General features: G+C 37.3%; 8 protein-coding genes, 4 long non-coding RNA genes and 1 pseudogene across 16 annotated transcripts; 5 read left to right on the top strand and 8 right to left on the bottom strand.

Moving 5' to 3' along the window:
- Nucleotides 1-8866: 8866 nt before the first annotated feature.
- LOC148689471 (uncharacterized) lies at nucleotides 8867-10325 on the bottom strand. The gene is made up of 3 exons (XR_015958652.1): nucleotides 9871-10325; nucleotides 9453-9498; nucleotides 8867-8907 (listed from the first exon to the last, which is right to left on the bottom strand). It is a non-coding gene; the product is annotated as an uncharacterized LOC148689471 (long non-coding RNA).
- Nucleotides 10326-13114: 2789 nt separating this feature from the next.
- LOC148689470 (uncharacterized) lies at nucleotides 13115-14301 on the top strand. Its single transcript, XR_015958271.1, has 2 exons — nucleotides 13115-13467; nucleotides 13842-14301. It is a non-coding gene; the product is annotated as an uncharacterized LOC148689470 (long non-coding RNA).
- Nucleotides 14302-14958: 657 nt separating this feature from the next.
- LOC137709069 (GDSL esterase/lipase 3-like) lies at nucleotides 14959-18873 on the top strand. 2 transcript variants are annotated; one of them, XM_088688740.1, is made up of 5 exons: nucleotides 14961-15909; nucleotides 16445-16699; nucleotides 17793-18023; nucleotides 18121-18373; nucleotides 18598-18873. In XM_088688740.1, exons 2-5 carry the CDS (start codon nucleotides 16487-16489, stop codon nucleotides 18606-18608), a joined length of 708 nt encoding a protein of 235 aa, XP_088544866.1. In that variant the 5' UTR covers nucleotides 14961-15909; nucleotides 16445-16486; the 3' UTR covers nucleotides 18609-18873. The 2 variants fall into 2 exon arrangements, with proteins under 2 accessions (XP_088544865.1, XP_088544866.1); XM_088688739.1 differs by lacking the exon at nucleotides 18598-18873 and having other exon boundaries at nucleotides 14959-15909; nucleotides 18121-18479.
- A 6458-nt stretch (nucleotides 18874-25331) lies between these two features.
- On the bottom strand, nucleotides 25332-26275 carry LOC137709070 (LOB domain-containing protein 37-like; annotated as a pseudogene).
- Nucleotides 26276-39233: 12958 nt separating this feature from the next.
- Nucleotides 39234-46673, top strand: LOC137708421 (phosphoinositide phosphatase SAC2). Of its 2 annotated transcripts, XM_068447499.2 has the most exons (16): nucleotides 39234-39821; nucleotides 40565-40769; nucleotides 40856-41024; nucleotides 41693-41915; nucleotides 42230-42306; nucleotides 42397-42584; nucleotides 42661-42758; nucleotides 42894-43027; nucleotides 43126-43245; nucleotides 43416-43785; nucleotides 44254-44375; nucleotides 44538-44618; nucleotides 45115-45294; nucleotides 45468-45641; nucleotides 45742-45832; nucleotides 46247-46673. In XM_068447499.2, the coding sequence occupies exons 1-16, from the start codon at nucleotides 39723-39725 to the stop codon at nucleotides 46349-46351; spliced, it is 2436 nt and encodes an 811-aa protein (XP_068303600.2). In that variant the 5' UTR covers nucleotides 39234-39722; the 3' UTR covers nucleotides 46352-46673. The 2 variants fall into 2 exon arrangements, with proteins under 2 accessions (XP_068303600.2, XP_088545730.1); XM_088689604.1 differs by having other exon boundaries at nucleotides 39237-39821; nucleotides 42230-42584.
- Nucleotides 46674-47556: 883 nt separating this feature from the next.
- Nucleotides 47557-50024, bottom strand: LOC137707626 (small ribosomal subunit protein uS2). Its single transcript, XM_068446539.2, has 5 exons — nucleotides 49690-50024; nucleotides 48837-49099; nucleotides 48426-48623; nucleotides 48117-48309; nucleotides 47557-47858 (listed from the first exon to the last, which is right to left on the bottom strand). The coding sequence occupies exons 1-5, from the start codon at nucleotides 49829-49831 to the stop codon at nucleotides 47755-47757; spliced, it is 900 nt and encodes a 299-aa protein (XP_068302640.1). The 5' UTR covers nucleotides 49832-50024; the 3' UTR covers nucleotides 47557-47754.
- A 311-nt stretch (nucleotides 50025-50335) lies between these two features.
- LOC137707604 (protein SLOW WALKER 2) lies at nucleotides 50336-57931 on the top strand. 2 transcript variants are annotated; one of them, XM_068446509.2, is made up of 16 exons: nucleotides 50336-51334; nucleotides 51743-51818; nucleotides 52407-52526; nucleotides 52706-52781; nucleotides 53444-53512; nucleotides 53620-53700; nucleotides 53796-53867; nucleotides 54467-54559; nucleotides 54734-54880; nucleotides 55114-55197; nucleotides 55278-55421; nucleotides 55669-55758; nucleotides 56027-56109; nucleotides 56198-56551; nucleotides 56746-56968; nucleotides 57106-57931. In XM_068446509.2, the coding sequence occupies exons 1-16, from the start codon at nucleotides 50674-50676 to the stop codon at nucleotides 57799-57801; spliced, it is 3069 nt and encodes a 1022-aa protein (XP_068302610.2). In that variant the 5' UTR covers nucleotides 50336-50673; the 3' UTR covers nucleotides 57802-57931. The 2 variants fall into 2 exon arrangements, with proteins under 2 accessions (XP_068302610.2, XP_088545729.1); XM_088689603.1 differs by lacking the exon at nucleotides 53796-53867.
- Nucleotides 57932-58226: 295 nt separating this feature from the next.
- LOC137708882 (17.4 kDa class III heat shock protein) lies at nucleotides 58227-59737 on the bottom strand. Its single transcript, XM_068448042.2, has 3 exons — nucleotides 59579-59737; nucleotides 59043-59292; nucleotides 58227-58720 (listed from the first exon to the last, which is right to left on the bottom strand). Exons 2-3 carry the CDS (start codon nucleotides 59253-59255, stop codon nucleotides 58463-58465), a joined length of 471 nt encoding a protein of 156 aa, XP_068304143.2. The 5' UTR covers nucleotides 59256-59292; nucleotides 59579-59737; the 3' UTR covers nucleotides 58227-58462.
- Nucleotides 59738-65018: 5281 nt separating this feature from the next.
- Nucleotides 65019-66681, bottom strand: LOC137709071 (bidirectional sugar transporter SWEET5-like). The gene is made up of 5 exons (XM_088688479.1): nucleotides 66641-66681; nucleotides 65817-65996; nucleotides 65497-65698; nucleotides 65272-65391; nucleotides 65019-65147 (listed from the first exon to the last, which is right to left on the bottom strand). Exons 1-5 carry the CDS (start codon nucleotides 66679-66681, stop codon nucleotides 65019-65021), a joined length of 672 nt encoding a protein of 223 aa, XP_088544605.1.
- An 11916-nt stretch (nucleotides 66682-78597) lies between these two features.
- On the bottom strand, nucleotides 78598-80356 carry LOC148689469 (uncharacterized). Of its 2 annotated transcripts, XR_015958311.1 has the most exons (4): nucleotides 80040-80258; nucleotides 79423-79586; nucleotides 79045-79164; nucleotides 78598-78956 (listed from the first exon to the last, which is right to left on the bottom strand). It is a non-coding gene; the product is annotated as an uncharacterized LOC148689469 (long non-coding RNA). The 2 variants fall into 2 exon arrangements; XR_015958310.1 differs by lacking the exons at nucleotides 78598-78956; nucleotides 79045-79164 and having other exon boundaries at nucleotides 79282-79586; nucleotides 80040-80356.
- An 8276-nt stretch (nucleotides 80357-88632) lies between these two features.
- On the bottom strand, nucleotides 88633-88962 carry LOC148689468 (auxin-responsive protein SAUR72-like). Its single transcript, XM_088688478.1, has one exon. The coding sequence runs from the start codon at nucleotides 88960-88962 to the stop codon at nucleotides 88633-88635; it is 330 nt and encodes a 109-aa protein (XP_088544604.1).
- A 10126-nt stretch (nucleotides 88963-99088) lies between these two features.
- LOC137734211 (uncharacterized) lies at nucleotides 99089-100262 on the bottom strand. Its single transcript, XR_015958751.1, has 3 exons — nucleotides 100147-100262; nucleotides 99394-99814; nucleotides 99089-99316 (listed from the first exon to the last, which is right to left on the bottom strand). It is a non-coding gene; the product is annotated as an uncharacterized LOC137734211 (long non-coding RNA).
- A 7828-nt stretch (nucleotides 100263-108090) lies between these two features.
- On the top strand, nucleotides 108091-108795 carry LOC137709072 (agamous-like MADS-box protein AGL29). The gene has a single exon (XM_068448211.2). It carries the CDS (start codon nucleotides 108091-108093, stop codon nucleotides 108793-108795), a length of 705 nt encoding a protein of 234 aa, XP_068304312.2.
- The last annotated feature ends 13324 nt before the right edge of the window (nucleotides 108796-122119 follow it).

Genomic DNA, 122119 nt, shown 5'->3' with positions numbered 1-122119 from the left:
CTCCTACTTCGGTTAGAGAGGTACGTTCGTTTCTTGGCCATGCAGGGTTCTATAGGCGTTTTATCAAGGACTTCTCCAAGATGTCCAACCCTCTTTGCCGATTGCTTCAAAAAGATGTGCCATTCAAGTTTGATGAAGAGTGTAATTCGGCATTTAACCAACTCAAGGAGAAGCTAGTCTCGGCCCCCATTATTGTACCTCCAGATTGGAGCCTTCCGTTCGAGCTCATGTGCGATGCATCCGACTATGCATTAGGAGCTGTTCTAGGACAAAGAAGAGACAAGCGGCCGCATGTCATATACTATGCCTCTCGGACTCTCAATGATGCCCAATTGAACTACTCCACGACGGAAAAAGAACTTCTAGCTGTGGTTTTTGCTTTAGATAAATTCCGTTCATATTTAATTGGTACTAAAGTAATCGTTTATTCTGATCATGCAGCTTTGAGGTACTTGCTCACGAAAAAGGAAGCAAAGCCGAGGCTTATCCGTTGGATTCTTCTTCTTCAAGAATTTGATATTGAAATCCAGGATAAGAAAGGAAGCGAGAATGTAGTGGCTGACCATTTAAGCCGAATGATCCACGAGGAGCATGAACATGCCGTACCTATCCCTGAAACTTTTCCCGATGAGCAGCTGCTATCCATTGAGGTAAGTGAACCATGGTATGCAGATTTAGTGAATTACTTGGTGGCTAAACAAATTCCAAATGAACTAAACAAGCACCAACGTGATAAGCTTAAAAATGATGCACGTTTCTATGTTTGGGATGACCCTTGTTTGTGGAGGTATTGCTCAGATCAAATTGTACGTAGATGTGTGCATAATTCTGAATTTCACTCAATTCTAAGCTTTTGTCACACATATGCATGTGGTGGTCATTTTGGCACACAACGCACTGCCCTCAAGGTTCTAGAGTGTGGTTTTTATTGGCCGACTATATTTAGGGATGCTAGAACCCTTTGTATGTCTTGTGATCGTTGCCAACGAATGGGTAACATAGGTACCAAGGACCAAATGCCGCAAACCCCTGTCTTTAACGTTGAAATTTTTGATGTTTGGGGCATTGATTTCATGGGCCTTTTCCCTCCATCTTATGGTTTCACTTATATCTTGCTAGCCGTTGATTATGTTTCTAAATGGGTGGAAGCAAAAGCCACCCATACTAACGATTCTAAGGTGGTTGCAGATTTCGTGAAAACTAACATTTTTGCTAGGTTTGGAATGCCGAGAGTAATCATAAGTGATGGAGGGTTTCACTTTTGCAATCGGACCATTGAGGCGTTGCTAAGAAAGTACCATGTCAACCATAAGGTCTCCACACCTTACCATCCTCAAACAAATGGCCAAGCCGAGGTGTCTAACCGAGAAATCAAACAAATTTTGGAGAAGACCGTTGGACCAACAAGGAGGGATTGGAGCTTACGTTTAGATGATGCACTGTGGGCATATCGTACGGCATACAAAACACCCATTGGGATGTCACCTTTTCGGCTCGTCTATGGTAAGCCATGTCATTTGCCCGTAGAGTTAGAGCACAAGGCACATTGGGCCGTGAAGACTTTCAACATGGACATAGATGCAGCGGGAGTTCATAGGAAGCTCCAATTGAATGAACTTGAGGAGATTCGGAATGAAGCCTATGAGAATGCCCGGATGTACAAAGCCAAGACCAAAGCATTCCATGATAAAATGATTCGAACCAAGACCTTCACAGTTGGGCAGAAAGTGTTACTTTTCAACTCTCGCCTACGTTTGTTTCCTGGTAAGTTGCGTTCTAAATGGATTGGCCCGTTTGTTGTTACTAATGTTTTCCCTCATGGTGCAGTGCAAATCAAAAGTTCAAGGACGCAGCAAGAATTCAAAGTGAATGGGCATCGATTGAAGCCCTATTACGAGATGTTTGAGGAGCATGTCGTGGAGGAGGTACCCCTCCATGCCGTGGAACCTAGTCAAGCTTAAACGGAGGTACCGTCCGGCTGCAAGACGTAAAAGAAAGCGCTACTTGGGAGGCAACCCATGCATTCAACAAAGGAAGACTTAGAAAGCACTCCAAATCCAGATTCCAAAAAAAAAAAAAAAAAAAACTCTTCTCTTTGTTGCTATTTCGTTTCTGCCTTGTTAGGTTGTTTAGTTGTTATTGTTTGTTTGTTTATTAATTGTGTGAGTCTATGATTGTAACATTGAGAAAATGTTTGATTTATTGATAGGCACTGCTAAACAAAGAAAGATGGTGCTTCACAAAGGTTGTTTGCTTGAGGCCCCACTACGTGGCTTTACTCTTGAAGCGGAAGGCGTAGGAACAGAAGGCATCGGAGCGGAAGGCGTAGGAACGGAAGGCGTAGGAACAGAAGGCATCGGAGCGGGAGGCATCGAAGATAGAGCATTCCAGGCCTCAATACTTGGCCAAGCGCTGGATGAGCCAGGAAAAAGGTGCCTCTGGAGGAAAGACGAAAACCTTTGACGGTCACTGTGAATCCGACCTTCAGACTCTTGCAGCTCATCAAGCTTCCTCTTCATGCCCGTCGAATAGTTGTTTGCAAGCACGTGCAAACTTCTATTCTCATACTTCAGCTGCTGGATCTCCTGCTTGAGACTTTCCACCTCTGCCATCAATGATTCCACCTGACGGGAGCGGGCAAGCAGGCGTTGGCCCATGTTGGACACAGAACTCGCACACTAAACACTAAGTGCGAGGGACTCTTGAACGGCCAACTCATCGGACCGTCCTGACAGCAGCCTACTATCTTTCGGAGTGAGGAGGTTCCTAGCTACTATTGTAGCTGTTGTGGCGTCCTGCATCACGGAGTCTTCACCTGTGAGAGTACCGTTAGAAGAAAAGAAAGAAGGGCGCCATACGTTACCTTGACGCGGCACGCCCGTATCACTGCTAAGGCTCAATTCCAAGCTAAGGTTCGATGAGTTTGCCATTTTTCAAAAGTGTTCAAAGAGAAGGGATGAAGTTAAATTTCAAAGGGCCGGAGTCGATTTTCAAGAATGGGAAGTCTTCAGAGTGTGTTTGTTGTGGTGATCGATAGCTCAATAAAAAAGCCAAGGCGACGCGTCCACCAATTCAAAAAGCCGGAATTTCCGGCGTAATTTAGGCGACGCTTTCTCGGCTTTTCAGAAGGCGCGTTCAACTTTGTCAAAAGATTTCTTCTTTTCAGACAACACGTGGAGACCATCATCACAACTACACATCTTTAGCCGACAAGCGCAAAGTTCGGCGACGCTTTCTCTGCTTTTCAGAAGACGCGTGCAGCTTTGTCAAAAGGAGCCGCATCTGCACTACCACGTGTCGCTCAGAAATCGAAGGGGCGCCTGCTCAGAAATCGAAGAGGCGTATTCAGAAATCGAAGAGGCGCCACTATTTCAAAAAGCCAGAGTTGCGGGATCAAAACGTTTGTCGACAAAGGTAAAAAGTACCACCACTTGCTATTATCTCTATATATGTCGACCTTCGTCTTTTATGGCAGGGCAAACCTGAAGAAAATGCCCAACTCTCCCTCACCTCTGAGGGTGCACTCCCAGCCAAGCCTTTCGAAATACTCAATTCTTTCTTCTTCCCCAAAGATGATACCAGATGCCTGGAGTACATATGACCCAGGAGGAAACAGCACAACAAATACATGTGCTGATTCATTCACCGCTTCTTCAAAAGCAAAGGTATCTCATATCATCAAGGTCAAAAGCAAAAGTATCTCATATCATGCTCTTTCCCTGTCTTTTTCTTTGTCCTTGTTCTTACTCGCATGGCAAAGTAAAACAAGCAATCAGCCGGCACTTGGAGTCAGTCTTCCGTTCTGGAGCCAACTGCCTGGAATCTATTCCTGATTGCTTACCTAGCGTTGCTCTCGAGTAGTCATCTTCAACGGTTGATACACTTCCGGAGAAGGGACCACTTCTGCAAAGGGGAGCGAGTAAGGCAAGTGAAAATGATACATTGAAGCATGTGGAGACAAACATAGGCTGAGTTATCCTCCAACCCTTTTCAATACGAATTGGAAAGATTGAACAAAGAAACAGACCAAAAGGGTAAGCTCAGACCTTCGGGGAAGACCAAAAGAATCCTCCAGCCCAGTAGCACAAAGGAAATCAATGATGGGCGGAAACCAGTTCGAGAGTAAGCCTGTGGAATCATCAAGATCAAGCCTCATTGCAATCAACAAAGAGAAGATGGAATTTACACTCCATAACCAGATTTGCGTCCCTAAACTCTTCTATTTGTTAATTACATTTTGCCATGTTTAGTATGTTTTAGTGCTTTTTGTGTGTTTACTTATGTTTTGTGTGAATCTATGCTTAAAACATTGAGGACAATGTTTGATTTAAGTGTGGGGGGGTAACTAATGTTGTTAATGCAAATTCGTGGGATTTTATCACCCATAACTTCAAATGTTGTTCCTTGCTGTTTTAAGGTGTTTTTAAATTGTTTTAGAGTGTTTTAGTGTGTGTTGTTTTATAACTCCGAAAATCACATAAAAATTTGAAGAAAATGTTTTGAAAAGCCTAAAAAGAGTGTTTTGAGTCGTTTTTGTGTGTTTGTGTCTTAGGGTACCTTCCAACGTTATGACGAGGATTTGGTTTGTAATTGCATGACTGTTAAAAAGAGTTATAAACATAGAGAAAAGTTTGATTTACTCTTGGTTTATGCTTAGTTATGGTTATAATGTATGACTTCACATGCAATCATAAAAGAAAAATTCGTTTTTGTAACATGCTTGAAGGAAGGAACTCAAACAAACGCTACAACCCTGTGAAACTCGAGCCATTACCTTCTTTGGAGAGTTATTTTCTGTGATTCTTTGTTTTCTAAAGTTGTTGCATGATCTCATTATTCCTTGCTTGGTTGCTACTTAGAATGCAATTGTATCATGATAGAACTAAATGCTAGAACTTATATCCGTTTCATTCAAAGCATGACATTGAATTGCATAACATATATCAAGATGAAGTTGTGTAGTTACCACCATAGCCAAATAGCCTTACTTCCCATATTTCGTATATGTTGTAAGTTTTAACCCCGTTGAGCCTTGTTTAGCCCATGTTCTTTGTTAAACCATATCATCCTCACCTAGCCTAGATTAGGACCATCCGTACCCTTGTTCTTGAAGCATAGTAAGCATGACGGATAATGAATTCCTTTTGATTAATATGTTGCAGAAAATAAGTGTGGGGGAAGGGATTTTTTTTTGTGTGTATGTATGTGCCTAAGTCTTAAAGGAGGCACGAAAAAAAAAAAAAAAAAAAAAAAAAAAAAAAAAAAGCTAAGAAAGAAAAAGAGTGAAAATAAGTGAGAATGGACTCACAAGTGTGATTGTTGAAGAAAAGGCCCAAAAAAGTTGAATATGGCCCTAAGTTTTGTGACTTCCCCTTGGGTGTTCAAAGTTGACTTCTGAGTTCTAAAGGGAATTCTAAGTACCTAATTCAATACTTTGCTCACTATTGCTTTAAGAATGTTTGTTTATCCTTCACCTTTCATTGTTAGCCAATACCCTAGCCCCGTTACAACCCTTTTGACTTCTATCTTGATTGTTATGTGTTTCAATTTGTGGAGTTTGAACTTGGTATGAGCATATGGTGTCACTGGTTCTCGCATCTAAGTAGGAGCATTCCATTCATGAGATCATATCTAAACATGCTTATTAACTCCAGAAATTGCTCTCTTTATGATACATATATGTGAGTGTTCGTTTTCATATTTACATCAATCTTCTCACATGTAACTAGATTAGGGTGTGTAGTCAGAAAATCTGAGTGAAATTTGAGTACATATCTTGTAAGGAATTGAGCAAATTCTCTAAAAGCATGTTACTACATTCAAAATATAGTTTTAAATGCTTAATTGTGAATTAGTATGTGGTGACTATGATTAAGTATGTACTTAAGTGTAAAGATAACCAAAATCTGTGGGAATAATGATTTTTAACATGTCATGTGCATTGGAAATCCCTGAGGCAACGTTGGAAGGTTTAAGATTGTGTTTGGTTTGTTTCGTTTCGTTTTATTTTTTTATTCTGTTTTGCTCGAGGACTAGCAAAAGCTAAGTGTGGGGGTATTTGATAGGAGCATATTCATGCGACTTAAATGGCTTGTTCTCGTGCATGTTTCTCTCGTTATTTTAGTCCTTTATGCTTCTTTTGTGTGTTTTCAGGTTCTAAGGGCCTAGGGAGCAAGAAAGTGCATTTTGAGGCCATTTGGAGCATTTTTGGGCATGGATTGGATAGCTTATCCATGGAGCCAAGAGGATGGACGAATTTGAAGGCCTTGTATGCACTTGAAGACACAAAACAATGGCCCTAACCCAATCACATAACACCTTGCCATGGGCTTAACACAAACACCATTCCTTGCCATGCAAGGGGGAGCAATTTGGGTCCATTTCATGTACTTAAACTCTAGCCCAATCCACAATCACTTCAAAGCCATGCAAAACCTTTCAACACCCTTTAATCATCCCCCTTTAAGTTATGATTTTATTTCCTAACCCTACATGCATTATTTATTAGCATCTTTACAAGACATTATCATTGCATAACATTCCACTTCCACCTCTTTCCAACCTAATTCACATGCATATCAACCCTACATGCATTCATTCTTCATAATTCATCATCAATCTCACTCCTTTGCCGTGGGTTCCTATCTCATTTCAGATTGGCATTCCATTTCATTGCACATGCATCTTCATAAATCAACACATACATTCATTATTCATTTACTTTGCATCCTTTAATTTAATCACATGCACATTCAAACAAACACAACACCAAACCGTGCAAAACATTATCATTTCATTTCACATTCATTCCCTAGCATTCCCATCATAATTCCACCACCAATTCAGCCACAAAACATTATCATTGCACCACATTCAACCACTCCACATCCCTCACCAAGAAATCATTCAACACATGCATCCATAATCATTCTTTCCAACCTTTGCCGTGCATAACCATTGATAATTCCAACATTTCCACATGCATAATTAACCTAGTGTCACTCCCATTCATTTGCTTGGAGCCAAAAAACCACCATCATACATTTATTCTCTTCCCAAACACATACACAACCTGCCATCATTCCACAAACAACACCCTTTGCCGTGGCCTACATTCATATGCATTTCCAGCATTCCTTTCACATGCATTTTGGCAGATTTCACATCCATTCCACATGCATTTCCACCCTTACAAGATTCTAATCATTCATCCACCTCACAACCACCAGAAAACCTCTCAAAACCGTGCATTATCCCTTTCATTTCTGTCAAAGCATATGCATTCACCACCCTTTAATCACATGCATAAAACAGCCACATGCATCTCCCATCACCATTTCAGATTTCCACCAAGTTCCTAGTTGTCATGTTCCCTCCTCTTCACCTATAAATAAGCATCCACACCTCAATTCACAAACACTTACTCATTCATACACATTTCATTCATTCACTCCCCATTCGACTCTTCCATACACATTTTCAGTTACAAACACCAAGCAACAAACCCATTCCATTGCCGTGAGTCCCACTTCATTTTCTGCATATTTTCTCTTCATTCTTCCATCTCCAACCACTCCCTACTCCATTCCACATACACCTAAAGCCCTTAAGCTCACCTTAGACCTTGTGCTACAACAACGAGGAAGAAAAGAGTGCTTAAACGTTCATACAATTCAAGTTTGAGTTGTTGGAATGTTTAGGTGTTTCTTTGATTTCAAAGTTTAAATTTAATTCTCTTTGTTTTGTACGTATGAGAATGGAAGATAAGAGTGCCTAAACGTTCATACAATTCAAGTTTGAGTTGTTGGAATGTTTAGGTGTTTCTTTGATTTCAAAGTTATGAGGAACTAAACCCCCTTTAGCTAGGGGGTGATTCGAAACTATGTTTATATTTGCATTTTGAATTGATTACGTTTGGTTGGAATTTCATAAGTTGTGGATTCAATTCGTTTAACTGTTTGATTGATAACTTATTTATGTATGTTCATTGAGATTGCAAGCTTAATTTTCATGCATAAATATGACGCTAGAATATAAGTGAATTTCACCTAATCGTTATGAACTTATATTCACAAGTAGTAGAGGTTGCTTATAAACAATCGCGTTAAACGAATTCTTGGCATAAGTTTCATGCGTATTCCATAGTAACGAATGCCTCGTCGATGTTTATGATTTCCGTTGAACTTAATGATCTTGGTTAAATGTCTCTATCATGCGTATTCCATAGTTAGGGACTTTGATTAAGAATAATTTGGTTGTAATGCGTATTCCATTCAATCCAACGAATTTAGGGAAATCTGAAAGTTAATCTAAGCGGATCTAATTAACTTGGAGCATTGAGTTTCACAACTTATCGAAAGACCAACTGAGAATCAATTTTGTTTGCAAGTGTAACATGTGTGGAGAAGAACCCCTTGGCTATTCCATCATCCATATTTTCATCACATTCATATTTACATTTTGCCTTTAATTATATTCTGTCTTTTTAATTTAATATCGTCCAAACACAATTCCCCCCTCTATTTTGTTAAGTTTTAATCATTCGTATTTGTTTTATTTTTGTATCTTTAAGCTTTTGGAGTCATAAACATTTGCAAATTCGTCTAAATCAAGTTCTAGCTTCTATTTGAGTCAATTTGATTGTTTTAGACAATTTGAGTTTTTCAAAGCCATTCTGAGTCATAGTAGTCTTGTTAAGAGTATTTTAATTTAGTTTTTATGTTTTTAAGTCAATTTAGAAGGTTTTAGCAAGCCCTCCTAATCCCCGGTCTAGAACGATCCCTCACTTATTCATTCTACTACAATTGTCAAACGAGGGTTTAATTTGAGTGTCAAGTAAATCTCGCATCAAATTTTGGCGCCGTTGCCGGGGATTCCATTGGGATGCTAGTGTTCATCCATCACAATCTGCAAAATTGACGAAATTGACCTGTACATATATGACTACCAAAATGGCAACAGAGGCAACAATTACGTTCCCTAAGCAATCCAATAACCACCAGAATCTCTCAATCATTTAAACTCACAGTTGAATTCATCAGTTTGCTTATTCATTCCAGTTATGAATATCTTTGTAGGACCGTTGGAATAACGTTTAAAAAAAATTAAAGAGACAGTAACAACATGAAATTGATCAAGACACAGAGCTAAAACAACAAAACACAGAATACCAGGTATTGCTGGATGTAGATATATAAAACAAAGGCACCCATCAATTGATCTAATTATGTATCCATTCCCTATCCATGGCATACAAAGTATCTACTCCTTGTTTACATGTTATAAAATATTTAGTAGACCAGCAATCAAAATCAACAACCCTAACTGTTGTATACACCAAGCTCTGCAACTGAAAATGTTAAATTAAAGTTTCCAACTTAAAACCCTAAATTAAATCCTACAAATTGAAATAGCAGAAAGAGGATTAGAGAGGAGAAGGAAGAATCACTGACCTTTGAGTTGTTGGAAGCTCTGATAGGTGTCTCTTTTCATCCACCCCTGAAAATAGAACCCACAATTGTAATATAATATCCAACCATAGGTCAAGAATCAAATTAACCCAGCCCTGTGTACAGAAAAATTGAACAAATTTATACATTTATATGTACGTATATTCCAGTAAAAAAGATTGAAATGCACTGAATCCTAAATTGCAAAACTACGTCAAACTGAATAAGAGAAGCAGAGAGGGAGTGGGACGGAGAGAAAACCCTAAACAGAACCCTCTCGCAACCTAACACAAAATCCAGCCAAAAAATTCCATTTCAATTTTGACAAAACAAATCGAAAAAGAATAATGAAAAACCTAAACGAATTACAGAGGAACTGATGGGTTTATGCATCAGCAAGGGGAAGAAAAAAGCGACATACCTTCCCGACGCCACCTCAACCCCTCGCGTTGCCCCCATCACCTCGATCTGATCGAATCATGGAGGCTTGGCCCGATCGAAACGAAGCACAGCCTCTCTCCCCCTTTGAAATCTGAAATCCCCACCCCAAAAAACCACGCATGGGCCTTCCTGACGCAAAAGGTGGAGTAAGACGACATTAGCGAGAGAAGGGAGACGGCGGCGAGAGGAGGATAGGACAGAGGCAAGACCGTTTGCGTCGTTCTCGCGGGGTCTGCGAGATGGAAGAGGCAAGGAGGGTTTGAGAAGGGAATGGAAAAGGCCGGCTTTACCATTGTTCTTCCTTTCCCACGATCATCAACACCTGTAAATCAAGATTAGCGGCATAGAGAGGCTGTGGCAGTCTTGTAAATAAACTGAAATGTCTTACAAAACACTGTTCATATGAATAGTGCGATTTCCCTTCCTACTTTAGAGTAAAGTAATTATTTGATGGGTTTGTAAAGGTTTCAAACTAAATTGAATTATTTTATTTGAATGGAAATAGTATTTGATGGGATGTGATCATTCAGAAATATGGTTGTGACAGTTCAATTAAGGAGAAAGAGAACAATCTTTCCTTTTGAATTGAAGAGAAAAAATATAATTTAGGTTTTATGCTGGGAATTAATTAATATGCCAGCTGGCATTTAAAAGGATGGTGACTTTGTATAAAAGGAGCGTAGCTCCTAGAAATGAAGGCAAATCAGTTTTACACAATACAAATCAATACAAAAAGATATTGGAGCTTTGCCTCCTCTCTTCCTTCCCTCTTCTTCCGTAGTCATTCTTGTGCTACTTGCAGGTTAAATAGGGTTTCTGAGAATTGGGTCTTATCAACAACTATTATGAAGAAAAATCACTTCCACATCTAGATAAAGGCTCGATCGCATTGAGTCATTAATCAATTAATTAGTTGAGTCATACAAGTTCATATGAGATCAGTGGTGGATCCACAGAGGGACCTCCCAAGACCCCTCGAAGACCCTTGAATCGTTGCTTGAAATTTTTCAGGGACCCTCGTACTCGAATGAAGGTTGTGCAGCTGCAGCAATGGCATCCTCATGGGGAAGACAAAGTGTGGAGGAAGAAATAAAATTTTGCCCTTTTAAGCCTTGGCCCGAGACGCACGTTTTAGCCAACTGATTGAAACCTTTTTTAAAAAATTAAAAAAAAACATTACACAATGGCAAAACGCTGTCGTTTGCTTCCTTTTTGTTTTAAGTCCCGAAGACCCCCGTCACTCTTCCCAAATCCCCATACCTTACTCATCCCTGTCCCCATCCAAAACCTAAAACCCCCAATTTTCGCATATCCAATCCTCAATTTCCCAATTCTCAAAACCCTAAAATCCAAAAATCCCACCCAAACTCATATTTTAATTTTACTCGAATATCAAATCTCAATTTGTTTCAAATATCCACACCACCACCATTTGGTTCAAGAGTCAAATAAGAATTTTTGGTATTCTAATGTGTAGTGTAGAGATAAGAAACATGGAAATGTTTTTCAAGCAAAGAGCATATTTGCAAATGGAACATTTTCAGACTATGAAACATCATCGTAGATGCTTGAATTAGAATTTTATAGTTTATAATGTTGTTTGCGTATGATTCATGAAGAAAATGTATTATAATTTAACTTTTTAATGTTATTTTTATCTATAAATTTTTTTACCTTTATTATTGGGATCCCTTTAGTTTAAAATTCTGGATCCGCCACTATATGAGATCATTCCATACTTAGAGATTAAGTGAGTATGAGCGAGTTCAACATAATTATAGTTCGCTGGAATCTTATGATTTAGAGTGCTATTATTGTAAAGAGGTGGTAATTGTATTTTTGGAAACAAGTACCAATAAATCATGAGCACCATAAGGAAGTATAAAACTGGAAAAAGAACCAAATTCTTGACTTGAGCTTATTTTTCGAGATTTTCTTACCCAATTTCTCATGTGCATTAGCAGTGCATTGATTATGATTTTGAAACTATTTGTCTACAAAATAGTATTATTTATTTTGTAACTCTTATGTGTAATTAGGGGGACAGATCCATGGTACTAATTTTTTTACATAATTTTTTACACATGTTTTTTTGGGGCGCTTCGTAATGTATTTCAACGATCCAAACTGTCTATCTTTTAGATCTTCCCTCAAAGATCATGTCTGTCAAAAATCACTCAATTTTGAAACCATATGACCGTTGGATTAAGAGTTTCAGGTTTTCTTTGTAGAACCGTATTCGTTTACTTTTGTTACTGCGAATGAATGTCTTAATAGTATTGGATTTGTCTAAGTTTTTTCATTGATGACGTATGAATGATATCCTAAAAGAGAGACGGTTTGAATTATTAAAAACATTACGGAGTGGGGTCCACACAAATGTGTGTCAAAAGTTGTGCAAAAAAAAAAATTAGTGCCACATATCCGTCCTATGTAATTAATATAGCAATTAGACCATATTTTCTCACCATACATGTACATTAAGCATGTATTTAACTTACCACCTAATACAAATTTCTTCGAGAGTAGTTTGTTCCTAAAAGAGAAAACCCAGTGTTCGGAACTATCTAACCAAACTAACAAGAAATTTTGGGTACACAGCACCAAACTTATCAAGTAATATTCGGTAAAATTCTTGCCGAATATAAATTAAAGAAAACAACTTTAGTTCTGTGTTCGGTTGGTCCCGATCTGCCGAACATTTCACGATACCAAAAAATCTCAAATTATAGAGCACGATTAAATCTTTTAAAAAATGGTTCCATGCCTCTTCTAGATTGCCACGTCTTCGTTGTTCATTCTTCAAATATATGTATCAATGCATCAAAAAAACTTGGAAGATGATGGAGTTGGGTTTTTTGAGGCTTTTGGCGTGAGTGCTAGGTGGGAAGAGGTTTTAATTTACATGTTTTTAGGGTTTGGTTTTGGCAAGAGTGATTGGGTGGGAAATTTATCCTTTATTGTCTTTTCATTCAAGGACATAATCAGAATTAAATAAAATTTATTAATTTTTAGGGCTGTCAAGAGTAGGGCTAGACAAATGGGCCTAGGACCTGCAGGGTGGGCCGGGTTCAGTTAGTTCGGGGCTGGTACAGATTTTGTAAACTCAAAATGGGGCGAGCCGGGGCGAGTCCATGTAATTGGCGGGGCGGGCCGAATCCAAATTTCTGAAGAAAAAAAAAAAGGACCACCGACCAGGACCGTTGGTACCGTCCATTATATGGAGATTAAATCTCCACCATTGATTTAAAACAAATCTTACTCTCGGTCTCTCTCCCCACTATCGAATCATCGATATTTCCTAAGTCAGTGGACTCTTCTCTCAATCTCGAATCCCCCATTCAAGCATCAATCTGAAGGTCTCTATGTGGACTCCAACTACCACCGTTCATCGTCATGACTTCGGCTTCTTCGTCAGTGCAGACGCGATATTAGCTGCAAGGACACCAGCAAGGCTTTGGCAAAGATGATCAAGAAGGATAAGGATAGCACCGCCTCCCTCGACAGCCTCACAGAGAAGGAGATTGGCGTCCTCGCCGACTAGGAGAAAAAGTTCGAAGCTTACCCAGTTATTGAGGTCTTCCATTGGTGCTATCTCTCTAGTTTGTTTCTTAATTTTAAGTTGTTTGTGGGGATTCTAAGTAAAAAATAATAATTCCAGAGAAGGAATTTGTTATTTTTTTTCTGATGCATGCAATCATTGCTTTGGAGCTAAATTGTGGTATATTGTTAAATTTTGGATTTTGATCAATTGGGTTATATTGTAATGCAATCTTAGGAATTTAGTCATCTGGGTGGGTTGTCTAAAATTCAATTTTTTATTAAAGTTTGTTGCTTTGAAGGTTTTTCCTAAGGATATCAACTGGGTTATATTGAATTTTGAGATTTTCGGTAATTGGTTGTATTGGGAATTTTGAAAAAACCCCAACAAATCTTAAAAATCTTTAGCAGGTCTCGATCTCATTGGCGACACGGAGGATCTGAGCTTGAAGGCGAGAGCGGAGAGGACATCACCGACATCTCCTGGAAAGATCGAGATTTGAGAGAGCAAACGAAGAAGAGAGAAGAAAAAAAAAAAAAAAAAAAAAAAAAAAAAAGAGAAGACCCATGGACCCTGCCCGAACCGGCCCGTTTGAAACGGGCCAGATTAGGTCCTGTTCTTGAATTAGAATTTGTTGTACCTAGCTCGGCTCAGCCCATTCTTTTAAATCTGGGTCCGGTCCAGTCTCTTCAAAATTGGGCCCAGTCCGGCCCATGCCTAGCCCTAGTCAAGAAGGAGTGAAGAGGAAAATGTCACTTAATATTACGAAAAAGATGATATTTCTCTTTACTTGTAAGTGAGAGGTATTAAGTTTGATTCTTGTCAAATGCAGATTTGAACCACATTATTCATAGCCCATTGTGAGGATAATATCGTTTGCTAGCAAATTTGAACCACTCCCCCACCCCCTAAGTCTAGATAATATCGTTTGTTCATAAAATCAAACATAAAAATAAAAAGTAAAGAGAAAAATGTTGGGCGTGACTAGAAGCTATAGAATTATCAAAGAGACGGGTCAAATACCCATTTTCAACAACACAGATATTGTCCTCAACTTGGTAATTACCACCATCAAAATCCGTCAGGTGTGGAGTTTTATCACAAAAGGCCTCAGTATTAGTTGGAGTGGCATTAAGCATATTTAAACTCTTATTTTCACAGAGATACAGTCGATGTGGGATATTTCAACACGCCCCTCACATGGGATCGAATTAGTGGGTCACATGTGAGAGATCCACACATCGACAACCATGTAGAGCCAAGGGAACACTAGAACAAAACAGTTTATCTACCACGTCAATTCTATCACGGGCATATATAGCTCATGGTAAAAACTATTCAATTACCATGGCCAAGTTTAACTCGTGGTAGATAACATTAATCCACCATAGTCAAATTTTGACCCGTTGTTAAAAACGAATAATCTACAACGGACATTTATATCCGTGATGAAATATCATAATTACCACAAGATATGCTCATAGTGGTTACTTCAAACTACCACATCGTCTTTTGTGAATTCACCACGCCTTTGGTCCGTGGTGAATGTTTTTATCTTCATAATTGAAAACATTTGGAGGAGGCGGGAGATTAAAAATTTGGAGGGCTGCCAAAATTTTGGCATGGCGCCCAAAATCTCTAACTCCCTATTTTCAAAGAGAGTGTGTTAGCTCTCCCTCCTCATTTTCATTTCTCTCTTGCAGCTTCTCTGTTCCTCTTCAAAAATTTCCAAACGCTTCCACCTTTGCATAGCCGAGTCCAATTCAACCTTTTCGGAATCAGAAACAAAACCATCTCTAATTGCAAACCCAACGAGTTCCTCGCAAACTCGTCCTCCCTTCCGTCAACTGTGCACCCAAGTTCGCAACTTCTTCTGTAAGGTAAAAATCCCAAAGCTTGTTCCAATATGCTCATGTATGTGTTCTGTATATGAGAATTCTCTGAAATTCGATCACGGCGGTGGCTCTAACGGCTCCTATTTAGATGATAGGTATGGGGGATACAACCGAAGCCGATCCGATTTGGGCTCAGATACATATGGGAAGTGGTATGATGCTGGTTCGATGCGGGTATGGCTACAGTGTTTATGCTTACGGAGGTGATAAGGTGGAGCCGTATGGGTCATGATTTTGAGTGCCCAAAATGGAATGTAAAGATTTTGCATTTGAAGTCTATTTGTTTGTTAGCATAGAGGGTTTAGTGTTTAGGAGGGATAGACAATTTCATTATGATAGGTTCGGTTTAGTTATAATTGTCCAATGGTAGGCAAGTCCTCCCATATTTGTCTGCAAATCATCACTGTGTTGTGACTAGTAAGATGATTTTTAATGAATTACTGTCTTGCTTTCTTCGATTCTACTTATAAGAGAAACAGGTAACGCAGTGCGCCTCTCTGGTATCTGCGCTCACCACCATCAAGGTTTAATCATCAAGTGAAGCATCAGAGCTTGGTTTTCAACTTTCAGACTTGCACACTAGGTGTTTGTTTTTTGTTCTCAAGGAAAACTGATTTGTAACTATGCATTGGTTTTCAACTTTCCTTGCTTTCTTCGATACGCCATTTTCTATTTATCCAGTATCCCCAGTTTTTCCCCCCGATACCATTACAAGATGTGATGTAAGTTCATTTTACTTTAGCATCAAGTTCGTTAAGGAACTTTTAATTTATGTATTGAGGTAAAAGTAATTAGCTAGAGTAGTTATGATTTCATTTTGTACTCAAGTTCGAATTGTTCTTCTGTAATTTAGTGGATTTAGTGTAAAACAAATATGCATTCCTTGTAGTTTAGATGAATTTGTGTAAAAATCGCTTGTATCAAAAGAAAAACAGTTTGTTATGTAAGTTAAATGGTATCATAGAATTGAAATGTTGTGTTAATCATGACCTAGCTAGGGTTTGGTGCTGATATATTAGTATTAATTTGTTGAGTTAATCACATTTATGTACGTATATAACTGCAGAGGAAGGCACCGGAATGGCCTTAATCACATTTATGTACGTATATAACTGCAGAGGAAGGCACCGGAATGGCCAAGAGCAGTAGCAACGAAGAAGATGAATGTGATTAAGGTTGCACTGCAGCAAATGTGGCATGGAAACAGGACGAGATGTCCGAGAGGAACGATTCCCATACGGCTGAGCACAGTGGATGATGTGCTGAGGGCCAAGTCTATGGCTGACTTTGGCAAGAAACAGCACCGTACCCTAAACATTACTGCTGATCTTGCTTCCATAAGCATCGATGCCCCCGATGTCGTCAGCGGGCAGGTTAAAGTAAACTATTGGTGGTCTCTATTGGTTCCTTTTTCTTTTTCTTTTTTTATTGATATTAGAGAGATATTTTCTCTATTTTTCTTGTTCTTTGTGTTCTGACGATGCCACTTTGAGCCCTCTTGCTTCCTATCTTCTTCTTCTTGAAGTTCCAATTTTTCCTTCTTCGAGTTTACAAGAATGAAGCCCCGCGCTTTCTTCTTAATGCCCTTTCCTTCATAGATCGTTCAAAAATCACATTGGTATCTTGAACACTGTTCCTTAATGAATCATTTCAATTTTTGTACCAGTTGCTTGTCTTTCTTTCGCATTTTTGCACACTATCCCTTGGGGAGCAACGCGACCATCCCCCACCTTGATTAGCCGCCACTGCCAACAACCCCAGACCACCATCGCCACCACCACTCCCACCACCAACGCCGCCACCATTTTCACCACCTCTGCCAGTGCCTCAACTTAGTTGCCACAGCCAACATACCCGCCACCATTGCTACCTATACACCTCCACCAGCCCACCACTGCCGCCACCACTCCCACCACCAATGCGCCAACAAAACCCTCACCGCCACCACCACATTCACCACGTCTGCCAGTGCTTGAACTTAGTCGCGCCACAGCCAACATTCCCACCACCATTGCTACCTATACAGCTCCACCAGCCTACCACTGCCGCCAGCACCACCGTCACCCGCACCAATACCCCTACCATCCCCCCACTGACCCGCCACCACTATTTCCATTACCGCAACTCCTAACCACCATCGTCGTCACCACCCACCACCATAAATGCAACTCTTCTTTTTTGCTAAAATGTCCAGTACATGAAATTTTGAACAACCCATCCATTTTAGTCATTGTATACAGCTGCAACAACTTTACATTAAAATTTACTAGACGATGCAACATTCCTTCTCCCGCTGATAACCCTCTTAAAAATATTTACTTTATAGCTTATTATTCTTAAAGCACCACAATTCATAAAAATAAAATCCCATAGGTCATATGAGAATTATTACATTTATTTTACATATATCATACATCAAATATTTCTCTTCACGATGGAATTCATTGTTCTGTAACCTCCTTTCAGGTGATAGACCTTCCTTCTCAACTGTCAAATTTAGAAAGCGTTAGAAAGTCATTGAGACAGGAACTAGGGCATGATGAAGCCGCAACTCTGCTATCAAGAGCTGTTTACTTGTTTGCCTTCGGAAGCAACGATTACATTGTCCCTTTTGAGAAAAATTCCAGTGTGCTTCGTTCCTACTCCCCTGAGAAATATGTAGGACTGGTGATAGGCAACATAACTTCAGCGATCAAAGTAAATTTTAGTACCGAAAAAAGAAATAAATACAGTTAATTTGACAAGATATATTTTTCCTATAAAGTATTAATAATTTAGAATTTTGATGTGTTAGGAAATATACAGGAATGGAGGAAGAAATTTTGGGTTTCTTGGCATGTGGCCTGCTGCTTGTATTCCATACGGAAGAGCACTTGAAAATAAAAATGGTGCTTGCTTTGAGGAAATTACACCATATGTGGTACTCCACGATAAAGCACTTCTCAAAACCCTGCAAAAGCTAGAGAATGAACTCAAGGGATTTCGATACTCACTCATTGAAGCTTATGAGTTTCTGAAACGAAGAATAGATCACCCTTCCAAATATGGTATATATAACAATGTTCATAATCTTTTGCCAAAGTTGTTATTGCAACTCTAAAAGGCGATCGTGCACTGCTACCTTATTATACACAAGGAGAAATTGCTCTTAAGAAGTGCATGACGACTTTTTCAAAGTGCTATTTTGTGTATATATGCACGGTTTACTCTGATGTTTCATTCATAATTTCATATTATTAATTAATTAATTGTGGTATTGTACTTGGCAAAGGTTTTGCGTAAGGAAAGGCAGCATGCTGCGGCCGTGGTCCATATCGAGGACATTTGAGCTGTGGAGCGAAGGGAGGTTACTCTTCATGTCAAAATGTTAGTGAATATGTCTTCTTTGATCCTTTTCATCCAACTGAAAGGACATACGAGCAGCTTGCCAAGCAACTCTGGATTGGGACTCCGAATTCCACTGCGGGTTACAATCTGAAAACTCTACTTGAAACTAATTAAGTATTAAGCACAGTATTAGCTTTATATATAAATCTAAATAAACACGTGTTGTAACAGTGTTTGTCTGAATTTGAATGATCAGACTAGATCTTCATTAATCCGGACAAATGCTTTGTATTAGTTTGAAGATAATAATGGGAACTTTAACGAAAAGTTCTCGGTATTGTTCACTTTAACGAAAAATCATATTTTTATACTAAAAAGTCAATCTTGGTACTATTCATTTTACCTTTTATTTTGTCTTTATCGTTAAAACTCAAAGTTTTCAAATCATTTTCATTAGTTTTCCTAATAATAATTTCAATCTTACGTACATAATTCGAGCAGAGAATAAGATTATTGATTTGATTATAAGGAGTTCGGATATGCTATTCCCAATTTTCTGTGCCAAACCATGTCACAAGCCTAATTGGTTTCCATCCGTTCCTTGAGTTAACTCCTCCAAACAACCGTTACATTTCTTAGAGAAAAAGTAAAATGACAAATAATTGGGTATTACTTGGCTCGTTCTATTGTGGAAGTCATTCCTATTTTCCTCCGGATGACAGTTTCACATATGTGCAAGAAATTTTCTATTTGTATTTTTTTTTAGTTATGTTTACTTAGGGTTGGTTTGGTATTTTTGTGCTTTGAAAAAAGCTGCTTCTACTGTGCTGTGAGAATAAGCAGCTGTGAAATAAAGCAACAGAGTGTTTGGTAAACTTTTATATAAAACAGATGTGAAAAAAAAGTCGGTTTTTCAAAGCTGGGTTTTGCAGCTTCTTGTTTTTTATTTTTTTTCACCCAAAACTATAAAAAAAAACTGAAGCTGAATGTTTACAAAACACAAAAACAGCTCCCAGCTTTTTTCAAAATCACCTCAGTACCAAACCAGGCCTTAGCGACCCGTGGATAGAAAGGCTTCAGTTTGCTTAGCTGCCTTTAAGAGCACTTTTACTTATATTAAATTGACATGGCTAGATCTTAAATTCAACCCAAACACACACCTCCACACGTATTTGGGTCGACAAGGCTCATTAGCTATGGATGGCACTATGTTGATTCTGAGTCCAAGCCCAAAATTCTTGGGGCTGACGTATCCTCATTCCTTTAACAAAACAAAAAAAATTTGCGACAGCCCATGCGCCACACGCACCCAACTAGGAGAGCGGCGCCACAAATTCTGTTTCAACATTTGCATATAATTTTTCTATAAATACTAAATCATTTTGTTTCTTTTTCCACACCAAACTTCACATAATCTTCTATTTTCTACATTCTTATTACATTGTTTGCATTCCTATTTTTTGTGGGCATACAAAAATGGTATCTCCAGTCGAAGCCAGAATCGCATGGTCGACCGCCGAAGATGTTTTCTTTTGTGATCATTGGGTTGTCGTTACGCATTGTGCAATTATAAAAAAATGAGATGATGTGTGGTAATATGTGGAAAAAAATTCATTAAGATTATATTGGTTAATTTGGCGCGGTATGTATTAATATTAAATAATTAAATTATGCATTAAAAATAAAATGAATTATTATGAGTAGCAAGTGTAATGTCAGTTACTATTCACAACTATTTTCATAAGTCAAACCCTAGATCTAAATTCACCAAAATGAGTGAAAAATGCTTTAACACCACCATACCTGCAACCTGGTGCACATAAAAAATGTTCCTTGTGATTGAAATATTTTCTTTTTTATTTTGTTTCACCCTCCCTTTTTTTTGTTCAACTATATAGCATGTCAAAATAGACATCTTGCTTATATTTTAGCGTGCCATATCAGAAGATTGACAAAATAAAATACAATGTATTATGAAGGGTTCTATTATGTGTTCCCTAATCCTTTTATGATAAACTCTACACTTGATGGGCTTTGAAGTTAATTAATTAAGTTGAGGACTATATCGATATTGATTAATAGTGAGTCACTAGACCGTCTCTTAGAGATTTGACATCTAGTTAGTCCAATTAGGAAATCAACTATAAATTATGTGCAATATGGTTTTTTTTTTTTAATACCTAGCTGAAGGTGCTTTGATTTTCCTAATAAGTCTTCCAACTCAATTTAGCCAAGTTTGGTATTGTTGTGCTTTGAAAAAACACTATTTCTGCTATGCTGTGAGAATAAACTCATTTTTGCTGCTTCACGTTTTCAGTTTTTTTTCATCCAAAACTGTGAAAATAAGCTATTTTTAAGTGTTTACCAAACGTATTTTTGAGCTCAGTTTTTTTTTTATACCAACTTTTTATAAAAGCACCTCAGTACCAAACCAGTACTAAGGCTGTAGAGAAGTCACTCATTCATAAGCTGGGTGAGGAAAAAATCCAAGAAGTTGCTGTTAAAAGCTGTTTACCTGTTCACATTGTAAGTAATGAATACTTTACCTTCTCTTCCTAAAACCCCAAATGCTTCTTAAGGGACTTTCTTGGATACTCTAGAGTACCGAGTATTTGAGGTATTTTAACCGTTAGATTTTTGTTTAAATTTAACAATCAAGATCTAGCTGTTAAAATACCCATTATACCGGGTACTCAAGAACACCCAATAATTTGGGTGCTTCTCCGACCCACAAAAGGCAATGTAGCAACTGTGATCAGAAACTTGGCTAATATAAATTGGATTTTGATTGTTCATATTTAATATTTTGGTTTGAACTAAATGAACTGAACTTTATTGTATATGAAATATATAATTATGAGGAAGGAAATTGCATTTCGGAATGTGGGACCATTGGGCTGCAAGCCTAAAATTAAAACAGGAAATCCTGAACCGGCCCAACCGGGTAGTGACTGTGCTGAAGAACAATCAACACTTGCCAGACTACACAATAGAACTCTGTCTATTACTCTAAAGAATTTAGAGACCAAATTACCATATTTGACTATAACCCTTCCAAATATGGTACGCTCTTACCATTATATTAAACAGAAATGTAAACCCCCCCCCCCCCCTCCCCCAAGGCTGAATATAGATGACGGACTAGTTTTAACTCCTTTTTGAAATGTGTAGTTCAAAGATTCATAATTTGATAACATAAATCTGGCAAGAAACATCACTATTACTTACAATATTTGCTTATTCCTTTTACAATTTTATGATTTCTTTCATGGTTTTAAATTTACTTTTGGCTATTGGACTGTGAGGTTTCAAGGATGGCAGATCTGCTTGTTGTGGCAGTGGAGGATATAGAGGATCTGGTTGTGGTTGAGGAGAAACTGAAGCAGAAACATATGAATTATGCAGCAATCATGGTGGTCATACCACTGAATGGACCAACTACCAATTAGCTGAGTTAATATGGAGTGGACCACAAAATGTCACAAGGGCTTACCGTCAAATATTGAACCTTTGTAATGTGATATCATATCAATCTAGCATCTACATTGATTTTTTTTTAGGATTTAGTTGAAGATTTCATTTTAAGGAACTTGCCCTCTTTTTCTTCAGAAATAATCAGTTTTTAGGAGTAAGCATGATATATACATTGGTGGATCATTTTCAAGGGAACTAAAAATTATGGTTAATATAAAAGATTATTTGCTTACACTAATGATTCAAATTTATTTTTACGCAATAGTTTAATGTTTTATTTTTAATGAGTACTAGGGAGCAAAGATTTAACAATGTGAAAATCATTTTATGTATCAAATGGAACCTCCGAACTCCTGAAATGACCCCAAGACAGGACCACATATGGATATGGTTACAGGGAATAGGATTTTATTCGATTCTTTTTTGTAAGGATCTCGGCGATCCCTTTATTGTGTACGTTCATCGTATATCGCGTGATAATAAATTATTTTGAATATTTTTATTTAGATTTAAACACAAATAGTACCTAATGAAAAATGATCGTACAATATACGATAAATGAACACGATAAAATAATCACCGAGATCCTCACAAAAACGATTGGAAGAGGATCCTCATCCACGGTTACAGAACTACCGAGTGAAAAAGACAACATGTGCTCCCACATAAACGTGCTTCAAAATCAAACACTGAACCAATGAACCCTCCTATGATGTTCCACAACTTTTTCTTCTTAATTAGAGAAACATGTGAGGGCAGTGTATCCCCTATGTCAGGTCAACATTTATCTTAAAATATGTGGTTTTTATTTGATTAAGCTCATTCAGAGTCACTATAATGTTATGCACCACTCAATATGCATAATTTAATCAATGCATGTCACATCTTGGTCCGGATCCTCATCACATCTCCAGCTCTACTCTACTATAGCACGATATTGTTCGTTTTGGACCTTGACCACGCCCTCATGGTTTTGTTTCTAGGAACTCACACGAGAACTTCCCAATAGGTCACCCATCCTGAGAATACTCTCGTGCGAACTCGCTTAACTTCGGAGTTCTGATGAATTCCGAAGCCAGTGAGCTCCCAAAAGGCCGCGTACTAATTGGAGGTGGGAATGTGCATAAAAGGCTTACAAGATCCACTCCCTTGGAGGATATGAGATGTAACATTGCAAAGATTTATTAGATACAAATATACAAAATTTAACCGTTAATTTTTTAATATACTTAGCAGTACGTATTATAAAAAGAAAAAAATTACGTATATCATTTATAATTTATTAAAACCTTATTTAATATTAATCAGTACTTTGTTAAGCATCTGTGGTGTGGTACTGTCACAGTTTTTCAAGGGTTAAAGTTATCTGGCCAAGCTTAGAAATTGCGAGTAGGATTCTCTTCCCTCCTATTACCATCTCTTCCTCTCACACTCTTCTTTTTGTTTTATTCTTTATATAAAAAAAAATTCAAAACAAGATGTAGACGTGGCGTAATCGCAATCGTTTGAATAGGAGGGGATGGAAGGGTAAAGAGATTAGGAGGGGAGAGATACTACTCCCAGAAATTTTCATCCTGAAACTTGCAGCCAGAATTGATCTGCCCCCATATAAAGGCCTTTTTACTGTCATGAAAGTGTCAAACCCTACAAGGGAAGTTGATCATACGAGTGCACCTATCAATTTCTTACACGATCCGTTAATTCGACGCGAAAATAATGAGTTTTGGATCAAAACGTTAACTAATCAAGTTATCTGTTAATAACAGGTTCTTAACAGATACCCACCAGTAACCTGTTTTAACTCGTTAAAAAAAATTGGTTCGATAATTTTTAAGGAAGTGATATTCACACAGCCAAAATTACTACCCACACACCCTTTTAATTTTTTAATACTTTTCTGATATTGTACACACCCCTATTACTTGATCTTCAGTAAATGCCAATATGCCATGCCTTTTCACTCTGGGTTGTGATATTATTTTATTTTTAGTTTTTACACTTCCCAAATAATCACACTCCAAACTCCCTCTTCGATTTTCTTCGATGTTCTTCTTTGTTTACTGGCCAGAAATTAAAAATGGCTGGATCGGATGGCGTTACCCGTTTCTTTGATCTTGTTGTTTTGGATACTTCGGGCATCTAGGTTCTTCGCGCCAAGAGTGACACAATCTGCTGAATGTGCTAAGCGGTTGGATTGAAGGGCGTTACTTGTAAAAATCTGAAGATGATATTAACGATCTGAACCATTCATCTTTTGGTAACTATTAAAAAAAAAGAAGGAAATTTGGTGAGAAGAATAAAGCGTAAACATAAACGACAATTGACGGTTAAATATAAATCTATAATTTATGGATTATGGTGTGGAGTTAACTCTTTCATGAAAGTTGTAGAGCTTGTCATTACGAAAGTTTGTATTATTATTATTTTTTTATTTTTTACATTTTACATTTTTCACACTTGTATATTAATTAGTATGAATTTTTATTACTTTCGCACTTGTACATTAATTATCATGTATTTTTATTTATTTTAAACTTTTCTAAAAACATTGTTCATGAGAGTTTGGAGGTTTAAAAACTCGAATGACAACATACCCATTGTCAAAGCATAGAACATGCGATCACAAGCGTTTGCACATTTTTTCACACTTTTCGCACTTGCAAAATTAGTTATTATGAATTTTTGATGTGCTTTGGTATTTTGTGGGAAAATCAAATTACATTAAAAAAATGGGTAAATTACATTTTACCCACTCAGGCTTGGGTTCGATTTCAATTCTTTACAATATCTTGAAAACATTTTAATTTCATACATTTACTATCATTTTATTTCAATTTCATACATCCGTTAGAAAATATGTTAAGTAAACCGTTAAGTGATGACGTGGCAAATAAGGAGTCCCCTTTTGTGCTAACATGACTGCCACATTTGTGCCACGTGGCTAAGCACTTAATAAAAATTTTAAATAATTAAATAATTAATTAAAAAAATAGCCAAAACCCAATTCGTCTTCACCACCCCTTCTCTCCCCCCTAAGCACACCCCCAACCTAGAATCCCATTCCATCACTCTCCTCCACTGTCTTCACCTCCTCTCCCATCTAAAAAATCCAATTCGTCTTCCCCACCCGAGCACACCCCATATTTCAATTTCATAGAGCTGCGTCAGATTTATCAACAAAAAATTGGCAAAGGGGAAAATTCCTCAGGGGAACAAGTTGAGTAGCTTTCTCTTCAGTCCACCGACGTAAGAGTATGGGTGTTGATCTTCGAACCCACTCTCGAAGCACGTGGTGACACCGGACTCATCTGAGTTCATGGATGGGGTTCCCGATTATCAGGTCTTCAGTTTGGGCTTGGGTTTGAAAGACAAGGTCGGGGTCAACCAAAGATCTAGATCCGCGTGTTGCTGGAGTTGAAGTAACTTGATGGAGGACTCGTTGGTCGCGGCGGATCGCTTGCGTTTCGGCAAGGAAGCCCTGGTGAACCGGAATGAGGAATCAGAGTTATGACTTGAATCTCGAAGCCTCCACATGCCCGTAGAGATAGTGACGCCGTCGACATTGGCCTCGGAGGCCTCGTCGCGAGTGGACGCTCCGCCGAAGAGCTTGGGAATCGGCCGGAGCGTACCATCGCGGAGGACAGTCTCAACGGCAGCTTGGCAGAGATGAACTAGGACGTTAGGAATCGGGGACGACTGAGATAAAGGACATGAGGCCGGCACAACCGAAAAACTTGGATGAGGGTGTACTTGAGTGGGGAGAAGGGGTGGGGGAATGGGATTCTAGGTTAGGGGTGTGCTCGGGTGGGGAAGACGAACTGGGTTTTGGATTTTTTTTTTTTTTTTTTTTTTTTTGCTTTTGCTTTTTTTTAATTAATTATTTTTAATTTTTTATTAAGTGTTTAGTCACGTGGCAACCACATCAGTACAAATGGAGACCCCTTATTTGCCACGTTATCACTTAACATATTTTCTAACGGATATATGAAATTGAAATAAAATGATAGTAAATATATGAAATTGAAATGTTTAAAAGATATTGTAAAGAATTAAAATTGACCCCAAACATGAGGGGATAAAATGTAATTTACCCTAAAAAATTCGTCGTGATCACATCCTCTACACTTTGATGATGGGTACACTGTCATTTGGGTTCTTAAAACCCTCTCAACCCTCATGAACAATGTTTTTAGGTGGAGTTGAAAATTTGTAACAATTCATAATAATTAATTTACAAGTGTGAAAAATGTAAAAAAAAAATATGTCAACAGTCGTGATTGCATCCTCCTTGCTTTGACTTTGGTTACATCGTCGTTTGAATTTTTAGGGTTTTGGGAGTGTAGGTATTAATTTAGTGACAACGTGGTATGTAGATACTAATGTAGTATGATGTTTTTCATTTGATAATTTATTGAAGTGAAAAATATTTTCTTTAATGGATCAAGTTCGGGTCAGGTCATATTACACGTTCATTTTAATAGGTTTGACACGACACTCCATTAAGATATCGTGTATGTCATGAAAATGACACGAACAAAGTAAACACAAAACTATCACCAGGTCTACATACATGTAAGAAAACCAAGAAACTAATTCATTCGAGAAGTTTTCAATGTAACTATCACACGACTAGAACACTATGAGTTGTTACAATTCACTTGTGTTATGACAGATCATCATCTATTCTAACATAAATTCGTTGACACTTTTTTTTATCTTGCAAACACTCGTCTCAATTTTCGACCGTCAGATTGAATGAATTGAAGATAAATGACAGAAATTAACAGACAGTATATGAAAGGTAAAAATAAGTGTGTGGATAGTACCACTCTTTTAAAAAGGATATTGAGCTTGTTTATAAATTAAACTTTTCCCATCGATACCTGATAAATTAATTAGTCACGAAACTTGCTACTCTAATTTGGGTCATAAGTTAGTGCATGGATTTAAACATCTCCGCATTTCCACATAAATTTGTTAATATCGTTTTCAAGTTATTAAAAGCCAAAAGTGATTATATATAAACCGTCTTATACTTGGGGCTCATCTGTGTTGTTAGTTTTTTTTACGAGTCAAATTGCATAAGAAATCCAAATTAGTGGTAGGTAGAGTAAATGGTGTAAAATCAATTAATTTTTGCTATAGTTTTTTTTGCGAGTCAAATTGCATAAGAAATCCAAATTAGTGGTAGGTAGAGTAAATGGTGTAAAATCAATTAATTTTTGCTATCACAAAACACCAGTCTCATGTCAATTAAGAAAATAATGGCAGGTCCATCTTTTATATTTTTGTTAAATCCAAAGGCTTTGGAAATTTGGATGCGTCTGAAAGTCTAAGCTCAATAAATAGCCCTAAATTGACGGTTAATCATTTCTCAGTTCTTTTGCTACAATCATTTTCCTTATTTACTGTTATTTATTTTTCTTTTGGATTTGTCTTTTAATTTAATTACGGAGAAAAGCAAAAACAGAGAGGAGAAATATTGAGAGGGAGGAGGAGAAGCCAATTTTGCTGCTAAGTGCTAGGCATCTACTCGTCGCTCAATTACCGTCTAGTTGACATTTAGAACATTGGCGACAACCTTATGAGCTGGATAATTACCATAAAGGCACAACGAGGAAAAAACTGCATTATGTTTTAAGGATTTGCAATTGTTGACAGACACTATTATAAATTACCTTTAGCAAACGTCGAGTAACCTTCTCATAAGTCTTTGTCAAGCGCACAAATCACATTAACCAACAAAACCACAATCTCATATGTGAATAACAACAACCACAGTGGGACCTGAGGTTGAGCAGTGGGCCATATAGCGATTGCAAAGTCTCTTCTTGACAGAATGAGAGAGGGATCACAACGACGAAGGCTTTCTTCACAGAGGAAAACAGCGGTCACAACTTTGGATATATAGATGATTAGAAGATAGGAGAAACATGGAAAGGAAGAGATCGAAGACACCAAGCCCAAGGCCACATGGATTGGTGATGGTGTTTTTATCAACATCAGTTGCGTAGATGGTATTATGTTTGGGAATAGAACATGCCAACATCAACAAGAAGTGTTCTCCTTTTTGTTGTATTTGAAGGGGTTGCGTAAGAGATTTTAGCTTCAAATTTTATTCCTTTCATAAAAACGGGTGTTGATGTTGTTGGCATTTCAAAAAGGCTTTTTTAGTCAAAATGTTTCTTGAGATTTGCATAACATATAATTTTGGTTCCTAAGATTAAAAATCCATAGAAATGATCTCTGATATTGTCTATCATCCATTATTTTGGTCATTTTGTTAAAAACTCCGTTAAGTGGTCCTGGAGCTTATACTGAAAATTGAGATTTTTGACCGGAAGTTTGGGCAATTTTCAAAGTTTCGTAACTCAATTATTTCTTAACCAAATTCGACCCATAATCTATCAAAATGAAGATAGGAAAGTATTGAACAAGATTATACCTATTTGGAAGCCCAATGGTTGCCGGAGATGGTCGGAAAATAGTCTAAAAGGTGACTGATCAGTGGAAAAACTGGAAAACTCGCCGGGAACTTGGTAAACTTTAAACGTTCATAACTTCTTCAATACTCAACGAAATCGAGTGATTCAAAACGAAAATCATACTTCTCGATGAGATGAAGAGAAGGTACATTTTTCAATGGCTAACTCACCGTGGTTTGGCAGAAAAATAGCCTAAAATGTGACCGGTCCGCCATAAAACTGGAAAACTCGTCGGAAATTGGGTAAACTTTAATCATTCATAACTTCTTCAATACTCAACGAAATCGAGTGATTCAAAAACAAAAATCATACTTCTCAATGAGACAAAGAGAATGGTACCTTTCTCGATGGCTAACCCACCGTGGTTTGGCCAAAAAATAGCCTGAAAGGTGATTGGTCCATAGGAAAATTGGAAAACTCACCTGAAACTGGGTAACCTTTAAATGTTCATAACTTCTTCAATACTCAATGAAATCGAGTAATTCAAACCAAAAATCATACTTCTCGACGAGAAGAAGAGAAGGTATCTTTCTTGACGGCTAACTCGCCGTGGTTTGGCAGGAAACGGGCTTGAAATTGGCTATCTTGGTCTCATCGAGTTAGCCAATTTCGAGCCATTTTTCGGCTAAACCACGACGAGTTAGCCATCAAGAAAGGTATCATTCTTTTTGTCTCATCAAGAAGTATGATTTTTGGTTTGAATCACTCGATTTCGTTAGGTATTGAAGAAGTTATGAACATTTAAAATTTACCCAGTTTACGGTGAGTTTCCCAGTGTTTCCCCGGATTAGTCACCTTTCAGGCTATTTTTCGACTATCTCTATTAACCATTGGGCTTCCAAATAGGTATAATCTTATTTTACACTTTCCTATCTTCATTTTGATATATTATGGGTCGAATTTGGTTAAGAAACGATTAAGTTACGAGGTTTTGAAAATTGCTCAAATTTCTGGCCAAAAATCTCAATTTCTGGTATGAGCTCCGGGACCACTTAATGTATTTTTTTAACGGAATGACCAAAATAATGGATGGTGGACATTCTCAAGGATCATTTCTATTGATTTTCAATCTCAGGGACCAAAGTTATGTGTTACGCAAATCTCAAGAGTCATTTTAGCTAAATCATGCACTCATCTGAATTCAATTTTTTTTTTTTGGCATTTTTATAATAGAGTGCATGATGATTTTTTTAGATTGTCAGTAACAACAACCATAAAAATATGGGAGTTTTAACGAAAAACCCGCAATATTGTTCACTTTAACGAAAAACCACATTTTTACACTAAAAAGTCAAACCTGGTAATATTCACTTTACCCTTTATTTTGTCTTTATCGTTAAAACTCAAAGTTTTCAAGTCTTTTTTCATTAATTTTCCTTAAAATAAAGATGGAAGATTGCTTCCAAGAAAAAAATTTAAGTGGTCACATGACTTGTTTATCATAAAAACAAGAATTAATTTATACATCTGGTTACACATAAAACATTTTTAGTGGGAAAGAAATTAAAAACATGTATTATTTAAATTCATAACAAAAAAAATGTCTAAAATGATTTTTAGTTGTTATTTTAAAAAGTACTAGCATTTGCCTACACACTTTGTGTGTATGAACACATTTTTTTAGAAAATGAGAAGGGGAGATAGAGAGAGAGAGAGAGAGAGAGAGAGAGAGAGAACATGGGGGGAGTGAGAGGTTTTTGTTTTTGGTTTTTTATTTTTTTATTTTTTTTATAAATATTAGAGATATTTTAACATTACCTGTAGGTGAGACTTCAATAAAAAACAGTAAAATTTGGACAAGTGAAATTACATTATTTCCCATCATTTTTTTTTTTGTGATAGAAGACTAAGTTGTCTTTCACCCTCTTTTGGTTGACAAAGAGGGTTTTATTAATTAGTATAGATTATAGGACTATTTCCTTAAAAATACTTTGACAATGTAAATACCAACATTATTACAATAATACTAATGCTCATTTTTTTGTTATTAACTAAACCTTAATTATCATTATTATGTGACTTTGAACCGTAAACTTTGACGATAATTACATTTCTTGTAATTCAAACAATGAATATTAACATCATGTTGTAACACTATTAAACATGAAGATATAGAGCCCAAAAGTAAATACAATGATGGGTAATTCCAGTACCATTTTGCTTTAACTGATACGGTAGAATTCCCCTAATTCCAAAATAAATTATAGTTACATAGATAGTATTATGACCTAGCGGTATTCCTCTCTACTTGTAAATAAGAGATCTCAAATTCAACTCCAGTGAATGGCCAATTAGTTATCAAATTATTATAAGTAGGTTAACCCATCTATCCATTAGTTAAAATAGGCATTCTAATCAAGAAGGGGGAAAAGTTTGGCATTAGGGTATAGTGGTGATTAATTGCTTCACAACCATTAAAGGCTTAAACCATACACATCCTACATGAAAGAGTTATTTTGTCTGTATGCATATGAAGAGGACTGAAGAAGCTGTAGATAGGAAAATGAACTGGCAAAAGTGGAATTCCACAAATTGGATAAGATAAAAGGATTGATCACAAGTAGAGGTAGAGAATTTTAGACAGTAAAGGGCACCTACTTCACTTTTTGGAAAAAAAAACAGTCAGAAAACCGTCTCCATGTTTTCATCATGTGTTTGTGCATAAAAAGTCAGTTTCTAAAATGTATTGGTGGAAATTAATCCAGACAATTCAAATCCACATCACAGTTTTCGGATTGATTAGAATCATAGAAAGAAAGGCTTCTCGACAATTTAAGCAAACCACCCTTCGATTTGTCACTTCCTCTCTCAATTATTGCTCTCTCTCTCTCTCTCTCTCTCTCTGATGTCTTTTTTCCATGATACAGTCACAAAACACCCCACGTAGATAAATGCTAATCTCACTTAATAAAACAACTTGCTGCATAAACCAGCAACTATGCAGCGAGTTTACCACAAGAAGGAGTTTGTAAATTATAATTCAAGCGATTAAGAATATTATACTACAAGAAAATTTTCATTTACACTCGAGATTTAAGTGTTCAATCTCTCTCTCTCTTTAATATGTATTCACGAGTGACCAAATGTAAGGACCTACTCAAATGTGGAGTTTCCTTCTTGGTTGTAGAGGGTGTGTCCAAGTTATTCATTTCAGTCACTTTATTTAATTGTAACTAGTTTGCTATAATATCCTTTGTTTAAATGTTGTTTTTCGTAAAAATGGCTTCTTCGCTTTGGGCTGTCCTTTACATCATCTTATGTTGCTTGAATCAAGCATTTTTTTCTAGTACAACGATATGTTTTACACTAGGAGAGGGAGAGTTCGACTAAAGCACACAATAGACAACCTAATTTGGTATCGAATTCGTCATCCATGATGTTAGAGACCTCGATCAAACTATTTAAACAAAAATTTTATTCTAACAATTAGGTTGACGAGGGATCAGAACCAAAATGTCACATCATGGCCCGGGCTCCTACCACATCCCGGGCTCGACTCTATCGTAGCACGATATTGTCCGCTTTGGATCCCGACCACGTCCTCACGGTTTTGTTTTAGGGAACTCACACGAAAACTTCTCAGTGGATCACCCATCCTGGGATTGCTCTCGCGCGCTACTCGCTTAACTTCGGAGTTCTAATGGAACCCGATGCCAGTGAGCTCCCAAAATGCCTCGTGCTAGGTAGAGATAAGAATATACCTATAAGGCTTACAAGATTCACTCATCTGGATGATATGGAATGTTACAAAAAATGACCTACAAAAAAAATAAAAAAAAAAGTAAAAAGGCTTCAGATTTGCAATAAATAACATTATCTCTCTATGTAAGTAATGTTACTCGTGCAAAATCGGAAAACAAATGTATCTCCTTTGGATCACTTCTAAATCTTACGCTATCAAATCTTTTTTCGTTAATTTAAAACAGTAATATAGCTATGATAAATAAAATGTAAAATCTCCTGTAAGGGGGAAAAGTTACAGAAATATTCAACCAAATTTCGTTTCTACCTACCCCAAAACAATCTAAGAATTTGTATGCTAATTCATATGGTAATTTTTATTTGTTCAATATTTGCTCTCCATGCATCTTAGACTGGGTCTGTAATGAATCACCATGTACGTAAACATGTTTAAATTTCCTAACAACAAAAAATCATGTTTAAAATGTTAAATCTAAACTACATTAATAAAATCTTCTTTGTCAATTAAAATAGGGGTAAAAAGATAATTTTATCTTCTACTACAAAACAAAATCATGGGTAGTAAAGTAAATTCACACAAGTTAAATTTTACAATTTTTTTTTCAAAACCTCACCTAAGAATGATCCTAACATCTTTTAATTTTCAAAAAATAATAATATATATATATATATATACACAAAGAAAAAAAAAAAAAAAAAAAAAGAAGCTTCTCTCTCTACTCCACATACTTTTTTTTTCCTTTTCTCCTTTCTATTTTAAAATAAAAATAAAAATTATTTTCACACACGAAAGTGTGAGGACATATGCCAGTATTAACATTAAGGCGTCGAAGGCGGCAAAAGCAAGTAGGAAAAAGGGATGGAGTGGCTGCGGGTATTTTGACAAATACCCCTCGGATCCGTCAATTTGCGAATGATGAGTTTGACTTGTTAGACACGTGGTGTCGTTGTCGAAACAAATAAAAACCACGTGGAGGACATGAAAGCTCCACGTTATGCCACATCATCCAGTCCGCCTTATCCGACTACGTGTAAAGATTGAAAGGTATTTCCCATCAGATCCTACCCTCTTTCCTGGAAAATGAACCTCTCTGAATCCATTCCTCCTAACACATCAAGTTCAGGAATCTAGATTATTAAAATTTGATCAAATAGTAACAAAGACCCAATTTAAAAGTTATAATAACTTTAGCTATTGAATCAAATTTTAATGGTCCGGATCCCCGAACTTGATGGATTAGGAGGAAGAAATCCGGAGAAGATCCATTTCCCTCTTTCCTCACACCTAATGTTAATTAGAAAGTAATAATCCTTTAGTTTTGGAGGCAAGAGATAATGAAAGATGGGATGGTGAATTGGTGATGAAATATAAATTGAAGCGGGAATGGAGGATACAGCTAACCATGTTGAATAGGTTGCCCACTTCAACTCAATTGAGTCATTTCTTATGTTTGGTAGGTTGAATTATACATCTAATCAATCTTTCTATGTACATTCTATGTGTATATAAATCAAAACCATCATTGTTCTATGTTATTGACCAAATTAAAAAAAAAGCCAAAATCCTAATTAATCCAAAAGTCTAAACTTTGATTGTCATTAAAGATTAAAGACGCATTATTATTGAATGTATCATATGAAGCCGTAAGAACCTATTGAATAATTGACAGATATATGCACTCGAACTCTAATAATCCAACTGCTCATAAAAGCAAACAATAATCTTTATTTGACAAAGAATGACAAATACATTATCATAACAAAGTCATTCGAATTGGGGGTAGATCGACGTTTAGAGAAAATAGAAAATTATTGAGATGGGATTTTGGGAGTAGAATTTGAATAAGGGATGAGAAGAAAAATAATAATAGGGTATCAAATCAATACTGAACTATCATGTTCTACGAAGAGCGAAACTTAACGAAGAAGAAAACAGAAAATAAAACTGAACTATTATTTTGGGAGGGGAGAAGCCTAGAATAATTTCTATTTTACTTTCTTATTCTTTAGTCATTCTTTAATCATCTCATTGATTTATTCAGTGATATTGTTCATTAAGTTTAAACTCTTGAATTCCTACGACAAAGTGGATGAAATGGTCATTGCATTGGCTTTTAATCATTTCATTCACACTGGTTTTATTTTAAACAAAAGTTTGTTGACAATGTCATTGATACAGAATGGAGACTTGAACAATTATTAAAGTTTACAATATTTGATTTTGTACATGCAACACGTTGAGCTCAAGAATGTTAATTAATAAAAAAGCAAATGAAATTGAGTCATAAAGTATACGATTCTTCCACTCCTCCTATAGGGTAGCTTAGTTGTAATGTCTAACTTAATATTGGAAGGAATGGTTGCTTGAGAAGGGGTGCAATATTGTATTATTCTTCATGATTTTAGTAAGTTTATAACTCTATCAAAAAAAAAAAAAAAAAAAAAGAATGTTTGTTTTTTAAGCAATTATTTACGTTAAGGAAATTGAGAAATGAACTAAATCTCAAGCAATAAAGTAAAAATTAGCGTTTGTTTTAAATTATTCCATTTCCATGTTTAGTTCATTAAATTTTCCGCCAAACAAATTGTAGAAGATTTTATTCTATTCTCATAACTTAAAAATCTCAAGTTTGGATTCTTTCATCGTGATTGAAAAATTAAGAATTAAAATATCAAAACTAGGTGATTTTATCTCTTATATAAGTATTCGAATCTTGTGTATTTTTAGAGTGACGACGACCAATTTTTCTACATATAATACTCGTGTCCCTCCTACGGGTAATTCATTTGTCCCTTCATTCTATATTAACGTATTGTTATCATACAAACATATAATCCGAACTGTTAATTCTTTTTAGCATTTTTTAATTATTTTAATTTTTTCACTTACTTTTTCTCGATGAATTACCTCATCTATCGGTTGTAGCCTATTATTTATTTACATACTTGAAATAAAAAAAATTTAGTATACTAACTGATGATATGTTTTCTTACTTGAAATGAAGTATAAATTATGAATCGACTAAAGTCCACGTGACGAATTTTAAACTCGTTACATACTTTCTTAATACCTCACGCCTCTATCTTAGTGTAAATATATCCTCGTATAAAAAAGAAGAAGAAAAAATAAATTAAAGATGAATGCATCAATTATCTTGAAACTTTTTCTTTTGGGTGAAAAATTATCTAGAAACTTTAATGATTTAACATGATGTTAACGTGACAAATGCATGCAACAATGGGTCGGACTAATTACCAGAGTCTTAATTTCTTTTGTTGCATTGCCTTTCATTGATGAGAACATGGAGCAAGTGTTCTCACCTCTCCGACCACTTAGCCTAATCATATATGTAAGAATTATATTTTTCTTTTGGGGCCCCGGGGTGGGGGGTGTTAGCTTACTCATGGGTGCTTCAATCACTTATCACACTAGTAGAAAAACATGTTTGCGCGACCGAAACTTGCGCAAACATTTGTTAGGGCAATTACTTAACCAAGTTAGAGATTTCTAGAGATCAAGTGGCAATAACTTTGGGAGAGGGGAAATCAAATTTGGTCAATTGAAACTAGTTGTTTTGTAAAACTTCTCTAGATTACAAGTAGAGAAATGTTCAGAAGACCCTCAAAAGTGGTCTTTCTATGAATTCTTTGCCACTTCATATTTTTTGCACAATGTTTTATGATGTTGCCACATAATTTGACGTTAAACTATGATGTGACAGAAAATCCCTTAATATTTCTTTTACAATTATTATCATTTTTTTGTTCAAGTCAACACATTTATTTCTTTCAAACAAGTGGATTCAAGCTAAAAGCCAAACTGTTAGCTACTCATAACAATTTGGTGTTAAGTTGTCATTAATAAGAATTGAACATATAACCTAAATTTATCGGTGGAAATGAATATCGTTACACTATCAGGCTAGTGAGAAGCTCTTCATTAATTAGTTTGTGGAGTTTTTAGCCAAAATGGTTTCTGAAATTAGCATAATTCCTGATTTTGTAAAGTTAAATTGTAACCACTAGTTCAAGGAGATGGTTGATTTGACAAAAATACCCTCAATTTAACAGAGATTTTCACGGAATGACCAAACTGATTGACGGTGGATAGTCTCAAAGACCACTTCTATCGATTTTAAACTATATCACCAAATTGATGAGTTATGCCAATATCATGAACCATTTTAATTGAAAAACTTTAGTTTGTATTAAAATAACATTTGCATGGTTATATTAACTTTGTCATGACAGTTCACTCTTACAGGAGTCGGAAAGACACACAAAAATATTTCAACTCTCTGTGAGCAAGATTCACTAGTGCCAAGAATCGAGTCTAAAACTTACCGTATGAAATACGAACTAAAAATTCGTAATCAGCCACTCAACCACTCCGAAATGGCTGTAGCCATTATATTATCAGTGACCACTAACCGCCTAGCATTAAGGTGAAATGACCGCGGGGCATGATTCGGATTAGATTGATTTGCCCCCAAATCACGACCAAACCAATTATAATATAACGTGTGGTCCGGTTTGGATTTTACAAAAATGTCTAAACAAAATCACGGTTTGGATTTTACAAAAATGTCTGAACAAAATCACCCAAACAAAATCAATGTTCATGGGTTTGGGTGTACACCTAATCATTTTTTTCGACTTTGTCAGCCCAAAATACAACAAACAAACAAAATTTTCATAGTTTGCTACGTATTCTGTTTTGGTAATCAATCATCGATTTCCATAAACCTCAAACTCAACCTTCTTCTGTAGTTATTAGATAAATACACAATGAGAGGATTGCGCATGTAAAATAAAATAGTATTAATAAATATGTACGTAATCGGTCTGCGGTTTACAAAAGTTCAAAACCATAATTAAACTAATTGATTAATGTTTGATTTTGCACCGTTTGAATTTTTCTTTGGGCATAGCTACAACTAAATTACTTAAGGGTTAGTTTGTAAAATGCTTTTAAATGATTGGAAAAGTTTTTAATAAAAATGGTTTTTAAACCAGTCCTTAAAAAAAAAGAAAATTTTAACGAAAAGTTCCTGGTATTGTTCATTTTAACTAAAAACCACATTTTTACACTAAAAAGTCAATCATGATACTATTCACTTTACCTTTTATTTTGTCCTTATCATTAAAAATCAAAACTTTCAAACTATTTTCATTAGTTTTCCTTAAAGAAAAATGCAAGTTAATTTTGGTTAGAACCTAAAATATTTTTTTTAAAAACACTTTCAGTCATTTGAAGGCATTTCTCAAAAGAGTTCAAATTATGGTTAAAATTTTTCACTGTTTGAATTTTTCTTTGATCAAATATAATCTCACAATATTTTTCTTTCGTTCAGAAGAAGTAATATGGCAACATGACGTGTAGTGTAGAAGAAGTATATTTTGTTTGGTTTTGGAAGGGTTATAATTCCAAATTTATAAAAAGAAAGAGATTAGTTGAGCAAACAAAGCATATAACTCATCCGGTAAATATAGACGTCTTAGTATGAATTCTTTTACAAAACACAAAATGCGCATATCTGGTAAACTAATATTCACAAAAAAATCTAATAAATATTTTGATAAAAAAAAAAAAACTTATACTAGTGTCTTCTCGCTCTCCTAAATTGAGACATTTTAAATGTGAGTTGTTAGACTATTTTCAAAGGAGTGTCAAATTTTAAATGTAAATTTTAATTTTGAAGGTTTATGTGACACTTTATTTTTATTTTTTTAATTTTGTTCTCCATTCAATATGTCAAATTTAAACTATTATTTACTGCATTACTACTATTCATAATAGTAACTAGTATTTGCCTACACACTTTGTGTTTGTGAACACATTTTTTTAGAAAATGAGAAGGAGAGAGGGGGAGAGAGAGATAGAGAGAACGTGAGGGGAGTGAGAGGTTTTTGTTTTTATTTTATTTTTTAAATATTAAAGGTATTTTAACATCACTGGTAGGTGAGACTTTAATAAAAAACAGTAAAATTATATTATTGCCCATCATTTTTTTTTTGTGATAGAAGACTAGGTTGTCTTTTCACTCTCTTTTGGTTGATAAAGAGAGTTTCATTAATTAATAGAGATAAGTATTTTTAAAACAAAAAAAAATAATAAATAATGATGAAAAACATTTGTTTATCACTAAAAATAGATTTGAAGTAATTGTCAAATTTAACAGCAACCACTTTTGTTTTCAACCACATGCGACATAGGAACTGATATTGTGGTTGAAAAACACTAATGCTGTCTTCTTTTTGTTGTTATTACTGATGTGAATATTTTGATTTCTCCTTTAGATATGCTCTTACAAAAACAAAATATACATATTTGAGATAGAAAAGTAAAAAATTTTGATAAACAAGTATTTTAGTACAAGTAGATATGTAATTCTCCAATGTACATGTATTTGAGATTTACAAGAATCAAGAAATAAGAATTCGAATACAAATACATATGTATTTGTGAAATAATTTGATAAGAAGAAGGAGGCAGCATATTATTATTAGCATATTCTCACTCCCCATGATATAATCTCACTATTTTTCTTTTCTTCCTGATTTAATATTTATTTTCCTTTTAAAAAGTGAATAATTATTGGGAATACGTCCCTTCCACCCCCACTCGAGTCAAGTGAAAATAAAATATGCAGTCACAGGCCAAAAAGACAAAATTCCTCGAACACTGGAAATAAAATAATTTTCTTTTGTTTTTCCATTATTTTATTTCACAATAATTACCATATAAAAATCCAAAATAAAAATAAAAAATGGTAAATCTTGAGTTGACTCGGCGGCTCACGAATTTTCTGAGAAAATAAAGAAACCAGGAAAAAAAAAAAAACAGATTTTCTTTAAATAAATAAAAAAATGTGTATATTACTATATTATATAAAGAGATGAGGCATTATTATCAACTATTGTTAATATTTTTTTTTTTGTGGATACAGAGGCGGAAGCTGTCCTTACCTCTCTCTGTTTTCCTAAGGATCTGAGAGAGAAGCTTTTCTCTGTGTCTGCTTTGCTTCATAAGCAAAACACAAAGTCAGACACTTTCACAGAGAGAGAGAGAGAGAGAGAGAGAGGAGAGAAAGAGAGTTTCTTTCTTCTTCCAGCCTCTTAGCTTTTTTGTTTGTAATTTTGTTTGCCCTTTTGCACTTTCAAAACTTTGTTGTACTCTGAATTTCAGAAACATATATATACATATATATAATAATTGACTCTCTGACTCTCATTGTGTAACATCTGGCTCTATATATGTATATGTTTGTATATGTGCTGTGTGTAAATTTTGAGGTTTTGGGCGGTGAGGGAGTTGCGTTTTGAAATTTTAAAGTTCTACACAGAGGTTTTGAAAGCAAGAGGCTTTTTGGCCCGGGCTTGTTGAGGCTCGGATTGATCCGAAATCATGAACTCCGAGACAGGGCAGCTGCCACCTAACCGGGTCGACCCGGAACAACCCAGTTCTTGCTTTTTGCAGAAGTTCAAGCTCTACGAAACTCGCTCGGTACTGTGTTTTTGTTACATATAATGTTTATGTTTATTGGTTTTTAAGATTTGATCTGTTTTTAATTTGAAGGAATGCATGATATGAATTTTGCTATAGCTTGATTTGACTTGAAGGAGGATGCTTTTGGACTCATTCAATTAAATTTTGGCACAAATATTTGAGATTTGAACAGTTTTCAAGTTTTTCTTTTGATTGCAACAACAACAATAAAGCATTTTTCTCACTAAGTGGGGTTGGCTGTATGTATAAATCATAGAACACCATTGCGCTGATTGCAAAGATCCTAATTTTAGTCAACTTCATGATTTGGGTTTGTAATATTAGTTGGTTTGTGTTCTTATACATTGGCCTTTAGCGTTGCGAATTTCTTGATATGTTTTGGTATTGAATCTGCTAGTTTCTTGTACCGCATCAGGACTCAGGAGTCTTAGCAAATCTTGATCTGCTGTCAATCTAAATTTGTTTCATTATTGGATATTCGGGGCAATTAAGCTTGAATATTTTCCTTATGATATCCTTCCATTCCTGTTTGATTCGGAAATCTCGTGTATTTTCAACTCTTTTGGAGAGAAAGTGGATGTTAATGGATTTGGTTGTTGAAAGCTGTCTGTTTGTTGCTCTCATTTTAGGAACATAGAAAAAGTAGTGTGTCAATTCGTTGCTCGGTTTGTTTGTTTCACTTCTTTGTTGTGCCAATAGTTGAGCCTACCGATTATTAACGACGCTTTTGTATGCAACAGAATTTTTATTTGATAGGAAGGGACAAATGCAGAACCTTTTGGAGGATTTTAAAGATTGACAGATTGGATCAATCGGAGTTAAACATTCTTGAAGATCCTGCAACATACTCGGATAATGAGTGCTACGACCTCCTGAAACGGATACATGAAGGAAACAAGTCGATGGGTGGACTTAAATTTATCACTGTTTGTTATGGTATCGTTGGTAAGACTTCTTTGCATGGTTTTATACCTTTGCACATCTTTTGTGTTCTTAATTTAAAATCTAAAGATATTTTCTTCTGATTTTAGGGTTCGTGAAATTTTTGGGACCTTATTACATGATACTTATTACTAAAAGAAGGAAAATTGGTGCAATTTGTGGCCATACGATCTATGCAATTTCCAAGAGCGAGATGATTCCAGTTCCAAACCCTGCCGTGCGGTCAAAATTGGCCAATTCTAAGAATGATGAGAACAGGTCTTTTGTCCATTTTGCATGTAAATGTAATATGTACTTGGTACTTCTAAAGCGATTTAAGAGAGTAGTATTCATAATTTAAATTGCCAATTTGTGTATCTATAAGAATCGTGCCATGGTGTTACGTTATTTAGGTTTCGATTAACTTGGCTAGTATGGCTAGTATAGTAATAGAAAGTTCTTCACTGTGGAGGTAATCTCTGTACTCCATTGTCAATAGTTAATACACCCTTCAATGCGAAATTAATGATGTGGACCTTCTCGATTCAGACTTGGTTCTTGTTCTTCGGCTACCTTAGCTTGTCTTTGCTAAGATAAGGCAAATAATGAATCTTATAGACTATTGATTTGGCAAGTATGCAATCTTGTTTGCTAGATCCTTTTCTTTTAATACTGCTTTTTAGGGGCTTTTCCCACCTGCCTTTCCAGTTCATTTCCTGCAAATGCAGGGGCAAACTTCATTGCCATTATGATGTAAATATAGTGAGGCAAGGTATCATCAGGTTTTTCGTGGGGAAATCACTTTCCTATTCTTCTTTTTTCCCCTTTTTGGTTAATATCTTTACTTCAAATAGTTGTTTCATCAGTATTTTTTTTCGATTTGTTTAAATTATTAGGTTAATAATTTATGTACATTACTCCTCGTTTTCCTTTTCTTGTTGACATAGATACAAGAAGCTCCTATGCTCGGTGGACCTCACAAAGGACTTCTTTTTCAGCTATTCATACAATGTTATGTCTAGTCTACAAAAGAACTTATGTGATAATCAGACAGGACCTCCCCTTTATGAAACAATGTTTGTTTGGAATGAGTATTTGACGCGTGGAATCCGATATTGTCTGAAGAATACTCTATGGACAGTTGCCTTAGTGTATGGATTCTTTAAACAGGTCAGAACGCTACATCCTTTATTGGCACTACTTATGACTAGAAATTTAATGATCGCTTGCCAGAATTTTTTTTGCAATTTAGCTCTCCAAGCTTATTATTTCTTCCCTTTAAGTTGGGAGTATATATGTTTTCTATTTCTTAAGATACGCAAACAGTATTGTTTGTGGTTAGTTGCATGGGTATCCCATGACTATGACCGTGTAGTGATTAACCCAGGATCTCATCCTTCATAGGTTTTCTTAAGGAAATTTTATGCACATTTTTTGGTACTTCTTTGGTAATATTTTCAATGGCTTCATGCTTCGGTGTCCAGGTCAATCTTTCAGTATCTGGCAGGGATTTCAAGTTGACCCTCATTGCCAGACGTTCACGTCACTTTGCTGGCACCAGGTTTGGACACTGCTATTGCCTGTTTTCTGTAATAATTAATGGTTATACTATATTCTTTAGAAATATACATTTGCATGCCCGTCTCTGCAGATATCTAAAGCGAGGTGTAAATGAGAAAGGTAGAGTAGCTAATGATGTTGAGACAGAACAGCTTGTTATTGAAGATGCTCCTGAAGGACGCCCAGTGCGAATAAGTTCTGTTGTGCAGCACCGAGGCTCAATTCCCCTTTTCTGGTCCCAGGAAACCTCTCGACTAAATATCAAACCTGATATAATATGTATGACTCTGCGGAACCCACTTGTTTTATTCTCTGTGGTTATTATATGTCCCACTGACATTCTATCTTTTGCCAGTATCAAGGAAGGATCATAATTACGAGGCCACAAGACTTCATTTTGAAAATCTTGTCCAGAGATATGGAGACCCAATAATTATTGTGAATCTGATTAAGGTAGCACTTGTTTATTTTACGGGCGTCAATGCTTCTTGTTTTTCTATCCTTGTATATAAATGCTAATCTAAACCTGATTGTCCTTCCAACTCTCTTCCAATCTTTGTTCCTTCTATAATTGATCGTTCTTTCCAGACAAATGAGAAGAAGCCTCGAGAAACTATTCTCTGTGCAGAGTTTTCACATGCTATCAGATTTATTAATAGGAGTTTACCAAAAGAGAGCCGTCTGAGGTTTCTCCATTGGGATCTGCACCATCATGCCAGAAGGTACTTAACTTTCCCTTTTCCTATTATAGGTAGAACGAACGTCTGTACTTCAAAGTACGGTTGGGATTAATTGAACCTGTATAATTTTTCATGTACAGTAAAGCTACCAATGTATTGGGACATCTCGGAAAAGTGGCTGCATATGCAGTGGGATTGACTGGAATCTTCTACTGTCAAGTAACCCCCAATTTAAGGCCTGTGGGATTATCTGGCTTTGAGTAAGTTCTTCTTGTCAAGATATTGCTTTTCGGCTTGGTATTCCTTGTTATATGCTTCATTGTTCAGTAGTTTTATCTATCATTGTATACACTAGTAGGTGTTTTAAAGTATGCATGTATAGAATTACTTGCACACTATTTAAAGTGCTGACAACTTTGAGGTGATACAGGAAAAATGATGATGTCGATGACTGCTTGTCGCATAGCTGTTCAAGTAAAGATGAGGATGCTGATAGTCGAGAAACAGAGATTAGCAATGGCAGTGATGGGGATGATGCAAACATGAATTGCAATGTCACATCCATGATGTTTCAGAAAGGAGTCCTGAGGACCAATTGCATAGACTGTTTAGATCGCACAAACGTTGCCCAATATTGTTTTGGGTTAGTTGCTCTTGGACATCAGCTTCATGCTTTAGGATTTATAGAATCCCCGGATATTGATCTGGATAACCCTCTGGCTGAGGACTTGATGAGAGTTTATGAGACAATGGGAGACGTACTTGCACTACAATATGGCGGTTCTGCAGCTCATAACAAGGTAACCCTTCTAAACATTACCCGTAACAGAGAACTTAACGTGCATGATTTTAGATCTCAACTTCCACTGCGGGTATCTAATAAATAAAAGTACGAAGAGCGTAATGGATTGAAATTGGGGAGATGGAAGTGGTAACTGTAACTAAATTACCTTGAAGTCATTTATTGTATCTTATATTTGTTTGCTGGTGGGTCCTCCCCTGTGAGGTTCTGGATTTCAGTCTCTGTTAAATAGTTGGAACTCTGTGATGGTCACCTATTTTAGTAGGTGCCAGGCTCAAGGCAAGACCGGGGGACTTGATCCAGGTTTTAAAGAGGCAGTGTGACTACCCCGATTTTCCCTTATACCTTGGCCATATAAATGGCCTTATTGAGTTGGTTGATTATTATGTTTCTTGTTGGATTTTATTGTAATTCTTTTAACTTCGGCACCTGTTCACTGATTTTTTTCCTTCTTGACCTGAAACAGATATTCTCTGAGACTAGAGGCCAGTGGAAGGCAGCAACTCAGTCCCAGGAGTTCTTTAGAACTCTACAGCGGTTTTACAGTAATGCCTACGTGGACAGTGTGAAACAAGATGCTATTAATGTGTAAGTTCAATTGAGCCACTTTTATTAACAGGTTAATAGCTGTATTTGTTTTCTGCTCAAAAGAAATCTTGAGGACCCTGCATATTGTACTTGATACTTGGTCCGGTTCCGTTTGAGTAGTGTAAGCTAACAGGTGCACTATTTCACCATATAATTGTGCAGATTCCTAGGGTACTTTCAACCACAACCTGGTAAACCACAACTGTGGGAATTGAATTCAGATCAACACAACAATGTTGGGAGGTATGGTCCTAATTTTGCTGATGATAGTGTTATTGTATGAAATGTTATGTGTTCGTTCTTTGCAGTCGAAATAGGGAGACCACCATTGTAAGAAGAAAATATATACGCGCACACATATCAATGGAATACACCTTTTATATGTGGGAGGTTCACTACTTATATCACCTAGCCCTTTTGTGATAAAACCCCACACCTAGTAATAGGTGGTTAGTGGGGATAATATCGGTGATGGTGGTGGGCTATGTTGGGCCTAAAAGGCTTTTCACTTTTAAGTTTGGGTATCTGAGATCTCAGTACATGATGTTTAGGGTCAAAATAATCCTCAGCTTATGGCTATGAGAATTATGTGTAAACTAACATTAAGGTTTCTTATTAACAGAAAAAAAAAAAAAAAAATCGATAATGCAGCTTCTGTTTGTTTGATATTATCAAGAGGAATAAATAGCCTATGGCTTGCTCTACTAATGAGATTCAAGACGAATTTCTACGTATGTAGGTCGTTTATCAAAAGGTCACTATCCGAGGGCCATATTCTTGGTGAGAGTGATTCACCTATGACAAGTACAGAAGTTGCGCAAAATCAACCTTTGTCTGAAATTGCACAAGGAAGTAACAGAGTGATTTCAGAGTCTGCACCAGCAATCTCAACTTGTGAAAGTGATATATCCGATTGCAGGTATGCTTGCGTTGCAATTCGTGTACTTGTTTACCAAGAGTAGCTGTTGTAAACCATATCAGGTTTCTAATGGCCAAACAAAAACAGTTCTAGTTTTTCTAAGCCAATAAATTGAATGCTTGATCATCTTTATACAATAAATCCTTTTTCTGGTCTAATAATTGGTTTTGTAGGTTTACTCCCTCAATGCCTCGCAAGCAGATTTTTTGTGGGTTGCAAGAAGACGAATGCCTCCAGAGTGATCATATCATTTATGATGAACATGACGATGATTGCAACTTGTCAAATATTCTGGATGTGGACTGGTTGTCCTCATCGGGAAATTCTTGTGAAGAAATATGTGGAAGGTACTTGTTCCTAGCCTCTCAAAATTAGCATGCAGATTAGACTTGCCAATATGTCATGTGAACTTTCAAGATTTGAGAGCTGACAATTGATTGACAATAGGTCTATGACCAGCCTTTCATCGGAGAATCTTGTGAACGGACCAAAGGTTGAAACGAGAACATCTGCAAGTGAATCTGGATCCATGAGAAAGGTAAACTATTATTATCTTTTTGCTGGAGTTGGCATGAAATAGAGTACCATTTGCATTTATTTAGAAAAGATTATCAGATTTCCTGATGAAAAGATGGAAGAGTAGTTGGTTATACCATTCTGCTGCACTTGTGCAAGTAGACCTCCGTCATAGCATCCTCAGTTTCAGTGACCAATTGGCAATGGCTAGTTTGCTTAATAAAGTTAAGAGGAAAGGAGTTGGACCCAAGACTTTATCCATTGACGTTACGTATTCTTCAAATTTTAGTATTAGTTGGTTTCTGTTTCCACCGAGCCGGTATCTCCATTAGATGTTTTATAGACTTCCATATCCTTTTAAACGGTTTTAAATCTTGTCATCTTTGTACCCGTGTTACTCAATTGTTAATGTCTTTTATTTTTCCTGATTTATTAGGGAAACGAGCAATGTGAATCGGAGGTCACTCGTGATAATATGACAACTCCGTATTCAGCGAGCTTCATGAGCTGGGTAGCTAATGGGGAGTTGCTGTTTCTTTGAAGATAACTATAAGGTTTTGCGTCATAACTTTAACTCAACCCGTCCGAAGGATTTGGGTTCATGTACAGAAAATAAATGGTAAGAATATCATCAACCAAAAGAGCATAGTACTGGGACTTGCTGAGAAATATATTCTTCAAGGTGAAAACTAATTCTTGGGTAGACTTTACAGTTTACCTTGTCAAATGGTCCATTGTCAAGATAAGTAGCAATAAGGCGCTCGTATAGTTCTCAAAATTTAGATACCTGTGAATATTATTAGATAAACAACAGATTTCCTCCTCTCGATTCAATGTGCAGGTTCGGATTTTGTTTCGTTTCATTTTCTTTTGCATGTTTATTTGTCGAGCAAACTTTGTATTGCCTGCTTGTGCACGTCCGCGCTGATGTTCACATCATTTAGTGCCAGGGAAGTGATTTCCGCAACACCCATTTTCTCGCTATGCAATTTCTTTAATTCCGTTCGATTTGTTCATTCTAAAGGCGAGGTAAAAGGAAGGTGCTCAGAAGGAGAAATGGGCGTTTGAAAACCATTTTCCAAAATTTTGTCTCCTTGAAAAGCATTATGCTATTGGACTGCATCTACACTAGTATGCGAATGTCAAAGAAAGTCACAGGGCATCAGTTGCAAATGTTAAGAAAAGCCAATAGAATTCGAAGCAAGCGAAGTGAAGAGGAAACGTTGATCGAATTGGATAGCCCTTCGGTCGATCTACTCCCCCGCATCAAATTCCGACCAACAACTTGGACGTATAGGGTTGGAATTCATGTCTCTAATACGAACAACCGTTTATGTACGTTCAACACAGGATACGGAGGGTTGAGCTATCAGAAGGGAGAGACTGTTGAGGCTAACGTTTTCTCTCATTTCTTCGGGAACTAAAAAACAACGCTTCAAATAAACAAATTAAACAAGTACGCAAATGTATCATTTAGTATTATGATCTAGTAGTATTCCTCTTCACTTCTAAAGAGAGGTCTTAAGTTTGATTCTCGTCAAAAACAAATTTGAACAACATTATTACCAAGACATTATGAAATTAAACTCATCCCTCTCTCTATTAATGTAGATAATATCGTTTGTTTATATTAAAATAAAAAGACAAAAAAGTACGCAAATCTCTACTTCCACATTTTATACTCCGGGTAACATAGAAAATCCCATATAGACTGGGTAAACAAGTTGGTGCGGATAACATCGTTGATTAAGTAATAGAAAGCACATATATAAATAAGGATAACAAAGTCAAGATACCACGAAAACTCAATTCTACAACTTTTAACAGTTTAAAAACCAATCCGTTTTTCAAAATGGAATCACAATCCCTTTTCCGAAACCCAAAAATATAAGAAAATCTAGCCGATTACAAAAGATTCAACACATTGTGATGACCAAAATTTCCTTAATCCCAGGAGGCGGCGGGAGCACCACCTTCAATAATGGGAGGAGTAGCCAGAGCCTGTGGTGGTGGAGCAACCGCATCCCATCCATCTGCTGCTATTGGTGCTGCAAAACATAAACGGGATGAGTCAGAATAGGTAGACAGGCGAACAACGAAGTTCTAAGGAATTCCAGGTTTCAAGCATAAATATTTCTAACATCCAGCAGAATCCACGAGGAAATGAGCTAACCACAGAAAATGGACCATTTGCATATAGCACGGTAACAATAGCAGTTGGAAGAAAAATAAGCAGCAGAAACAGAGGTAAATAATATAAACAACACAAGCGCGACAATTCAAGAGCAAAGGTTGAGAGATGAAACCTGCTTCTGCAGTCCATTCAGGAGCTGCTGCAATGGGTGGTGCAGGTGCATCCGTTACCCACTGAGCATCAGATATTGGGGCAGACCAATCACCAACAACAGGTGCAGAAAAATCATTTCCGTACTCAATTGCTGCACCTTCTTCTTCCTTGTCCTTGGCCTCCTCAGGCTCTCTATAGAAGAACAGATCAACCTGCAGCGAGAAATTTGTACGAAGATGAGAAGTTTAGATACAATTCTAAAATTGGGCCATCTAGTCAATTACAAATAATGTACAAAAATTGTTCAGCAGTGGTATCCTATGCGTACCATAACATCCCACTTGTGACCTGGTAGAAGCGAACCACGCATTTGCAAGACCATCCTTGCTAGGAGCCAGAAAAGACATCCAATGCTGTGCTTGCCCTTGTTATTGGCTGGGATGCCAATATCAACGTAACGCATTGGAGAATCAGTGTCGCAGAAAGCAATGGTGGGTATGTTTCCAAGAGCAGCTTCCTTAATAGGCTGTGTATACATAAATAATATTAGAACACACTGAGATAGACAAGCAGAACAGGACTGGGGAAATAAAGAACCACGTAGTATCGCATACAGGATCACAGATAAATTACAATTCAAATTTCATAGCTAATGTTATCATTTTTACTGTTGCAACTGTCTACAAATGAACATATACAAAAAAAGCAAAAACCACTAGAAAAGAAAGAAGATCATAACCTGGCTGTCAGTTCGTGGGTCAGTCAGAATAAGAAGACGGGGCTCATTGAATGATGTCTGAAGCTGATTGGTAAAAGTACCAGGAGTGTGCCTGCCAGCAATTGCATTCGCACCAGTGTGCTGAGCAAATTTCAGCACAGCTCTCTGACCATATGGCCTTGCGGATTGTACAATGATATCCTTTGGGTTTTCAATCGCAACAATCACTCTGGCTGCCAGCTGCAGCTTGTCCCATGTTTTCCCAAGATTTATGATATAGATTCCTGAAAATGGCCAAATCAGTGATTGAGAACTAAATCAGTAGTAGAGGGCCCTGTTCCTCTAACAAACCAACAGCTAAAAATTGACAGACAATAGCGCATATGCACTTCGCAACTAACTCATCGCCACACAATACAAATTATACAGTTGCAGGCTCATGCAGATCTACAATAAACCGGTGCAATACAAAATAAAAAGATACCCTTTACAGCAACGAATCGATATAACACAGACATTTCATTTTGTAAAATCAACTAACACATGAAGCTGCTTAAATAGGGAAACGTGATTTTAATTCAAAGGAAAATAACAACAACAAAATATACCAACAAGAAAAAATAACACTAAAGCTATAGTAGTGTACACCAGATCTAGCAAACACATATAAACATACACACACACATAAACCCAGTATACCAAACAATGCTGTCGATCATTTCAGCTAAAATTAGAAGGAACCCACCATTTAAAACACCATAAAACCAAGAAGAACATAATAAAAAAATCTGAAATTTCATACTATATTACCAAAAAATTAAGCATAAAAAATTAGTAAATCTGAGGAAGATTAAGGAGGAAATATGATGCATACCATCGTTGCGTCTCTTGAAAACGTATCTTTCCATCTGAAAGTCGCAGTTTTTGGTGCCCAGATGGACCTCGGCGGCCAACATCATCTGAATGTCAGCCTCCTTCTGAGAGAGCTGACGCGGTGCTGCGGCGGTGGTAGCCATCGTCTAGACTTCAACAGAGAGAGAGGGAGATGAGCTTCGGAAAACCCTAAATTGCCTCCGGCGGGTTTTGTGTGCGAGAGTGAGACAAGGCTGCAAGAGTGGGAAGCGGCGAGTTTGTTCGCTATATCTACGGGACGATGCGAGTGAAAAACCCTAGGAGGACGATTAAGATTTCTTCTGTAATATTTCAGCCGTTGGATTATACCAAAGGCTAGGATTTGTAAAAGTCAATGATCCACCGGTTTAGAGTTTTTCACTTCGTTTTCCCCCTTTTTTTTTTTAATTAATTTGTAATACTTATTTTTAGCCATGACTCTAAAATTCGATTTCAATCAAACTTTGTTTCATGTAACTTAAAAGTCGCTATTTTACGCCTTACTCAAAAATCACTACTTTGCTTTCTGATGCTATTTTTTAGTTACATCCCCGAGAGCCCAACAAGCACCTAATACGAACGCGAAACACAATTTTTTTTTTAAATACATCGATATTTTTACACTAAGAGGAGGGGAAGTTCGGATAAGCCACACAATAAACAACCTAATTTGATATCAAATTTTTCATCGAACCTGAAACCTCTTACTTCCAAATGAAAAAAAAATACCAGATCCTGAGAAAAGAGAAAAAAAAAAAAAAAAAAAAAAAAAACATGAATACACACAAGCAGTACACCTCTGGTTACCATCAAATTCAGTCATAGGCCCACAATGGCCTAGCCCATCAGATTGTGGTCCACTTTTAAATTTACCCGGATCCAAATCCAAAACCCATTTTCTTAAACCCTACAACTATCCCCAACCCTTCGTCTGTTTTTCTGGTATAGCTTCATTCCATAGCCAACAATGGCGGATTCAAAATCAAAGAAATCCGCAAGCAACCCAGAAGACATAGAGCACCTCCGGTCCGACGTAGCCTCCTTCGCTTCCTCTCTCGGCCTCGCCTCCTCTCTCCCTTCCTCCGGCTTCAATGATGTCGATTTTCGCAATCCCGGTCCCAAAAAACCCCACAAGAAGTCCAAACCAGCTCCAATCCAGAACCCCACCAAAACCCAGAAGCCAAACAAGCCGAATTTCAAGCCCAATGAAAACCAGAAGCCGAAACTCACACTTTCTTCACTGGAAGAAAACAGCAACAAGGACAAAGCGAGGAACTTTGAGAAGTTCAAGAACCTCCCGAAGCTGCCATTGATGTCGGCAAACAACTTGGGAGTGTGGTATGAGGAAGCTGAGGAGTTGGAGGGTAAAGTGCTTGCGAGTGGGAAGAAAGTGGAGGTGAAGAATGCGGAGGAATGGAATAGTGTGGTGGCAAAGAAGAGAGAGCTTGGAGAGAGGATAATGGCGCAGTACGTAGCGGACTACGAGTCTTCGAAGGGGAAGAGTGGGGATATCAAGCTGTTGCTTACTACGCAGAGGTCAGGGACTGCTTCTGATAAGATATCGGCGTTTTCGGTGTTGGTTGGGGATAATCCCATTGCCAATATGAGGTCCCTTGATGCACTTATAGGTAATATTTCATTTTGTAGTTAGTCATTTGTATTTGAAAAAAAAAAGAAAAAGAGGATGAAGGTTATTTACTGCTTAAATGTTTTGAATTGTGTTTTTGTTAATATATGCGGGAACACAATGTTGAATCTTTGAATTGTAGATTGTTCCTTTCGTGACTGTTTGTTTCAGCAAGAAAAGAATTGCTAATAATGAATTCTTCCGGTTATTCTACCTGGATTACATTTGATCTGAGGCTAATTTACTAGAATCAGTTTAGATTATCTTAATTTTATTCATATCAAATTGTCAACTGACAAATTGCTTCGGTTGTGTTGGAAGCCGCGTCTGGATTCAATCTTTCTATTTGACCTTGATTATCCTTTTTTTGTTGAATCTTTCTTTTATTGGAACTGGTTGTTTGTTGTAGGAATGGTGACATCAAAAGTGGGAAAGCGATATGCATTTGCAGGGTTTGAAGCATTGAGAGAATTGTTTCTTACAAGGTTCTTTGTCTCTCCCTCTCTCTCTCTCTCTTTCTCTCTCTCTCTCTCTCTCTCTCTCTCTCTCTCTATATATATATATATATGTATATGTATATATATAAGAACAACGCACTCCACTTGCAAAGAAAATGAACCTCTCATCAAACCCCCAAAAAAAGTTTGTACTGCTAAACAAGCCCGTCCAATACTACCATCAATTCATGACCATGCTACAAAAATTGAGAAGTAGTTCAGTGCCTCATTATTGAAATGATCATGTCTTCATGCTATACTGTATTTATCATCCTTCTTTGCTCCATGAAGTAAGTGATTTTTTTGGTTTTCTAGTTTGGCATGTTTCATGATGAATGGTCTGACACTCCTACAAAACATAATGCTCATGTGTTTCACAAACAGGAAAGAGTAAAAAATATTAAACATGATAACTGATATGATGTAAATTCTAGTAAGAACCCATTTCCCTTGTGATTTGTAATCATCCACGGCATTTATTTGTCCACTTAAGTTTGTTTTAGAACTTTGACTTCATATTTCTGAGTTTATGCTTCTTACTTTGCTCTGATCTGCATACATGCTTCTCTTTGCCAGTTTGTTACCTGATCGTAAGCTTAAGAACCTCTTACAGCGGCCATTAAATCATGTTCCTGAGACAAAAGATGGTTATTCTCTTCTGCTTCTATGGTATTGGGAGGAGTGCTTGAAACAAAGGTATTTGTTTTTGTTCTTTGTTCCATTTGCACCACAATCTTATCAAATGAATTGTTTTACTTCTAATAGCATACATGGCCAAAAAACTAATGGATTAAACTTGGTGGCTGAAGATTTTTCACACATTCAAGGAAAAGTACTTCTAGTTTTAACAAGAATGTATAATGTCTCTCTCTCAGGTATGAACGCTATGTTTTTGCTCTTGAGGAAGCATCAAAAGATATGTTACCTGAACTAAAAAACAAGGCATTGAAGGTTGGAGTTTTCTCCGTTTTTCTCCTTTTGTTAATTTTCTCCCTGTGCAAAACCCCCTTTTATGTTCGTTTGTTTCCAGTTATTCCTGAAGTTACAATGTTTCAATATTTATTTTCTGCAGTCAATTTTTTTTTTTTTTTAATACAATTCATGCCCCTCTTTAAAACAATAATCAAATTGAAATTTGAGCAGCATGTTTGTTAAAATATGCATGTATATATATATTATCATTTCTTATTGTTTATATTGGTTTACTATATATAAGGTTAAGGCTCGAGTAACAATTAATATGTAGGTTGATTGTTGTAAAAATTTACACATAAAACCTTGATCTTTTCTATTCTCTGTTCTCTTCCAATGTTGTTTGATATAAAAACAAGCGATAAGTTTGATGTATCATTTACTCATATGATTTTATGAGGTTTAAGTTTTGCTTAAGCAAAACAAGATTGAAGTTACCACAAAATGAAAAGATGAAATTTAATCGTTGCTTAAGAAAAACAAGATTAAAGTTACCACAAAAGGAAAAGATGAAACTTAATCAATATCTTTTGTTAAGTTTATTTGTTTAATTCTAATGCACGTGAAGTTGTTCGTAGCATCTATATTATGCTGATGTGAGAATTTGATTCATACTTTCCTATCCAAATAACTGCTTTCAGACTATATATGTGCTGCTAAAGAATAAATCGGAGCAGGAGCGCAGATTACTGTCTGCACTAGTTAACAAAGTAAGTTTAGAGGATTTTGGCTTCACCTACCTTCATATGCCTATTTTTTCCCTTACAACTATCAACTTGCTTCATTGTCTGCTTTCTTTCTTTTGGTTTTGTTACAGCTGGGAGATCCTAAAAATAAAGGCGCTTCTGATGCTGATTTTCACTTATCAAACCTTTTGTCTGATCATCCAAACATGAAGGTACAACCGTTTAGCGCTAAATCTAATTTGTGGGTCTGAGTACTCATCTTGGTGCCTTTGCATCCCATCTTTATACTAAGACCTCCTTTGAACAGGCAGTGGTGATTGATGAGGTGGACTCTTTTCTCTTTCGCCCACGTTTGACTCCACAAGCAAAATATCATGCAGTATGTCCTTTCATAAAGATAACACTACTATTAGTTTAATTGCTACCACAATCTGGACCAAGCTTGTAGCACTACTACTTGTTTCAGCTTCCACAGTACATTTTTGTTTGATTGTTTGCCCATAAAATGTTATTGAAATATTGAGTTATATGCAAAGGCTTAAGCTGTCTTACCAAAGTAATTAGGCAGTGAGAACATCCGACAATAACATCATGAAGCGAAGCAGAACCTTTTCTTTTCCTTTTCTAGACGAGATCATGAGACACTGGTATTCTTCCTCTTAACATGTTTACATATGAGCACGCATGTCTTTGTCAGAGACCCTATGGCCAAAGTGCATCAGTATTTAACGTTTCTGTCCATTCCCATTTTGTCTGAAGTATGTGTACATGTAGACAATCTATTAATCTGAATTTTAATATAGAAAATTAGCAATTTTCTTCTTGTTCTTGATTACATCCAATTTGCTAATTTGTGTATTAAAATTATTAGTACTTAAGAGCCATGGATTTGAACTCAAAATGTCACTATACTGCCTGCATTCACTTTGAATTGGTGCAACTTACGAACCTTGTTGAACAAAACTTTTACATATGCAGGTTAACTTTTTGAGCCAAATGCGTCTAAGTCATAAAGGAGATGGACCCAAGGTGGCAAAACGTTTAGTCGATGTTTATTTTTCACTTTTCAAGGTAATGATGAACCGTATCATCTTTTGATTATATTTCTCATTTATCACACTTATGATTTCTGTCCCTAATACACATCCTTTATATCATTGCATTATGATCATTTTTTTGGAATACATTATGATTATGGCCGAGTTATGTAAATAGAAAATGAATGTTTGCAAAGTAAAATTTCAGGTACTTATTAATGAAGCTGCTGCTGGTGAAAAGATGGATAAAAAAGGGAAAGCAGGGTCTAAAAAACCACTCAGTTCTAATGAGGATAAGACTTCATCGGATTCTCATGTTGAATTGGATTCACGCCTTCTATCAGCTCTACTGGTGGTTAGTACAAATACTTCTTGGGTCTACAATATATATAGGATGCATCCTTAGCTTTCAATACAACGTAGCTATGTCATCTCAGATGTTCCTCTTGGTGCCTTTACAAGCCTTTAGTTACTCGTACTGAAAAAGAAAAAGAAAAAAAGGAGAGAGCAAAAAGCTACGCATATACTATGGGCTTAGAAAAACATTTTCCGATGAACTTACTAACTACTTCTGCTTCCCTTTCACAGGGAGTCAATAGAGCATTTCCCTTTGTCTCCAGCAATGAGGCTGATGACATTGTTGAGGTCCAAACACCAATGCTTTTCCAGCTGGTAAGCTCAGAGCTTTGCTATTCATTACTTGGTAGATGAGCTGTATCTGCGCTTGGAATTTAATCCGGACACTTGTGCAGGTTCATTCTAAGAATTTTAACGTTGGAGTTCAAGCATTAATGCTTCTCGATAAGATCTCGTCTAAGAATCAAATCATCAGTGATAGGTTTTACAGAGCCTTGTACTCAAAACTACTACTTCCTGCTGCCATGAATACTTCTAAGGCAAGTGGAGCTGGATTTGTAATTTTGTATATACTCTTTATTTTACTGTTTTTTGGTTTGTGCTCTTTCTTACGAGTTGTCCATCACACTTGATTATGGTCTTTGAGAAACTTCTTTTGGGTTCAACAAAGTTCACTTGACTCCATTATCAGCTTCAGCAGAAGTTGGGTAGTTTTATAGTATGCAACAATTTTGATTCCTTTCATCCAGTTATATTCTCACTGTCTTTACATGGCTTGCTTTTTAGGCTGAAATGTTTATTGGACTTATTCTGAGGGCAATGAAAAATGATGTGAACTTGAAGCGTGCAGCTGCTTTCGCGAAGCGTGTATTGCAGGTATGCACTTATTATGTTCTTATGTTTGTGTCACATACAAGCACAGTCCTGCATCGCTCTACACGTTTTTCTTTTCTGTGGGTTACCTACCTTGTTAATAAAACCCACAAAATGGAATTTTCATCTGTTGGGCTACATTAGTCGGGGATTCTTGAAGTTTTTAATGTTAATGTATGCTTCTTGGAGGAAACTATGCATTGAGCAATAGAGGTTGGTGACTCATGTGCGGCACTTCTGTGGATTTATTACTAATAACTGATTTGAACAGGTTGCACTTCAGCAGCCACCTCAATATGCATGTGGATGTCTCTTCCTTCTCTCAGAAGTTCTTAAAGCAAGACCTCTGTTATGGTAAGCAGTTCCTGTTTTGGAGATCTGTGCCCTAGATTTACTCAACATGGTCAAATAAACACTTTTCTATTACGCCATCCCCACACAGGAACATGGTGCTTCAGAATGAGTCAGTTGATGATGAACTTGAGCATTTTGAAGATGTTCGAGAAGAAACTGATGATAAACCCACCCCTGTGCCAGAGAAACAAGAACTTGATGTTGAGCTTGTGCACAGCAGTGATGCTGCCAATTCTGACCATGATTCTTCAGAAGATGACGAGGAGTCCGCTGCCACTTATTCTGAAGATGAAGGTTCTGATGAAGCAGAGGAGTTTCTTGTGACAAAGGGTCAAAATGATCCCAAACCAGCCCTTGCTGGTGGGCAACAACCACAAGCATCATCTGAGAGCCCTCGCTTGCCTGGAGGCTATGATCCACGACGCAGAGAGCCCTCTTATTGGTTAGTTATCTTTTCCAAGCTTCTGTACACATGGATACTTTGTTAGTGAAGAAGAATGGTGACAGAAAAAGTAAAGGTCAAACAAAATTTTCTTTTATAACAACTCACTGCAGGATTTCTTATACTTTGCACCCTTTTTTTTAGTTTGAATTTTCTGTTAACTTTCTAATTCTCGTTTCTTTATGAGTGAACAGTAATGCTGATCGTGTGAGCTGGTGGGAGCTGACAGTACTTTCTTCACATGTGCACCCTTCAGTTTCTACCATGGCAAAGACCCTACTCTCTGGGGCGAACATTGTCTACAATGGAAACCCACTGAATGACCTATCACTTGCTGCTTTTCTGGACAAGTTTATGGAGAAGAAACCAAAGCAAAGCGCATGGCATGGCGGTTCACAAATTGAACCTGCGAAAAAGGTCAGCTTGTTTTTATTTGCTTCTCTTGTTTTCTTCTCTCATGCTGCCGAATGATTGATGGGGGACCATAGTTATGGGCAGTGCTGAAATATTAGGCCCTTTCATCTGCAATGCTAACTGAGCTTTTTTTGTTCCAGCTTGACATGGGCAACCAATTAATTGGACCCGAGATTCTCTCATTGGCCGAGGAAGATGTAGCCCCGGAAGATCTTGTCTTCCACAAGTTCTATATGAACAAAATGAATTCTTCAAAGAAACCAAAGAAGAAAAAGAAGAAGAAATCAACTGAAGATGAAGGCGCTGCAGATTTGTTTGACGTGGATGGGGGTGGCGGTGATGATAGTGATAACGAAGAGATTGACAATATGCTGGATTCTGCTGGTGTTTCTATCGAAGCAGACGGTGACTATGATTATGATGATCTGGACCAAGTTGCCAATGAAGATGATGAAGACTTGGTTGCTAATGTCAGTGATGCTGAGCTGGACCTTCCCTCGGACAGTGGGGAGGGAGAAGACTTTGATGCCATTGCGGACGATGGCCTGAGTGATGATGATGATGCTATTGATATAGGAGATGCAGACGACGGTGACATTGACATAGGTGATGCAGACGATGACATTGACATAGGGGATGCAGATGACAGCTTTGACGAGGATGAGGACGAGAAGAATGTTAAAAGCAAAACTAAACGGAAGCGAGAGAAGTCTGGAGCATCGCCGTTTGCAAATCTTGAAGAATATGAGCATCTGTTGAATGATAATGTTCCTGCTGAAAAGGAATCTAGAAAGAAGAAGCCAAAGTCACGAAAGAAGAGAAAGTCATTCGATTAGGACCTACCTTGCCTTGTTCGACCGAGTCCCCTTCAAAAAACATCAGAAATTTTTGTTTTGAGCCTCCTAAATATATTGTACCGTTAACATTTTTTGCCAGAAAAACGGCTGAAATTTTGTTTCAAATTCAGCTGATTGTACCAATAACCATTTTTACCCGTTGGCTTTTAATCAACAAACGGCCCGTTGGCATTCAAAATTAAAATAGAGTTGAAAATGTTCGAATTTCCTTGCCTTACACCAATTAAAGTTGGAATAGTCATTTAGTCCTACAATTTAATAATATTCTTCCTTACTTGTAATCGAGAAGTTTTAAATTCGATTTTCGTCAAAGACGAACTTAAACCACATCACCATGTAAAACTTATCCCACTAATTAAAGTTAGAATAGTGCTTTATTTGTGTACAATCTTTGCAAAAACCCGTATCAAACAAGATGCTTATATCATTTAAAACAGAAAGACACTTGTTGACTAATCTCAAAAACAACACGAGGAAAGTAAAACCCTAGCAACTCTAAGTTCAGCCAGTCTTTCCAAAATACAGCACTAACAGAGTAGCATCCATATTGTAACCCTAACAGGAAAACCCTAAACGCTAGAAGTAGAACCTACACGTGAAATCCAGCTTGTATTTCTCTATTTATGTTGCCCTATCCACTTCAGGAGATGGAGACTTTAACTGTCTTGGGCTTGGGAGGGGGAGGAAGCTTCTCAACCACCACAGTCAGAACCCCGTTCTCACATTTCGCATTAATGGCTCCTACATTGGCATTGTCGGGCAACCGGAACTTCCTCAGTAGCTTCTGAGCCGCTCTCCTCTCCAGCCTGATATACTTGCACCCCTCCTCCTCACCGTCTTCGCGCTTTCTCTTCCCATTGCTCCGGATCACCAGAGTGTTCTCGTCTTCAACCGTCACCTGGATTGCATAACCAAGTCTGTTTACTCTCACAATGCATCAGGTTAAAAAAAAAATAAGAAAAACAAAGAAAAAAGTGCAGGACATGTATTATTTACCTAAAGGCCGATTGAGCATACATCTCCTAGCTACTTTTTTTTCCCATGATTCAAGAAATATTATAATTAACCTAATCGAAACTTGAGGAAGATCCGAAGACAGGTTCATACGAGAGGACGCTGCTTTAGCCAACCTAATTATATCAAAGCGCATAACCTAATTTCTTGATCACGATTAACAAAAAGATAAAAAAAAGAACCGTACCAAAATCAAGCATTTATACCTGAACGTCAGATTTGGATAGGCCAGGCATATCCAAGAAAAATATGTACTCCTTGGGAGTGTCCAAAATGTCAACCGGAATGCTGGACACACCTTTGATCTCGTTACCGGTCTCGTGAGCCCGAGACGGAAACATTAACTTCTCAATGGCCTCCGGGAAGTTCAGTAGCTGGTTCACCGCTTCGAACGCACTCGAATCCGCTGCTCGACTCATTTTTCACCAAAGATTCAGAATCCGCAAGCACAAAAATCTGATAATATTAAGAGAAGGTTTTAGTAAACCATTAGCAACTGAGCAATCAAAAGGAGAGATTTGATGGAGAAATACGGGTAAACTCGAAAGATTTGGTGACCCATTTGAGATAAACGCCTGTTTGCTAAAAAAAATTCGGCAATAAGGGAATTTAAGCTGTTTGTTTCTCGGGAAAGTTAAAGAGAACACGAAAGAAAACACCGAGTTTCCGAGAAATTTAGAATCGAAGTTGACATAATCAAGTGAAGAAACTAAAAGAAAAGTGACATGGAAAAGATTCTTACATGAAGAAAGTTGTTTGATTAGCGCGGGAAAGCGTTTGGTAGGACGAGAGATTTGCAGCGACTGATTGTTTGGTTAGTGAGAAAATTGTGGGATATAAAAAAGCAGAGAGCGGAAATTTCGGGAGAATGCAGCTTCCGTCTAGAACAATCGCGGGGTTATCAACAAATAGAACCTCGGGCATTGAAGGATCCTGACCTTACACGTTTTCCATTCACCGAATTGTGGAACACTCCCACGGTGTGATTGGTTTGACGTGGCTGGACAAGAAACCACTACGTGTGCATGTGCTTACCAATATCCTTGATAATTTCTTACACGATTCATTAATTAATACGACACATAAAAATAACAAGTTTTGTGTCAACACGATAATTAATTGGATCGTTATCAGGTCACACGATAAGAATCTATTAATAACGAATTTTTAATAGGTTTACACGAAGATGACAGACGGATAACTCGTTTCGACAGGTTAAGAAAAAAGTTATTTTGATGGTTTTAATTTTGTAAACTACTAAAAATTATCTACTAATTTTAAAATGCTAAATACAGTAAAAAATTATAATACTTAAGTATGGCTACATCTTCGTTTGAATTTTTAAAACCAAAACAAACTCTCATGAATAATATTTTTAAGGGAGTCAAAATAAATAAAATTCATAATTATTAACGTACAAGTTTGACAAATGTGAAAGCATATACAAACATGCAAAGGTTCCTCAACCTTGAAACGCAACTCCTGCATATCCTTGAACATTTAGTATTTTGTAGTAATGTATTAATGTTTTTTTTATTAGGCTCTTGTTTTGGAGTATGTAATACTTTAAGAGAATTGTTATTAGCACTCTAAAATCTCATTTGGCACTCTAAACTTTTTATAATTAGAAAGAAAAATACACTTGTGAGGAGTGTAGAATGTGATTTTTGGAATGCTAATAACAATTCTCTACTTTAAAGACGAATATTTATTTTATGTTGTGAATAATATTTATGTGACAATATAGTATGTATATATTAATTTAATATTATGTTTTCCATTTTTTTTTTTGGTCAAATTATGTTTTTCATTTTCATTATTTATTGATTTAAAATATTTTTTTAATAGGTAATGGGTCGGGATATATTACTTGATAATATTAACGGGTCGATTTCGGATCGGGTCATATTACATGTTTACTTTAACGGGTGTTATACAACATGACTTGTTAAGATATCGGATATGTCATGAAAACAACACGAACACGAATGCCAGGTCTACTTACCATCATGGAAATAGACGCTCATTCTTTTTCACTTTCTATACACTTCTTAATTTTTAGCCGTCCAAAAATTGAAGATGATCAAAGGACAAAAATAAACATAGAGTGTGTGGATAGTAAGGATGATAATTCAACATGTTCAACCCGATAACCATGGATTATTGGCCTAATGGGCGAATTTGGAGATGAAAATTCGAGTATTTTTCAAATATGGAGAAAAATCGTGTGTATTCTTTTGTTACGGTTTCAGATATGTATATAGCAGTCCCTATTAGTATTCGTCTCCAAATCCCTCCTGAATATAATATTATATAATATATATGTGTATTTACAAGTATTGAAATTATTTGATAATTTATTTTGTCTTTCTCCTATAATGGTTGTTGTATCTGCTTTTGTCATCCCTTTCCTTTTTTCATGGGACTAATTTGCCTTAATTGGTATCGTCTTTGGTTTATTGTGAACACTTCTCATGAATATTGTTATGTTTTTTTTTTAATGATTTGAATGTGAATGTTTAAAGACGGAATTAGTATTGATTAAATTGTAATATGTTAGTTGAACGAATAATTTTATTGCATTGACGAAGATGAATATACATTTAACTGATAGGGAAACTGTTACCCAGCGGTATTGTTATCGATATTCTCCGATGGTTAATTTTCATTATGTATATGATTAAATTTTGTGCTTATGGGAATGGATATGGCATTTTTGTTCTCAAGCCGAACCCTTGCCATAGCATGTGGATAGCACCCATGTAACATCCCACATCGCCCAGGGGGTGATCCTTAAATGTATATTCTCATCCCTACCTAGCACAAGGCTTTTTGGGAGCTCAATGGCTTCGGGTTCCATGGGAACTCCGAAGTTAAGCGAGTAGCGCGCGAGAGCAATCCCAGGATGGGTGATCCATCGGGAAGTTGCTCGTGAGTTCCCAAAAACAAAACCGTGAGGGAATGGTAAGCCCAAAGCGGACAATATCGTGCTACGGTGGTGGAGCGGGCCCGGGAAGTGATCCGCCCCGGGCCGGGATGTGACAATTTGGTATCAGAGCCTAACCCTGGTCGCGTGTGTGCCGACGAGGACGTCGGGCCCCTAAGGGGGGTGGATTGTAACATCCCACATCGCCCAGGGGTGATCCTTAAATGTATATTCTCATCCCTACCTAGCACGAGGCCTTTTGGGAGCTCAATGGCTTCGGGTTCCATGGGAACTCCGAAGTTAAGCGAGTAGTGCGCGAGAGCAATCCCAGGATGGGTGACCCATCGGGAAGTTGCTCGTGAGTTCCCAAAAACAAAACCGTGAGGGAATGGTAAGCTCAAAGCGGACAATATCGTGCTACGGTGGTGGAGCGGGCCCGGGAAGTGATCCGCCCCGGGCCGGGATGTGACAACCCACCCTTCATGAATAAGCAGAATGGACCGGATTTTGAAATTTTTTTATGAAGCATTAAATAATATGAAAATAAATTACTAAAATTGAAAATAAAAGATTTAAACAATTATAGAAATAAAATCTAATGAATAAAACACTTGAAGCATTAAATTTGGCCTAAATAGAATTATAGAATACAGATTGATAATTACATTAACAATTCGATCTACTATTTGATAATTACAATAACAATTCGATCTACTATTTTCTTAAATAAAATGAAACCAAAAGGGCATGCATGTCAAACGTATTACTAAGCGGAGAGGAAGTATGCACAAGGGAACTACTGTAAAGAGGCATCCCGAGGGAAATTATGCAGGACAAGGATTGCATGTCTTCTCACTTTCGGTGCCTTTTCGATGTCCTTCCGTACTCTTTTGTTTGTGTGATTACGATTAAATCACGTTAATATTTTATATTACTATTTATTTTTGTCTTATTATCTCTATAAAAAAATAATATAAAATGTTGTCCAATTAAGCCACGTGAATTAATAGTGATCACACAAAATAAGAAAGCACGAAAAGGCACATGAAGTAGAAGGGCGGACAATTCTTCTTGTCCAATTATGCAACAACCTTTTAATGATCTTGGAATTGTCAGTACAAAAGTATTATTTAATACGAGTCATCTCTATCAAACGTCAATCAATATTGAAGAGCTTTTCATCTGTTTCTTCTTTGTTGCTTCCTAGGGTTTACTGCTATTTTCTACTTGATGAAAAAATAAAGATGTTTACGACTAATTAAGTTGTGTACTACCTTTTATCAAGATGGTAACTGGCCGTCGGACCTTGTAAATATGGACTGAGTTCTCTTTGTAAAGGGTTTAGTTTTCTTCACTTCATGTGAAAAACTAGAGAGTCATATAATGTTAGGCAAATTACACTTTCATACCTTAGATTTGGGATATATTTCAATTTCTTACAACATCTTCAAAACATTTTACTTTCATACCTTAAGTACTATTTTATTTCAAAATAATATCTCTGTTACATTTTTCATCTATTGATTTGTTAAATGCTGACATGGCTGCCACATATATATGCCACGTGGATACCAAATGTCTGCCACGTGGCAAATAAAATAATTTTTTAATTGTTTTTAAAAAACCTGAATTTTCTCAAAAAAAGAAAAAAAAATATTGTAAAAAAAAAAGGCAAATTACACTTTCATATCTCAGGTTTGGGGTCTATTTTAATTTCTTACAATATCTTTAAAACATTTCACTTTCACACCTTAAGTACTATTTTATTTCAAAATAATGCATCTGTTACATTTTTCATCCATTGATCTGTTAAATGCTAACGTGGCTACCACATATACGTCACGTGGCAAATAAAATATATTTTTCATTTTTTTAAAAAACCCTGAATTTTCTCAAAAATTTGAAAGAAAAAAAATTGAAACCAATGCCTTCCCCCGCCCCCCAGCGACCCTAACCCAGAACCCAAAAAGTTGCAAGAAGAAGAAGAAGAGGGAGAAAACAAAAAAAAGCCCCAATCCCACCCTAGCCACCCCTTTCTCCTATCCCCCATCACCCCTCCCAAAAATCCCCCATCACCCACAAAAATTCCACCCGAGATTATGTGGATCTACCACAAAACCAGTCCAAAATCATTTCAAACTCAAAGTATTTTCAAAACCCACCCACACTGAAAATCATGAGATCCTGACCCGAGAGGGGGGAAGGGGGAAAGTCGAGTGGCACGGTTGGGGGGGGGGGTGGGGAGGTCACGTGGCGTGGGTGGGGGGGGGGGGGGAGGGAGGGAGGTGGGTCACGAGGTTTGGGGGGGGGGGGGAGGGAGGGGTCGCGGGTTGGGGGGGGAACGAACTAGGTTTGGGGTTTTTTTTTTTCCTTCTTCTTCTTCTTCCTGCTGCTGCTGCTGCAAGTTTTTTTTTTTTTTTTCTTCTTCTTCTTCTTCTTCTTCTTCTTGCTGCTGCAGCAGGTTTTTTGGGTTTTGGGTTAGGGATAAGGATATGGGTCGCTAGGGTGGGGGGGGGGGGGGGGGTGGGGGAGGGATAGTGGGTTTCATTTTTATTTTTATTTTTTTCAATTTTTTTTCTTTTTTTGAGAAAATTCAATTAAGTTTATTTGCCACGTGGTAGACATTTGGCAACCACGTCAGCATTTAACAAATCAATGGATGGAAAATGTAACGGAGGTATTATTTTGAAATAAAATAGTACTTAAGGTATGAAAGTGAAATGTTTTGAAAATGTAAGGAATTGAAATAGACCCCAAACCTGAGATATGAAAGTGTAATTTACCTTTTTTTTTTCAATTTTTTTTCTTTTTTTGAGAAAATTCAGGTTTAAAAAAAAATTTATTTTATTTGCCACGTGGCAGACATTTGGCAGCCACGTGGCATATATGTGGCAGCCACGTCAGCATTTAACAGATCAATACATGGAAAATGTAACGGAGGTATTATTTTAAAATAAAATAGTACTTAAGGTGTGAAAGTGAAATGTTTTAAAGATGTTGTAAGGAATTGAAATAGACTCCAAACCTGAGGTATGAAAGTATAATTTACCCTATAATGTTTTATAATTAGTAATATTACGTATACATCATATATAGATTGAAGATGGTTGTAAATAATCTTCTCCTCATAAAATATTCATTTTTGTTTTTGACCAAACTATTAACTGCATGCATGCGAAGATGTACATATAAAATGTCCAAATTGAACGTGATTACATTGATCAAGAGTTTGATATTACAGGAGACCACTCTCTCTCTAAACATTAGAGATTTGAACTTCAGATTTTGGCTTTTCATCATCCTCATCCCAATTAGTGGTCTTATTGTAGGTTGCATACAAGATGAGCTGCACCGCGCCGGAAAGCGATCCCAAAACATTTGGAAACTACGAAATTATTATAAATAAATAAAAGGTTAATTAATCACAATAATCAAAATAAGTCTTTTTTAGCTCTTTAAAACTCCTAGGATAAATTGAAAACTTCTTGTTTAGAATATTAATTAATTACCACAATATATTGATCAAATTTAAGGAATGCATAGATGGACCAGACAATGCCATTGCAGAAGTTGGCGAGTGAGAGGGAAAACGGCATGTAGTTGACGCTCCTTGTCTTGATCACCATTTTCTGCCAACCAAAGAATAGAAAAAAATGTAAATATTTTGATCATCCAAACATTGTCTAAGACATTCAAACGTAGCATAATTCATGAAAATTATTATCCGTACGTACCATGACTGTCAGGGGTGTGGCATACATAATGATGTTGAAGACAATACATAAGATCCCAATTATCCTACATCGTCCTTGAGGAAACTCGAAGAAGCGTAAAGTAACGAAAACCACAATAGCAAAGAAGGTAGCTTCAACTAGAGGAGCAATGATAATGCTTCGCTGAAAAAAAGAGTTGGATGAATAATCAAGACACTGAAATGCGCAACGATACATGATTAAGCAAATTAATTTGTAAAAAAAAAAAATGATGACCCTGCCTTTATTGTTTTATGGTAATCTTACGCGTTTTTTTCCCAGAAGAGTGTTAAGAAGATAGCAAATAGATTAATTCGATGACGAATCCAGTGCCATTGATTGTGAGGACAAGAAGGCTGTCGGGATGGACAATTGGGCAGCCATAGAAGGACCACAAAGCACATTTAAGCAAAGTTGCTATATAAGGATCCGGCTTGAATTCCCCGACTGATTTTTGCTTGATGATTTTTAGAAATGTTGGGCTGCAATATTTCCATTGATCATTAAGTACGTTCACATAAGAGAGAGAGACAGAGAGAGAGAGAGAGAGAGTACTATTAATAAGATTCTCACTAGAATGCTAAATTTTGAGCTGAGCCCAATATAAAAAAGTATATAAGTTAGCTATGTATATATCTCATTAACAATTCAAATAGCTGTATTTATGTACTTATTTTGAATTGCAAAACTTTAGTTTGCCCCATGCATAAATGAGTCTCTAGTAAGGTGAAGAACATGTTTGTCAAACAATAACTAGAGAGGGGACAATAAAAAGACAATAATTTTGAGGCAACATATCTGGATTTGAATGGAAAAATGTTCTCATGCGAAAACCTTTCACAGGACGTAGATCCCACAAATAAAAAATTTCACCTATTGTGAGGGACTATTGTGTGAATGGTGGTCGCATACGGTAGTCCATTCATAAGACTTTCTCCTCCATGCACATGCATGCATCGTGAGTACTCTTTTGAAATTTGATGATAACTAGTAGTGTATTAGAACCCGCAAGCATTAGAAAAAAAAAAAAAGCAAGAAAACCAGATGGTAGAAAGCTAGAATTAAAGAAAAATGGGAAAAAAATAAAATAAAATAGAAAGTAAAACCAAATGCCAATTAGAATTACTGACCAATAACAATTGTTCTGATCACGAGGGGGTTCACCATTTTTGGGGACAAAGAGTATACGATGAAAGAACTAGCCCCAACGGTGATGTGCTTGATGAGGATTAATTTTGACAAGTTTAGGTTTATTTAAAGGGGCAGTCTTCCAAAATTTAGTTTTTTTGTACAGCTTTTCGTTTCGAATCTAACGTGACACAATGCGCTGTGTAGCTGACATGCCTCCAATGGTATCCCTAGTTGAAGGTTTGCAAAGTTTTTTTCTGTTTCCTTTACTTCTACTATATATTAACTCGATTTCTGTTTTTATTAACTAAAAAATTTTAAACTGGCATGACGAGTAATGCTGCGGTATCTTCTGGAACTTTTCTTCAAAGAGAAGAACGGCTGTGACGAGGCCCAGTAGGAAGGTTTTTTTTTTTTGGTCAATGAAATTTCATTCCACGGGCAAAGCAGATACGTACACCAAGGCAGCTCACTCCCAAAAGGTAGAAGGAGCCGAAGTAACTGTATTCTCCAACACAAATGAGAGGTTACAATAATGGACAAGGATTGTCTGCCCTCTCATTTCTATTGCCCTCTTGTTTTATGTGGTTACGGTTAAATCACGTTAACATTTTATATTATTTTTTTATAAAGATAATAAAACAAAAATGAATAGTAATATAAAATGTTGACGTGACTTAATCATGACCACACAAATAAGAAGGCACGAAAGGACAGCAAAAGTAAAAGGGCAGACAACTCTTGGCCTACAATAATACGACTAAACACAGATTGTTATAGCCGCCCAAAAATAAGGCTGCAGCCAAAAGAACCAACCAGCATCAACAAATGGTCATAGAAAAGATCAGGTTATTGCAATTAGGTAATCTTTCTCATAAAAGTAGATTATCATGAAAATGGTCATTGAGAAGTTCACTTTGTCATTCTATGTTGAATTTTATGGGATACTTTCACATGTCTTTCATTTTTTAGGGAGTAAATTACTAATTTCACGTTATATCATTAAAAAGTAAGAATTTAAATTATAAAACAAATGAAAACTTAAGGTCTCGTTAATTTAATAACTATTTCATTTTAATTTTTAAGTTTCAAAAAATGAAGTTAAGATTAATACAACGTTTAACAACGAGGAATATGTCAACATTGTCAAGAGACAATTTTGATTTTGGATCTGGTCAATATGCTTTATTTATTTGTAATTAGTTTTATGTCAATGAGGCAAGCCCATGGTTTTTATCTTTATATATAAACCCAACAATCCTTTTTGAGGTCACAATCTTTACCAAAAATTTTTGGACAGAAATGCCTCCAAAACAAAAAATTTCAAAAGTAATTCAAAATAATGCACCAAATAATACAGGGGGATTTTCGTTGTTTTAACAGTGTTTTTTTTAATAATGAATTCTTTTTGTACAATTTTTTTAGTTAGTATCTCACAATAGGTTAGTAATAATGTGATTCAATTAGTTGTTTATTAAATAATATTTTTTTCTATTTCTAAACAAGTTCAAAACATCTTAAGAGGTGTGTAATGCCTGTTATAAAAAAAGTTTTGAGCACACGCATTATATGTGATTAAATTAGTTATCAAATAATTGTTTTTCTTTTTTGAACAAATAATATTATCTACACTAAGGGTGAGGGGATAAGCTTCGTCTCATAATATACTAGCAATAATGTGATTAAATCAGTTGTTTATTAAATATTATTTTCTCTATTGTTAATGTAAATTCAATAGAACGTAGATGAAAATTGAAAGATCAATTTTATTATGTGAATTAGTTGCTTTGATTGGTTTCTAAGGAGTTTTTACTTGGATGATATAAAATTATTCATTTATTTCAAATATTTGATTTTTTTTTGTTTCAATTCATATATATAAATACATTTAAAACATATAAATCGCGTGTAGCAGGTCGTAAAATCTGCTGCAATGGGGGGCATAGTCAAATCTGCTGCAATTTTGAAGCTTGTGAGGCCTAATGGCCTATGCGGCAATATCTCTGCAGATATCGATAGGCACAGGGTAGGGTATAGGATAGGGGAGGATTGGTAAAAATGTAATGAGGATTGTCAGTCCCGCAGACAGAACTTTTAAGATCTGATTCTTTTTTTTTCTTTTCTTTTTTTTGGTCCGAAATAAACTTCGATGGAGAAAACAGGAGAACTACAAGCAATTGGAGGAGAGGATATACCATTTCTAACGTTTTGGGACGTATTGGTCAATTGATTAATTCAGTCGACCTAACGTAGGATTTAGGCCATCTAAAGTAACTTTATGTAAATTTTTGAACAAAGTAACTTGAACAATGGAAGAAGAAATGTATGCCCTTCAAAAGAATCAAATGTGAACTTTCTTAAAATAATTCGAAGTAAGGTGACCAAATGAATTACTTAAATTCGATTCTATCTATTCTCTTATAATTGAGTGGCAAAGTTGCAAATGTGCCTTAATGAATGGACAAAAAATTGAAGCCGCCTGTGTGATATGTATGTTGCCAATGCAATTTATGTTGGGGTGTGATATTCACACATCTTATTTTACTTCTCATACATTTTTTTAATTTTCAACTGTCAAATCGGATGAATTGAAGAAGATCAACGAACATAAATTATCAAATGTACATAAGAAATAAAATAAGATACGTGGATAAGACACCCCTTTATGTTCGGATGACTCTACACTATAATTTCTCATTTATTATGATCAAAGTAGTCAAATCTCATAGTGACAGTCAGATAATTGTGCAATATTGGCAATTAATACATTGACAATGACTTTGAATTTTATACTTCTTTTATGCCTTTGGTTTTTTTTTTTTTTTTTTTTTTTTTTTGTTTTTGTTTTTGCTGTTATTAGCATTAAAAGATTTTTATTATACACTTTAAGTTTTCTATATTTAGAAAAATATACATTTATAAGAAATGCATAATTAGACTTGTCGAGTGACATAACAACACTTTTTTTTTTGTCAAAGTACTTTTTAAGTGTTATTTTTGGATATTACAATGTTTGTTTGGGGTTGCTTTTAAAAAGTTTGGAGTACACAATAAAAAATTTTAGAGTGCCGAGAACAACATCATATAATATTCTAAAAGAATAAAAATTAAAGTGTTAAAAAAAACCAAACCGAACCGACCCTAAATTAAAAAAAATTCAAACCCAAACCCAAAAAATAACTAAATTCGAAAAACCAAACCGAAATTTGTTGGTTTGGTACCACTTTCAGTGGTTCGAAAATCGAACCAAATAATCCTTACAATGACATTGTTTTGCTTACACCCATCTAAACATTGTCATTTTACTTTTATCCTATGACCTAAATGGTGGGTGGGACCATGATTTTCAGGGATCATGACAAATGGCACCTCGGGTGGCAAGAATGATCGGATGCTCGTAGCGCATGAAGTGTAGTTCGATAGCCTTTGTCCAACATGCTAGGCTTAAGCCCATTGAAGATATTACTTGTCTTCTAAGAAAGGAAACCCTAATTCAAGACAAATTAGAATATCTTTGGAATTAAGCACATAATCATAATAGGAGGGGATGAGATCAGAAGGGCAGACAATCCATGTCCTATGATATGATGCCAGCAACGGCATCCAATTTTCAATTATTTAAAAAAAAAAAAAAAAAACCAACAAACTAAAACTGAACCAAGCCAAAAAAACTGAATCAAATTGAAATAAAAAAAGAAAGAAAACCAAACCGAATGATAATTTCAGTTTGGTTTTTCATTTTTGGCAAAAAACTGTAATCAAACTCACACAATTGTAACAATAGCAACAACCACCACTTAGTACGTATGGTCTAGTGATATTCCTCTTCGCTTGTAAATAAGAGATTTTAGGTTCAATTCAACTGGATTAGCTCCACCTAACCCAGCATATTGAAAAGAGAAGACAAGAATGGAACAAAACTAAGTGGTTTGGAATATTGGCCCTTTTGCCTTGTCCCTTGTTATGGCGCCCTTTGTGCACCATATTGGACCACAAACAAACAATTAAATAAGAGATTTTAGGTTCAATTCAACTGGATTAGCTCCACCTAACCCAGCATATTGAAAAGAGAAGACAAGAATGGAACAAAACTAAGTGGTTTGGAATATTGGCCCTTTTGCCTTGTCCCTTGTTATGGCGCCCTTTGTGCACCATATTGGACCACAAACAAACAATTAATGTACCCGATCAAACTTTATTGTGGTTTTTTTGTTTGTCCTTTCTCCAGCTCACTTTTTTTGTACCTATCTTTTAGCCACTCCATTAGCGGACATTGTAATTGTCAACCTATGAAACTGTCAAAGTTTAAATTATATGTCATTAATCTTCTAAAAAGCGTCATTTGAACTATGGTGAAAAATAACGGCATTGCTTTAGTTGAAAAATGAATTTAAAAGCGCGATCGAATGATTCTCACTTCTATTTGCCTACTTCATATCTTTGTTTCTTGTGTTGCATGAGGAATTTGATCTCTTCAATCTCACGATACAACTTAAATAACTACGGCTAAAGAGTTGAATAGGCTAGAAAGAAAGAGTCTGAAGTTGGGTCGTTAAAAATTTCGTTTTGCGATGCTTGACAATCGTACGTGTTAATGGAGTAATTATATCAGCAACTATAGATTTAGAAGATTGTACTTATTTTTTGTAGTGGTAATTTAAAAACCTTGGCTGGTATCAATCATACGTATGATTATCCATTGCAGCGTTTGCATCAGCATGAGCATGAGGGTGAGTATACTAGCAAACCTTAGTATTTTTGTACTTCTATATCCAAAATAATATGGAATCTGATAGTGTATTGAAAGGAGTTTGGTACAAGTTGAACTGTTGAACAATTTCATCATAGTGCAAAGGCCCATACGAGAGTGATCATCAGAGACTTTCTTTACCGTTCATGATTTCCGCGCATGAATGACAATCTTGCGCGTGGAGATTTGTTGGTACGAAAAGCTGGTAGTATAACGCACACAAAAATATGTCAGGACAACAGTAGGTACCAGTGGTGAGGCAAACGATGAAATAGGATGATTTTTTTTTTTTAAATGTCATGTATACTTATACGTATTTTTCAATTTATTATATAAGCTAAAATTTTAAGTAATTTGTTATACTAATTTTTTTGAAATTATAATTTGTCATCTTTCTCTAATTTTATTAAGTTTTCCATTTAATAAGTCATGTGCCTCGCACATGACTTGTGTTTAGGGTTATTTCGGTCGTTATAATACCTTACTTCCCTTTGACAAAAGATTATAGGGTTTCTTGGGCAATGAAACATTATATTTGATATTATAGCAATGAAATGATCACGCAATGCACTGTCTTCTAGTTATTCAAAATATGTAATGATACACAAGTGAGAGTTTGCATTTTAGCATGTCACAAAGACATAATTTCATACGGGCTCTATAAATGAGAAACATATTGATGTTTTGTGCCACAAATGGAGTTGTACATGCATGGCTAATGAAAAGTAAAAAAATTTAAGTGTTTGTACTAAAGAAAAGCAAAAAAACCTATGAAAAGTTGTTAAAATGACCTAAATAACCCTAAACACAAGTTATGTGCGAGACACATTACTTATATTGGATGAAAAACTTAATGGAGTTAATGTGAGATGACAAAATTAATGATTTTGTAAAGTTGATATGACAAATTGAAAAATATGAACAAGTTCATATGACATTTTAAAAAATTTCCCAATAGGAAGTTGCAGTCATAATGGAAGTACCTGTTATTTTCTATTTAAACACAAGTAGATGCGGAAGCATTTAGACAATATGCTTAATATGACAGTTTTATCCTTGACATCGTGAGTAGATCACAAAATTACCTAAGGGAAATAGACATAGTTTGCCCTATGGTAATTGACTTTTATGCCACTAACAGACTATGGCTCTCTAGGTGGTACAAGTCATGGGCTCTCTGGGCTACCAATATGACGTCCTGTCATCGGGTCATACCCAGTCCAATGATGACAGGCACCGACTCTAGTGATTGAATATTTATCAAACTCACAAATAGATCTGTGCGATAGCTCCAATATAATGAATTGGGAGATTTGGTTTCCCCTATGACCCTGTGTGGAGTCACTAATGAGGGACGTGTTGTAGAATAAAGTCTCATTTAAGAGAAATACCAAAATAATATATAGCTTGTAAGTGCGAGATTCACTTCTAATATCACTAAGACCTTTTGTGACAAAACCATACATCTAGTAATTAATAGGTGGTCAATTGTTGGAGGCTATTTGTGATAAAACTCCACACCAAATAATATATGTTTAAGTTGAAAACGATACTGATAATATTGGTGGTGAGCTGTACTAAGCCTACGGTTTATCAGTCACTTTTTTCTTTCCTACATAGAATTTTACTTTGGTAACGGTAGATAAAGAATGAAGTGTATTACGTTAGCGTGATATTGTGCACTTTAATGAGAGAATCGATCATGCAATTGAGCTAACACCTTGATCTCTTGGTGTGCTAGATATTGATCAATTAATCTCATATTGTGTCTGCTAAACACAAAGCAGTTCTTAAACAGCATATTCCCACGTTTCAGTTTCCCATTCTGTTAAATTGATGAGCAGTGTTCGATCTGACATATATTGTCTGCACCACATGATAATTTAGACCCTCCAAATCTTCAACGATCAATTAGTATGTTTTCTTCTGAAGAACATGACTCAAAATCTTTTATAATTTCCATAAGCACGTGCATCTTTGGAGACACACTTAGCTTATTATAATTCACAAGATTTTTAGGATCTTTATTACCCACGAGAGGAAGGGTGGGCACTGCTGGCAATCGCAACACGTTAATGCGTACCTTCATTATGTTCATAACGTAATAATAGCTAGTTTGAACGTTTGAGCTCTGATTTTGAATTATACGTCTGCCTCACACACAATTTTTTTTAACGACTCTTCACATGTAAAGTCTATCAAACCTCAGTTCGTAGTAAAAACATTTAATATTGTTTTTGTTGTGATATAAATTCTAACACATATGTGATTGTGTAAATCCTTGATAGTTTTGGTTTACTTTTTATGCTAGTGATTTTTTCCTATTAAGATTTGCATCGAGCAAGTTTCTTTCTTCTTGTTGTTCACTTTTGGCACATACAATGGGAAATACACATCCCAGAAATTCATCAATTCTCTTTCTCTTTCTTTGCTGCACCCTTCAGAGGAAATAGGCCTCAACACATTATCAGCACGCTTTTAACGTTACGTTAAGGAAATTCTGTTACAAACCAGTTCACATGAGCTAGCATTGCAATCCAAGTTCTTCTAAACACTATCTTAATTGTCGATATTTTTTTAGTCTAATTACCTTAAACATTCACCATTGAACATGAAGTCTTTTATTTATTTGTTGCAGAATTATATATTCTACCCAAAGTATTGTTTGCAATTATACTATTATTACTGTTATAATTGTGGTGAATTGTACAGTGTGAACAAGAAAAGAAAAGGAAGAAAAAAAAAGTAAAAATTGTGCCAGACTCACGGCCGAAAGCCATGAGCTTGTGCCCAGTTGAGCCAAGTTGTCTAGGCCATCGCCTGAAACCGTGAGCCGTGCCGATCATTGCTCTGAGCGAGCCGTGGAGCCGAGCTCTCACAAGCTCAACACAAGGGCCTTCCAAACGATGACAGTTCACGTCGTCTTCTCAAACTCATTAGGCCGTTGCCTGGCGGAGCCTAATGATCCCTCGCCCCCGACGACTGGCAGCCGCCTTCCCGCGGTGAAACCGGTCGTCTTTGACGACAACCAACGAGATTCTAGTCTAAATCTTGTCGGATCCCTCAAGATTCAAATTCGAATATCTGAGTTATTGGACCTCCCCGACGTCGAGATCCTTATCCGTCGATGTTTTGTAGGTTCTGACCAACCCATGCTCGCCCCAACCTCCGTTTGTTAGCGCTCAGCCTACGTCACAGCCTAACCCACTGCTTGGCCCTGAGACCTTTCCTTTCCAATTTGGGCCAGATCTATTTGCAGACCAAAACGACTTCTGTCTCCAGATTTTTTTTTTTTTTTTTTTTCAGCTCACTTAATTTTCTCCCTATGGACCCCAGTCCAATCCGAGAGAGAGAGAAGAAAAAAAAAAAAAAAAAAAAATTCTCCTGGGCCTATTTGCTTTAGCCTATATGAAACCCGAAGCCCCGTATTTATCAGGATCTGTCTTTCACTTTTCTTTTCTTAACCTAATATTTGGGTTTGGATTCTGTTAAGCGACTTATTTTAATTTAATTTGTTTGAAATTGCTCTATACATTTATTTCCTTTGTATATATGCGTTTGTTTGTATGTATTATGAACCCGTGGTTCATAATTTTTATTTCAAACTTGAAGTTTCCAATATAGTACCATGAGTTTTTCATGCTAATGTAAATCAAACATTGCTACAGAACTTGAATGTTCTAATTTTGACTATAGACGTTTTTTTACCCCTAGTATTGATCGTGATCTTGCTCCATTAGCAGCATGTCGAATCTTAACAAACTTGACTTTACTGCTCTGGAAGTATCCGGAAGAAACTACTAGAAATGTGTTCAAGACGTGAGATCCCACCTCATTACAAAGAGTCTTGGGCCTACCATTGAAGTTGAGATGGATAATTGGTTGGCAAAGCTGACAAAGCCACCGCTATGATATTCATTTGAAAACATATGCATAACGCATTACAGACTGAGTAGCTCGCTGAGGAAGATCCAAGAGCTTTATGGCTCACTCTAGAAAAGTGTTTTGATAAAAAAACAAAAGAAAGATATCTTCATGCCTGAAGCAAGATAGGACTCGCAACATTTATGCTTCCAAGACTTTAAATCTATAAATGAATATAGTTCTAAAGTTTTGTCCAATCCGATCACTTTCCAAGTTCTGTAAAGAGCACTTGATTGAATAGGATCTCCTAGAGAAGACCTATTAACTTTTCATGGCACCAATATTATCCTGCAGAAACAATATGAAGCACAAAAATTTACGAAGTTTTCCAATTTGATCTCTATCTTACTACTTGCTAACAAGGTTTTACAAGACGCTAGGCGTGAGTCGGACGGTAGACTAGGGCTTAGCGCCTAGGCAGACGAAGCGGGTTGAAGTACAATCGTATAAATAAGTGCCTATTTATACTTAAGAAATATATAATTGTATTGAGATACATAAATTGAAAAATAAAATGACATGTAGGTTAATTTATTTTTTATATATTATATAAAATATGAGTAAATATGTTCAATTTTAAGGTTCTTTTTCTTGGTTTTGTAACATTTTTCCTAAGTCTATATGTTTTAATCATTGTTGGGTGGCCCTATTTTTCATTTGAAAAAGGATTAGGCCTTGTTTTCATATAAAATAAATAATATAATTAATTCTCTAATTCTAAAAGAAATATCAGCCACTTAGAATCCCTAACTCTAACCCTTACCAACACATAATCTCTGCGTTGACTCATTCTTCTTCGTTGCAAATTGGAATTTTACAAAAGCTCTTGGTCATCTCATTCTTCTTCTTTGCAAATTGCAATTTTACAGAGCGATATCTCTGTCTCTCTCTATCACTTTCGTCAAATTACTTATGCTGACTCCGTTTCTATGCTCGTAGAAAGGGGACAAGACGCAATGACACGTCAAAAACGTAGCGAGACGGCGAAAATGCATAACCTTTGCAGAGATATTATTTTAATAATTTTTTCTTTAAGTTACAGAACCGCCTGAAGCCGCTAGCCTTCCCAGTGGCTGTCTAGGCAACGACTAATAATCTAGCCGACTGATTGAACAACTTTGGTATAATCGTGACAGTGGGCCGTTATCGAGCGCTTGGGCGGTCGCCTTAGCTAAGTTTTAGAAAGCTACATGTTAAGAAGCAAAAACAACTTTTGATGAAGAATCATTAAGATAGACCTATTAGCTCAAGCGATGTGCCTGAAGCATATGCCAACATATCTCGAGGCCCAAATGGACGCAAGAAGCGTTGAGGTAGTGGGAAGGGTTCCAACCGCAAGTCATAGGTCCAAAGTCGACAAAGTTGAAGTTATCTCAATGGAGGAAATTCGGCCCCGAAGTGCGATTCCTTGACTCTCATGGCTTTCAACTTCAAGAATAAAGGCAAAGCATCTACCACCATAGAAGCGGACATATGTTACCGATGTGGTTCCAAGGACCATTGGTCCCAAGTTTTCCGAGCTCTCGCTCGCGTTGTTGCTGATTATCATTCACGTCATAAAGTCATAGAGACGAACTTTGTTCAAGTGGATAATTCCGAAGATACCACTGTGGAGATTTTTTATTTTCAACAGGCATCATCACTGATGGAAGATTAGAACTTTTATGCATAATCTAACATGTGGTCGAGTTCCCTTAGTGGCCGAACCCCCTTCATTTTAACAATTTTCTATGTATTTTGGATTATTTGTTTGTGTTTTGTTTAAATTGTTTGGATAATTACTTTATGGATGTTATTTCTCAGATGATTAATTGAATGAATGGAATTTGAAATTTTCCTTATACATGTGACCAATTCAATTAATTTATTTATGGGTATGTCGTGTTGGGAAATTGGTTGTCTGGAAGATAGTGCAACCACGTACACCATCTTGCGACAATGTCACTAATTTACTAACTTTATATCTAGAAATTCGCCTTTGACAACCCTTTCAGGCCTATCTAACCTGATTGAGGGGTATAGTACTACCCATATAATGTTGTCCATTGGCATTGAATTAACCATTAAAGAGGCACTTTACTCACCTTGTTCTAGGAGAGCGTTGTTGAGCTTTAAAGATACTTTGGTAAATAATTATCACGTTGAAACCACTAAAGAAAATGGAGATGAATGCCTTTGTATCACTTTATGTGAATATGGCCAGAAGCGTATTCACGAGAAGATAGAGCCCATTTCAAATGCGTTGTATGTCACAACCATTCATGCCTTTGAGGCCCCTCATGTGGCCAGAGCTTTGAGTGGGCTTGCATTGGAAAACATGCTTTGGCCGAACTACAATGATGCGCCGTATCTAGGGATGGCAACAGGGCATATTGGGTTCAGATGTGCCATCCCCTTTACCAAACCCGTTTGTTTTCCCCGTACTCGAAACCGTAAAAAACCCAAGAGGGTATTCCCCGTAACCGAACCTGTTGGGTATCGGATCCCCATTGTGTAACGTTTTGCCCATTATGAAATGATATTTCATTCTTATGAAAAATTAAGCAAGTTTTACAACACACTTACTAAAATTTAACTGATTAAACAGTGATTCTTAAACAAACAAAATGGACACTATAAGGATCATATCAAAAACATCAACCACTTTCAAATTGAAATCTTAAAAGCATAACAACAATACTTAGGGCTGGTTTGATATTGCTGTGCTTTGAAAAAAAACTGCTGTGAGAATAAGCGGCTGTGCTGTGAGAATAAGCGGCTGTGAAATAAAGCAGCAAAGTGTTTGGTAAACTTTTTTGTAAAAGTGCTTTTGAAAAAAAAAAGCAGTATGATAGTGTTTGGTAAACTTTTTTGTAAAACAGCTGTGACTGTGTGAAATGACCAAAAAGGGTATAATACTAGATATGCTATTAATTTAATTTTCTTAACAAATAAAAGTGAATTACTAAATATATTTTATTTTTAGAAGAAAAATATTTATAAACTTTATCTTAAATATTAATTAGTATGACAAACTACTTTAATAGAAATATTTTAGAATGAATAGCTAGGATTCATTAGTACAATATTGTTAATGTACTTGAAAGTAAGTCTAATTAGATGCATTCATCAAACTTGTCGCTATTCTATTTCTTAATGCCTCTATCTCATGTGATCCTTCAACTTGATAATTTTGATATTCATCATCATCATCATCACTACTATCGCTTTCTTCGCAAAAGTCCCTGGGGTCATCAAAATGACGATCACGTTCAGAATACCTCCGTATGTAGTTACTAATGTCGGTGAAACCAAAGTAAATGCGTTTATACATTGACTTACTAATGTTAGATGGTCGAGATAAATTTGGCACGAGATGTCACGACGACGTTATTCTTATTAGTAACTGTACGGTAGGAGAGTCGCTCTAATCAAGATATTATCGAAACTACTACTTAAGCAAGAATTACATTTGGGGAGAACAGTCGGTGCACATAAGTTATCAGCAACACCGGGTCTTGGTTTTTCGAAATCTCCCTAACAGACTATTATTACAGTTTCAATAAAATGAGATGCTATACATTAACTTCCGTCGCTGCTGTTTCTCAAAACCAGATACAATATCATCAATTGATTCCTCCCACGAATCGGCTGCTTCAATCTGGAAAACAATTAACGATAATGTACCCATCAACATTATTGTTTTGCATTACAGATTATGGGGTGTCGATGCAACCATAAATACAGACCTCTTGGCAAAGATCTAAAGTAAGACGAGCTCCTACAGCCGCCTCCTCGTGGTTTGTCTTTCACCTCCAAGTTGATTATCAGCACACATTTCCTAAGAGCATGGTCCCGGTTGTTGAGATCTAGACATTGTTGCACACGGGTCAGACAAGCAAACAAGGATGGCATATTCAAGTTATAGATTAACTGCACAAATCTTCTTTTAGTTTTCATAAAACTAAAAGATGAACAAAAGTAGATGGTGCCAATACTTTTGAAGCTTCTGTTAGAGTTTGGACTATAAGTTCAAAGTTCAAATATAAGTCCGTATGATCCAAGCAATCAAATATCACAAATAATTAACACATGAATTTTCTGGCCGTTATCGGAGGCCGACTTGCTTTTGAGCTCATGAATTTTCTGGCGCTCGGCTTCTCTTTGCTTCTCGAGCCTTCGAATCCTCACGGCATCTTGAGCCGTGCCCACATATCCGTCTCCCATACCCGACATCTTTTCCTCTCTCTGTATTCAAACCCCTACCCATCCTGGTATCCCTTACTTTGAACTGATAAAATACATTAAGGTTAATAATCTGGGTTCTTGATCAAAACAACTCCTAAGCATAAACCTACTAGAAATCTGAGCTGTATTATTAAAAAATTCCATAATTTAGTTTCAATCATTGGGAATTTCAGCATAAAATTAACAGCTTTTTAGCACTCATGGATTATAAATTTGAGAAATTCCATGCTCAGAGCTTGAAATTTGGGAAATTACAACTTGTTGTGATTAGGAAAATGTATTAATTTAAATGTCAATTAGAAGTTAGCCACCCAAAGCTCAAATGTTTGTTTGCCCTAAACAAGGAAGCAGGACTGACTGCAAATCATAAAAACTCGCTCACGAATGCATTTTTCTCAAGAAATCCGCACTCTTAAACCACAATTAGCAAAAATTAAGCCATAATTTAATCCTAAATTAACAGAAAACAATCAATGATTGAAAGATGGTGAAATACCTGGGTGCGTAGAAACTAATTGAGGAAGAAGAAGATGAGACGAAAGAAGAATCCGAATGAGAAAAAGGAGGGAAGAGAAAACTAGAGGGAGGTGAAGGTGGTTGCGAAGAGAAGTGGGGAGTCGTCGGAGATGGGGAGTTATTTTAAGGGCCTGAGGTGAAGAGCGTGCGAGAGAGGTCTGGAAAGGTGAGAGCGTAGGTGAAGGGAAAGGGAGGGCAGTTTTGGGTTATTCATATTTCATTAAATGGGTACACTATTCACCCGTGTGCGGGTGAAAATAAGCTGCTTTTGGTAGCTGCAAATTGCAGCTTCTTGCCATCTCCTGGTTTTGGGCTTTTTTTCACCCTCAACTTTGAAACAAAGCTGTTTTTCAAAGTTTACCAAACACCAAAAATTTTCATAGCTTTTTTTCATAGTAGCTTTTTTTTTAATCACCTCAATCCCAAACAGGCCCTTAGATGTTCTGGAAAAGTTGATCATAATTCAATATACTCCAGCTAAAACAAGAAGTTCAGTAGCCAAAAAATCCAAAATGCTCCACCTAATGCCTTGCCCAAATAACTTAATAACAACTAATATTTTTCTTGTGTCCACAAAACAAGCAGCCATAATTCATGATGTTCCAGTTCCTCCCTCACGACCATCTTCACATAACCCCTTCAATGAAAAAGAAATAAGCATTTAAAAAAATATTCAGTTACAAAAATTTAATATGCATATTCAACGTATGTACAATTCGGTGTATATAACTATGAAAATAAGCCAATGTATGTAACTATTTAGTAACAAAAATATAATATGCATGATTACCAATACTTACCTCCTTCACATCCATATTCTCAAAGTTTGAGCAGTAGCTAGTATGTTCATCAGAAGAAGAAGTTGTTTATAAAAGAGCAAACTTACATTAATTTGTAAATTGAAAGTATATTAATAAAGTAGATTTAGTAAATAAGAGCAAAAAATATAATACAATGCAGATAATATTAAGAATTTGAGTACCTTTAGTTTCATTCCATAACCAATCTTGAGCACATATTAAGGCTTCTAACATCTTCGGATGAAGTCTATTATGGTGGGGACTTACAAAGCTCCCAACAGTACTAAAAGTTGACTCAGAAGCAATTTTAGACACTGGAATAGCCAAAATATCTTTGGCCAAAGAGCTCAAGATTGGATACTTAGTCACATTTGATTTCCACTTAGTCACATTTGATTTCCACCAACACAAAATGTCTAAGTTAGATGTTCTAGGCAAAATAGTTTCATCCAAATAGTGATTAAGTTCTGACTTCACATTATCTGTGGTTGTCATACTAGGCAAAATAGTTAGTCACATTTGATTTTCACCAATACAAAATGTCTAAGTTAGATGTTCTAGGCAAAATAGTTTCATCCAAATAGTGATTAAGTTCTGACTTCACATGATCTGTGGTCGTCATACTAGGCACAAAACGATCATAATTGTCCATTAAAGGATCAATATCTTCAAATTCAAACAAATTCAAGTGTGATGAAGAAGCAAATGATGTTTGAGACCTCATGTTGGAGTTGAGATTGGACCCTTACTATTTCACCAACTCATAACAAATGTTGTGAATTTTCTCAATTTCACTTGAAGCACTTCTTCCATAGATGATAGGGAAAAAAAAAATACTCAATCAACTTCATCTTAAATCTGGGATCCAAAACAATAGCTATAGTCATTAATTCATTAATTACACTCCAATACTTATCAAACTTCTCAATCATGTTCACTGCCATATGTTTTATTTCATCATATGAAGAGTTGGTCACCGTGACAATGAAATTCTAATCTCACATATTTTTGGAAAATAAAGATTGGCAGTGGGGTATTTAGTTCCAGAGAACAACTTTGAGATATTATAAAACAATTTCAACTTCTCACAAGTCTCCCATCAACCAATCTTTCTCCTTTGACAAACACTTATATTGTGATTCTCGTTGTTTTAAACGATAAAAAACATCCTTGTAGATCAAGGCAGTTTGAATCATCAAAAATGTGGAATTCCACCGAGTCTTACAAATCAAGCACCAACTTCTTTGTGCTTGGAATTTTCAATTGACGTGCTGCCTCTTCAAACTTTTCCTCTCTCTTTTGTGTTGTTGACCAATAAGCAACACTATCATGAATTCTCTCAACACCGCTACCAATCACTTCCAAGCCATCCTTAACAATCAAATTTAATATATGTGCACAACAACGCATATGAAAAAATCTTCCAGCTAGCAAAAGTGAACTAGTAGAAAGCTTTTCAAGTATTTTTTCGATCATGGAATCATTCGTAGTACAATTATCAACAGTTAATGTAGAAAGCTTACGATCAAGGTTCCAATCTAGCAAGCAACCCATCAAAGCATCTGTAAGTGTCTCAGTAGTATGGGGACAAGGTACATAGATAAGCCTGAAGAAAATATTACAAGAAAAATAATTACTAAAAAGAATCCAATCAAGTTTAATGTCATCTACCTTTCAGACTCACAATCACATAAAGGCTTCAAAAACACCTTATGAAACTACCAATCTTGACATGGGAACCCCTCTGAAATATGGTACAGCAATGATCACCATCTTAATAAATTGGCTAGGTTGTTTAGTTGTTTTAGATTAGGTGTTGGTACCTTGGGCAAGGATGATGCAAAAGATATGAAATATTTTTTTCTTCAGACTTATTTTTGTATTAGATACTCTGTACTATATCTACCTATAATTTATGGTTTTATATTTCCAGAATTAAAAGTCTAAGTTTCTTTTTTTTTTTTGTCTCTAAACAATCCTAAAATTAGAAGTTAAATGAACAAGATAATAATAAATAAATAAAACCTTATAATTCGGCTCTGCAACAACCAAAAATCATCAATAAAATGTGTTGTAATCACCATGTATCCCTTTTTTTGGTTATTTGCAGTCCACATATCAATAGTTATAGCAACTCTGCCTTTATCTTGTCCAGCAATTGCATTGTTTTGGACCTCTCATAATCAAAAATTTAAAAAATATCACTCTTGATTGTGTTTCTTGACACCAACTTGAACAACGGTTGAACAACACTCATGAACCTTCAGAATCCAAAATGCTCCACTATGGAAAGATGGTACTCATGTAATATTATCATTATAGCAAGCTCTCTCCTTATTGTTTCTTGATCAAATGCATAGAGCTCTACTTTTCCATCTCCTGTATTTTGTGTCAATGTTTGCTTCAATCTTTTTTGTTTCCGATACTCACATACCTTTAAATGATTTGGAAAATGGCTGGTGTCGTTTACGGTTGCTCTACCAAGTTTCTTTTTACAGTCCATGCATATTGCCATCATTTTTCCATCAATAACTTGTTTGGTGAAATGTTTCCATACCTTACTTCGTAGATTCCATGAATTACATTCACCTCCAAGTTCCTCAACCCTTTCCTCAGCATTTTCTGCACCCTCACCTTCTAAATCTTGAGTATCGAGGACATTCAGAGTTGGTATATTTTGGGGCTGACTAGTGTGATATGGTATTTCTTAGATCTAAACGATTAGATTTGGTTGAGATTCTTGATTAGAATCAATCAGATCATATTGTTGAGAACGAAATTTCCTTTTAGTCATAGTGGATTATTGCAAACAAAATTAAAAGAATAAAAATTAACAACAAACTAATTAATTAAACAAGAAAGAACCAAATAATTAAAGAAGTACACAAGTGTTCAGATACCTTAACAAGTACACAAATATTAGGAATGCCATGACTTTCAGATTACTTGATCCAAGCAAGAAAACCAAAAGAAGTACGATGGTTGACTTGATCACATGGCGTAAATATGCCTATACAAAGTTGTCACATCTCGGCTCGGGTCCTTACCAGATCCCAAGCTCGACTCCACCGTAACACGATATTGTCTGCTTTGGGCCCCAACCACGCCCTCACGGTTTTGTTTCTGGGAACTCACACGAGAACTTCTTAGTGGGTCACCCATCCTGGGAATGCTCTCATGCAAACTCGCTTAATTTCGAAGTTCCTACGGAACCCGAAGCCATTGAGCTCCCAAAAGGCCTCGTGCTAGGTAGAGATAAGAATATACATATAAGGCTTATAGGATCCATTCCCCTGGGCGATGTGAGATGTTACAATCCAACCCCCTTAAAGCGACGTCCTCATCGACACACTTTCGGTCAAGGATTGGCTCTGATACCAAATTGTCACATCCCGGCTTGGGCCCCTACCAGATCCTGGGCTTGACTCCAACGTAGCACAATATTGTCAGTTTTGGGCCTCGACCACACCCTCACGGTTTTGTTTTTGGGAACTCACATGAGAACTTCCTAGTGGGTCACCCATCCTGGGAATGCTCTCGCACGAACTCACTTAACTTTAGAGTTCCTACGGAACCCGAAGCTAGTGAGCTCCCAAAAGGCCTTGTGCTAGGTAGATGTGAGAATATACATATAAGGCTTACATGATCCACTCCCTTGGGCGATGTTGGATGTTACAAAAGCAACAGAATAACTAGCAGGACCAAAAACTCCAACACAATCAAATACACCAGTGGATTCGATGAAATGATTCCCAAATTGCTAACTGCAAGTTCAAAACAAGAGCATGCATTTTAGAATACATTATCAATCAATGCTTTTAGCCAACGCAAAAGGAATTTGTAGAAAACTATAAGCATGAGAAAGAGAAAGTTTAATAGGTAGATATATTGTTGAAATTGCTTGCTTCATTCATAGACGTATACAAGGTTTAATATTACATTATGATCAAGAGTCTATAAGTGAGAGATTGCAAAGGTAATATTCTAAGATAATGACTAAGCATATTGCACTATGGACTCTTGTTTAATAGAGTTTCAATGGTTTTTTTTTTTTTTTTTTTTTTTTTTTTTTTTTTTTTTTTTTTTTTCCAGTTAAGGTACATGTAGATGCATGCTTATTGATGAAGACAATGATATTTCAACTCCAAAGAAGAGAAGGAAGAAAACAATGATATTTCAACCTCAATAATTTGAAGAAAACATACCTATTGATGGATTCAGAAACTTGGAGATTCGCAAAAGGTTGAAGGCTTGAAGTAATATTTGCTGCTGCTAATTTGTAAGAGAAAACAAATAGGTTTTTCTTCCCAAAAATGAAGTATCGAACCATCTTTTCTGACCTTTGAGTTCTTCCAGATTCCATGATTGATTGAAAACATTAAATTTTTTGGAATAAAGTTAGAGACCTTTGAAGTCTGCACGCTCAAGACCTTTGGAGTCTCCCAGAATCCCTCAATTGATGGAGTATTAAAGTTGATGGAGAAAAAAAAAAAAAAATAGGGATTTCATTCTTTTATAAAAAAATATAAAAAATAAATATTTATATTTTTTATTAAAGAATGAAAACGGGGCGGGTTCAGGTACAGGTTCGGAGCAAATACCTCTATAATCATAACTGAACCCGAAACCTAACAATTTACCCAACGGTAATCCATAATCATAAAAAACCTGAAATTTGATCCCCGAAACCGAATTGCTCGGGTCGGTTACCTGTGGGGATCGGGTTTGACAGATTAAATTGTCATCCCTAGCCGTATCCTCAAAGTAACACATAGGAATTTGCTTACCCAAAGTAAGCACACATCATTCTTGGTTACACTCTTGTAAAGCTTGTTCTTGGGGTAAGTTTATCACCATCCATCTTTCAACAAAGTTTGAAAGGACCTCCAACCTTTCTTAAAGGGGACATTTGTGGGCCTACCAACCAACCTGTGGACCATTTTGTTACTTTGTGGTGTTGGTTGATGCATTGACATGTTAGTCACATGTTTCCCCACTGTCCACACGCAGTGCTGTATTTGTGAAACTTCTAGCACAAATTATTAAGTTGAAGGCTCACCATCCTCACTATTCAATTAAATCGATTTGACTGGATAATGTTGAAGAGTTTATGTTGCAAACTTTCAACAATTATTGCATATTAGTTGGGATTAAAATTGAACATTTGATACCCCGTGTTCACACCCAAAATGGCCTGGCAGAAGTGTTCATAAAGCGTTATCAATTGTGCATACCTAGCTTCCAAAATTTGCTTGGGGTTGTGCAATTCTACACGCAGCTATGTTGGTTCACTTGAGACCCATCACCACTCAACCCTATTCACCGTTACAGTTCGTTACTGGTACAAGCCTAACATCTTGCATGTACGTGTATTTGGTTGCGCAGTTTACGTGCTAATTTAGTTGTCACTACGTACCAAATGGGTTCTCAGAGAAGAATAGGAATTTATGTCGGTTATGAGTCGCCTCCAATTATTTACTAGTTAGAGCCTTTGACAGGCAATATTTTTACCACACATTCTGCGGATTGTCACTTCGATGAGGCAGTCTTCTTGTCATTAGAGGGAGATAAGAACGTTAATATTCCTAAAGAATGTCACGAATTATTATGGATTAACCCTACTATGTATCATCTAGATCCCCTCCAATATGAAACTAATGTGCAACGCATTTTAGATCTACAAAGTGTTGCTCAAAGCATGGTTGATGCTTTTAATGGTCTAGCGAAAATGACGAGATTATATCTACTAGCAGCAAAAGCACTTTCAAGGATAGATGTACTACGTGTACGTCGAAACATCGCATTTGAAGGACAAACCGCCCTTAAAGGACGGTTGGCCGCATAACCCAGTACACTGGAAGCTATCCAATAATTTGTTCATTCCTGAAGTATGGTAGACCTGTTGGTTCAAAAAATTCACAACCCCGGAAGAGGAAGCCCACGACACAAACTGCCTTTCACATATTCACCAAGACCAAGTACAAGAAGGAGCCTTATTTATGTGCTAAAAGAAAAATGAGTTGAGACAAATCTTAAGTGATAACTGACAAGTATTAATATATGAGCTAAGGTAGCTATGATTTGTTAATATCCACCGCAAGAGACAAATATTAATATGTGTCACTTTGATCATGTTTTAAATTTTGTTCTCCACCAAATATAGCAAATTTAAACAATTATTTATTACATTATTTACTTTTCATAATTGTAATATGCATTTTTAGGACAAAAAATAATAAGAAAAATGTTAAAAATAAACATTTATTAATCACTAAAAATAGATTTGAAGTTGTTGTCAAATTTGACGGTAACCACTTTTGCTGTAAATTCATATGATACTACAGAAGAATTGGCATTTTTGGTTGAAGTACACTAATTCTATCTTTTTACTGTTATTATTGATGTAAACATTTTTACTTCTCTTTTAGAGATGCTCACTATGCAAATGGATATATGGAATAACGATATATGGAATCAATAACGTACGTACTTTAAAAAAAAATAAAAATAGAACATAAGAGAGCTCGTGAATACTGGATACTATTGGATGACTACAATAATGCATTGTGCCCACATTAGTTATTGACGTGGCAGTGTAAGGTCAGTCATAGATTAGTTAGCTATTGTTTTATTTTTTTATTTTTTTCGTTATAAGTCAGTTAGCTATATATTGTTAGTTAGGCTTAAGTATTAGTTGTCTAATACAGTTACACATAAAGCCTTGCAATAAGTCACTTTTTCAGTTTAATATTGTTCGTCCCTCTCTTTGTCGCTTTCTCCGTAAAAACAATGGTTGCTTTGAGATTTCTATGAACACTACGTTTGACATACAACTCTTCTTGATTGTTCGCACAACATGCATATGTAGGTTTTTGTTCTCTATATACCCTAAATCTTCTTCTTCTAGACTTGTTTGTTGGATCAATCAACATTTTCCACCTTTGTGGTATGGGGCATAGTTACACCTATTGCATCTCTATATAAGGATAAATGTGTCTTTTTAGGGGTGACGTAAAAATGAATTAAAATCTCTAAGAGTGGTAATGTAATATTTCAAACCAAAAGGGAGTTTTTGAAAGCTCAACAAACTTCAAGAGGTGTTAATATAATTTACCTTGTACGGTGTTCATGCAAACTGAAAAATAAACTCACTAAGCGAAAAAAACAAAGGGTAAACTGTTTAATTTTTTTTAATCTTTATTTGAAGATCATTCCTTCAAAAAAACATTTGAATCGGATATCATTATGCATCCACATGTATGGAACAATTTGACGGTTTGAGCATCAAGGCATATATTTATGATGAACTGTCCATTTATTGGATATATTTAGATGACTAAATGTTCTCTAATTAGAATAATTTTTATTTTTTTCTTAGGGATGAACTTCAAATGAATATTAAAAAATTGAACTGCTCCTATTATAAATTTTATACCATAAAAATACATTATTTGTAAGTGGTGACATTGCATTGTTGGGATACAAGTATTATTTTGTATATTATACATCTCCACTGTAAAAATATTTATGCATAAAAATAAAATAGGCTTCCATCATCTTAACATTGACAGCTATTAATTTATAAACACAAAGAACATATACAAATAATCCTTACACAAATAAGAAAGAATGAACATAAATTTCATTTCACAAGCCAGAAGAGTACAGTGCAATTTGACACCATCATATAATTAATGGCCAGCTAACAAGAACTAGCAATGAACATATAACTAATTTATAAAAGCATTTTTCTGAATAATTTCATCAAGCAATCTAATAGGCTAATTGAACTGTTTCAACCTTGTAAATCTTGGGTTTGGATCTTTTGATCATCCAGTGCTTCTCAAAATCCTTGGCTTCGTATGGAATCCTCAAAACACCGTCATTGTAGAAACCAAATTCCTCAGCTGATCTATGAAGCATCTCCAAGAACTCTGTATGACGAAGCAACGTCGTATGAACCATATAACGCTTTGTATCACCATCTACACCAACACAAATAGGCACATAACCTTTTGGTGTCATCAAACGAGGGCTTTTCAATCTTTTCACTCCTTGAGCTGCGATCAACTGGCTCAAAAACTTGCTGGATCTCACCCCCATTAGCAAATAGCAAAGTAATCTCTTCATCTTGAATTTAGGATTACTAGCTACTTCAGTTTTCTTTTTTGGTTGTGATTAGTACCTTAATTAATTCCAAGTATATATAATGGTATACTCCCAAGCAATACAAAATTAAGGCTATGCGTACTCTGCGTCCTTGCTACAATATGCCACCTAGTATGCTACTACTATTTACATCTGATTAAAAATAATCTTTTTTTGGTCATTAACTTGGTTGTATTACATAACTTGGTAGATGTTGATCGAGGTACATTGTCTTGTTAGGAGGCAAACATGCCGTGACTACAAAGATATAATATATTTAATAAATTTATTTCCCATGGTATTAATAGTTTACTCTGTAATTGCCAAATACGTATATTCATCTTGAACTACCAAATTATATAATATTTCATGTCTTAGCCATATGGGTTTAACCTATTAATAAGTCAATGGTATGACTAATTAATTCAACATTGCCGACTCTCTCTCTCTATAAATTGCAAAAGCTAGGTTAATAATCTTCCAAGGTGTCTAATCATGTATATAATATAAGGGTGCATGTAAAACAATATGGATAAACTTCCATTCCTTTTTTGGGAATTAACTCAGTCCCTCCTTGCAACGTATGACCATACAAATTTTATAATCGGAGTCGTTAAATTTTCTTATAATATCCATTTGAAGATCATCTTTATAAAAAATTATTTAAATCGAAGATCACTTAGTCATTCAAATATGTATAGAAGAAATCGAGTGTTTAGGTACAAAGTAATATATTCATAATGAACCATCTATTTATTGGATACATCTGAATGATTAAATAATCTTCAATTCGAATGATTTTTTGTAAGTTTGATCTTCAAATAAAGATTAATAAATTGATCAACTCCGGTTGATTTTATTCGATCAAGATATGTTATTTGTAAATGGAAGAATATGTATTATCCTAAAACAATTGAGTCTGTCTATTTTAATATGTTCACATATTCACCAAGACCAAGTACAAGAAGGAGCATTCTTTGTACTAAATGAAAATTGCTTTGAGACAAAACTTAAGTTGAAATGTATTTACTTATTGGGGCTGTCGAGCTATATATTATCAATGACCACCGCATGAGACAGTAAGGAGGCTACGCAAATGCATGTCATGGAGTAACGATATATGTTCAACTAGTTACATATATAAGTACTAATTACCAAAAGCAATAAAAAAATATGAGGAGTGTGCACAAGAAGTTATTTTGTGCCCTATGAGGCCAAAGGACACCAATATATGTGTCCTTATAACAATAGCAACAGTTCAACAACTAAAATATTATATGTGTCCTTTATGGGCATGCCTTTTGGTCATAAGGCATAATATAGTTTTTTGTGCTCAAAGAAGTAAGTACAAATACAACTCTTTTTTGTGTTTCACTTCTGACAAAGGCTTTCCACCAAGTGGGCAGTTGTACAGTGGAAGATGAGCACAATTTATATGTTGGTGGCTGATTTCTGACAATTTGCTTTATGGGGGCAAAGCAAGTTGAGCACAACTTTAAAAATTCTAGTGATCGTTTATAATATTACAATAAAAATAATTTCAATCAAGCTGAGCAAAATTGTAAAAATGTGGCTACCATTTATATTTTTAACTGTGCAAATCATTTTCTATCAAATCCCAGCCCGGGGTCCACCATATTCCGGGCCCACTCCATCCCCGTAACACGATATTGTTAGCTTTGGGCCCCGACCATGTCCTCACGATTTTGTTTCTGGGAACTCACACGAGAACTTCCCAGTAGGTCACCCATCATGGGAGTGCTCTTGCGCGTTACTTGCTTAACTTCGAAGTTCCCATGGAACCCGAAGCTAGTGAGCTCCCAAAAGGCCTCGTGCTAGGTAGGGATGGGAATATACATATAAGGATCACTGCCCTGGGCGATGTGGGATCTTACAATCCACCCCCCATAAGGGCCCGACGTCTTCGTCGACACACCATGGCCAGGGTTAAGCTCTGATACCAAATTGTCACATCCCGGCTCGGGGTCCACCACATCCCCGGCTTGCTATTGTCACATCCCAGCCAGAACCCCCACCACATCTCGTGCCTGCTCCACCACCGTAGCGGAAGATGAGCACAATTTATATGTTGGTGGCTGATTTATGACAATTTGCTTAATGGGGGTAAAGCAAGTTGAGCACAACTTTAAAAATTCTAGTGATCGTTTATAATATTACAATAAAAATAATTCAATCAAGCTGAGCAAAATTGTAAAAATGTGGCTACCGTTTGTATTTTTAAATGTGCAAATCATTTTCTGCCAAATCCTGGCCCGGGGTCCACCACATCCCGGGCCCACTCCACCCCCGTAGCACGATATTGTTCGCTTTGGGCCCCAACCATGTCCTCACGATTTTGTTTCTGGGAACTCACACGAGAACTTCCCAGTAGGTCACTCATTATGGGAGTGCTCTTGCGCGTTACTTGCTTAACTTCGAAGTTCCCATGGAACCCGAAGCTAGTGAGCTCCCAAAAGGCTTCGTGCTAGGTAGGGATGGGAATATACATATAAGGATCACTCTCCTGGGCGATGTGGGATCTTACAATCCACCCCCCATAGGGGCCCGACGTCTTCGTCGACACACCATGGCCAGGGTTAGGCTCTGATACCAAATTGTCACATCTTGGCTCGGGGTCCACCACATCCCGGGCGTGCTACTGTCACATCCCAGCCAGAGCCCCCACCACATCCCGTGCCTGCTCCACCACTGTAGCGGAAGATGAGCACAATTTATATGTTGGTGGCTGACTTCTGACAATTTGCTTTATTGGGGTAAATCAAGTTGAGCACAATTTTAAAAATTCTAGTGATCGTCTATAATATTACAATAAAAATAATTTCAATCAAGCTGAGCAAAATTGAAAAAATGTGGCTGCCCTTTATATTTTTAAATGTACAAATCATTTTCTGTCATATCCCGGCTCGGGGTCCACCATATCTTGGGCCCACTCCACCACCGTAGCACGATATTGTCCGCTTTGGGCCCCAACCACGTTCTCACGGTTTTGTTTCTGGGAACTCACGCGAGAACTTCCCAGTCGGTCACCTATCATGAGAGTGCTCTCGCGTGCTACTCGCTTAACTTCGGAGTTCCCATGGAACCCGAAGCCAGTGAGCTCCCAAAAGGCTTCGTGCTAGGTAGGGATGAGAGTATACATATAAGGATCACTCCCCTGGACGATGTGGGATCTTACAATCCACCCCCCTTAGGGCCCGACGTCCTCGTCGACACACCACGGCCAGGGTTAGACTCTGATACCAAATTGTCACATCCCGGCTCGGGGTCCACCACATCCCAGGCCTGCTACTGTCATATCCCAGTCGGAGTCCCTACCACATCCCGGGCCTGCTCCACCGCCGTAATGGAAGATGAGCATAATTTATATATTGGTGGCTAATTTCTGACAATTTGCTTTATGGGGGTAAAGCAAGTTGAGCACAACTTTAAAAATTCTAGTGATCGTCTATAATATTACAATAAAAATAATTTCAATCAAGCTGAGCAAAATTGTAAAAATGTGGCTGCCGTTTATATTTTTAAATGTACAAATCATTTTCTGTCACATCCCGGCTCGGGGTCCACCATATCCTGGGCCCGCTCCACCACCGTAGCACGATATTGTCCGCTTTGGGCCCCGACCACGTTCTCACGGTTTTGTTTCTGGGAACTCACACGAGAACTTCCCAGTCGGTCACCTATCATGAGAGTGCTCTCGTGTGCTACTCGCTTAACTTCGGAGTTCCCATGGAACCCGAAGCCAGTGAGCTCCTAAAAGGCTTCGTGCTAGGTAGGGATGAGAGTATACATATAAGGATCACTCCCCTGGACGATGTGGGATCTTACAATCCACCCCCCTTAGGGCCCGACATCCTCGTCGACACACCACGGCCAGGGTTAGACTCTGATACCAAATTGTCACATCCCGGCTCGGGGTCCACCACATCCCAGGCCTGCTACTGTCATATCCTAGTCGGAGTCCCTACCACATCCCGGGTCTGCTCCACCACCGTAACGGAAGATGAGCATAATTTATATATTGGTGGCTAATTTCTGACAATTTGCTTTATGGGGGTAAAGCAAGTTGAGCACAACTTTAAAAATTCTAGTGATCGTCTATAATATTACAATAAAAATAATTTCAATCAAGCTGAGCAAAATTGTAAAAATGTGGCTGCCGTTTATATTTTTAAATGTACAAATCATTTTCTGTCACATCCCGGCTCGGCGTCCACCATATCCTGGGCCCGCTCCACCACCGTAGCACGATATTGTCCGCTTTGGGCCCCGACCACGTTCTCACGGTTTTGTTTCTGGGAACTCACACGAGAACTTCCCAGTCGGTCACCTATCATGAGAGTGCTCTCGCGTGCTACTCGCTTAACATCGGAGTTCCCATGGAACCCGAAGCCGGTGAGCTCCCAAAAGGCTTCGTGCTAGGTAGGGATGAGAGTATACATATAAGGATCACTCCCCTGGACGATGTGGGATCTTACAATCCACCCCCCTTAGGGCCCGACGTCCTCGTCGACACACCACGGCCAGGGTTAGACTCTGATACCAAATTGTCACATCCCGGCTCGGGGTCCACCACATCCCAGGCCTGCTACTGTCATATCCCAGTCGGAGTCCCTACCACATCCCGGGCCTGCTCCACCACCGTAACGGAAGATGAGCATAATTTATATATTGGTGGCTAATTTCTGACAATTTGCTTTATGGGGGTAAAGCAAGTTGAGCACAACTTTAAAAATTCTAGTGATCGTCTATAATATTACAATAAAAATAATTTCAATCAAGCTGAGCAAAATTGTAAAAATGTGGCTGCCGTTTATATTTTTAAATGTACAAATCATTTTCTGTCACATCCCGGCTCGGGGTCCACCATATCCTGGGCCCGCTCCACCACCGTAGCACGATATTGTCCGCTTTGGGCCCCGACCACGTTCTCACGGTTTTGTTTCTGGGAACTCACACGAGAACTTCCCAGTCGGTCACCTATCATGAGAGTGCTCTCGCGTGCTACTCGCTTAACTTCAGAGTTCCCATGGAACCCGAAGCCAGTGAGCTCCCAAAAGGCTTCGTGCTAGGTAGGGATGAGAGTATACATATAAGGATCACTCCCCTGGACGATGTGGGATCTTACAATCCACCCCCCTTAGGGCCCGACGTCCTCGTCGACACACCACGGCCAGGGTTAGACTCTGATACCAAATTGTCACATCCCGGCTCGGGGTCCACCACATCCCAGGCCTGCTACTGTCATATCCCAGTCGGAGTCCCTACCACATCCCGGGCCTGCTCCACCACCGTAACGGAAGATGAGCATAATTTATATATTGGTGGCTAATTTCTGACAATTTGCTTTATGGGGGTAAAGCAAGTTGAGCACAACTTTAAAAATTCTAGTGATCGTCTATAATATTACAACAAAAATAATTTCAATCAAGCTGAGCAAAATTGTAAAAATGTGGCTGCCGTTTATATTTTTAAATGTGCAAATCATTTTCTGTCACATCCTGACTCGGGGTCCACCACATCCTAGGCCGGCTCCACACACCGTAGCACGATATTGTCCGCTTTAGGTCCTGACCACATCCTCACGGTTTTGTTTCTGGGAACTTATACGAGAACTTCCCAATGGGTCACCCATCATGGGAGTGCTCTCGTGCGTTACTCGCTTAACTTTGGAGTTCCCATGAAACTCGAAGCCAGTGAGCTCCCAAAAGGTCTCGTGCTAGGTAGGGATGAGAATATACATATAAGGATCACTCCCCTGGGCAATGTGGGATCTTACAATCCACCCCCCTTAGGGGCCCGACGTCCTTGTCGAAACTCCACGGCCAGGGTTAGGCTCTCATACCAAATTGTCACATCCCGGCCCGAGGTCCACCACATCCTAGGCCGGCTTCACCGCCGTAGCACAATATTGTCCGCTTTGGGCCCCGACCACATCCTCACGATTTTGTTTCTGGGAACTCACACGAGAACTTCCCAGTGGATCACCCATCCTGGGATTGCTTTCACGTGTTACTCACTTAACTTCGGAGTTCCGATGGAACCCGAAGCCAGTGAACTCCCAAAAGGCCTCGTGCTAGGTAGGGATGAGAATATACATATAAGGATCACTCCCCTAGGCGATGTGGGATCTTACATTGTTTATCATAACTTACTCACAAAATATTCATGCCATTTGCTTTAAAACTTCAACCAATATAAAAAATTTCAACCAAAATTATGATCATCATCCAATACCCAAATCCAACACCAAAGTAGCAGAAACCAATCAAAATTTTAATCAAAATTAACTAATATATGCACTAAAATGCTAAATTACAAAAGAAAATTTTTATTTGAACCCATATAATCTCTTTTTACACCCAACTTACTATCTACACCCATATTACTTTTAATTAAACTATCAATATCTCTTTAAACATAAATTTATTACCTAAATTACCCTAAAAAACTCAATTCAATACATACATACATATATATATACATACATACATATATATATATATATATACATACATACATACATACATATATATATATATATATATATATATATATATATACCCATTTAGAAAGAAAAAAAATCAAAATCAATGTTCTGCAACACATTCAAGGCTTAAAGAGAGCAGTATCTCACATATTTATCTCGTGCCTTCTTTTGATGCTTATTTTTCATTACTTTATTCATTTGTTGACATTATTTTGAAGGAGTTTTTATCAATAATAGCCAAAATTTAACACTAAATTTCATAAATATCACATTTTATAAAATCTTTCAAAAATAACAGAAAAATCCATTTAAATAGACTTAAATATCCTCAAAATTAAAACCAAATAAACATAAACTAAATAAACATAAACCTAAGAATTTGAATTCAGTTTGCATGATTCTTTAGGCTGTTTGGCCGGAGAGAAATTCTAGTGTGTGGAAAGGCAGGATCGGTTACCCACTTGATGTTTTTCAACAGGCTATTGCATGGTTACAAGAATTTATGGCAACTGTCTCTCACTTGCCGTCGTCGCGGCAACTATTGCAGCATTGGTAGAAGACTCCTAGAAAGGGTTGGGTTAAGGTGAACGTGGATGGAGCTACAAGGTTATAGAATAATCTGAAAGGAAATCAACAATGAATCTGCATATATCCACCATATTGGTATGTTCGATCATTCACTTGATCTTTCAGAAATTGATCAATAAGGTCTCCATGAATTTCCAGTCCAACAAACTTGAACAAGTTTGATATTACCAATTTCGCTAGCGGCCTCGCACTTTGGAGAACAATGCCAAGGCGATCTATTCAAGTGTTGGGTTTTGGATTTTAAGGGTATTTAGGTCTATTCACATGAGTTTTCTGCTATATTTGAAAGTTTTTATAAAAAGTGACATTTATGAAATTGGGTATTTAGGTCTATCCATGCGAGTTTACTGCTATGATAAATACCTTTTTGGAAGTGGGGGACCACAAAGTTCTTGGTTCCCCTCAAATGTTAGTGATCCTTTACCACAGTGGTGGAAAGGTGTTGAACCTTTGCATGACGGCATATGTTTGACCTCCGTCGATGGCTAATCACACATCTAGTCTAACAAAATCAATCATTTGTCAAAAAAAAAAAAAAAAAAAAAGGAAAAAAAAAGCTTGTTTGCAGTCAATCATAGTGTTGTGAAGTATTTCCATGAGTAAAAGCTTATTGGCAAGAGACCATAAAAGTGATTTTCATAAAATTGAGTTTACTCAGTTGCGTAAGCTTAGAGAAATCAAGGGCCGAGATGTTATCACTGAAATGGTTGAATCCTAAATTTAGTTTAATAAGGTATGTGCAATTCATCAAAGGTGGGGACAAAAGACCTTCAAGATTGTTGAAACGAAGGAGCATGAGCTTTAAATTGGAAAGCTCCCCAATATTTACATTGATATTACTAGGAAAAGACCTGACAAGAAAGATCTCCAATTTGGAATAGTTTCCTAGTCCATATGAAAGGATTGTTGCAATATTTCTAAAACTTTGTTATGAAAATGTAAAGTGGAAGTAGCAGAAGGTAAGTTCATATGGAATTATTTCTTCATAATATTAGCATTCAAAGCATAGTTGGAGATTCATCTGTAAATGTAAATGGACAAAAAAATTGACAAATATTTTCAAAGAAAATAAAATCTTAATGTATTTGTCAAAGCATTTTTAATCAACTTCAAGAGTCACAACATCATTAGTGGCATTCTTTAGCCCTCGAAGTTGCTTAAATTGATCCACACGCTCCTGGTACTTTGAGTACAATTTAGAATGAACGTAAGACAAAGATTGCGTGATGGTGGATTTGATATGACGGTAGGGTTTGATTATTGGTGTGGGTTTATTGGATAAATTTTAGTTTTATTGTTAATTTTACTTGTACTTGATGGTAGTTATGCACTAAGGTAAAAAAGACAATTCACATTTAAAGTTTAAGTTAGGTGTAGAAAGAGGTTATATGGTATAAAATTTTCCATTTCAAAATACCCAATTAAAAAATCATCAAAATCAAATCAAATTATTTGCAATAAAATTGCTAAATCCAAAATACTCAGCTAACAAATACACTACTTCAAACCCAAAGCATAATGCATAAGTGATTGTCTGAGACCATTACCTCCAGTAGCAATCCTAAAACCATAGGAACCGTGGAAGACTCTCCTTGCTTCAGATGGATGTGGATTTTGACCACCTAAACCACTAAAAGGAGTATCAAACCTTGAAATATCTTGGCCTTGCAAGACCTTCTCGAACCTTAAAGATTCCCCAAAGTCTAATGCTTCAATCCCATCTGAATAGGATGTTGAATTCTCACTATCAATCACACAAATTGGATTCTCAGTCATTCAATTAGTTGTGCCCTATGAAACATTACCATATGCTCACATTTGAGCCTAAAGAAACTAGATTTAATCTTAGCCCTTTATCTGTAACAACCATACAAAAAACTTTTACTTAACAGATGAAATAGAGGTTTAAGCCTTAATTCCAACACTCATTTCTAAGGCTTTAATCGATTGAACACCTAACTTACTTCTCAAGCAAGCAAATCTACCCTTAGGTAAAGGTTTAGTGAAGATATCAGTAAGCTGATCTTCACTGCTGCAGTACAACAAGTCAATTATACCTTTTTGAATGGCATCTCGAATGAAATGAAACTTCCTTTTAATGTGCTTCGATCTTTGATAAAACACAAGGTTCTTGGACATTGCAATATATGATATATTATCACACATCAGTGCAGTTGGTTCCATTTGTTCTTCCCCAAAGTCATGCATATCCAGATGTGTGATGTATTATCACAGATCAGTGCAGTTGGTTCGATTTGTTCTTCCCCAAAGTCATGCAACACAAACCTGAGCCAAATTGCTTGAGAAGATGCCTATGAAGCACTCATATACTTTGACTTTGCAATGGAGAGTGCAACACTTGGTTGCTTGACAAAGGCCCAAGAAAAAATGACTACCAACAATTTTCTTGTAAATGTGATATCAGGTCTTGTTGCAGTCAAGTAAAAGAGACTACCAACAATTTTACTGTAATGTTCTTCATCTGTAGGGGCACTTTTATCATCCTTTCTTGATTTCTCAATAGTGGCAAGTGGAATAGAAATAGGTTTACAATATTTCAACCTAAATCTCTCAAGTAAAGAGAAAGCATAGCTCATCTGATGTATAAAAATACTTTCTTCTTGCTGAATAACACCAATTCCAAGAAAGGGATGTAATAAACCTAAATCAGACATCTCATATTTGTTCATCATGTCACGCTTGAACTCATCAATCATCTTTGTGTTGCTTCCAATGTAGACAATATCATCTACATAAATATATACAATGAAAGTTCCATTAGGAGTGGGTTCGGTTCCGTTCGGTTCGGTTTTTTGCAAAAACCGGAAACCAAACCGAAATTACTGTTCGGTTCGGTTCGGTTCGGTTTTCTATCGGTTTGTGTTCGGTTCGGTTTGTATTCGGTTCGGTTTCGGCCCGGTTCGGTTTCTTTTTTTTTTTTTTTTGCTTTTTTTTTGCTTTTTTCCCCAAGTAGCTTAAAAAAAGTATATGAAAACAACTTGCATCCATTTTGTAATAAGTCCTATTTCAACATTAATATACCGCTTGTATCACACGCCATGTAGACTCAAATGGGTATGCCTCTGAAGACCCATGAATAGGATTGTCGTCCAGCAGAACTTCAACACAAGAAAGAGTTGAACTTGCAATAGATTCGAGATTGTATCCTCCTTCTAAAGCCAACACGATTTTTCCGTTGGCAAAACTCATCAACTGAGAGACAATAAAAATATGTCAAACATACAATAATCAAGGCCACATTAATGAGAAAAGAGACACTGTAAAATGACCTTTTTCAACATAACTGCGTATCCATATGGTGTGACACGACAACCCCTTACAGGATCACCAGCAGCTGTTTCAACAAATTTGAAAATTAACAATTATGATACTTAAATAGAAATCAAAGATAAGTACTACTGCAAGCTAAACTATCCACACAATAAAATGAAAACTCATTCTACAACCTGCATTAAACAGAGAAAGTTAGCCCACCAACCTGCATCAAATCCTGCAGAGACCATAATTAAGTCTGGGTTAAACACCTTGGCAACAGGAACCAAAACATGGTCCCAAACTGCAAAATAGTCTGCGTCCCCACACTGGCCATTTTCCCAGGGGACATTAATGTTGTATCCTGCTCCTGGTCCTTCTCCAGTCATAGTATAGAAGCCGTCACCATTAGCTGGATAAAAACTTTCAAACTCATGCCTGAAAAAAGCACAACACCATACTGTCATCAGAATTAGGAACTTTGATCTTATGCAAGACAAGTCAACCAAACAAGTTACATACTACAAGCTCCAATGTGATAACTTTTGATACAATGATAGAAGTTAGAAAATTGAAAATTACAGAATCCTTGAAAAGTGTAAATAAAAACCTTGTAGGAAACTTAAATTCAAGAAAAGAACAAAGGAATCCCAAGCAGCACATCTTAACAAAACACTACATGATGGAATCTAACTTCAACTTTGTTATGTTAAACATAGGCTTAGAAGATCAAGGAAAAGAACAAGTATCAATTCAAAATTCTGGCATACCTATGAACCGAGAAGAATAAAACACGAGGATCCTTCCAGAACATCTTTTGAGTACCGTTACCATGATGCACATCCCAATCAACGATTACAATTTTGTTGATACCCAATTCTGGCTGTCAATTAGAACATGTGAATAAAACAGTTGAATTTTCAAAACAAGTATTCCAGCCAGGGTTTCATTTTATATACGGATGCTAAGAAGCATCAAAACTCGTCGAAAACATAATAAACATAGCTCGTGTCGTCAACCTAAAGCAACATATACAATTTCCTAGTAATGTCGAGAAGCATCAAAACGTTTTATATATTAACAATCATAAAGCACGAAAACTCATAACAAACAAACATAATTTTCCTTCAGATTATGAAATAACAATCACAGATCAAAGAGAAGAATAACCTTTTTCGTCATTGATTTATGAATTACTCGCATAATTCACAAAGCAATTAAATCATTTCTAACCAAAATAAAAAACTCAAGAACAAACAAGAAAAATTGATCAACATTTGGACCTAAAACTAGTTGAACCGCTCAATTCCATTGGCATAAAACCACAACAACTGAAACTCTGGGCACCAAACTGTAAAAACTAATATAAAAATGGAAAGATGAATAACCTAATAACGAAATCCATCAGATCTAAACAGATAAGCAGGGATCGAATCAGCAATCCAAATAAACAAATCGAAACAAAAATCAAAATACTCAAATCCAAAAACTAGATGCAAAAAAGGGGTGAGATCCGAAGAAAGATCAAGAAAATCCACGGCAAGAACAAGCTGACGGCGAGATCAAAGACTGGCGCTGGCGGCGAGGGCAAGGTGTGAGTCGTGTGACCGTGTGAGAGATTGAGATATTAAGAGAGATAGAGCGAGAGAGAGATGAGGCTCACTGGCTCAGGGCCTCAGGCTGCGCGAGACTGAAGAAGAAGAACTGAAGGCAGGGAAGGCCGGAAGGGAAGTAGGGAACGAGAGAAAAGAGGCTTAAGGGTTAGGGTTACAACGGCGACTTTAGTTACAGGGAGTCAGGGCAGGTTTTGTTATTTGTTAAGGCTTAAGGGTTTTGTTAAAAACATTAAAAAATTAAAAATAATCTCACAAATCCTGGAGGCATGAGGGTTCGAACCCATGCCTTCAGCTTGTAAAGTTTCATTGAAACCAACTTGGCAATAGGTTCTGTTTTGTTATGATTGTATGACTAAACAATTTATAAATATTCAAAAAAATTATATATATATATCAGTTCGGTTCGGTTCGGTTCGGTTTGGTTTCCGAGCCTCAAAAACCGAAACCGAACTGGTCAGATTCGGTTCGGTTCGGTTTGACAATTTCGGTTCGGTTTTTTTGCGGTTCGGTTTTTTTCGGCCTCGGTCCGGTTCGGTTGTCGGTTTTTTTCGGTTTTCAGTTTTTTGAACCCACCCCTAAGTTCCATGTCCATCTATGTGTTTCACATAAAGAGTGGTTTCACTTTCACTTTTCTAGAAACCACATTGTAGTAGATGTGCATCAATGTTACCATACCAAGCTCTAGGAGTGTGTTTCAGCCCATATAAAGCTTTCTTTAACCTATACACTTTGTGTTCTTCACCTTTAACAACAAAACCATCAGGTTGGTCAACATACACTTCTTCTTCTAAAATTCCATTTAGAAAGGCAGACTTGACATCAAGCTGGTACAATCTCCAACCTCTCTAAGTTGCTAATGCAATTAGTGTTTTTATGGTGTCTAGTCTAGCCACAGGTGCAAAAGTCTCATTAAAATCGATTCCTAGCTTTTGTGTGTAGCTTTTGGCTACAAGCCTGGCCTTATGCTTCTGTATAGATCCATCCAGGTTCATTTTGGTCTTGAAGATCCATTTTACCTCCACAATAGGCTTTCTATTTGGTCTGTTCACCAACTCCTAAGTACAATTCTTCTATGAGATTTCCTCCTGCATTGCTTTATTCCAGGCTTGATCTTGTGAGGCATCTTTATAGTTCTCTAGATCAATTACACTGAGCTTGCATTGTATAAACACATCTTCTAGTTTTCTCCACTTCTTTGGAGTGTTATCATAGGTCTTAATGATCTTAATTTCATTTTCACTAGAATTTCTTACATTCATATGACTAGAAACACTTGGCTCACTTTCAGTATGCATAGGTTGTGAAGACAAACATGAATTATTTGCACTTGAGCTTTGTCCACCATTATTTTCAATCTCAATGATATTTATAGACTTATTTGCATTTGACCATAGAACTGAGATATATTGAGTTTCCATTGTTTCCCACTTCAGTAATGCACCTTCATAAAAAATAACACTTCTGGAGACAATAATCTTACTGGATCTGAGATCAAATACCTTGTATCCTTTTTCTCTAGTTCCATACCTAACAAACATTCCTTTTTAACTTGCTTCATCTAGTTTCTGCCTTTGCTGAGAAGGAATGTGCATGTAACACATTGATCAAAAGATTCTTAAGTGCTTCACCTCTGCATTTCTCCCATTGAAATCTTGAAAAGGTGTTTTGTTCTCCAAAGCTTTTGTAGGGAACCTATTTAAAATACAGATTGCAGTGTGTACAACCTCTCCCTAATAGGCTTTCTATTTGGTCAGTTCACCAACTCCTAAGTACAATTCTTCTATGAGATTTCCTCCTGCATTGCTTTATTCCAGCTTGATCTTGTGAGGCATCTTTATAGTTTTATAGATCAATTACACTGAGCTTGCATTGTGTAAACACATTTTCTAGTTTTCTCCACTTCTTTGGAGTGTTATCATAGGTCACAGTGATCTTAATTTCATTTTCACTAGAATTTCTTACATTCATAGGACTAGAAACACTTGGCTCACTTTCAATGTGCACAGGTTGTGAAGACAAACCTGAATTATTTGGACTTGAGCTTTCTCCACCATCATTTTCAATCTCAATGATATTCATAGACTTATTTGCATTTGATCATAGAACTGAGATATATTGAGTTTCCATTGTTTCCTACTTCAGTAATGCACCTTTATAAAAAAATAACACTTCTGGAGACAATAATCTTACTGGATCTGAGATCAAATACCTTGTATCCTTTTTCTCTAGTTCCATACCCAACAAACACTCCATTTTAACCTGTTTCATCTAGTTTCTGCCTTTGCTGAGAAAGAATGTACGTGTAACAGACTGATCCAAAGATTCTTAAGTGCTTCACCCCTGCATTTCTCCCACTGAAATCCTGAAAAGGAGTTTTGTTCTCCAAAGCTTTTGTAGGGCACCTATTTAAAAGATAGACTGTAGTGTGTACAGCCTCTCCCTAAAATTTAAGTGGCAGCTTCTTCTCATAGCATTGTCCTTGCCATTTCAAGTATTGTACGATTCTTTCTCTAAGCAACTCCATTTTGCTAAGGAGAATATGCAACTGTCAATTGATTTTCAACCCCCAAGTCTTCATAGAACTTCTCAAATTGTAGAGAGGTATACTCTCCTCCCCTATCACTTCTAAGCTTCTTCGCACCCACTTTGTAGTTCTACCATGGCTTTGAATCTTTTGAACACAACAAAAACATCTGACTTGTTCTTCAAAAAATAAACCTAATACATTCTTGATTTGTCATCAATAAATGTGAAGAAGTACTTATTACCACCAAGATTATTGCACATGAGTCCACAAACATCAGTGTGCATAAGTTCTAGAAGAGTTGATGCTCTCCAAGTTTTGGCTCTTGAATAGCCTTCTCTGTGAGCTTTTGTAGTGGCACAACCTTCACATACATGATTGCAGTTTGTGAGTTGAGGCAGTCTATAGACCATCCTCTTATCCTATAACATTTTCAGGCTATCATAATTCAAATGTCCAAACCTTTTATGCCATTTTCAGGAGTGATCTTCAACAGTAGCTTTATTTACCATCACATGAATTACAGATTCAAATTTAAGTGGGAAACATCTATTTCCCTTCATTTGAACTGTAGCAATATGATCCTTCAAGCTTCTGCCTCCCAAAGATGCATGCCATGAAATCACCAAATAGCAGCCAATATCCATGCTTTACCATTTGCCCTACACTAAGGAGATTTTCATCTAATCCTGGCATAATCATTACTTCTGGGATGAATCTAGTACCACTCTTAGTTTCAACAACTAGAGTTCCCTAGCCTGCAGACTTAACTAAATCACCTCTGTCCATTTTGACCTTGCACTTTATACTTTTATCAACCTTGATGAGTAATAACTCATTGCTAATCATGTGGTTACTACAACCACTGTCTAGATACCAAACACCACAATTTCTCTCTACCTCAGCTTTGTGGCATGCATGGAGTGACCAAACACCACTTGATTTTTCTTTGGTTGATGACAGTTCTTCATTAAGTGACCAAACTTATTACAATTGTGGCATCTAGTTTTCCTTTGAACCTGCTTTCTCCATAATGAGCCTTTTCACAATGTTTGTACTTTGATTTACCAGAATCAATGTTCTCACCCAGCTTATCAGATTGATGAGATTTATTTTCCCACCTTGCAGGTCTAGGCTTCCAATTCTTCTTAACCTTGTTATAGTTCCCCTGTGAGGAAAACTTGTTTTGTGAAATGAAAGAGATACTCATGCTAGCAAAGGTCTTTTCAGAACCTTCAACCTCTTCTATATGCCTATTCAATCTCAGTTCATAGCTCTTGAGATAGTTAACAACTTCTTGCATGGTTACCAAATACAAATCCGTGGTTCTCTCAATACAACACAAGTGAGATCATACATTCTAGTTAGGCTTACAAAATCTTTTGAACCTTTCTTTGATGAGTGAGATTTTCACCATAAGACTTCATTTGATTTACAAGCTCAAATAATTGAGTAAGATAATCTGATAACTACTCAGTTTCTTTCATTTTCATATATTCAAATTCCTAGTGTAAACTTTGTAGTTTTACTAACCTGGCTTGTTCATCTCATTTGAATTCTTCCTGAAGCAAATCTCACGCCCCTTTTGACGTTTCTTGATTCACAATCCAAGGAAAAATCTCCTTGGATATAACACTTTGAATGGTACCCAAAGCTTTGGCATCCTTCATTAGTTGCTCATCCATGTACACATTCAATTCTTCATCGTCACCAAAAGCATCGTTGGATGCAGCGACATCCTTCTTCTTGGTATTCCCTTTCTTTAACTCAGGAATTGTAATACCTTTGTCAACAAATTTCCGGATCCCATATGATTTGAAAATTATAATCATTCTAACCTTCCAGAACTCAAATTCAGTGTCATCGAAGATGGTAGCCCATAGCTCACCACCACCAGATCCAGCCATTTCAGCTATGATCTAGTCTAATCAAAGAAACTCCTATTTGATTTCTCCGATTAGATTTCACAACAACAACGCTCAGTTCAAGTTCGAACTAGGCTCTGATACCATGTTGAATTGTCATTATCAATCACACAAATTGGATTATAGCGCACTGATTTATAGAAGAATTTTAGAGAGAGAGAGAGAAAGAGAGTGAACTTAGAGAAAATTCAGGGCAAAATCTACACACATTCATTCAGTATGTAGAGATTTCATTCATTCATAACTGTCCAAAAAGAGCCGTTAGGCTTACACATATAAGAGAGAGTCTATGAACTCATCTTATCCATTCAATTAGTTGTGCCCTATGAGACATTGCCACATGCTCACATTTGAGCCTAAAGAAACTAGATTTAATCTTAGCCCTTGGTAACTATACAAAAAACTTTTAATTAACAGATGAAATAGAGGTTTAAGCCTTAATTCCAATAAAAGAAACACTCAAATAAATCAGTTATGTTATAGAGGCCAGTGTTTCACTGACATGTCGTGGTATGATTGTAGGACATATTAGGAACTAGAAATTATGGTTTTGGTGCAGACAAACCAATTGTGGACCACTTCAAACTAGTTGCTCATAAATAAAATATACTCAGCTCATAAATACATTACTTTAGACGATGATGTTGCTGGCGAAGAGAAGTAGGGTGGAACCAACATCGATTTAAGCCTCAAATCGAGTCGGCCTATCGGTGGGTGGTAAGATCTATGCCAGAAAGGAGTGTAAAGATTTGACGAGAAGGTCATTGAGTAGGACGAAGACAGGAGATAAGCGAAGGTCTTAGCAGTCCTATGCTTCTTGAGGAGGGGGTAGGTGCCTCACAAAGACCTTCTAGTGAGGCCTTTAGCCGAGGTGATTCCCTCCTATTCCCATTAAAGATAGTCCTTGCGAGTAGCAAACATGGAATTACACTAACCCTTAATTGAGTCCAATCTAGTCTTCTGAAGGCTAGTGAAGGCAAACAAAGTATCAAATAGTTTAAAGTATGTCTTCATGTATAGCATTTTTCTTTTAATAAATGACCCCTTTATTTGGGATTGAACACTAAAAAGTGCTAAAAAGTCTAATAGAGACTGTTTTCAATGCCTATTAACTACACAAGATACTGATTTTGTCTCAAAAGAGACTGAACAAAATCAATTACTATAGAGCCAAATTTTAGAAGTTGGAATATGTGGGAGATAAGCGACTCTTCGATGTACCTAAAACACAATATGCAACGTTATTATTTCACTCAAATTTTAACACGTAAATTTTTTTATATTACCATAGAAGTGGATCTATCAGTCATGTTATTCACCCTTATCTATAACATGTGGAATAATGTTTTACTCCTGATACCCATAAAAGTTTCTCCACAAAATGTTTACCCATAAAAATCTAGTTCCTAATTAGGTGCTAATTTGCGATCCATACTTTATAGACAGGGTGGAGCCAAATTTTTTTTTTTTTTTATGGGTGGGCTAGCTAAAAAAATAATGCTAAAATCAAATGATATTTTTTATTTGCTACATACTTATTGTATGCAAAAATTTAAGTTTAACTTTTGTATTTGTATACTTTAAAATTTTCTTGGTATGAACTTAATAAGCTTCATAGTTGCAAACTGCAAAAGTTACAATAAACCATCCAATTTCACATATATTTAGATGAAAACACAAGAAGAAGATAGAAAACTTGATACATGGACAATCTCAATTACAACCACACAACTAGCACAAAATAAAACCATGAAAGTATAAGTAAAGACAATCTTTAAAAAAAAAATTGATTGAAAATAATATAAAGGCCACTGAATCAAAGCAGAATAATTCTGAACAAAATTACATTACAATTTTCATGGTTTATTTTATTTTTTTTTATTTGTAGTTGTGCTATATACTCACTGGACTAAATTCATTAAAAATATCCTTCTTGGACTTTTTGTTTTTGTCTATTATATTAGGTTATACACTAAAGCACATACATATTACAATAAACTCTCCTTGAGCTACAGCCCACCGTAGCCCTTGGTGTGGCTCTGCAAGGTGAACCATGCAAGGCCGACACATATTGATAGGAAAAGAGTTATGTTAGGGATGGGCTAGCAACTTGAGTGGTAATGATAGGAAAGGCATTAGGATTAGGGTAATGGGGTAGAAACTTCGGTAACATTGATAGGAAAAGGACTAGGATTAATGGGCTAGAATCACATAAGCATAAAATCACGTAGAAAATAGGTAATTATCACAAAAAAAGGTAAGTGCATATTTTTGGGTGAGATTAAGTACTCTGAGTTTAAAACAGGATTAAGAGATTTGTAATATCTTTGTATCCATATTTTTAGCTTAAACTTTAGAGATCACCGACCCAAAATCCCACCTTGATCTTATGCTTCACAACCAAGTCACCGGTTCTTACCATTATATATACCAGCTGTTACCTTCATAACAAGACATACCAAAGTCTAGAGAGCTTACTATATTCTCTCCAAAATTTCTCAACAATATTCTAGGGTTTGCAATATTCTCTCCAAGATTGCACAATAATATTCTAGGATTTTGCCTTTAGTTTCCTTCCCTTTAGGGTTTGCCATTAGTTCTCATTCCGTCTAGGGTTTTCCATTAATATCACCACTGCTATTTCTAACAATGGCTAAGGGTCCTAATAATAAGATCACAGACCAAGATATTGCTAATGGGAAAAAGGAGAGGGAAGGTCCAAGAAGGGTTGAAATCAAGAGAGTTGAAGACAAGAACAAGCGTCACGTGACCTTCTCCAAGCGCAAAAGGGGTATTTTCAACAAAGCCGCGGAACTCAGCGTTTTGACTGGTGCACAGACGGCTGCAATTGTCGTGTCAAGCAATGGCAAGGTTTTCTGCTTTGGAAGCCCCTCCCCTGACGCCGTCATTGACCGCTACCTTGGCGACAATACCTCCTTATTACCTGCAGGTCAAGCAGATAATCATCTCCAAAACAACAACATTCACCATTCTAGTAGTAAGAAACAAATAGAGGATTATGTGGAAGCTTCGAGACGCTTGAAGGAAGCGAAAGTACTGAATGGTGGGAAGAATAGTAATAATAATGGAGGAGAAGGAGGGGAAAGAGGGTGTTCTTATGGGTGGTGGGAGAGGCGGATTGGGATGATGAGTAGTTTGGAAGAATTAGAAGAGTACAGGGATGCCCTGTACAAGTTGAAACACAACGTGGAGGTTCGAACCAATCGGATGATTCGGGAAGCTAGTCCTTCCAATCACTTTTCCGTACTTTTGTTTATGGATGATATCTGGAGTTCTCCTGAATTAAGCCAGGGTCAAGGGTGCATGGCACCGGAATTTAATTTCTTCATATGATAAGTACAATTGGAACGGAGTTACTTATCTTTTGTAATCGTCAAGGCTTTTGGTGAAGGGTTTTTAGCTGGATAGGGTTGATGACTTAACAGGTTTTATATATGGCAATTATCAACTAGTTTTTATCATGTATATATAGTTGGTTAATAGTTCTTTCAATTAATTAGTCATATATGCATGCTGCTTGATTTGAGGTTTTTTTTTTTTTTAAGGTAAACGATTTGAGGTTTGGGATGCTTTATGCATGTTGTCCTTTTATCTGTAGTTTATATGAAAAATATAAAGTTATTATAGGAATGTATCACTTGGTGACGTAAGGAAAATATTGTAGAACCCTAGAGTTTTATATTGCATTTGAGAGCAAAAGTGAGTTTCATTGAGAGCAAACTTCGTGAGGCTTTATAAACCTAGATATCATGTATATTTTAGAACATATTCATTCATAAACATTCATCTATGTGAAAAAGCAGTGTGCATCCATTGCTTGTGAGGTCATCGTGCTACAAGAACAAGAAGTACAAGAGAGAATTTTAAGTATAGTAAGTCTATGTTTGTGTCTTATAAAAGTCCTTATTCCTTAATTGGTGGATTCTTTCTCGGCTGTGTGCGATAGATTTTCCCCACTATATGTGCGATTTTACCATGTAAAATAAATCCTTATGTTCATTGTTCTTCTTATATATTTATCTTCGTTTTCACTGTTACACAGTATGATGCTAGATCACCCAAATTAAGTTTATAGTATACCGAATCTTATATGGCTATAGCTCAAAGGTTTGATATAAGTTTCCCTAAACAAATGATTTGGGATACTCATTCCAATTACTTCTTACTCTTCGCTTTGGGTTATGAGAGTAGATAGTTGTTCTGAATTAGACAAGGGTGGGAGTATAGTTATCATATTGGTGGTGTAATAAATACATGTGTCTGTCTGTGTGGTTTGTTATTTTCTCTAACTTTATTATGTATGCTTTGTTATTTTCTCTAACTTTATTATGTATGCATATTGAATGTGTCCAGTACGAGGTTTGGGATGCTCAGTTGTTCTTTTACCTTTTAAGTCATATCATAAATATATGGATATATTTAGTTTTTTCTGTCTTTTTGCTTGTGAGGTTTATGCTATTGTTGATTCTTGGATCAATTGAGTGTATGTAACACTCATCTTATAATCATTTTTGTGGATTCTTGCATGCAACGAGTGTATATAAGACTAATCTTATAATCATCTCTCACATATTGGTTGGCGAGCAGTTATTGCAAGATAGAGACATTGATAATACACATCTTATATTGTGCTAGTATTTTTTCTATGATGACAGGTTTTGTAACCTAGGAGACTAGGAAGTTGATTGATGTAAATTTCCTAATCATCAGTACTCCTCCTGATTGTTATATATCCTCGCTTTTGATTATGGATGATGGTATAGTTTTCTGATTACGAGTTTATTTTATATTGGTGATGATGTAAATATAGCTAGGGTGGGATTAAGATCTTATAAATGTAACATATGACCATATTTGTTATGGAGGATTAAGCTAGACTAGGTTGTACTAGCTAAATAACAAGATCTATTGTGCAATGAAGGAAGACTATGAGTGTTGTCTTCTAATTTGGAGGCTTAATATGGACTACTCATAAGTGATGCCTAAACATATCCTCCCTATTCCCACAATTTAAAAGGGGATTCAGGGGATTAATGGGATAAGTTTTTGGCATAACCTCTTAGGAATATTCCATCTTAAATTCTTCAAGTTGGAATATCATATCATATTCTTCATTGATGGTACATGAAATCTAGTCATTTAGCTAGCTAGTCAAGTCTAGCCCCCTATGTCAAACCTGGCCTATATTACTATGAATATGGATGTGCTTTTCGCACACCTTTTTAGCCTCTTACATACTCCTGTTTATCTTGGCTGATGATTCTTTTTTATTTATTCAATTCAATGGCCATAAATAATGAGGAGTGTATGTGTTGACCCTAAAAGCTACTTAGCTTACTTGGCGCGCATGCCGAATAGCTAATGAGCTAATTACATCATTCGATTGAATGCGGGGCATGCCAACTCATTGACCGAGCTCGATCGGTGAGTAAGTGAATGTTGTGGTGGTGTTAAATGTGCTACTGACTTCTGTTATCTGAGTGATTACGACCGAGGAAGAAACTCATCTAGGTCTTTGGGCTTTAGAACCAGAAGACAAAGTTGCTAGTTACTTCGAAGTTCAAATGAGGTTTGGCTTTCAATGTGCCGAACACCAACTAGGAACACCTCACTTCATGCAAGAAGGCTAGTGAGATGACATCTTTCAACAAGAACTCAAAGATTCTTTGTTGGTAGCAACTTAGATAGGTAGTCAACCAAGGTCAAAGTAGTGTTGTTTCTACAAACTGGAAGGTGCTCCTCGATCGCATGACTTTACGGATTCAGTGTTGTTTATACAATCTATAAATGTCGTCGGTTGTCAAGCACAGTGATATTTATACAAACTAGAAGATGTGCTTGATGAAGTTAGGAAGATTACTTTTTTTCTCAAAGATGAGAGGGTTTCGCGTAGAGCGAGAATTTGCGCAGCGCGTTTGTGTGTTAAGTTGAAGATCCCCAAATGTTGCAGAACCTCTTCTATTTATAGGAGTGGTTTTCATGTTGATCACCTCATGTCGCGGTAGAGTCCTATCTAGATTGTATTCCTTCAACATCCCTTGATCCAATACCATTTCATTCTGATCTCTGGATTGGACATGGCCACTCTTATCGAAACTTCGGACTCTGAACCTAGTCCATTTTCTGTATTTAATTCATTCTTGGTCTTGATCAGCTATGAACGTTAATTCTTGGAATATTATGAATCTTATCAACGTTCATCCTGATCCTTAACAATTTTACTCGATTTAGGACTCAACCAAATCCAACCTGACTCCCCAAGAGTCAAATATTGATTAGGATGTGGCTACCCCGCCTTGGGTTGACGTGGTCTCGAAGAGCTATCCTGGGTATTGAAGGTCTTCATTTTGGGCCGAGTGGGCCAAGCTCAAAGTCACACTCAGTCCAAACCCAATATTTTGAATCCAAATAGTATGAGAAGCTAAAAAAGGTGTGCAAAAATCACTTTGGAATGTACTTATCTTTCGTTTGTAGATGATCCGGCTTTGATGGAGTCATGGAGGGTTTTAGAGCTTGCTAGTGTTTATGGATATGTTACTAGTTTCATCAGTGTATATATACTTGGTTCTTTTAATTTTCTTTAACTTCATTGTAATATACATGTTAGATTCAATATGAATGTTTAGTTGTTCTTTTATCTAAATGGATATATGCTATCACTATTCGTTTTATGTATTTGTGGAAAAATCATTGTATGCTCTTATTTCAATTGTCTAGTTTCTGTAAATCGTTGAAAAATTATAGCATGCAAAGGGTTTCTAGCTATATGTATTTAACACTTTTTCAAAGCCATCTCTCATGTGACATCCCGTCCCGGGATTATTAGAACGCACGCGTGAAATTACATTATTGCCCCTAGTTCGTTTTTATCACGTTTTTTGTTGTTTATGTGGTGTGGCATGTGTTGGACCACACACACACACACACACACACACACTGTCACACTCTCACTCTCCCTCTGTCCCTGTCCCGTGTCTCTCTCTCCCTTCCTTCTTCTTCTTCCTTCGATGTACAGACAAACCCATAACCCACCAAATCCTCACAGATCGAAGAAACTAAGGGTACCATTGGACTCGTGAGGTCGAGACGAGCACAGCCATACCATTTTCAGGTAGGAACTCTAACGTTTTCACGTCGTTTCGACAATGGCAGTTTTGAGCACTGTTCATGCAAGATTAATCTAGTTAGTTTTTGGACTTTTGAAGCTGGTAGATGTGTTGGTGAGGTCCCAAGGAGCTTGGGAGTGCATCGTTGGACGGATTTGGACGTCGAAACCAAGAACTGTAAGTTTGGCCGAATTTTCATGTTTTTGAAAAGTTTGTTTTCGTTGTTTTTAGGCCCTAAAACTTGTCCAACGTGGTAGATTATGATTAGGGCTTCATTTTGGTATAAAGTACGTGAAAAATGGATGAAAAACGAAGGAGAATAGTGAGTTTTAAGTTTCCCAGTTTTTCCGGTGACCGGAATCCGACGAGGGTAGGCCGGAGAAACAGGAATATTCCGTTAAGTTTAACGGAATATTCCTAACGGCAGTAACGGTATCCAGTTAAGTTTAACGGAATATTCCGGAATTTTAACGGAATATTCCTGACGGCGTCAATTGACACCGTCAGTGTGCATGGGACGTGGCCGTGCGTGGGTGCGCGTAGGTCCGTGCCTATTTTAGCGCGTGGGGGCGCGTGAGGGGTCCAAAAATTATTTTAAAAATATGGTTGTGATCCTGAGGTTGTGTAGAGCACGTTGGTATATTCATTTGTCCATTTTGAGCAATGTATGAGAAGTTATTACGAGAAGTTGGGTATGTGCTTTAAAGTTAACGTTTTTATAGCTATTTCACATATAGGTGACAAATACCCCGAGGACGAGCGTGCACACGCGAGGCAGGGGGGCTACGACCCTTCTACATACCAGTGAGTGGGCTTTTGGTTTTCCGTATATACCTATATACTATATTTTCCCAGAACTTGAATAAATGTTTATTCATTATGCCATGCATTACATTATCGTTTTTCGTGCATCGTTGAGTACGTTATTAGTTGCATATATTTATACATATGCATATTAGGTGCTGTGGACGCACAGGTAAGTGCCAGGTAAGCGTTATTCACGTTTATGTTTCAGTAATGGTTTGAGATAGTTAGAGAGCTCATAACCTGCACCCCCGGTGTTAGTGCTCCCGCCCGTGGCCAGGGCACAGTCCTTCACGTGATGTTCACCTCCCGCACCTTATACTCACCTTGGATTCAAGGTAGGTGCACAGTCCTGTCGTACAGACCACTTTAGGTGGTTCCGACTCGTAGGTGACCCGCGATTATTCGCCCAGTCTTCACGTGATCGTAGCACTTATTTACACCCAGGCCTGTCGTACAGACCACTTTAGGTGGTTCCGACTCGTGGGTAGGTTTAGATATTGAGATTGAGATTTGAGCTCTAGATGCAGCCGTACAGGTCACGTTAGGTGACTCCGGCTGCCAGATTACATGATATTGATATGTTTATACCTGGGCACATGCATATCATTATGAGATTTTGGCATGGCATATTATTTAAGCATGTTTGGCATATGTATTTTGTGTATATATCTTCTGGGAAGTATACAGGTTTTACGGCGAGGGGTTAGAAAGTATTTTATAAATGGTTTTCGAAAGCTTTGTTTTTGCCCACTCACGCTTTTGTTTTGCTCCCCTCCAGGTTCTAGTTGATTAGCAGTTCGGTGGTTTTCCCAGAGGATTCTCCCGGCTTTCTGACAGATACTCACCAGCGTAGGGTCACCTTCGGGTGTACTTTTATCGCAACTTTTCCTTTGGACTGCTATAGACCTGCTCTGATTTTGTATTTCACTTACTAGCACTTGTCTTAACACTTTGTATGCTAGTTTTTAATTTATTCGTACTTTTATATTACTACTTTATTAGCTTCCGCACGTGCACATGGCTACGTCACCTTCGTGTGACGGCCAGCACGCTCCGATCTCAGTCGGGGTGTGTCAGTTTGGTATCAGAGCTTAGGTTTGGCAGTCCTGTGTCCTTGTGAGTATTCTAATGGTTTTGGTGTCTTCTGTCAGAATTATGCCGCCTCGTCGGGAACCACGTCGTACTTCTGAGTCTAGCTTCCCCGATGTTGCTCAGTTGGGGGAAGCTTTTGCTACAGCCCTTCAGTCAGTGATGCGCCCTCCCCAGAGGACTCCTCTGGAGACTATGTACAATCTGAAGTTGGATAAGTTTAAGGGCAGTGAGGGGCATGAGGGCGCAGAGCGCTGGCTAGAACACATTGAGAAGACTTTCCGTGTGTTACATAATCAGGGGAACCTTCCTATGGAGAGGTGGGTCGAGACGACCTCGTGGTTTCTGGATACGGAGTCTGCAGCTTGGTGGGAACAGGAGCTTCGTAGGTTGACTCCAAATCAGAGGACGGATTGGAATGTTTTTACGGATTTGTTTAAGAGGAGGTATGTGCCCCATGAGTACATCGATAGAAAGAAGCAGGAGTTTACCGAACTGAAGCAGCGGAAGATGTCAGCGAATGAGTACTACTGTAAGTTTACGGATCTGTCCCGCTACCATCCTGATGTTGCTGGTAATCCAGCAGAGATGCTCGGTCATTTCCGTTTGGGCACCAGGAAGAGATGGCATTCTATGGCGACTGCTGTCCACAGCGAGACTTACTAGGACTTCTATGAGATACTGCTGAGAATTGAGGATTCTGAGAATATGTCGAGTGACAGTGATGAAGAGAAGGATGGCAATCAAAAGAATGATGATAAAGGTAAGGGTCAAGCATCGCTCGGGCCCCGTCAGACCCAGAACTTCAAGAGAGGTGGAGCTAGTTCTAGTTCTTCAAGTGGTGGCTTCAGTGCCACTGGACAGGGTCGTGGAGGTAGATTTTCTGGTGGCGCTAGAGGCCAGAGGCAGGGCGATGGTGGTCGAGGCAGAGCCCCTATTTGCCGCATGTGTAACAACCGGCATTTCGGCGAGTGTAGACGTGGTAGCAGTGGTTGCTTCACGTGTGGACAGATGGGACATAGAGCGGCGAATTGTCCCCAGGGTCAGCAGCAACAGAAACCGCAGCAGACCTTTATGCCACCACCTGCACCACTCCAGCAGATCCAGGGTCCTAGTAGCTACGGCCAGACAGGTCGAGGTGGTGCTTACCACTATCAGGGTGATGTTGTCCCTTATGCTCCGGGGCAGTATCAGTACCCCCAGGATCCCTAGTCCCAGGGTGGCTATCCTCAGTATTCAGGCGGCTATATGCCGTATCCCCCAGCTCCAGCGGGTGGTTCTCAGTGGTATCAGGGAGGACAATATCAGCAGGGTGAGATTGCCACTAGCAGTACGGGGTCTTCGAGACAGTCGGGTCAGCCCAGTCAGGGGCGTGGTGCTCAGGGACACGGTGTTCAGGCGAGCAGAGGCCGCGGTGGACGTCAGCAGGGCCAGGGGCGTCTTCACAATATTTCTCTGCAGGACGCTCAGAACAACCCAGACTTGATTATGGGTACGTTGAACATTCTTGGTTGTTTTGCTAGAGTCTTAATTGATTGTGGAGCTACACATTCCGTAATTTCTCATACATTTGCTCAAGTGACGCAACCTCGCCCCACACCTCTAGGGTATGATTTAGAGTTCGCTATGCCTAGATGAGAGAGATGTGTTGTAGATTGTGTGTACCCAGGATGTCCAGTGATCGTAGAGGGTGTTGCTTTGTCACCCGATCTTATCCCGTTAGATATTGTGGACTTTGATGTGATTCTGGGCACAGATTGATTGCACTTCTATCGTGCCAACATAGACTGTTACGGGAAAGTAGTTACGTTTCACCGACCTGGACTACCTGTGGTTACCTTCGTGGGTGAGCCGAGTGGGGTGAGACATGGCGTCATTTCGGCGCTGAGAGCGAAAAAGTTGTTATCTAAGGGTTGTCAGGGGTATCTAGCTCATGTGGTGTTAGATGAGGCTGTTCCTAACAAAGTTGAGGATGTGAGAGTGGTCAAACAATTTCCTGATGTATTTCCCGAGGATTTACCTGGTTTACCCCTAGATCGAGACGTGGAGTTCACCATTGAGTTGCTTCCAGGTACTAATCCTATTTCTTTAACTCCTTATCGTATGGCTCCCGCGGAGTTAAGGGAATTGAAAGTTCAGTTGCAGGAGTTAGTGGATAAGGGATTTATTCAGCCTAGTACTTCGCCTTGGGGCGCTTCAGTGTTGTTTGTGAGGAAGAAGGATGGAACTTTGAGGCTGTGCATCGACTATAGGCAATTGAATCGGGTGACGATTAAAAACCGTTATCCATTGCCTCGTATTGACGATTTGTTCGATCAGCTGAGAGGTGTTTGTGTGTTCTCTAAGATAGACTTGAGGTCTGGGTACTATCAGCTGAAGATCAGTAGGGATGATGTCCCTAAGACGACATTTATGACTCGTTATGGTCATTACGAGTTTCTGGTTATGCCATTTGGGTTGACGAATGCACCAACCGCCTTCATGGATTTGATGAACCGGGTATTCCAGCCTTACTTGGATAGATTTGTTATTGTCTTCATTGACGATATTCTGGTGTATTCTAAGTCGAAAGTGGAGCATGTTCGACATCTTACTTTGGTGTTGAAGAGGTTGAGGGAACACCAGTTATATGCTAAGTTTGGCAAATGTTAGTTCTGGTTAGATCAAGTTGCGTTTTTGGGGCACATCATTTCTGCTCAGGGTATTTTGGTGGACCCTCAGAAGGTCGTAGCTGTGGAGAGTTGGGAGCAACCACGAACCGTCACCGAGGTGAGAAGTTTACTTGGCTTGGCGGGGTATTATCGGAGATTCGTTAAGGATTTTTCGGTGATTGCCTTGCCACTGACGAGATTAACGAGGAAGGATGTTAAATTTGAGTGGGATGATAGGTGTGAGCAGAGTTTCCAGCGGTTGAAGCATTGTCTCACTCATGCATCGGTTTTGGCACTCCCAGACGATAGTGGTGATTTCGAGGTTTATAGCGATGCTTCCTTGAATGGTCTGGGATGTGTATTGATGCAGCATGGTAGGGTGATTGCTTATGCTTTGAGCAGTTGAAACCCCATGAGTTGAATTACCCTACACATGATTTGGAGTTGGCTGCTATCATTTTTGCGTTGAAGTTGTGGAGACACTATCTTTACGGAGAGAAGTGTAGGATCTTTACTGATCACAAGAGTCTCCAATATCTCTTTACTCAGAAGGAACTTAATCTTCGTCAACTGAGGTGGTTGGAGTTGCTCAGCGATTACGATTGCACGATTGATTATCATCCTGGTCGTGCAAACGTAGTGGCTGATGCACTTAGCAGGAAGTCACAGGGCCGCATTAATGCGTTGTACGCTAGTCGTGTTCCTCTTTTGGCTAACTTGCGTGCTACGGGAGTGAGGTTAGAAACCGAAGATCGAGAAGTGGCGTTACTTGCTAATTTCCAAGTTAGGCCGATACTTGTTGATCAGGTGCTTGAAGCTCAGGTAGCTGATCAGGAGACTCAGGAACTAATCCAAGCTCGAGATCAAGGAAGGAGGCGAGACCTCAGAGTACGTGATTCGGATGGCATGTTGATGCTTGAGGGTAGAATGTTCGTGCCTAATAGTGTGGAGTTGAAGAAAGAAATTCTCGATGAAGCACATATCTCGGCTTACGCCATGCACCCAGGAGCTACTAAAATGTATCATACCATTCGACCCTTTTATTATTGGCCGGGTATGAAGAGGGAGATAGCCGAGTATGTGAGCAGGTGTGCTGTGTGTCAGCAGGTTAAAGCAGAGAGGAAGAAGCCGTTTGGGTTGTTGCAGCCGCTTCCCGTTCCAGAGTGGAAATGGGAAAATATCACTATGGATTTTGTGTACAAGTTGCCGCGTACACAAAATGGCTTTGACGGCATTTGGGTGATCGTTGATCGGCTCACTAAATCGGCACATTTTATTCCTGTGAGAGAGAGGTATTCTTTGAGCCGTTTAGCGAAGTTGTTTATCTCGAAGGTGGTGAAGTATCATGGGGTCCCAGTGAGTATTGTCTCGGATCATGATCCACGATTCACATCGAAGTTTTGGGTGGCTTTTCAGGAAGCTTTGGGCACGAGACTACTTTACAGTACGGCATATCATCCACAGACAGACAGACAGTCAGAGAGAACTATTCAGACTTTGGAGGATATGCTGCGAGCTTCGGTGTTGCAGTTTGGTGATGCTTGGCACCAGCAGTTGGATTTGATGGAATTCGCTTACAACAACAGTTTTCACTCGAGTATTGGCATGGCGCCATTTGAGGCATTGTATGGTAGAGCTTGTCGCACACCGTTGTGTTGGTCAGAGGTTGGCGAAAGAGTCTTAGTGGGTCCGGAGATTGTCGAGGAGACTACTCAGAACGTTCAGGTAATTAAGTCTAACCTGAAATCAGCTCAGGACAGGCAGAAGAGTCTAGCGGATCGGCATGCTACGGACAGAGTGTATGAGGTCGGAGACTGGGTATTTCTGAAGCTTTCACCGTGGAGGGGTGTAGTGCGATTTGGAAAGAAGGGGAAGTTGAGTCCCAGGTACATCGGACCATACATAGTCATAGAACGAGTTGGTGAGGTAGCTTACAGGTTGGAGTTGCCTCCGGAGTTGGCTAGAGTGCATAATGTTTTTCACGTGTCTATGCTCCGACACTATGTTGTTGATCCATCTCACGTGATACCTCCTCAACCGTTAGAGATTAACCCAGATTTGACGTATGACGAGGAACCGGTGACAATCGTTGATTGGAAAGAGAAGGTTCTGAGGAACAAGACGGTGAACTTAGTGAAAGTTTTGTGGAGGAATCATTCAGTCGAGGAAGCTACATGGGAGACAGAAGATCGGATGAGGGATTTGTATCCTCGATTGTTCTTTGACTACTAAGGGTTGTTACTTGGTTGTTTTGAATTTCGGGACGAAATTCTTTTAAGGTGGGAAGGTTGTGACATCCCGTCCCGGGATTATTAGAACGCACGCGTGAAATTACATTATTGCCCCTAGTTCGTTTTTATCACGTTTTTGGTTGTTTGTGTGGTGTGGCATGTGTTGGACCACACACACACACACACACACTCTCACACTCTCACTCTCCCTCTGTCCTTGTCCCGTGTCTCTCTCTCCCTTCCTTCTTCTTCTTCCTTCGACGTACGGACAAACCCATAACCCACCAAATCCTCACAGATCGAAGAAACTAAGGGTACCATTGGACTCGTGAGGTCGAGACGAGCGCAGCCATACCATTTTCAGGTAGGAACTCTAACGTTTTCACGTCGTTTCGACAATGGTAGTTTTGAGCATTGTTCATGCAAGATTAATCTAGTTAGTTTTTGGACTTTTGAAGCTGGTAGATGTGTTGGTGAGGTCCCAAGGAGCTTGGGAGTGCATCGTTGGACGGATTTGGACGTCGGAACCAAGAACTGTAAGTTTGGCCGAATTTTCATGTTTTTGAAAAGTTTGTTTCCGTTGTTTTTAGGCCCTAAAACTTGTCCAACGTGGTAGATTATGATTAGGGCTTCATTTTGGTATAAAGTACGTGAAAAATGGATGAAAAACGAAGGAGAATAGTGAGTTTTAAGTTTCCCAGTTTTTCCGGTGACCGGAGTCCGGCGAGGGTAGGCCGGAGAAGAAACAGGAATATTCCGTTAAGTTTAACGGAATATTCCTAACGGCAGTAACGGTATCCAGTTAAGTTTAACGGAATATTCCGGAATTTTAACGGAATATTCCTGACGGCGTCAGTTGACACCGTCAGTGTGCATGGGACGTGGCCGTGCGTGGGTGTGCGTAGGTCCGTGCCTATTTTGGCGCGTGGGGGCGTGTGAGGGGTCCAAAAATTATTTTAAAAATATGGTTGTGATCCTGAGGTTGTGTAGAGCACGTTGGTATATTCATTTGTCCATTTTGAGCAATGTATGAGAAGTTATTACGAGAAGTTGGGTATGTGCTTTAAAGTTAACGTTTTTATAGCTATTTCGCATATAGGTGACACGTACCCCGAGGACGAGCGTGCACACGCGAGGCAGGGGGGCTACGACCCTTCTACATACCAGTGAATGGGCTTTTGGTTTTCCGTATATACCTATATACTATATTTTCCCAGAACTTGAATAAATGTTTATTCATTATGCCATGCATTACATTATCGTTTTTCGTGCATCGTTGAGTACGTTATTAGTTGCATATATTTATACATATGCATATTGGGTGCTGTGGACGCACAGGTAAGTGCCATGTAAGCGTTATTCACGTTTATGTTTCAGTAATGGTTTGAGATAGTTAGAGAGCTCATAACCTGCACCCTCGGTGTTAGTGCTCCCGCCCGTGGCCAGGGCACAGTCCTTCACGTGATGTTCACCTCCCGCACCTTATACTCACCTAGGATTCAAGGTAGGTGCACAGTCCTGTCGTACAGACCACTTTAGGTGGTTCCGACTCGTAGGTGACCCGCGATTATTCGCCCAGTCTTCACGTGATCGTAGCACTTATTTACACCCAGGCCTGTCGTACAGACCACTTTAGGTGGTTCCGACTCGTGGGTAGGTTTAGATATTGAGATTGAGATCTGAGCTCTAGATGCAGCCGTACAGGTCACGTTAGGTGACTCCGGCTGCCAGATTACATGATATTGATATGTTTATACCTGGGCACATGCATATCATTATGAGATTTTGGCATGACATATTATTTGAGCATGTTTGGCATATGTATTATGTGTATATATCTTCCGGGAAGTATACAGGTTTTACGGCGAGGGGTTAGAAAGTATTTTATAAATGGTTTTCGAAAGCTTTGTTTTTGCCCACTCACGCTTTTGTTTTGCGCCCCTCCAGGTTCTAGTTGATTAGCAGTTCGGTGGTTTTCCCAGAGGATTCTCCCGGCTTTCTGACAGATACTCACCAGCGTAGGGTCACCTTTGGGTGTACTTTTATCGCAACTTTTCCTTTGGACTGCTATAGACCTGCTCTGATTTTGTATTTCACTTACTAGCACTTACTAGCATTTGTCTTAACACTTTGTATGCTAGTTTTTAATTTATTCGTACTTTTATAGTACTACTTTATTAGCTTCCGCACGTGCACATGGCTACGTCACCTTCGTGTGACGGCTAGCACGCTTCGATCTCGGTCGGGGTGTGTCATCTCACGTTTTTGGTCATATGAACAAACCATGAGAGGAGGATTCAAAGGCATATTGCTATGAGGGAGGATTTATCTTTTTCCACTCTTCCAGTTTATGCGATTTATGAAAATTCTTGCACATATACAACCAGGATATTTTCTCACGTAGCTATCTCTCATGTGTTTATCATATAAACAATTTTTAGAGAACCTAATGCGCTAGGAGAAGATGATATACAATAGCTTCTATACGTTGAATGTTTAACCCCGTTGTTAACCGTGCAGAAAAAAAAAAAAAAAAAGAATTGAAACCATTCTTATTCTTTATTTCTTTGCGATTACTAAAATTCCATCATTTTAAATTCCTTAGAGCATCTCCAAAGGAATTGTCCAATTTTGAACATAAAATTTGAATTTGACAACCTATGTAGCATTTTGACATCTTTCAAAATTTTACTCTCCACTCAATATGTCAAATTAAATATTATTTTATTACACTATTTTCTTTTCGTTTTATTTTATAAAACTATTATTTTAT

The sequence above is a fragment of the Pyrus communis genome, chromosome 17 (genome assembly GCF_041283825.1).
Source record: "Pyrus communis isolate YQ-2024b chromosome 17, ASM4128382v1, whole genome shotgun sequence".
Taxonomy (NCBI): Eukaryota; Viridiplantae; Streptophyta; class Magnoliopsida; order Rosales; family Rosaceae; genus Pyrus; species Pyrus communis.
This window is presented reverse-complemented; position numbering and strand designations above follow the sequence as displayed.

Coding starts and splice junctions, on each gene's coding strand:
- LOC137707604 (XM_068446509.2), top strand. CDS start 50,674: ATGGCGGATTCAAAATCAAAGAAATCCGCAAGCAACCCAGAAGACATA. Junction 52,782..53,443: donor TAAAAAACAAGGCATTGAAG/GTTGGAGTTTTC, acceptor AACTGCTTTCAG/ACTATATATGTGCTGCTAAA. Junction 53,868..54,466: donor CACAAGCAAAATATCATGCA/GTATGTCCTTTC, acceptor TTACATATGCAG/GTTAACTTTTTGAGCCAAAT.
- LOC137708421 (XM_088689604.1), top strand. CDS start 39,723: ATGAACTCCGAGACAGGGCAGCTGCCACCTAACCGGGTCGACCCGGAA. Junction 40,770..40,855: donor TGTTTGTTATGGTATCGTTG/GTAAGACTTCTT, acceptor TTCTGATTTTAG/GGTTCGTGAAATTTTTGGGA. Junction 43,246..43,415: donor GTGGGATTATCTGGCTTTGA/GTAAGTTCTTCT, acceptor GAGGTGATACAG/GAAAAATGATGATGTCGATG.
- LOC137709071 (XM_088688479.1), bottom strand. CDS start 66,681: ATGGTGAACCCCCTCGTGATCAGAACAATTGTTATTGGTCA. Junction 65,997..66,640: donor AGAACAATTGTTATTGGTCA/GTAATTCTAATT, acceptor GAAATATTGCAG/CCCAACATTTCTAAAAATCA. Junction 65,148..65,271: donor AATTTGATCAATATATTGTG/GTAATTAATTAA, acceptor ATAATTTCGTAG/TTTCCAAATGTTTTGGGATC.
- LOC137707626 (XM_068446539.2), bottom strand. CDS start 49,831: ATGGCTACCACCGCCGCAGCACCGCGTCAGCTCTCTCAGAAGGAGGCT. Junction 49,100..49,689: donor TTTCAAGAGACGCAACGATG/GTATGCATCATA, acceptor GGCCATTTTCAG/GAATCTATATCATAAATCTT. Junction 48,624..48,836: donor ACCCACGAACTGACAGCCAG/GTTATGATCTTC, acceptor ATGTATACACAG/CCTATTAAGGAAGCTGCTCT.
- LOC137709069 (XM_088688739.1), top strand. CDS start 16,487: ATGAATGTGATTAAGGTTGCACTGCAGCAAATGTGGCATGGAAACAGG. Junction 16,700..17,792: donor CCGATGTCGTCAGCGGGCAG/GTTAAAGTAAAC, acceptor ACCTCCTTTCAG/GTGATAGACCTTCCTTCTCA. Junction 18,024..18,120: donor ACATAACTTCAGCGATCAAA/GTAAATTTTAGT, acceptor TTGATGTGTTAG/GAAATATACAGGAATGGAGG.
- LOC137708882 (XM_068448042.2), bottom strand. CDS start 59,255: ATGAGTCGAGCAGCGGATTCGAGTGCGTTCGAAGCGGTGAACCAGCTA. Junction 58,721..59,042: donor TATCCAAATCTGACGTTCAG/GTATAAATGCTT, acceptor TATGCAATCCAG/GTGACGGTTGAAGACGAGAA.
- LOC137709072 (XM_068448211.2), top strand. CDS start 108,091: ATGGCTAAGGGTCCTAATAATAAGATCACAGACCAAGATATTGCTAAT.
- LOC148689468 (XM_088688478.1), bottom strand. CDS start 88,962: ATGGGGGTGAGATCCAGCAAGTTTTTGAGCCAGTTGATCGCAGCTCAA.